Source organism: Schistocerca americana, chromosome 4, assembly GCF_021461395.2.
Source record: "Schistocerca americana isolate TAMUIC-IGC-003095 chromosome 4, iqSchAmer2.1, whole genome shotgun sequence".
In the NCBI taxonomy this organism is placed as follows: Eukaryota; Metazoa; Arthropoda; class Insecta; order Orthoptera; family Acrididae; genus Schistocerca; species Schistocerca americana.
The window spans coordinates 504050666-504194844 of record NC_060122.1 but is presented as its reverse complement, the minus strand read 5'-3'; the positions used below and the strand labels follow the sequence as shown (position 1 = coordinate 504194844).

General features: G+C 45.1%; 1 long non-coding RNA gene and 1 pseudogene across 2 annotated transcripts; both read left to right on the top strand.

Annotated features, from left to right (window-relative positions):
- The first annotated feature begins 40131 nt into the window (after nt 1-40131).
- Nucleotides 40132-136152, top strand: LOC124614015. Of its 2 annotated transcripts, none has more exons than XR_006979677.1 (3): nt 40132-40285; nt 42909-43019; nt 135706-136152. It is a non-coding gene; the product is annotated as an uncharacterized LOC124614015 (long non-coding RNA). The 2 variants fall into 2 exon arrangements; XR_006979678.1 differs by lacking the exon at nt 135706-136152 and adding an exon at nt 108599-108700.
- On the top strand, nt 57772-57889 carry LOC124614185 (annotated as a pseudogene).
- Nucleotides 136153-144179: the final 8027 nt, after the last annotated feature.

Genomic DNA, 144179 nt, shown 5'->3' with positions numbered 1-144179 from the left:
TCAGTAAACTGTCGTAGTATTCTTAGTAAAGTCCCCGAATTTACTGGCCCCTGGACAGTTCTCGCACTGAAATTATGCTTGGGACCGACAGGTGACAAACACAAAGTGGAATGCTCTGAGATATTTAGCGAGTCGTGGAACGTATATCGGAAAAACAGGTTAGAGACCATAGGAGGGGGAGTGCTCATTGCAGTTAGCAACAGCATTGTCTCTCGTGAGATCTAAGTTGAATGTGACAGTGAAGTCAACTGGTCGCGTATAACAGGTGTAGGTGAAACCAAATTAATTGTTGGGTGTTTTGATCGGCCACCCGATTCTGCTGTGACAGTTCTGGAGTCATTCAAAGAAATTTTACGCTGAATAGCGCGTAAATACCCAGATCATGTAAAACTTGTTGGAGGCGACTTTAACCTGCCGAGTATAGACTGGAATGTCTATGGATTCATTGCGGGAGGTTACAGACAGACAGTCAGGTGAAATACACACATCAAAAAATGTTTTGCATCACCTCGGTTCCGAGAGTTCCGCAACCTGTACAGAAAACTGAAATACAGAGCAACATAAACATCATTTCTGCCCTTTTTATTGCTCAAGAAAACCACACTTTGCATGTTGTACCACCATACAGTGAGACCTTCAAAGGTGGTCGTCCAGATTTCTGTACACACCGGCACCTCTAATACCCAGCAGCACGTCCTCTTGCATTGATGCACGCCTGTTTCGTCGTGGCATACTATCCACAAGTTCATCAAGGCACTGTTGGTCCAGATTGTCCCACTCCTCTAAGGCGACTCGGCGTAGATCCCTCAGAGTGGTTCGCGGGTCAAGTCGTCCATAAACAGCCCTTTTCAATCTATCTCAGGCATGATCGATAGGGTTCATGTCTGGAGAACATGCTGGCCACTCTAGTCGAGCGATGTCGTTATTCTGAAGGAAGTCATTCACAAGAAGTGCACGAGGGGAGCGCGAATTGTCGTCCATGAAGACGAATGCCTCGCCAATATGCTGCCGATATGGTTGCACTAGCCGGCTCAGTCCGGAGCCGCGCGACTGCTATGGTCGCAGGTTCGAATCCTGCCTCGGGCATGGATGTGTGTGATGCCCTTAGGTTAGTTAGGTTTAAGTAGTTCTAAGTTCTAGGGGACTGATGACCATAGATGTTAAGTCCCATAGTGCTCAGAGCCATTTGGTTGCACTATCGGTCGGAGGATGGCATTCACGAATCATACAGCCGTTACTACGCCTTCCATTACCACCAGCAACGTACGTCGGCCCCACATAAGGCTACCCCAAAACAGTAGGGAACCTCCACCCTGCTGACCTTGCTGCACTCGCTGGACAGTGTGTCTAAGGCTTTCTGCCTGACCGGGTTGCCTCCAAACACGTCTCCGACGATTGTCTGGTTGAAGGCATATGCGACACTCATCGGTGAAGAGAACGTGATGCCAATCCTGAGCGGTCCATTCGGCATGTTGTTGGGCCCATCTGTACCGCGCTGCATGGTGTCGTGGTTGCAAAAATGGACCTCGCCTCGGGAGTGAAGTTGAGAATTACGCAGCCTTTTGCGCAGTCGTAACAAGACGTCCTGTGGCTGCACTAAAAGCATTATTCAACATGGTGGTGTTTTTGTCAGGGTTCCTCCGAGCCATAATCCGTAGGTAGCGGTCATCCATTGCAGTAGTAGCCCTTGGGCGGTCTGAGTGAGGCATGTCATTGACAGTTCCTGTGTCTCTGTATCTCCTCCATGTCCGAACAACATCGCTTTGTTTCACTCCGGTACGCCTGGACACTTCCCTTGCTGAGAGCCCTTCCTGGCACAAAGTAACAATGCGGACGCGATCGAACCGCGATATTGACCGTCTAGGCATGGTTGAACTACAGACAACATGAGCCGTGTACCTCCTTCCTGGTGGAATGACTGGAATTGATCGGCTGTCGGACCCACTCCGTCTTAGGCGCTGCTTATGCATGGTTGTTTACATCTTTGGGCGGGTTTAGTGACATCTCTGAACAGTCAAGGGGACTTTGTCTGTGAACAATATCCACAGTCAACGTTATCTTCAGGAATTCTGGGAAACGGGATGATACAAAACTTTTTTTGATGTGTGTACTTTTGAACACGTTTTCTGAAAATTGTCTTGAGCAGCTAGCTCGGCAGCCCACACGCAATGGAAATATCTTAGAACTTGTAGCTACGAATAGGTCCGACCTTATCGACAATGTCAGTATAGAAACGGGTATTAGCGATCATGGTGTCATCATAGCAACTATGATTACGAAAGTTAATAAATCAGTTAAGAAGGCTAGGAGACTGTTTCTGCCACACAGTGCAGATAAGCAGTTATTAGTATTCATATTTCACTTAGACACTGAACTGGCATCACTAAGTTCCAGTAAGATGGATGTAGAGGAATTACGGACAAAGTTTAAACAGACTATAAATCGTGGCCTGGAGAGTTGTGTGCCTACTATGTGGATAAAGGATGGAAAAGACCAAGCATAGTTTAGTAACGAAATTCTGCTTACGTTGAGGAGGTAGAAGCTGTTGCACCCTTGGTTCAAAAGGGAATGCACAAACGATGACAAGTGAAGGTTAGTAGAGTTCGTGCGTCTGTGAAAAGATCTATGTGTGAAACATACAACGACTATAATCGTCACATCTTAGCAGAAGATCTGGCAGAGAACACGAGAAAATTTTGGTCTCGCATAAAATCGGTAAGCGGGCCTAAGTCACCATTCAGTCCCTTGTTGAATAGTCTGGTGTGGCAGTTAAAGATAGCAAAACGAAAGCCGAAGTTTTAAATTTCACGTTCCAGAAATCGTACACACAGCAGAATCGTAAAACACATCGTCATTTGACCAACGGACAGACTCCTGTATGGACGACATAGCAATAAGCATATCTGGCGTAGAGAAACAACTCAAAGATTTGAAAGCAAATAAATGTCCTGGTCCGGATGGAATCACAAATTGATTTTACAAAGAGTAGTCTATGGCATTGGCCCCTTACCTAGCTTGTATTTATCGTGAATCGCTCGCCCAGCACAAAATCACAAGCGACTGAAAAAAGTGCAGGCGACTCCAGTGTGTAAGAAGGGATAAAGAACGAACACGCAAAATTACAGACCAGTATCCTTAACTTCTGCTTGCTGCAGAATCCTTTAACATATTCTCAGTTCGAATATAATAAACTTTCTTGAGACTTGTCTACGAATCAGGATGGTTTTAGGAAGCATCGCTCATGAGAAACTCAGCTTGTACTTTTCTCGCCTGATATACTGGCATGAATGACATGAATGGCGACAGGCGGAATCCATATTTCTTGATTTACGGAAAGCCTTTTTCACGGTGCCCTACTGCAGGCTGTTAACGAAGTTAAAAGCATATGGAATAAGCACACAGATATGTGAGTGACTCGAAGACTTCTTAAACAATAGAACCCAGTATGTCGTTCTAGACGGCGAGTGTTCATCAGAGACAAGGGTATCAGGAGCGCCCCAGGGAAGTGTGATGGGATCACTGTTGTTCTTTATACACATAAATGATTTCGTGGACAGGATGGGCAGCAATCTGCGATTGTTTACTGGTGGCATGGTGTACGGAAAGGTATCGAAGTTGAGTGACGGTAGGAAGATACAAGACGACTTAGAAAAAATTTCTGGTTGGTGTGATGAATGGCAGCTAGCCCTGAATGTCGAAAAACGTAAGTTAATGCGGATGAGTAGGAAGATGAAACCTGTGATGTTCCGATACAGTATTATTAGTGTCCTGCTTGACACAGTCAAGTCGTTCAAATATCTAGGCGTACGTTGCAAAGCTATATGAGGTGGAACGAGCGTATAAGAACTGTGGTAGGGAAGGCGAATAGTCGACTTCGGTTTATTGGGAAAATTTTAGGAAAGAGTAGCTCGTTCACCTGTAAAGGAGACCACATATAGGACGATGGTGCGGCCTATTCTTGAGTTCTGCTCGAGTGTTTAGGATCCGTATCAGGTCGGATTGAAGGAAGACATCGAACCAGTTCAGAGGCGGGCTGATAGATTTGTCATCGGTAGGTTCGAACAACACCCAAGTGTTGCGGAGATGCTTCGGGAACTCAAATGGGAATCCTTGGACGGAATGCGACATTCTTTTCGAGAAACACTACTGAGAAAATTTAGAGACCGGCAATTGAAGCTGACTACCCAACGATTCTACTGCCGCCAACATACATTACGCTAAAGCCTACGAAGATAAGATACGAGAAATTAGGGCTCATACTGAGACGGAAGTATTTTCAGAAGTTAACGCAAGGGATAGAATTAATCACCGCAATCTCATTTTTACGAACACAAAGTAACATTGAAGTTGCTTGGCTGATATATATGGTTTTACTGATATCGCATTGTACAGGGTGATTCAAAAAGAATACCACAACTTTAGGAATTTAAAACTCTGCAACGACAAAAGGCAGAGCTAAGCACTATCTGTCGGCGAATTAAGGGAGCTATAAAGTTTCATTTAGTTGTACATTTGTTCGCCATTTCACCCAATAAAGTTTTTTGGTCCCTTTTTCTTCGAAGGTGCTACTGTAACTGGACTACAGTATCTGGAGATGTTAGGGAATTGGCTGTTCCCTCAGCTCGAACAAGAAGCACAACAATTCATATTTCAGCAGGATGGAGCGCCACCACATTGGCACTTATCTGTCCGTAACTATCTGAACGTGGCCGGCCGCGGTGGTCTCGCGGTTCTAGGCGCGCAGTCCGGAACCATGTGACTGCTACGGTCGCAGGTTCGAATCCTGCCTCGGGCATGGATGTGTGTGGTGTCCTTAGGTTAGTTAGGTTTAAGTAGTTCTAGGTTCTAGGGGACTGATGACCACAGCAGTTAAGTCCCATAGTGCTCAGAGCCATTTGAACCATTTGAACTACCTGAACGTCAACTACCCGAGGCGATGGATCGGCCGCCAGGCAGCCCGTGACAGAGCACTTCATCACTGGCCTCCAAGAAGCCCTGATCTTACCCCCTGCAATTTTTTCTTATGGGGGTATGTTAAGGATATGGTGTTTCGGCCACCTCCCCCAGCCACCATTGATGATTTGAAACGAGAAATAACAGCAGCTATCCAAACTGTTACGCCTGATATGCTACAGAGAGTGTGGAACGAGTTGGAGTATCGGGTTTATATTGCTCGTGTGTCTGGAGGGGGCCATATTGAACATCTCTGAACTTGTTTTTGAGTGAAAAAAAAACCTTTTTAAATACTCTTTGTAATGATGTATCACAGAAGGTTATATTATGTTTCTTTCATTAAATACACATTTTTAAAGTTGTGGTATTCTTTTTGAATCACCCTGTATATTAAAAACTAACGGAATTTGTTTCTTTCGATAGATTTCATTTATATTTGACTTCTTGGCTAGGAAAAAGGAAGTTATCGACAAAGTGATTGGGTTTTTATCGATAGATGTACGGAACGCTAAAAAGTGACGCTATGCGTAAGCCCTTCTGAAACTTTTGTGGAGATGCACGGGTGTGCAGCTAGTATGGAATAAATGTGGGGTATATAGTATGTGGTATACAAGAGTTGCTAGGTACTAACGCATTTGAACACGACATCCCAAAGCATGGAATGATAGTGAACACTTCAATATAAAAGACATAGACACTAAAAATTCATAGATACGCACATGGTAGAAGTCTAAAGAACCTGGACTAGTGAAACTGTAAACAGAATCATAATTAAACGTGACGGTGTCACGGAACCACGTGTGCATTAGACAGTGGTATTGGATTTTAAGGTAAATGTTGAGTAAATTAAAGACAGAAGCTAATCTAGATATAAGACTGGGCCTTCTGGGGATGGGACGCTCAAAGCATTGCGAGATCCGCGCCGTGGGACGGCGAACGATAGTACCAGATGGGGCAGCTTCTGTCCAGGAGCGAGAGGGTTAATGTTAGTCTGTAGTGCAACATCAATGGTGGCATTCTATAAATCAGAATCTTTTCTTGAATCTCTATTACATAAATTGAAAATTTTGAGCTCTTCCCCTTCCTAATTAGTTTCAATTTTACAAGTATACTAGCTGCGCCCTGCGGTGTTATCCGCGATTAAACAGTTATTTGTAAAGGAATGTTAAGGCCGAAACTAACTATCCACGCGTATGCATCATCAAAAAAAGTTGCCTCTTGGCGCTACTTAGGCGTGAGTGAGCCACTTGTGGTCCAATAGACCGCACGTCTTCGAAAAAAAAAAAAAATGATATGATGAGAATAGCAGACAGAATACAATATGTGCCGCTCACAACTCACTCAGTCCAGCAAAAATTTTTACGCGATCGAGTAGCGAAATACAAAATGTGCTAAGAAAGGAAGTAAATAATTTCACGACATGCCTATCAAGGACAAGATCATAATTGTCAAGGTGTGTATGGAGAGCCAGAAATCTACTGTAATAGTCTCTAAATAGCGCCTTGTGACTTCGTGTTCTCGGCATTTATGGAGAGATTTTTGGCTCCAGATAAACGAGAGCAGCCAATGTCCGTCCGAAAAACATGGTGTGCCCAGATGAATACCTGACACATTTAACGTTTGTCCTTGACTTTCACTTATAGTGATCGAGAAGGTTGTTTCAAAGGGAACTGTAAGTGTTTAAACTGGAAAGGCAAGTTTGTTGGGATGATGGGAATTCGTGTTATCAACACCGACTCTCTGTCGGCTCCACTGTTGATGATGCTGGCCTGCACGTATGCCTTCTCAGCTCCGCGATGCGTAACCTGGTGCCATTCCACAGTCATGGTGCATCCTGGTTACGCATCAATATTACAAGCACATCCACCTTTAGATCTAACTTGTGGGATGGCATATCCGACGTCCTAATGGGTTTAGAAGCTGTACAGGGTCCGTAGTGGCGGCCTATTTTGTCATCACTGAATCGATTGACGGTAGCCGTTCACCTCACAAGGTACTCGGTCATTAATTTTGTTACTGATGTTTCCTATGGATACATTCTTCGGGGGGCAGTATCTTTACGCTAAACTTGATGCATTCATTTGATAGTTAATTTTCACGGATGGCTATTTACACAGTTACCCATACCACAAGATCAATAGTCGCGCTGATCATCTCAAGGTAGCAGCGATTTTTTTCCGAATAAAAATTAGCCTATAGCCTGAATTAAAACGTAGACTGTATCCATCACGAAGTTCGTCCAAGTAGTTCCAGCGGCTGTAGCTTAATGGAGTAACAAACGTACTAACTCGATGAAGAAAGAAAATAGCAATTTCTTGTTCGGTGCAGCGCAAATTTAATAATACGAGGGTTGAATGAAAAGTAATGCCTCCACCTTCGTTAACTGGGTTTGGATGGGAATATTTTAGTAAATCAAACGCAGAAATAATCCTTAGAATGTGATCTTTATTTTACAAATATTCACTTTTCCACATAATCACCAGCCAATTGGATACATTTCTGCCAACGATGAACAAATTTTCTGAAGCCATCACGGAAGAAGTCGACACTCTGTTTCCGCAACCACAGTCTCACAGTTCTCTCACTGTCTTCATCCGAAGCATAATGATGCCCCATGATTGAATGGAGAAAGGCGTCACTTTCATTCTCGTAACGCGGGAGGAGTTCCTGGTAAATTTCAAGTCTGTGTGCTTTCATTTCAGGAGTCAGCATCCGGGGTACCCATCGTGCTCAGATCTTCCGATAGCCAAGCAAAGCAATAATGCGACGCATACGTTCTTGTGAAATGCCGATTGTGCTTGCAGTTACTCTCTGAGTGATACGAGGGTTGTCCTGAATCAATTTGTCAACATTTTGCTTGTGAAACTCGGTGGTTGTTGTCACAGGACGTCCAACTCTTTTGTTTGTCACGCAGGTCAGATGTTCCCGCCACAGCACCGTTAAACTTACTCGCCCAACGACGCACAGTACTAACATCAACACAATTACCATAAACTGCTTTCGTTCTCTGATGAATCTCCTTTGGGGTGACACCTTCTGCTGTCAATAATTCAATGACTGCAGGTTGCTTAAATGGCATTGACCGACCATCTGTGCAGTGTTCCATACTTGACACTGTAACAACACAAGCGTTCAATGCTAACGCTTCCCGCCAACTGGATCTGAAGTAGTGGTGGGCAGGAAATCGCGTATCTGTTGGAAATCACAGTGACTGAGAAGTCGCAGATATCACAATAACAACTTTACAGAATCTAACTGCGATTTCAGTCACAGTTAGCAGTCGCAAGTAGTATTTCACATTCAAAGACGTGAGCCATCTATTGGTCGAATTTAGCACTGATTTCTGCGATTTCAGTGACAAGTCGCAACTAAGAGTCGCAAGTAGCAACTAAAATGCGCGGGTAACAGTGGCATCTGTTGGCCAAAGTTTGTACTACGCTTGTCTCTGCGATTCGCAGTCGAGTCCAACTGCGATTTCCGTGACAAGTCGCGACTAAGAGTCGCAAGTAGCAACTAAAAAGCGCAGTTAACATTCTTTTCCTAGTGCCATCTGTTGACCGACTTACGTACTTCGTTATGAGAGCCTTGTGCCTCACGAGATCGGTGTGCTGTGTGTGCATATGAAGGACTTATTTCATTAGTGGTACAAGTCCATTTTTGTTCATTTTGAGATACAGAGTCGTAAAGTTAAATGAGCGCTGAAAAATCTGCAGTTGAGATACCAGAAATATTCAAGCATATGGCTTCTTGCTAGAGATGAACCTTTATTTATGTTTGTTTGGATCATTAATTTCAGAAGCATTATAGACAGAAAAGTGGAGGTAATGGACTTGTACCACTATTGAAATAAGCCCTTCACATTATATGACGACATGCACATTCAGCATCAGTTATGGTTGGTCAAACACAGCTGTGACTCTGAAAGTATTATATTAATAAGAAGCAACATTGCCTTTTTCTCCCGAAAATATCAAGTAACGTAACAAATGTGTTTGATTCTGCTTCCAATATGACAGTTTTGCTTAATACCCCACATGCCTACAGGACTTTGCAATGTTAACACAGAGGAACTCAGATATCTGTATAAGTGTAGTGAAATGAAAACAGTATTATTGGGTCATATGAATGCCTCACTTTTGTTCCGACACAGTTCAAGACTCGGGATAAAAGTTTTACACCTGGTGTTCTACATGGCAACTTCACACACAAGACCTTTTTGCCGATACTACTACCACCTGCATAAGTAAGCTTTTCCTGTGTTACTTTCAAGTACTGCACTTAAGCTATTCCTGATTTAAATGGAAGATCTGTACTTCCCACCTTCATATCAACAGCCTCAAAATGCATATTGTAGACTTTGGGATATGTTACAGGTCAGTGTCACACCAAGATTGTGGAGACAGGGAGGGAGGGGGGCGGCATGTCACTCTCCAACTAGTGTTTACCAGTAAATAAGTGGCGGAAAATTACGGGTATAGGACGGCTTAAACATGTGGAAAATTAGATTTTCATTATTCACTCACTGTATTTAACATTTATTATTCCTTTAAAATCGCACAACAACTTCAATAAAACACAGTTTAATCACTCATCTGCACACTTATTTCACAATTATGTCACTTTTAAACTGCAAAATCTTCTAAGAGCTGTCTTGAATCTTCACGAGTCTCTCTCAACAGCCTTGATGTGGATAGATACGTACAGCAACCAGTAATCAGAGTCAGAACTGTGTCTGCAAAATCACAAGGATTATTAAACAATTTTTGCTGTCACTAATTACAAGTAATATAATTGACAGAGTAGATTGCTAAAATTTGCCCTAATGAAAGCCACTCAATGGGGTATATTTCACATTTGCAAGAACGATCTCACTGAAGTAATTAAGTCCATCGAAACACTTAGAAACTAACCTCTCGAGTGACGAAAACGGTCTAAAGACGCAGTGGCAATTTCTCCAGATCTGTTGACAATGATATTTTGAGTTATCACTTTACTGAGTGACTAAAATGTAGTTCGCATACCTGTGAACATAACAATATGTTAGAATTCATTTTATAAACGCGAACTATTACGCTACTGTATGGCTACTTACATATTAATTACACTATTAATATTTTCACAGTTGTTTCTTCAATACAAAATTAAAGCCAACGGAAGAACAAACGTAAAACGTACTTACCAATGACAGGTTTGTTGAGATGCAATTTTCTGTGTGGACAGATGTAACTTTTTCATACGGTGGTAAGTCGCAGAAATCGCAGGAGTCACAGAAGTAGCAGAAGTCGCAGAAGTAGCAGAAATCACAGAAGTCGCAGAAGTAGCAGAAGTCGCAGAAATCGCGGAAGTAGCAGAAATCGCAGAAATAGCAGTGGCGGAGGGATACACGACCTAGGTTCCTTAACTGCGACTCTTAACTGCGACAAATCACAGTTAAGAATAACAGATACTGAAAAGTAGCATTCACAGAAATCACTGATATCGGAAAATCGCAGTTTAGCTCATCACTAATCTGAAGAGAAGAGGCTACGGAACAAGCAAGTACCTGCCGCATACCAATGCTGCCAACTGTTGAGGAGTTATTAAGGCGAAGATATTACTTTTCATCAACCCTCGTATTTGTGCGTGTAATAACGTTATCTGCCATCACGTGTGTGCCTGTAACAGCGGTTACGCTCGCATCTCATAATTAAATCCATCCTCACTGAAAGCCTCTCTGTTCTATATGCAAAGGCACGACGTGTCTCTGTCGTACTGCATTTAAATGACACTGTCTCTGTGAGTGTTCAAGCGACTCGCAAGCTGTAAGATACGTCTGAAGCTCAAAGGTTAAAATGCAACGGGCTTGTATGGAAGTATGGATTAAAAGCTTTGACGAATGTATAAGCACTGTCCTCATTACGTTGAATCGTATTATGTAAAACATATTAAACAATAAAAGCATTTTCACAAATGCGATACAATTCAAATGTCAAAGAGTAAATAGTTTTTTCTAAGAGTTGTTCTACATTTCGCGTTATATTCTCCAAATCAATAAATATATTGTGCTACACACTTTTACAAGTTGCGTATGTGTTAGTTCAGGATATAAGCTAATTCCATTCCGAATTTCTTCCAAATCGGTTCAGCCCTTTCAGCGTGAAGGAGTAACAAACATTCTCACACACAATCTTTCGCATTTATAATATACACCGAAGAGCCAAAGAAACTGGTACACCTGTACAATATCGTGAAGGGTCCCCGCGACCACGAACAAGTGCCGGAGCACGACGTGGCGTGGACTCCACTGATGTCTGAAGTAGTGCTGGAGGGAACTGACACATGAATCCTGCAGGGCTGCCTATAAATCCGTAAGTGTACGAGGGGGTGGAGATCTCTTCCGAACAGCACGTTGCAAGGCATTCCAGATGTGCTCCATAATGTTCATGTCTGGGGAGTTTGGTGGCCAGCGGAAGTGTTTAAACTCAGACGAGTGTTCCTGGAGCCTCTCTGTAGCAATTCTGGACGTGTGGGGTGTCGCATTGTCCTGCTGGAATTGCCCAAGTGCGTCGGAATGCACAATGGGCATGAATGGATGCAGGTGATCAGACAGGATGCTTACATACGTGTCACCTGACAGAGTCGTATCAAGACGTATCAAGGTTTCCATATCACTACAGCTGCACACGCCCCGCACCATTACAGAGCATCCGCCAGCTTGAACAGTCCCCTGCTGATATGCAGGATCCATGGATTCATGATGTTGCCTCCATAGCCGTACATATCCATCCGCTCGATACAATTTGAAACGAGACTCGTTCGACCAGGCAACATATTTCCAGTCATCAACAGTTCAATGTCGCTGTTGAGGGGCCCAGGCGAGGCGCGAAGCTCTGTGTCGGGCAGCCATCAAGGGTATGCGAGTGATCTTCAGCTCTAAAAGCCCAAATCGATGATGTTTCGTTGAATGGTTCGTACGCTGAAACTTGTTGATGGCCTAGCATTGAAATCTGCAGAAATTTGCGGAAGGGTTGCACTTTTGTCACATTGAACGATTCTCTTCGGTCGTCTTTGGTCCCGTTCTTGCAGGATCTTTTTCCGGTCGCAGCGATGTCGGAGATTTGATGTTTTACCGAATTTCTGATATTCACAGTACACTCGTGAAATGGCCGTACGGGAAAATCCCTACTTAATCGCTACCTCGGAGATGCTGTGTTCTATCTCTCGTGCGCCGACTATAACACCACGTTCAAACTCACTTAAATCTTGATAACCTGCCACTGTAGCAGCAGTCTTTTATAGGCGTTGCTGACCGCAGGGCCGTATTCTGCATATGTGCATATCTCTGAATATGAATACGCATGCCTTCGGCGCTTCAGGGTGTATGGAACCTGGGACACAGTCTAAGATATAGACTGTAGCATGGGATACAGATGCGCCCCTATTGGAACTCTGTTAAGACATCAATAAACAAAATAAGCTTCATTTTATGTACGCTGAGACATCTGAAATTTAGTTACTCAAATCATAACGCCCTGAGACTATTGAGCAGCAAGAACGACGCATTTTCAGAAGTGAATACATATTCTAGCTTTCCAGCAGACAAAGTTCTGCTGCGGTATGGTAATAGGTGCATCCATCAGCATGTGAGTGAAACGGTACGGCAACTGGAAACGTCCTTCAGCGTTGAAGTACGCGGGACAGTACGATTGTTGTGGGCGAAACGTCTAAACTGCACACAGATTCACCGTTAAATTCTGACCCAAGTCAATGTCGCGTTCAGCCGCAGTGAGACGGCGGTAACAATTTGACCAAGGCTGCATAGGCGTGAGTGGTGCTGATCGGAAAGTCCAGATCTTGCACCACGAGATTTCCATCTTAATAGGATCGGCAAGCTGAAAGAACATTTGGCGAGTGGGAGGGGGGGGGGGGGGGGGGGCGGTAGAGCACTTTCACACAGAGCAATTATCGAATGGCGCATGGCTCCGTGACCTAGGAGGCGATTTCTATCGTCAGTGAGTTGAGCGCTTGGTAGAATATTCCAGCCGTTGTTTGGAGGCACTATATGTTGATAAATATTGTCATGTATCTGCGTCACTTTGAAGTGCAGTGCAAGATTCGGTAAAAGTTACTTGGCCTGCCGTAATATAGTGTAACTTCCTTTCTGAAGTCCCCCCCCCCCCCTCCCCCTACAATTTAACAACACGAGAAAATGACCTGTCTTAGCCACTAGGTGCTAGATCAAATGTAAATGGCAGCAGATAAAATACGTAAACAACTGACTTTCCACATCAGTAGTAATATTATCGATCACACGTAACACAAATTGATGAAAATAACAATACTGACACTATATTTTAGCTTTTAAACAAGAAGAAATTAATATGCTCTTTGTGGGGCATCCACAGCTGCGGCTAAAATTTTTCGTGATGAATAAATCCTCTCCAGTTGTGCTTGAAACTCTTTATTTGTATAAAATAAGTTCAACTGGAGTGGATTTATTCACTATGAAAAAAACAAGAAGAAATTATTATTACGGATATCTACAGACACACCTACAGATATCCGTATCAGCGTAAGCTTTTATCCGCGGATATTTCTACATCGTCGCAGACCTCTACCTACGACGGCACAACAGAGCAAGATTTACGGCAACTTTCGGATATAACTGAAATTTACGGCACCAACTTTTCCGTAATATTTAACTGGTTTTCGATTAAAAATTATGAGATTCATGTCTCTCAGATAATTACACTATACATTGGCGCATTTTATAAGTCAGTCTTTCCAAATTTATCAATAAAATAGTAATAATTTTTCATATTTCTGTGAGTTAATGTTGTGCTAAGAAAACACTCGTCCTATAGATTTCACTTTACGCGAGTTATCAAAAATTCCACCTGTTTAAGATATTGTCCTAAATATTATTTACATCTGCTATCACGAAATTAATTTGTTTACTGAATGTAGAATTATTTTTGTGCTTCAGAAACATAGTTAACTTTTAATAAAATACATTCACGTGGTAGAAAAAGCTAAATTGTTACTGTCTTATTCAAGTGGCGTTTTTAAATATTTCAAAAGTTAAATTTCATAACTATTTAAAACAATCTATGTTACTTATTTTATCCTTACATTTTTGAAAAGACAATATTGTTTAAACTATTCACTACTTGAAAATAGGAAATTAATACAAATACTGATCTGAACCATTACCGTTTCTAGAACATCCCAGAAGGCCGAATTCTAATATACAGAAACAAAAACCGCAAAAATTCTGTCGTTGGGTTTACAGTAGTTGGCGACTCATTGTCTGGCATCCGGCTTGTGCGCCAAACACGTGTTCTTTGTCTCAATTTATAGCTGGCATCATCTGTGTACGAATATTGTCTTTACACGTATGTTCTGTAAAATGGGGTTGTCATAAAAAGTAGCATTTACAAAGAAGCACTCTTTAGTATAAAAAGTGCCAGTTGTGAAGAAGCTTCTGTACTATGAAAAGTAAAACCCGGAACTTCTATTTCATCGCTGGTTAAAGAAGACATCGAGACTCAAATTTTGAAGTACCACTAAGATGACTATAAAATTTTACTCATAACATTCTTCTATGAGCTTTAGTTAATGTCGATATTTTACAACAATTTTAAGCACGTACTGAAGTGGCAGTGGCTAATGCTAGAAGAGTACGACATTATAAAATGGAAAGGATACGCTGAGATAATAAAAGTAATGGGATAGCGATTTGTATATATATATACAGAGTGCGACAGTATCGCGTACACAAAGTATAAAAGAGCAGTGCATTAGCGGAGCTGTCTCTTATAATCATGGGATTCAGGTGAAAAGGTTTCCAACGTGATTATGGCCGCATGACTGAAATTAATAGACTTTGAACGCGGAATAGTTGTTGGATCTAGAGGCATGGGACATTCCATTTCGGAAATCGTTAGGGAATTCAATATTCCGACATCCACAGTGTCAAGAGTGTGCCGAGAATACAAATCTGAGGCATTACCTGTCACCACGGACAACGCAGTGGCCGACGGGCTTCACTTAACGACCGAGAGCAGCTGCCTTTGCTTTGAGTTGCCAGTGCTAACAGGCAGTATGTGAAATATCCCAGAAGTCAATGTGGTGCGAATGAGGAACGTATCCACTAGGACAGTGCGGCGAAATTTGGCATTAATGGGTTATGGCAGCAGACGACCGACGCGAGTGTCTTTGCTAACAGCACGAAATTGCCTGCAGAACCTCTCCTGGGCTCGTGACTATATCGGTTGGGCCGGCCGTGGTGGCCGAGTGGTTCTAGGCGCTTCAGTCAGGAACCGCGCTACTGATACGGTCGCAGGTTCGAATTCTGCCTCAGGGATGGATGTGTGTGATGTCCTTAGGTTAGTTAGGTTTAAGTAGTTCTAAGTTCTAGGGGACTGAAGAGTTCACATGTTAAGGGGAGTAGGACGTCAAACGGGCCGACTTGGAGCAGGAGAGGCACCACAGGACATTTTAATTTCCACTGTCTATACTTTTACAAATAAATTCATAAACCTTTGTCAGCATGACCAGGAAGGATTCAGAATTCACACTCTTAGCAGTGGAACTTCGAAAATAATGACGAAATAATTTTTTTTACATGTGAAATTTCATCATTTTTTTTCTCTTATTAATGGCAGCATTTGTTGCTATAGGTACACTTTTCTTCATAAGTAAGAGAGAGCCTTCGATGAATTTTGCACAGCATACAAACCATACTTAAAGGTGTATGAAACTCTAGAATTTTCCAAATCTATTAACAACTGTGTTAAAAATTGAGGTAAATAACTGTAAAATTTGTGTTTTTTCTAATCATGAAGTTTAAAATATAACAGCTCATTCGTTTTTTCATAAATTAAATAAATTCTAGAGTTTCATACCCCTGTAAGTGTGGTATGTATGCTGTGCAAAATTCATCGAAGAATCTCTCAAACTTATGAAGAAAGGTGTACCTATAGCAACAAATGCAGCCATTAGTAAGTGAAAAAATGATGAATTTTCACACGCAAAAAAAAATTATTTTGTTATGTTTTCGAACTTCCACTGCAATGAGTGTGAATCCTGAATCCTTCCTGGTGATGCTGACAAAGTTTTATGAATTTATTTGTAAAAGTATAGACACTGGAAATTAAAATGTCCTGTGATGCCTTTCCTGCTCCAAGTCGGCCCGTTTGACGTCCTACCCCCCTTAAGTCCCATAGCACTCAGAGCCATTTGAACTATATCGGTTGGGCCCTGGTTAACTGACTCTCGATTTCAATTGGTAAGAGTTGATGGTAGGGTCAGTGTGTGGCGCAAACCAAACGAAGTCATGGACCAAAGTTGTCAACAAGATACTGTGCAAGCTGGTGGTGGCTCCACAAGGGTGTGGGCCGTGTTTACTTGGAATGGACTGGGTCCTCTGGCCCTACTGAACCGATCATTACCTAAATATGGTCATGTGCGGCTGGCTGGAGAGCATTTGCAGCCATTGCATGTCTTTGACGACAGCGGATAATGTGGTATCAACGCTCGATACCACACTTGTTAGGCGTTGCAGTTATCGACCATGTCACCTGGCCACAGTTGTTAGAGATTGGTTTCTAGAACATTCTGGACAGTTGGAGCGAGTGATTTGGCCGCCCATATCGCCCGACGTGAGCCACATCTAACATTCATGGGTAATAATCAAGAGGTCAGTTACTGCACAAAATCCTGCACCGGAAACACATTCACGATTATGGACGGCTACATTTGTAGCATGGCTTAATATTTCTGGAGGGGACTTTCAAAGACTTGTTGAGTCCATTCCACGTCGAGCTGCTGCACTACGCCGGGCATATGGAGGTCAGACACGATATGAGGGCCGCGCGGGATTAGCCGAGTGGTTTAGGGCGCTGCAGTCATGGACTGTGCGGCTGGTCCCGGCCGAGGTTCGAGTCCTCCCTCGGGCATGGGTGTGTGTGTTTGTCCTTAGGATAATTTAGGTCAAGTAGTGTGTAAGCTTAGGGACTGATGACCTTAGCAGTTAAGTCCCATAAGGTTTCACGCACACACGATATGAGGAGGTACTCCGTGACCTTTGTCATCTAAGTGTATGTTACGCACTGTCGAAAGCTACCATCTTCTTCTACGTCTGATACGTCGCCGGCTGGCAACTGTGAACTAGCTGAGGTCTGAGACGGCGGATCTCGACGCTGCGAGAGCCTGCAGACGCTGTGGACAAGAAGCGCTACTCCATGTTGCACTGCGACAGGGAGATAAACATGGCGCGCTGTCAATTAGAGTGCTACCCGCCGGGCAGCGCAGCGCAGGTGGTGCCAGTTTCTTGCGACACGTGCTGGGCAGGCCGCAGCCGCTGCCGGCAGGCGGCGGACGTATTAGTATAGGCGCTCGGTTTTGCCGGCCGGGCGCTGTCCACTGTGGAGTGATGCCTTCGCGGCTGCATGCCTCACTCGACGGCCGGGACGCCCTGCAGACGGGGCTGCCGGCGTACGTACAAGGAAGTGGCTGCGCTTTATAAATAATTCAGGCCGCGCCGGTCGTGGGAAGGTCGGCCTCTGCGTGCAGTTCCCTGCCCTTTCCTGTGCCGCTGCAGCCGCCTTGCGACTGATCGGGCTCCGAGATAAGATCACGGGTCCAAACCGGAGGGCGGCCGCCTGCGGCCCTTGCAGAAACCTAATGACGCGATTAAGCATAACAGTATTCTCAGAGACTTGACGACAGCGGATAATTCTTCCAGACAAAAATTGTGCTTACAGTCACATTCGAGTGCAATGTTTATTTTGGTACTGTCAAATGGGATACCGCCAGTTCCACTGGGCGCGTTCAAGCGGTGTGGTGTGGCGTGGACTTACCTACACTTTCACAAACTTTGGGTTGGTTCAAATGGCTCTGAGCACTATGGGACTCAACTGCTGAGGTCATTAGTCCCCTAGAACTTAGAACTAGTTAAACCTAACTAACCTAAGGACATCACAAACATCCATGCCCGAGGCAGGATTCGAACCTGCGACCGTAGCGGTCTTGCGGTTCCAGACTGCAGTGCCTTTAACCGCACGGCCACTTCGGCCGGCACAAACTTTGGGGACAGGTTCCTTACAACAAAGCAAGAAAAAAAAAAAAAAAAAAGTTCATGTAAACCTATGTCCGAAAATCCCTCATTTTCGATATGTGAATGATGTGGTATCAACGCTCGATACCACACTTGTTAAGCGTTGCAGTTATCGACCGCGGTCCGTATTAGTATCGATGGACCCTCGAGTCGCGACCAGCGCCGCTGGCGCCGCTCGTCCACTCTTGCTCGGGACGTCAAGCAGTAAAATAGCATAGCTATCAGTTGACAGGAAGCAACGTCTAACAAGGCGCTTAGTAACGTGTGTCCTAAGTGAGGCCTCAATAGCTATCTGTTTATAATTATATGTATGCAGTCAAGAAGAATCCTATACAACCAGTTAAGTACAATATACATATTATTTTTTACCAACGACTTCTAATTATTTTAGTCGTTGCAGATCCAGACCATGCAGCCAGCACCTTATCAACGTTACTGACAAACCTGCTGTGATTTATATGTTTCTATTTAGCATTGGCCACCAGTCAACATTGGCGACGACTCGTTCGTCGCCATCATAACAAATGACAGTTGACTTTCAAAAGTTTCCCAGAAGCAAGTGAGCAACTTCACGTATCTATGGGCCCATTTGACTCATTGTATCCCAGAAAGAGCTGTGTTGTCAGGCAGCCTTGTTTACATTCTTCATTCCTCTGTCTTCAACGTGTCCATTGTGAACAAATGGTTCAAATGGCTCTGAGCACTATGGGACTCAACTGCTGTGGTCATAAGTCCCCTAGAACATAGAACTACTTAAACCTAACTAACCTAAGGACATCACACACATCCATGCCCGAGGCAGGATTCGAACCTGCGACCGGAGCGGTCGTGCGGTTCCAGACTGTAGCGCCTTTAACCGCTCGGCCACTTCGGCCGGCCATTGTGAACATCTACTGCAGGTGGTAGGTTAACTGAAAGTGCTCCGCTCACTTATGAGAAGACATTTATTTTGTGAGCGGGAATGGTAATGGACAAGAGGCTGCACGGGCATATCATATGACATTACCGGACGGAAGGTAGCACAGTCATCCAACCTTTGGTGTTGTGTATCGTCGTGTTGCCGAGGCAGGATCCTTAGCACCACAGACTATGGTTTAGGAAAGACCACGTGTTGCTCGTACGCCTGACAAGGAAGAGCATGTCCTACGGACTGTTGAAGAAGAACCAGGTATCAGCACAAGACAAGTGGACGTGGTATGTGGCACATTTCGAAATTCAGCATGGAGGATACTTGACGAGCAACTCTGTATTCGTATCATCTTCAGTGTGGGCACACCCTTACGTCTGCCTATCGCTCACCATGGGATAACTTTCGCCGATAGTTTGTTGCACAAACTGCCCATCAGTTGGTTGTCTCTTAATTTTCTTTTTCGTGAGGCAACCTTTGGAAGAAATGGAATAACAGTTTCCGCGACCGACACATATGGGCCAATAGCAGTCCTCAAGTTACAGTATAGTCTAGTCATCACCTTCAGTTTAAGATTAATGCGCAGGCTGGAATTGCAGTGAGTGTCTGGTAGGGCCATACGTTCTCCCAGCTCGTCATACAGGTGCTGTGTACACGAACTTCATGCGGAGCACCCTCCAAGTGATACTAGAAGATGTGTCCCTGTAAACAAGAACCAACATGTGGTTTATGCATGATGCAGCTCTAGTTTCTGGTTGTATGTGCCACTAGATGTCTACGCACTGGTCACGCTATTTCCGTAAATTACGATTCAGTCGTTTATGGGTGCGAAGTCAGCTCTTTATAGCATCTTAGCTGTGTTCCATTGTGTTCAGATCAGGAGAATTTGGTGGCCAAGACATCATAGTGAGTATACCATCGTGCGTTTCAAGCCACTGAGCGCGTTCCTGCTGGAAGATGCTATCAGCGTCGGGGAAGATATTAAGTATGAGGCGATGCAGGTCCGCAGCAATTTTCACGTAGTCCAGAGTTGTTGTCTTGCCTTCGAATACTATCACAGCTGCCATGGAAGCCCAGATGAATGTGTGAATGTTCCTCATAGCATAATACTGCCCCCCCCATCGACTTAGATCAGTGGCCCGGTGCATGTTTCGAGCAGCCGTTCCCTTGTACGATGGTTTATCCGGACACGACTGTCAACCTGGTGCACCAAGAAATGTAATTCATTCGGCCGGGCGACATGTTTTCACTGATAAAAGCCCTGCCTCGATGGTCCCGCACTCACTGCAGTTATAACTGATGCCTTTCGACCAACATCTGAACATGTAGGGGTCATCTGCTAGAGAGCTCCATGTTCAGCAATGTACGGTGTATGATGTGCTGCGAGACACTTGTGCCTGCACCAGCATTGTACTCAGTCGCCAGATGTGCCATATCGCCGCCTGTCCTACCTTACAGAGTGAGCAATCCTCAGACCTCGGCACTCTGTGATAGGGCGTGGATGGCCAACACCTGGTTGCCTACTCATGGTTTCATCGTTCTTCAACCGTTTTTCGTGGTTTCTCACCACAGAAGCACACTAACAGCCAACCAACTTCGCCATTTCCGAGATGCACGTTCCCAGGCGCCGAGCCACAACAATCTGTCTGTTGTCAAAGTCACTTATTTAACTGGATTTCCCCATTTGCGACCCTGGGCCAGATTGATTCGCTATTCATCTCTGCGCCTATTAATATACCTTTCTTACCGTGTTCGGAGCCCAAAACACCACCAGACGTCATTTAATCTCGCGGCGGGTGGGAGGGAGAGGCGGCAGTGGTCAGCTTGTCATCATGATGTTTTGCCTCGTCATTGCACAATAAAAAGCTGCAGACAGCAGTCGTTTCAAAAAAAGAGTTTATTGCACACGGAATGGTCCTTAGTAGGCCGTGTCCTTAACGGTCTCGAGCAAGAAAACCTTTGTAAACCGACAACATCAGTTTAAATCAAGTATCATCGGTCGGACGTAAAAACCTCTGCCGCGTTGGCTAAATACGTTTCGGCGAATGACAGGCGAGCTACATGAAGCGAAGCAGTTGTTTCTTCTAGCTGCAGAACGTTTCGTATAATTAATCAATAAATTAAATGCAAAAGCTACTGACATTCCCGTTTATACTCGCCAAATAACCACTACAAGAAAACCACGGAATTACAAATCATTCGGAGGCTGGGCTACAGTGAACAGATCCAAGTAGATGTAAGTCGCAGTACTTGCACAGAGATGAAGAGGCTTGCTTGCACAGTATAGACTAGTTGGGGAGAGCTGCATCTAACCAGAGTTCGGATTGACGATGACGACGACGACGACGACAATGACGACGGCTTCCCAACAATGGTGCTCACCGCGTACTATTCACGAATGGAACAGGAAACGGGGGAAATGATAGTGGAATTGGAAGTTCGCTTGAGCATACGCCTCAAGATGGTTTGCGGAGTAATGTAGACGTAGTCCTAGCTTTACACCTTTAAGTCTGAAAGTACAGAGACCGTAAAGTTGGCGCAACTAAACAGGGCTATAAAAACGCACATATTGCTCTACATAAGATTACAGTCCCAAGAGACTGTGTGTAATCCCCCTCTAAGCTGCGTAAGACGCCTTTGGTGTTTCGCAGGCCCTGGGCAATTCTTACAGTGAACCGCTTTACGGTTCCAAAAGGCGTAGTCTTTGGATAGCATAAAATGGTTAACGACATGTCTGGTGTAAATATATCGAATGCTTGGTGCTCCGGAGCTTTAAGATATTTATTCAAAATGGTTCAAATGGCTCTGAGCACTATGGGACTTAACATCTGTGGTCATCAGTCCCCTAGAACTTAGAACTACTTAAACCTAAATAACCTAAGGACATCACACACATCCATGCCCGAGGCAGGATTCGAACCTGCGACCGGAGCGGTCACGCGGTTCCAGACTGAAGCGCCTTTAACCGCACGGCCACACCGGCCGGCTAAGATATTTATTGATGTAGACTCTCGACTATCAGTTCCATGTTTATAGTATAAAACATTTATGTCAGGCGTGATCAAGAATTATCACTGCCCATGATCTGATAGCAATAATATGCACGAGAAGGCATGTACCGTACGATGGGATGGATTTCATTTCCTATCGTATTAACTGACACCATGCCGTTACTACAGAGGTACATAATGTAAGTGAACTTATATTTCTACTGTTATATATACTGTTGCCATTTCGTATAAATTGATGTACATGTAGTTGCTTGGTTCTGCGGATCAGATGCCACTGACGATGGGTTATACATCCGAAAACCTTTTAGGCAAATGAAACACAGCTCATGTAGCCGGCCGCGGTGGTCGTGCGGTTCTAGGCGCTCCAGTCCGGAGCCGCGCTGCTGCTACGGTCGCAGGTTCGAATCCTGCCTCGGGCATGGATATGTTTGATGTCCTTAGGTTAGTTAGGTTTAATTAGTTCTAAGTTCTAGGGGACTGATGACCACAGCAGTTGAGTCCCATAGTGCTCAGAGCCATTTGAACCATTTGAACCACAGCTCATGTTGTTTAGAAAATGTCCTTTAATAAATACATGTTTGACGTGCAGAGTGGCTCAATATCCAATCTTAAGTGTTTTCGCTTTATATTCTTTATTTGGCGTTTATCTGACAGACGTGACCGATTGTCACCAAACTGGTACGAATTAGAAGATTCGAAAAATTTCGGAAGCAAAAAGCCATTACCCACTTCTAAGCACGAAACAAATACAGTAATGTATTACCAGTTCCCCCAACACTCCACCCCTGGTAGCCGAGTGGTCAGCGCGACGGAATGACCTACCTAACGGCCCGGGTTCGATTCCCGGCTAGGTCGGAGATTTTTCTCCGCTCAGGGACTGGGTGCTGTGTTATCCTTATCATCATCCTTCCATCCCCATGGACAGTCAAGTCGCCGCAGTGGCGTCAACTCTAACTACTTACACCAGGCGAACGGTCTACCCGACGGGAGGCCCAAGCCACACGGCATTTCCAATTACACCATTAAGTACATCTAATGTGACACACAGGCCGGGAGCTGTTGTTCTCATTGACATTATCGTATAGACAATCATAGTCCATTCAGATGTAAGAAAGATGAAGTTTTGTATAAAGACTTCTGGCACATCCGTTTTAAGAACACATCATCTTTGAAGAAATTTGCATTGACAATAGTCTCTGAGGAAAGACTCGTTAAAGAGTTCCAGGAGGTAACATTGAGTGAGGTGCCCCTACGCCGAAGACTCTGAACTTATATTCAAGAAGAAGGAGGTTCAAATCGTTGTTCCACCAATCTTTTTTTTTTTCTCCGTTCTCCATGTAAAGTCCCCAGTTACTTGTTTCAAACCGGGCCACCGCTGCTGCCTTCTCCTACCCTTGACCAATGTAGTTTCTACCTCGTTACTAGTGACGTTTAAAACTTGCTGGTTAATCGCCGCTCTCAATGTTCAATTTTGCTTTCTCTATATTTTCATTACTTTGCGAAGTAGCTATCGCAACAGACGGTCACTATCTTTGGAGTTGTATGTCTGTGAGATTCCGCGGAAACTTGTTCACGTATTCCCGGGAGTGATATTCAAGGAGCGTGTAGCCGGCACTTGGGTATGCTGTAACGTAGCATTCCAAATAAACTTGTTCCTGGTTTTCAGCGGCGTGCGGATGGCCGCTTTGTGTTGGAGCCGGCTGTCGCCGGATTGGTGGTGCCTGTTGGAATGTTTCCATTTACTAGGTTTACTCGAGGGCGTTGCTTACCTGCAGAATTATTTCGTTACTCTTTAGTTAGCTGCTTGCATTCAGTGGTTAAATTTGTACTAATTCGCTACTCTTAAGATGGTCTGAATAGCCGGAGTGAACTTGTGCTCCACGTGCTGTTGCAATCCGTTTGCGTCTTTGTGAAGTCAGTGCGTACGATTCTACATAAAGAACCCGACTTTCGCCAATTAATCCGGTAAGTTACATAGTTGCACACGCTGTGTCGTGTAAGGAGTCTTGTGCACATAATAAGTATTCGTTTGCACTTTATCTAACATGCGTTCTTGTGAGACAAGAAGGCATGTGTTATTCTCTCGAATTGGTTTTATAAGCAAATTATACAAAGTATCACTCAATCAATTGTTCTTATATCGATTTCCTGGGTATTTAACTGGCAGTAAACTGATGTCCAGGCCCCATTATCTATTAGTACAGTGCAATATACAACATTAGGTTGTACTAATTGATTCATTCTATGATTTTTACGTAATACTTTCACATTCAAGATAGCATCCACTATCCTCAATATTATGTATACAGTTATGTGACTGCGATTTTACACTAAAGAAGGTAAGAAGAACTGTTTCAACTTGCAGAGCTGCCATATTTGCTTCTACAAAAGAGCATACGTTCGATGTTGTCGATTTGACTGTTACACATCCCTATCGCACTGTGACCGACTGTAAGTCGAGACGCTACAACACATTCACTATTGCTGGAATCTTATAAACGATTTTTCATGTTAATTTAAGTTCAATTTCATGTTGCTATGCCCACCAATTTTCCAATGCACCATGTAAGTAAGTGTGTGCTGCTCAAGTAACTTTCATTTTGTGCTGCAGTCAGATTGCATTCATTAATTAACTTTTGATGGGTCATACCTACGCCGGCCGAAGTGGCCGTGCGGTTAAAGGCGCTGCAGTCTGGAACCGCGAGACCGCTACGGTCGCAGGTTCGAATCCTGCCTCGGGCATGGATGTTTGTGATGTCCTTAGGTCAGTTAGGTTTAACTAGTTCTAAGTTCTAGGGGACTAACGACCTCAGGAGTTGAGTCCCACAGTGCTCAGAGCCATTTGTCATACCTTCATCTACGATAGGGCATAGCTTGATCAAAATCAGGTCACTGTAGGATTCACTTATGCTAGATATCCAAACTTTAAACTGAACACAGGTCTTACAACAACAGTGTCAGACAGTAAACTCAAGCCCTACCTCCATTTTTTGCCAGGAGGTAAAGTCACAATTGTTGTTCGATAATATTCCTGCAGGTTTTTTGCAGCCCATATTACTTGTAAGTAACAAACTCCTTTAGGACCTAAATGCAATCTGTGTTGTCGTTCACCTCAGACACACTCTAGGCATGTCACTTCCTAACTCAGAGGTTGGAACCACGTACATTCTGACACGGGTACCGTATGAACTTCCCCTCACCGATTTGATCCATATTGGCAGGATGTCTAGGGTACAACTACGACTTCAAGATATGTAAGCAGGAAGACGCAACTCTCAATCGTTTTCGAGAAAATTGAGTTTGATAATTTAACGCATATTTATATAGTTTGTATGGTCTTTATAAATCGATTAGTCCGCAGCCGAGCGTGTTAAACAGACAGTTTCAGGAGCGCTAGACTAGGCTCATAGATCCCTGCCTGCACTTCTGTTTTTCGTCTCACGTAATTATTATGGCTCTGCAAACTGTCATTATTGAATAATTCATCTATTATTTTCATAACCTTTATCCTGAAATAAGGAGACAAAAATTTTGTGATGACACTGGAGAAAATGGTTTTACTAGAACTGTCAATCAAATCATTACAGCCATTTTATTTATGTTATTTTATCTACATGTATGGCTAGTATAGCGTGTAGCCTGTGGAAGACTCTAAGAATCAGTATGGTACCTGATCATACAAAATCGTATTCTGTATTGGGATAACTCTTCCCATTCCCAATGGGTATTTTTGGCTCAGAAACGGGCGGTTCGGGTAATAAGTGGTGTAAGGTCGTGAACCCCTTGTCAACCCGCGTTCGTTAGTCAAACATTGGCCTCTCAGTATACATATTCTTTAATGTCGCTTCTTGTTAACTATATCAGCTTATTCCCAAGAATTAGCAGCTTTCACTCAGATAACACTTGGCAGAAATCCAATCTGCAATTGGATTATACCTCCTTGACTCTGTGCAAAAAGGAGTGCAGTATTCTGCTGCATCCATTTTCAATAAGCCACCACAAGAATCCAAAAATTTTGGCAGTAATCCACGCGCTTTCAAATCTAAACTGAAGAGTTCCCTCTTGGATCACTCCTTCTACTCAAATTAAGCTAATTACTGTGATACATTGTTGATTGCGTTCATATAAACTTGTAGCTTGTCTTTTTAGGATTGATAGCCATTTTATTTTATCTATTGTTACTTTTCCGTTGTAATTTCATGTACTGACACTTTCCATGACCATGGAAATTTGCTCCTCAACGTGGATCTACGGAACAAGGTGTGAAAAGTAAAACAGAAATAATTATTGCAACATACATCACTTATAATGAAGCCGAATCTTTGCATGTGCATGGTTTATTCTTGTCTGAAGACAAGCTCTGTCCACAACAAACTATCCAAAAAACTGAATTACAGTATTACTACATTTTGAGCCCTACGCTCCGCTATGGCAAAAATCTCTCAACGGGCTTACCGTCTTTTACATACCGAGCGATGAAAGTCAGCTGGTCAAATTGGGATAGGTCTGATAAGGAATAAATGCTTATTGAGTAGTATTTGGCTGCTTTTGGTTCGTTGACAATCGTCGTTAACACTTTCTATGTCATTACATTAATAAATCCATTGAAAATATTCGCAGACGACTTTGATATATTTACTTTGCCACGATAGCAGTAGTTTTGCAAACGATCAACAAGAAAAGGGTCAAAGTTGCTTATTTATTCCAAGCAGGCCAAATAATTCCCATTATTTTGAGGCACCAAAATGTTATCTCCACGAAACCCAAGTCCCCTTGAAGCAAAACAATTCACAACTGCAACAATCCTTTTTAGTAATCTTTTCCAATAACTGACCTAAGGTTTAAATCGGAAAAGCAATCCACTATCCACTGGTCCAGCAATTTTGCTGCTTGCGGCATAAATCATCATTCATTCCCTTCCCTGTAAACTGTTCTCATGCTCCCTTAATAAGTTATTTATATGCCTCCACGTTCTGCATTCACTGGAAGAACTCGAATTATTACCCAGAATATAATTAAATAGACGGCAACAGCAACAATACACGGATTTCCTCGAAGGTGAATATAGGAGCCATTTCCTTTCCACACATTCACCATTCGTTAGTTTTCATGTGAAAACACTCCCCGTTTAGTTTATGGTTTTTGTTTTATCGCTTACAGCAGAAAAACGTGTGTAAGTCTCGAAGAAGACACTATTTTATTTTGGAAAAACTCTGACCATATGCGAATCCAAATGTCGCGTATTTCTTCCTTTAAAATTGCGTCACAGTTCTTACAAGGGCCGGGCACTGTGTCTGAGCGGTTCTAGGCACTTCAGTAAGGAACCGCGCTGCTGCTACGGTCGCAGTTTCGAATCCTGCCTCCGGCATGGCTGTGTGTGATGTCCTTAGGTTAGTTAGGTTTTACGTAGTTCTAAGTCTAGGGGACTGATGACCTCAGATGTTAAGTCCCATAGTTCTTAGAGCCATTTGAACCATTTTGAACTTACAAGGATAATGAGATATGTTTTCTAAAACATTGGTTAGTCGAAGTGGACTAATGGCAATGCACCCCACGCCGCGATTTTTGTCTCCGGTACCATTGCGCCGGCCTCCACTGCGATGTTGCAAACTCTCTGCAATGATGTTGCACCTTTTTTCTTTCTTCAAAAATCAAATGGCTCTGAGCACTATGCGACTTAACTTCTGAGGTCATCAGTCGCCTAGAACTTAGAACTAATTAAACCTAACTAACCTAAGAACATCACACACATCCATGCCCGGTGCAGGATTCGAACCTGCGACCGTAGCGGTCGCTCGGCTCCAGACTGTAGCGCCTAGAACCGCACGGCCACTACAGCCGACTTTCTTTCTTCGACTCAATTCCTACCGATTCCAATTTGTCGTCGTTAGCTAATACGAATTCAATAAAGGTGCCTATAAGGCAGTTGCTATACGTACTGCAAATTTAATTTACGATAATGCCACATCATTTTTCTTGGAGTATAAGCATGATTAATATCTGTGACAAGGTCTCTGTATAAAAAGGATGTGCTGTGTTACGAGGGCTGTTGGGAAAGAGAGGAACGATCGAACACGAAATGGAAACCACAGTGAAAATAAAAAATGTTTTATTTACAACAGTTAGCTACTCCTTCCATCTACTTCTCTACATAGTCACCGCTCAGACTGAGACATTTGTCGTAGCGTTGTACCAACTTTCCAATACCCTCGTCTTGGAAAGCAGGCGCCTGTGGTTCAAAATGATTCAAATGGCTCTGAGCACTATGGGACTTAACGTCTGAGGTCATCAGTCCCCTGAAACTTAGAACTACTTAAACCTAACTAACCTAAGGGCATCACACACACATCCATGCCCGAGGCAGGATACGAACCTGCGACTGTAGCGGTCGCGCGGTTCCAGTCTGTAGCGCCTAGGGCCGCTCGGTTACTCCGGCCGGCAGCCACCTGTGCTTTCTGTCAATTCTCTGCGCTGATATACAGTTTGTTGCCTGTGCCGAAATGTTGTCTTCATAGTCAGCGATTCGCGTGAGCAGACACAAAAGTCAGAGGGAGACAAGTCCGGGCAGTATGGCGAGTGACCACACCGCCCATCGAAAACGCTTCAGGAGCGTCCTCATGACTCCTGCACTGTGCGGCGGAGAATTCTCATGAAAAAGGAAATGCATGACAGTTACACTGTGCGGGCTGCATGAAATCAAGCAAAATCTCTCACGGGCACTCCCACTGTGCGGAAGACATTGTTGTTCTAGGCATCCTTACGTGCTCAGTGTGCGCTGAGAACTTAAAAGAGCGACGTGACGCAATCGGTGGGCATACTAGAGACACTACCCAACGCATCTGTGCAAAGCTTCATCAGGTTTTCTCTGTGGTTTCCATTTCGCGATCGATCGGACCTTATTTGCCGAAAAGCCCTAGTGAAAATAAAAATTACGTTACAGGTAGTTTAGCCTGTTAGAAATGTGTTGGAATATTATGTTCGCAGTGGAACGCATCATCCCATTTTACATGGATTCCTTTCAAAAGTCCGCCTGCTTAGCTGGGTGGTAACGTGCTCACCTCCTATGCAAGCGGGCCTTTGTTCGATTCCAGGCCGGGTTGGATATTTCCTCCGCTCGGTGACTGGGTGCTGTGTTGCCCTTTCATCATTTCATCCTAATCACCGGCGCACAAGACGCCCAGTGTGCCGTCGAATGAAATAAGATTTGCATTTGGCGGCCAAACTTTCCGAATAGGGGCCTCCCAGCCAACGATGCCATACGCTCATTTCATTTTTTCCTTTCGAAATTTTTTTTTCCACTTATCGACTGATTCGTGTTAACGAGTAATTATTATTATTATTATTATTATTATTATTATTATTATTATTATTGTTATTATTATTATGTCTGTTCAGCCAGGTGCTACGGTTAAACTTACAGAAAACAAGAGCCTTCTCATAGTACCCAAAAATAATCAAGAGAACTGAGGTCTAATCACCGAAAGTAGATGTAGATGTATTTTTTGATGGGCAAGCTGACTTACTTAAGAAAATACCCCACTTAATTTAAGGGTTACACAAGGGGTAAAATTCTAAAAGCTAGCTATTTCTCCAGTGAGAGACTGATATTTCAAGGGTGATATTTATGGCGGTGCAGAACACGAACCACTCTACTCTGGCTCATGCCTGATTCCTTTGAAATTTGACGCGAACACAATCTCGAACCACAGTAGCAAGAGTACCAATTTCCGTTTCCTCGTTATAACTTTCCTTTGCCGGATATGTTTCCGATGCGTTAAAGATCCAGTTGTTCTCAACTTAACATACAAATATGTAAATGAACGACGTGTAGGATGAACACGTTGAGGATATCTTTCAGCGTATCATTCTCCGTAAATGATAAGCACATCTTGTTCTTCGAAGGAATACTTAATTCACATTCTCTTTATTAGACGATACCAGTCTTACCGTTCCTATTCATAATGTGTTGCGAAACCGTCGAATGGTGTTTACATGTCAATGGCACGTTAGATGGATACTCCGTGTTCGGCGAATATTTACTATTTGCATGATATACAAGAGAGAATTGTCGGAACATGTGCTTCGATAAGTGCTGATGTGATAAAGAGTACCACTCAATCCATGATAAGAAGATTGCAGCACTGCATTGATACCAATGGTCATCACTTGGAACACCTTCTATAAATGGACGTTCATGCCACCATTTTGATCTTCGTTAACCTTCAAAGACCTTACTGTTACACAATATTGGATTCGTATCGATAGCCGCTATCAGAAAGTAAGTACCAAACTATAGCAGCCAATTAAAAAAAAAAAAAATTGATCTACATATTTCTTACGTGACCCCACCTATCAACAAAAATCCAACGTCATATTATGGCCCTCATTTTCTGTAGTTTAATGCCATGCATTCACTCGCATATGGGCATTATGGCTTCACTACTGTGTTGTAATGCCTATTTTCGCAGTTCAGGATAGGCAGTTTCTATTGTAGAGGACTTGAGTGATATCATACCCTCTCCGGATTTTATGCAAACATTCCTTTGTTACAGATTTTTTCAAAGTATTTCTTTAGATTATCTCCTCTACATATTTGAATTTTTTACCCTCTCTATTTGGCCAATAAACACTATGTGATCGAAAGTATCCGGACAACTGGCTGATAATGACTTGCAAGTTCGTTGCGCCCTCCATCGGTAATTGTGGAATTCAGTGTGGTGTTGGCCCACCCTTAGCCTTGATGACAGTTTCCACTCTCGCAGGCATACGTTCAGTCAGGTGCTGGAAGGTTTCTTGGGGAAAGGCAGCCCATTCTTCACGGAGTGCTGCACTGAGGAGAGGTATCGATGTTGGTCGGTGAGGCCTGGCACGAAGTCCGCGTTCCAAAACATCTCAAATGTGTTCTATAGGATTCAGGTCAGGACTCTGCGCAGGCCAGTCCATTACAGGGATGTTATTGTCATGTACCCACTCCACCACAGGCTGTGCATTATGAACAAATTCTCGATCTTTTTGAAAGATGCAGTCGCCATTCCCGAATTGCTCTTCAACAGTAAGAAGCAAGAAGGTGCTTAGAACAGCAGTGTAGGCCTCTGCTGTGATAGTGCCACGCAAAACATTAAGGGGTGTAAGACCCCTCCATGAAAAACACGGCCACGCCATAACACCACCGCCTCCGAACTTTACTGTTGGCAATACACATGCTGGCAGACGACGTTCACCGAGCATCCGCCATACCCACACCCTGCCATCGGATCGCCATACTGTGTACCGTGATTCGTCACTCCACACAACGTTTTTCCACTGTCCAATCGTCCAGTGTTTAAGCTCCTTACACCAACCGGAGGCGTCGTTCGGCATTTACCGGCGTGATGTGTGGCTTATGAGCAGCCGCTCGACCATGAAATCCAAGTTTTGTCACCTCCTGCCTGTCATAGTACTTGCAGTGGAATCTGATACAGTTTGTAATTCCTTTGTGATGGTCTGGATATATGTCTGCCTATTACATATTACGATACTCTTCAACTGTCGGTGGTCTCTATCAGTCAACAGACGAGGTCGGCCTGTATGCTTTTGTGCTTTACGTGTCCCTTAACGTTTCCACTTCATCATCTCATGGATAACAATGGACCTAGCGATGTTTAGGCGTGTGGAAATCTCGCGTACAGACGTATGACACAAGTGAACCCAATCACCTGACCACGTTCGAAGTCCGTGAGTTCATCGGAGCGTCTCATTCTGCTCTCTCACGATGTCTAATGACTACTGAGGTTGCTGATATGGAGTACTTGGCAGTAGGTGACATCACAATGCACTTAATATGAAAAACGTATGTTTTTCGGGTATTCGGATACTTTTGATCGCGTAGTGTATGTCTTCATGAATTCTGGAGCATTCTTAACCTTTGTTAAAAGTTTTTCTTCTGCAGAAATTCTTGAGCTAGTTTTCTGCTGGCTATTTCTTCCAGGAGATTTATTTGTGTTATAGCAGATGCCACATTTTCGGAAAGTATAGCAAAATCTTCTGCAAATGCAGGACAGTTGATTTTGATCCTTTTGCTTTCTCTTCCTTCCTTTTCTTTTCTTTTTTTTTTTTTATTGAGTGAGGTCGTTTAAATTTTGAAATAAACTTTTTGAAAGCATGAGAAATGCTTGTGAAATTTGGAATAAGTTTCAATTATTTGTTTTTCAGTTTCAAAAATTCGTTTAAAAAGTAGTTGCTCAGGAGATAGGAACAAAGTTTCTGCATTTTCGGGGTCCCCTTCAGGATGGGGGCCCTGAGTTTGTGTCCCACGTGCCCCTAGGGAAGTGACGGTATTGCCCATACTACACGAACGCGGACCTACAATGCTTTGTCACTTTGTAAAACAGTAGAGAGCGCAATCAGTAGGGCATACATTGGCAGACTGCAATGTTGCGGAAGGCGAAAGCGTTTCCGTATCACACCTTTCTCGCTTTTTGTTACATATGGGCTCGTCATCTATTCATCGCCATGGATGTCCTTGTTAACTGTTTACTCAACGAGATAATCATTGGCCATCGCATCACTGAAATTGGATCATGGAAAAATGAAACAATTTTCGGATTAAATCATGTTATTGAATAAATAAATGTCGTATGACTATGGCCTCCCGTCGAGTAGACCGTTCGCCGGGTGCAAGTCTTCCCATTTGACGCGACTTCTGCAACTTGCGCGTCGATGGTGATGAAATGATGATGATTAGGACAACACAAACCCAGTCCCTGAGCGGAGAAAATCTCCGACCCAGCCGGGAAGCGAACCCGGACCATTAGGATTAACATTCTGTCGCGCTGGCCACTCAGCTACCGGGTGAGGACATCATGTTATTTATTATGCCAAACATTTATTCATTGGTAGAACATAAATGCAGGCAAATACCGTTTAATATCCAGAAATATCCAAGTCCATTGTCAAGCAGGCGTGTAAAGCAAGACTCAAGAGGGTGACGATAGCTTTCAGTGGTCTCTTATACATTTCAATAGCGGCGCTGCCTGCTTCGGCCGAGGTGGGCGTGTCCGTGGAGCGTGGAACGACTGTCGGTTGGCTGCCGAGTATGCCGTGTGGCTGTCTCAAATTCGATACATACAAACATTGTCAACAAGCCCAACAGACATAAGCTACATTGCCCAGTCATATTAATGGGACCACCGCTTATATTCGACATCAACGACCAGTAACCACTCAGAGATGGCAGGTGGCACCACTAGCAGTGGAGGGCATATGAAGCGTACTGAGGGGATGCGGCGGTCGCGGTGGCCGAGCGGCTCTGGGCGCTTCAGTCCGGAACCACGCGACTGCTACGGTCGCAGGTTCGAATCCTGCCTCGGGCATGGATGTGTGTGATGTCCTTAGGTTAGTTAGGTTTAAGTAGTTCTAAGTTCTAGGGGACTGATGATCTCAGAAGTTAAGTCCCATAGTGCTCAGAGCCATTTTTGAGTACTACGACTGTAGGTTGTGGACAGTTGGGAATGTGGGTCTCACAGGAGGCGTGCAATGGATAAGTCCTGCAGTCGCACTATCCTCTGTGCCCTCTGTGACTCAGATGGATAGAGCGTCAGCCATGTAGGCGGGAGATCCCGGGTTCTATTCCCAGTCGGGGCATTTTCAGCTGTCCCCATTGATGTATATCAATAACACCTGTCGGCAGCTAAGGGTTTAGATTTAATTATCATTTCAAACGAGAAAGTTTGGGACCATCTCGATCGGACTGTTCGTGCCATGGATCCTCAAGCGAGAAACCTGTAGTCGAGGCGGCGTAAGAAATTCGTTGACAGCTCTCAGCTCTGAAGGGCTAACGGCTACAGGCGTAAATAACAGCCGTCTACAGTGCTGTGACAATACCGAAGAACTCTCATAGAGACGTTTGCAATATCACGTTACAATATTGGTTAAGACAGGCGCGCGAAGCTGCCGCGACCGGTCCACTGCAACTGTCAGGAATCAACTCAAGTAACGCCGGCTCAGCATGGATCTACAGTCCTGCAGGTATCTTCCAGAACCTCACTGACCCTTCCTGCACGTATCGCAGTGGTCAGCGCTGCAAAAGGCGGTTATTCAACGTTTTGACAGTTGGTCACATTAATATGACTGGAGAGAGTATGTACTTTCACTATATGTAAAATATGGACACACACAGAGAGGAAAGGAACTGACGGACAGAGTAATGGAGAGAAGGAGATTAGGACGTATATCCGATTGCCATACAGAGTTAGTAATTGCGAATTTTTGTCGGTTTCATTAGTAATAATCATAATAGTTAGAGCAAAATTATCTATTGATGTGAAAGTGTATATTAACAACGAAACTGGAAGCGTTTTCAGGTATATGAAGAGAGCGTTTTGTAAGAAACCCATTGTGTCTGGTGCCTTATTACAGGCTAGTAATGTGTCGAAATTTGAGAGGAAGTGCTGATCATCTGTAAAGAAAACAGCGTACAAGACGCTGTGCCACTAATCCTGGTGTACGGTATTGTTCCAGGGACTCGAGTCCTTTGAGCAGGCATGACAACAGAAATTGAAAAGAATCAGAAACATGGGGCCTGAACCTTAACAGTTTACCTGGGAACAAAAATACTCGTGGAATTTAAAGGAGAATCCTTGGGGAGACGACACTGCTCTCACTGATACACGTTGGATATATTTGAAGAACCTGTATCTGAGGATGACTGTGTGACTTACGGTGCCATCATCATATATATTTCGTAAGGGTGACGAGAAGGATGGGAGAAATTGGAGCACGTTCGGGGGCACACACCGTCCTTTTCTCACTGTCAGTACGCAAATAGAACAACACATGGAATCGCTAAAATTGGTACGAACTTATTCCGCCATGGACTGTACAGTGGCTTGGTACGAGTATACGTAGATGCTGGTGTTCGAAGAATGGGCTATTATGCACTAAAAACTTATTGACTAAGCTTTGTGCCTTTGCAGTTTGTAACCTTGTAACTGCACATCGACGTAATACTCCTGGAGAGCTGCAGCATGGTGAAAGTCCGTGATATTTTGCCGTGCAATTTTCAGACACTTTGATGGGCTTTACTTTGAGCAGATAACAAGCAGCAAGCGCAAAAAATAAATATTTTTTCTGTAATGATGTATTACCTCATGATAGCTTATACATACAGGTTGTTTGTTTTAACTTCCAACAATGAAATATCTCGAAAGATAGGCATCGTATGAAAACATGTTCCGACCACACCCCGAAACTTCCCATGCCCACCCCCACGGTGGGGTAATGGGAACAATTTTTTTATTTCAGATTCGGATTCTATGCCAAAAAATACCTATGGTTTATCTGAGCAATTTTTTTTCCGTTCGTGGTAGATGGTGCTGTAATAGGCACGAGAGTTGCGACGTTTGGGAGGAAACACATACCGATATCAGTCTAGCTGATGGACAGATTCGAATGGACTCACCGAAATCAACCTTTAAGGGAACAAGAAACAACGGTACTTTAAATGTAGGGTATTTGCAAGACTTTTAAATGTTTGAACGTTAAAGTTTTACTGTACAATAAAATTTACTAAACTGAAAAAAATTAGCTATAATATCAACTCTCTAGAACAGAAAGTAGAATCAAATGAGTAGGCTCTTAATCGTAAAAATCAGAAAAACTTAATTTTGTCGATTACATCATGGAAAAAATCTTTCTGGTTAGTGTTGTATATCTTTTGGCGTAGAATCCGAATTGCAATAAAAATTGGGGACTTACATTTGAAAATAAAAAGTTGACCCCCCCAAATAGGATTGGGCGGTAAGGGGATGGCCAGTGTAGCACAGACAAATGTCTCCATTGAAAATTTCAACCTTTAGTCTGTAACTTTTTTGTACGATGCATATGTTTCGAGATATTTAGTTGTTCCAAGTTAAAACAAACACCCCGTGTATAAAATACTCACATTACCGGTTTCGGCAAGAAGCTGCCATCTTCTGAAGCCATACAGCCACTAAAGAGCTACGTACAACGTATATGTAAAATACAGTTAGGCACTACGAACATCACGAAGTCAACAAAAATGTTTCAGTTAATGTACATAATATCGTCACAAGATAAAAAAGACTGTCACGATGTTACGTAAATTCACTGAAATATTTTCACTGACTTCATGATGTTCGAAGTGCCTAATTCTATTTTTTTGTGATATGTGCGAAGCTCTGTAGTGGGCGCGACGCATCATAAGACGGCAGCTGCTTGCCGAAAAGAGAATATGATTATTTTATGTATACTTGAGCGACCGTGACGTAATAAATTATAATGCAGACATTTAAAAAGCTCGCTTATTTCGAGTTGGCAATTGTCAATTTTTACAAAAAAATTTTTTTTCTCTTTCCAACATTGGACATGCCCTCTGCAGATATCAGGTGGTGGCAGTAAATGAGTACTGGATCAGGACCGGTACACGGAGTTGCCTTTCACATGTACAGCTACTGAGCTACGCAGGCACGACTCTCAGTTCGCCTCATAGCGTCACCTTTGCGAGTTTTCCTCTCCTACTTACAGCTGTTCCTCTGTAAAATTCTTTCAGCAAAGAATTGCTAGTCCAGAAAGATATGTAGGAGAGCTTCTGCCAAGTTCTGAGACCTATGGGAGAGGTACTCGCGGAAGTGAAGTTGTGAGGGTATGTCCGCATAGCTCAGCCATTAAGAGCATAAGCCTCCACAAAAGGCAAGGGTCTAGGTTGGAATACCACTCTGACACACAGCTGAAATCTGGTAGGACGTTTCAAACATAACACAGCTCGCTGCAAAGTGATTCATTCTGGGCGCTAATTAATAATAGTTGGTACCGCTCCCCCCGTCCATCCTCTAAAGAATCGAACTCCAATTCATACAATGTCATATCTCGCGATCTATGAGTCGTACAACGATATAATTTTGCAGTTACGTTCAGTGATGTATGTGGATATTGTATACAAAATGTGTTAAGAATAGCGCTGTTACGATGTTAGTAAAGAAGTAATAAATTAATCACCCTGCCTGACGCTGCAGTTTTACTGCATGAACAGCTGAAAAGCGATAAACTGCTTCCCATTCATTATTTTGTTGGGGGGGGGGGGGGGGGGGGAGGAGCGGAGTGAGTCAACGAGAAAACGTTTCGAAAAGTTTTTATATTGTGTGCAAAGTTTCTTGGAAGTCGCTAAGTGTGGTCATTCTCAAATAGTGTACGAAAATATTCTGGGTAATCTACACGTCGTAAATTACGCTGCCACGAGACATATAAACAGTTTCTAAGTTTAATACTTGACTTTTGTGTTAAAACTTTAACGTAGGATGTTTTTTAATGAGTAAATTAAGAGAGCATTTTAAATGTTAGATTCTGTCACTAACTGTATGACATATTGAAAATCAAATTCTTGTTGCCTCTGGAAGCAACTGAATTCGTGCAGCATGAATCGCTTTAGCCATTTAGAAATATACTAGGTTGGTTCTTAGTGTTTTTGTTTTACATGTTGGTATTCCGGTTGCTATGGGTTTATTTATCGATTGACCTTTTTATTGGCACTTCACTGTTGCTATCTGAATTTATGCATTGTCATTTTCTCATTTACAGACCGTGAATGGAGTTGTGGACGCCAGAAAATGGAGTTCCAATAGGAAAAATTGGAATATTTCCGACACATTCTTCTGTTTGAGGTCACCAGAGAGGTGTCAGCAGCGAAGGCACCCAGAAACATTCGCGCCGTGGATGGGGATATTGCTATGGGACCGTGCAAGGCGAGAAAATAAAATTTTCTCGTTTCAAGGAGGATCTTTTTGATATTAATGAGTCTCCACGTTCAGGAAGGCCTTCGGGGTTTGATCAAGATCGTTTAAACGCATTAATCCATAATGATCGATGTCATTGTACTCGAGAACTGGCAAATGTGATGGATTGTGATCATTCCACTATGGTGCGACATTTCTATGCAATGGGGAAGGTTCAAAAACCGGGTGTATGAGTACAGCATGCTCTAGTCTAAAATCACAAAAATCAATGGTTGTCCATATGTGCATCTCTGCTTGCTGTCATCCATTGGCTCATGAACAACACCGACCATTTCTATCCCGTATCGTTACTGGTGACGAGAAATGGTACCTTCATGCTAACATAAGCAAAAGATAGCGATGGTTACGCCCAAGCAAAGCAACAACTACCCGTACGAAGATTGCGCGCATCTACAAAAGATAATGTTATGTATCTGGTGGAACAATGACGATGCGGTGTACTGCAGATTGCTTACCCGAGGTGTAACCATCACTGCTGACATTTATTGTCAACAACTGAGACGTCTTGCAGGCGCAGTCCAAGAACAACAACCAGGAAGACTGCGTGAAATGATGCTACTCTATGATAACGTCCGCCCCCATTCTGCTAGACACAAAAAGCACTATACAGGGGTTGTGTTGGGAAATCATTCTATACCCACTTTATGCAGCTGATCTTGCGCACTCAGATTTTCACCTTTTCCGTTTTCTATTGAACAACCTTCAAGGAATTCCCTTTACGAATGAAAATGTGCTCCGAACGTGGCTCGACGAATTCTTCGCCTCAAACCCACGTGATTTCTGCAGACACGGAATGGAAAAGTTACGTCAGAATTGGCGGACTGTTGTAAATAATGAAGGAGAATATGTGATTGATGACTAAAGTCTCTGTTGTGTATACCTGTTGTGTTAATTAAACTTACGAAAAACTTTACGAACTTATGCATCAACCCAATAGATTAGTGCTGACACAACATGATAACGAAAGACAACTACTCATGAAATTAAGTGGGAGAGAGGTACTGGCAGAAGTGAATCTCTGATGATGAACCGCGCGCCGTAACTGCCTAGCTCAAGCTTCAGTACATCTACATCTACAAGGATACTCTGCAAATCACGTTTAAGTACCTGGCAGAGGGTTCATCGAACCACCTTCACAATTCTCTATTATTCCAATCTCGTATAGCGCGCGGAAAGAACGAACAACTATAATTTTCCGTACGAGCTCTGATTTCCCTTATTTTGTAGTAGTGATCGTTTCCTCCTATGTAGGTCGCTGTCAACGAAATATTTTCGCATTCCGAGGAGAAAGTTGGTGATTGGAATTTCGTGAGAAGATTCCGTCGCAACGAAAAACGCCTTTCTTTTAGTGACGTCCAGCCCAAATCCTGTATCATTTCTGTGACACTCTCTCCCATATTTCGCGATAATGCAAAACGTGCTGCCCTTCTTCGAACTTTTTCGATGTACTCCGTCAGTCCTATACAGTAAGGACCCCACACCGCTCAGCAGTATTCTAAAAGAGGATGAACAAGCGTAGTGTAGGCAGTCTCCTTAGTAGGTCTGTTACATTTTCTGAGTGTCCTGCCAATAAAACGCAGTCTTTGGTTACCCTTCCCCACAACATTTTCTATGTGTTCCTTCCAATTTAAGTTGTTCGTAATTGTAATACCTAGGTATTTAGTTCAATTTACGGATTTTAGATTAGACTGATTAATCGTGTAACTGAAGTTTAACGAGTTCCTTTTAGCACTCACGTGGATGACCTCACACTTTTCGTTATTTAGGATCAACTGCCAATTTTCGCAGCATTCAGATATCTTTTCTATCGTTTTGCAATTTATTTTGATCTTCTGATGACTTTATTAGGCTTAGGTTAAGTAGTGTGTAAGTTTAGGGACTGATGACCTTCGCAGTTAAGTCCCATAAGATTTCACACACATTTGAACATTTTTTTTAACACTACCTTCGGGACGCCAGAAATCACTTCTGTCTTACTTGATGACTTTCCGTCAATTACTGCGAACTGTGACCTCTCTGACAGGAAATCACAAATCCAGTCACATGACTGAGACGATATTCCATAAGCACGCAATTTCGCTACAAGCCGCTTGTGTGGTACAGTGTCAAAGGAAGAGTATTCCCTGCAAAAGATTTGATTGAAAATTCGAGTCTCGCTCTGGCACACTATTTTAATCTGCCAGGACGTTTCAAATCAACTGCTGAGTGAAAAATCCTTCCTAAAAGCAAATGCGTTTGCCAGAAGCGGACTGCTACACAGGTGTGACCCCAATGGGCAACGACACAGAGCAGGGAAGAGAAAAACGTCTCGCATCCTGTTGACAGGAGCCGGTGTCGAGATGAGGGAGGACCGGCCCAGTGGACGCCGGTGACTCGGCGCGGCAGCCACCGCCGGTGCAAGCAGTGACCGACCAATAGCGGCTGCCGCCGCGGCGTGCTCTGGTAGGCGCGGCTCTCCAGTGCCGACACAGCTGCGCCGGCGACGGGTCCGCTTCGGCTGGAGGCATCGCAGCAAGCCAGCTCACTCGTAAGTTTGCTACGTTGCCCCAAAAGGGATTATCAGGTATGCACCGTAATTTCAATAAAAATCTTCGGAATGTTTGGCGTGCCGTGTTGTCACACGTCCATCGTTTTGGTCACTGTTACAGGTGGTCTTGTTGGCTTGATGAAAGCCGCCTGAAATATTGGCTGAAACGTTGGACTTTTACTGAAACTGCCAACTATCGCGGTAGCCGACGAGCACATCTGTCATCGTGTCTTGCATAGTTGTCTACAGACATATTTGCCTATCTACTCTGCAAACCGCCGTGAAATGCATGGAAAAGACACTTCCCATTGCACCACGTTGCCGTTCCGTTCTCGTATGGTGGGCGGGATGAATAATTGCATTTTGCTTAAATTCTTCTGTGTGTATTGTGTTCGCCTAATACTATATTCGTTGTCGCTATGGGAACGATACGTATGGAGTTGTAGAATATTCCTAGATTCCTCACTCAAAGCGGACTAAGAAGACTTTCACGGTATAGTTTGTCTGTCTTCAAAGGTCTATCAGTTCGGGTGCTTTAACAATTCAGTAACGCTTTCCCAGGGGTAAAAGAAAAAAAATAAATAAATAAAAACCGATGACCATTCGTGTTGCTCTCCTTTGTATACGTTATTCTTATATGGTATGAGTCGCACACACTTTAAAGTGGGTTGCACGAGTGTTTTGTAGGTATTTCCTTTGTAGACTCTTTGTCACACCGTCGGTTACAGGAAGGTTCCTATCGGTGATATCATATATTTATTTATTGATTTGTTTATTTATTGCTTATTTTGCTGTTTTATATGCAATTACGGCTGTAATCTGTTGATTCAGTGTCCAGTGCCTGTCACGTCTGCACATCAGAACTAATTGTTTGGAATATCCTCTAAGAAAACCGGTGCTTGTCTTCATTTCAACCACGGTTGCGACAAGGATACTTTCTCAAAAAGAAGTAACTAATTAGAAGCTTGTGCGATCCAAGCTCGAGCTCGATTCGTTTTCCTGGGATGTATAGTGGGCGTAGGAGAATTACGTATTATAAGGTAAACGCCAGGCGGAATCCTATAAAAGAATTGTCGAGTAACAGGTGATGGGCTGTTCTTTTCAAACAAACATTTCACTTATTTTAAGGACACGATAATTCTCTGTATGCCGTTATTGTGTTGATGTTTTTGTAACAAAATTAGATGCAACGCGTTGATAGAATTGATCTGAAAACATTATTCCCACGGAGCATTTTCGAATTGAGTAGGAAGGATAATATGCAATATTTCACAAGCTGAGACATAGTCGCGAATTAGAACAGTAGTAGAGGAAGTTTAGAACTTGTATCATTTATTCTAGTCTATGCCCCCCCCCCCCCCCCAAAAAAAGTCCTTAGTCTATAGATTTCGGTCAGTGGTGATCAACTTCAGATCCGCAGAAAAAGGGAAACGGAGTACAAGGAATGGACAGTCTATACCTTGTAACCAATAATTATAACACAATTAAACGCATTACTTTCATACGCACAGAATTATCGGAAAAATACTGCTGTCTGAGCACAAAAAAGGCGAAATCGTTTCTCTTTATAACACTGACAGGAAAGGGGGGAACCAGCTGCCTCAATCCACGTTCCACCTTCCTGTAACTTTAAGCCTGCACGTAATAATTAACCCTAGAATTCTAAAGTGAGGAATATGTTACATTGCTACCAAACCATCGTTAAGCTTACTGTACCACATTTTATGCAAAAATGGCTCTGAGCACTATGGGACTCAACTGCTGAGGTCATTAGTCCCCTAGAACTTAGAACTAGTTAAACCTAACTAACCTAAGGACATCACAAACATCCATGCCCGAGGCAGGATTCGAACCTGCGACCGTAGCGGTCTTGCGGTTCCAGACTGCAGCGCCTTTAACCGCACGGCCACTTCGGCCGGCACATTTTATGCAGATGAAGTCATAATTTATAGGTTATGCTTTAGCTAATCACAATTATTAATTATCCAATGGTACGGTATGTTACATATCAAATTAAGTCTTATTTTATACACCTTACTGCAAACCTAAATTTTACAAGGGTTTGGTAATCTATGTTTAGTAGGATCCAAAGATTCACTCATGCACACTAAACTTACCACAATGAATAATCTATGTTTGTTGCTCACTACTGCGAATTTGCCACAGTTCATCGCGAGTAGCCTGACTTTTCGTTAAAAAAGTGCTTTGGTTTGCTTCAAAGATTCACTTCTTCTGTAGTTAATTGCTTCTGCAGTTAATTGCTATTAATTTAATATCTTTGTCTGTTGGAGTTCATAACAATTATTTTAGATTTTTCTGGAGTTATCTGGGATAACCATGATTAAAGCCGAGTCCTGGCCATTCTGATAAGGTGTTCGGAGACCAGTGAGGAGCTAGGCTGATTACTCCAAGAAGACCACGGCTAGTTACTTTACATGCTCTTGCTAGTGTTCCGTTGCCGATACTGGCTTGCTTAAACTCTTTTGCTTTCCCTCCCCCACATAACTTTTCTACTTCGCCCTCCATCATTCTTAAATAAATTTTTGGTTAATTAACACATTAGAAAAGGCGCAGCAAACTGTTTTTGAGTGCTAGCTAACGTCTTTTGTGTCTTGTGTTGCAGGTGCACCTCACTTACAGTTCGCCATGTGTCTACTGGTGTCAGTCTTGTTGCTGGCAGCATCCGTAGAACCCACCACTTGGGACGGCATCATGCCCTGGTTCTCAGATTCCAGTAAGTGCTACGGATAGTCTAGCAGATTACTTATATTTCAGCAGAGCTCGGATACAGAGAAAGAAGAGTAGCAAATCTACTATATCATTGTGTGCTACAATCAGGAAGTTGAATGTTTCACTGTAACGGATTTCTGCGAGGATGACTTAACTGAAACTCAAATCATTCAATTCAATATGAGTCATGTAACTTTGACATCCATGTTGTGGTTACCGGTCCGAAGACTGGTTTGATGGAGCTCTCCATGTTACTGTATCCTGTGCTAGCCTCTCCATCCCCGCATTAACTACTGTGACCTACGTCCTTTTCAATCTACTTATTGTATTCATCGCTTTGGTCTCCTTATACAACTTTAACTCCTCACACTTCCCTCCAATACTAAATTGGTGATCCTTTGATGTCTCAGAATGTGTCCTAACGACCGATCCCTTCTTTTGGTCAAGCTGTGCCACAAGTTTCTTGTCTTCCCATTTCTACTCAGTATTTCCTCATTAGTTACATGATCTACTCATCTGATCTTCATCATTCTTTTGTAACACCACATTTCGAAAGCTTCTCTTCTGTTTGTTCAAACTATTTTCGCCCGCGTTTCGCTCCCATACATGACTACACTCCGGACAAATACTTTCAGAAAAGACTTTCTAACATCTATTTTCGATGTTAAAAAATTTCTCTTCTGCAGAGATACTTTTCTTGCCATTGCCAGTCTACACTTCACATCCTCTCTGCTTCGGCCATCATCAGTAATTTTGCTGCCCAAACAGCAAAACTCATCTACTTTTTAAGGTCTCATTTCCTAATCTAAGTCCCTTAGGATCACCTAATTTAATTCGACTGCATTCCATTATCCTTCTTTTGCTTTCGTTGAGGTTCAACTTATACCCACCTTTCAAGACACTGTCCATACCGTTAAACTGCTCTTCCAAGCCCTTTGCTGTCTCTGATAGAATTACAATGCCATCGGCAAACCTCAAAGTTTTTATTTCTTTTCCCTGAACTTTAATTTCTACTCCGAATTTTTCTTTGGTTTCCTCTACTGCTTGTTAAGTATACAGGCCGAATAAAATCGGGGATAGGCTGCAACACTGTTTCACTCCCTTCTCAGTCACTGCTCGCTTTCATGCCTCTCGACTCTCGTTACTGCCATCTGGTTTCTGTAGATGTTGTAAATAGCCTTTCGCTCTCTCTCCAAGTCCACAAATGCTATAAATGTATGTTTGACTTTCCTTAACCTATGTTCTAAGATAAATCGTAGGGTCAGTATTGCCTCGCATGTTACTACATTTCTCCGGAATCCAAACTGATTTTCCCCGAGGTCGGGTTCTGTCAGTTTTTCCATTCTTCTGTAAAGAATTCTTGTTTATATTTTGCAACCATGACTTATTAAACTGATAGTTCGGTAATTTTCCTGCCTGTCAGCGACTACTTTCTTTGGAATTGGAATTATCACATTGCTCTTGAAGTCTGAGGGTACTTCGCCTGTCTCATGCATCTTGCACAGCAGATGGAAGAGTTTTGTCATGGGTGGGTCTCCCATGGCTACCAGTGGTTCTGACGGAATATCGTCTTCTCCCGGGCCTTGTTTCGATTTAAATCTTTCAGAGCTCTGCCATATTCTTCTCGTATCTCCCATCTCATCTACATTTGGATTTACTTCCCTTTCTATAACACTGACTTCAATTTCATCTCCCTTTAGAGACCCTCCATGAACTCCTTCCATCTTTCAGCTTTCCTCTCTCTGCTTAGAGCTGGTTTCCCTTCTGAGCTCTTGATATTCATACTGCTTCTCTTTTCCCCAAAGGCCTCTGATTTTCCTCTTGTGAAATACGCTTCTAAGTACTTACATTACATTTGTCCTCTAGCTAGTCTGCTCAGACATTTTGCACTTCCTGTCGATCTGATAGTTTAAATGTTTGTATTCTCTTCCGCCTGCTTCATTTGCTGCATTTTTATATTTTCTCCTTTCTTCAATTAAATTCAGTATCTCTTGTGTTGTCCAAGCATTTGTGCTAGGCCTTGTCTTTTTACCTATTCGATCCTCTGCTGCCTTTACTATTTCATCTTTTAAGGTTTTGTAAACTGATAAACGTTTCCAAAGACTATCTGTACACTAACGGGCAAGTGTTTAACTACATTGTTAATACTCTCATTTTTGTACTGTCCAGGATATTTATACAACAGGTTTTTAATGGAGTTATGTATTTCTTTTAACTACATTAGACAGCGCCAGGAATAAGGCGTTCAGGTGTATATTGATAATGCTTGCAGCGTTCAGGTGTATATTGATAAAGCTTGCAATGAAACTATTAGAAGAAAAGGTGGAAAACATGCTAAATGTAAAGGCCTAGTCCAGTGACACATAGGAGGTTTTGTTAAAGTGAAATTCATGTCAAATGAAGGAGAAATTACATTGAATCTGCAGCCTCAGCCCACAAATTCTCTACATATCCCGCGTTCCTGCGAATATTTAAAATGTAAATCTTAACATATGTTACACCACTATACTCTCCATTCCAAGAGCTACAGAACAAAGTTCAAAAGGTTCATTGTTCTATTTTCAAAACTTACTTCCGTAACTCTTTATATAAGCATGTACCTTATCGTGTACTGCATCCCGTGAAAAACTTGTTCCAGTGTTTTGATCTGTCAATGAGGTACTAGTGACATCCACGCGAACTACGAATAGATTAGGCCAAATGTAACTACAGGAGCAGTGCTGTGCTCAGAGAAATGGTCGACACAAAAGATACGCTGTTACAGAGATGAGTACTGTTGCCTTGTAAATACTCAGAGTTATGTGATGTTCCTTCGAGCTGTAAGTAACAAACGCCTTAACGAAGGCGCCTTGTGCAGCATCGACAGTATCACAACATACCAGTAATATAAACACTTTAGGCTCGCAATCTCTTCTTACACTCGTTAAGAGTTATTAACTACATGTTAAACAGCTGGTAGCAGAGGACAGCTCTGATACCGCACGGTGTGTTGTTTACTGCTTATTCCGCTCTCTGAAGGTCGTAACATGCGGTCAGCAAGAATGAGGAATTACTGGATGACGACTTCTTCTTATCACTTGACTCACGCAACTGTCGACGATATATCAATCTAATAACATGTTACTTCACGAATGTTATGTACTCCGTGAGTCACTACTTAGCTATGATGTGTAGTGAAAACGACTAACGACACTGGATTGCTCGATTTCGTATCGATACAAATTATTGTGAAAGATTATTTCCCAGATGTCCACTAAAAAGAAACTCCCTCTTGCTGTTGCGTTGGTATGTGATCAGTTAACTCTTACAATTAACGACAGACAAATTACGTTATTTTGATTGGAAATGCAGAATTTTTCTTCGGAAAGGGGTGGTGGAAGTGGAAAGCCTAAATAGTTGCGAACACTTCTCAATTCAGGGCTAGCAATGGAGATGGTCCCTCTGCAAAAAATTGGTAGGCATTTTAAAGTGAGTCCTGACCCAGTAAGTGGAAACTTTATGGGCACGGTATATTGTCGATTGTCTTGGAAAATTATTACTCACAACATAGGGCATAGAGAATTGTTTTCAAATTCAGTTTGTTTTTTCCAGTCATGGATAAGAATAAATTACAGCAGCATCGATCTCCTGTAGTGCGAGTACATTCACGTACGGCAAATGAAATACTTGGCGCTTATGGTGTGATTTTGTCTTAGAAAATGAATACAATTATAAAAGTGCAAACCAAAATTAATGCTTTTTGGGAGCTCTAACAAGGTAAAACCCAGAATGTGTTCCATTCACAATGTCTGTGCTAAATGCTTTAGTGAAACGCGAAAATTTGTGACAAAACATGAGTCTTCTAGGAGATCAATTAAGAAATTAGCACCATTTCTGTTTGGTCAACAGCTATGAAATTTTAATTTCGTCAAATATATTGACTTCTCAATTGTTTCGGTATTTGTCTAAGGGATATGTAGTTGATTAACATTATCGTTAGAAATCAGGAATCCTGCTTCTCTGTAGTAGAGCCACATGTGGCGCACCTCTATTGGACAAAGAACGTCTTTGACACCAAAACTATTATGGACGTGTCAGTTTCATGTTCCATGGATCATTTGAACGACTGATCGTAATGGTGTGGAAAGAGACATTATACTCACCGCCTTTTACATAGTACAGCAGCAGAAATTATTCTTTGGAATAGAAGGAGGTGTCAAGAAGAAAATTTGTCAGTTCGTTTTTAAATTTAACTTGCGTGTCTGTCAGACATTTGATATCGGAGGGTAGCTGATCCATACTTTAGGTACAGCTCTGTGCAGCCCTTTTTGTGCTATAGGTAACCTTGATCTAGAATACTAAATGCCATTTTTTTCTTATGATATTGTAATTTTGTCATCATTGTTCCTTTCGAATTACAGTGGATTATTTACAGCAAACTCCATGAGGGAATAAATTTAGGCTACTGTGAATCAGTAGTCAGAATGACCAACTCCTTGAGCAGATGTCTAACTATTATCATGAATGAACACACGTTATTCCTACAGCACGTTTCTGAGCGATCAAGATTTTCTTTCTAAAAGACGAATTACTCCAAAAAATTATTCCATATGGCATTTTTTGAATGAATCAATGAAAATACAGAATACGTCATCAGACGATTATTTAGTTGTCGAAGAAGAACTGCAGTTGCTACGGGAGGGTCACAGTTCTAATCAGTAATTCTGCAGTCTGGCTAACTGGCTCGCAATGGTAAAGGTCAAAGGACAGGCGAAGAATGACTTTATTGTTCATATTATGCGTTTCTGAATTAATCCATCATCAGATATTCAGGAGTGTTTGCTGCGCGTAGATATGGTGCTTCAAGTGGTATGTGAAACAAACAGACGAAAGATAGTCTGCGAATGTTTATATAGTTTGTCCTCTGACAGCCACGATTCGACAGGCGTCACGTGGGGATGGTAATTGGCCCTCTACAGGAAAAAAGTACCTGGCCATTGGTCCGACCAGCAGTTCGAATCTCGTCACTGAAATCGTCGTTACGCCGATTTTCAAATTCAAATGTTATCCTCAGTTTCTGACTGATTTCCAACCCTGTTTTAGTTTGTGTTGTTGTGTAAGACAGGTCCAGTTTTGTTCAATGGTACTGATCTGGGCTCACGCTACTTTTAGTCGTAACGGTTGCTCTGTACTGCACTTTCGGCAACCGATTAAACGGTGAGATAGACTTCCACACGCGCGAGCTGCTACTCAGTGTAAGATTACGACACAAAAAGTTATATTCTGGTCTTTGAATGATCCATCACTCAGAGACGAAACATCAATGTACTTGTGAGAAGAAAATGACTTTCTTTTGAGATGCAGGGGCCATTTGTTCCATAACTGACGAGTTACTCCTATGACAAATCTGGAGCTTTGTTACTTGTGAATTCGAAACCGGATCATTGGTGCACAGATCACGATACCAAACTTACATGGAACTCTCACTGATAGAGTTAGCTTTTCACCGTCTCTAGACCGTTTCAGATTGACAGACGCGCAGACTCGACCCCCGTGGCTGGGGTTTACCCAGAGGAACGCAGGTGTGTGAATCCCGGTGGTGGAAGAAAATTTCTTGGCTTTGGCGTAGCGGGCAAAAAGGAGGTGGTTAACAGCACAGAATGTCACTCAATGCAGCAGCGTCTCGACTCCGGCGCTCTGTGCAATGTCCCGTAGAATCAACTTACACTGGTGTAAGTGGATCTATCGGATGTGGATATGGGCATCTGCAGCCTCTCTGGCGGTGTTCAAATAAAGCAGTCTACGTGCCTGTACCTTCGTTTCACAGTTATAGCTATGCATAACAGTACACACACAATACTGCACTACAAGATCACTGCATATAATTTCATTATAGACACGTCCCTAACAAGGAGGAAGATAGCACTAACCGGTCTTCGCTTCGACATTTCCGTGACTGCACTCCGAGGCCCCACATATAACTACTCGTTCCGACGCTGAGTACATGAGGCATGTAGAGAATTAGAGCTGTCTGGAGTAATTTTATACTTTCAAATATTAAAAATCTTTGGAAACATGTGTTGAAACCTTCTCGAAGCCAGCGCTGAATAAAATTGGTAAATACTTTTAAAGCAATATTTGTTTCACCATCACTTTTGCAACAGCATTTTTTTATTATATTACTTTCGTAAATTCTTTTCAAACCTGAATTGGCTATGGCTAAATGTAAAGAAAAGAATGTTTATTTCGAATTCGATAGCGATTTTCTCGAACTGTATCAATAGTGAAAAACTACACGTATTAAAGATACAAGGAACTTACATCCAGATGAACTAAACGAATAGTGACACTAATGAACAGATACGAATTACCATGCTATACCCTACATATAGTGCATATCTGTCACCTTCGTGTTAGGTTCCTTCCAAGTAAAATGCATACAGAACTTAAGTGCGGTGCTATAATGTAAGCAGCAGCGTGATCTGCAGATCGTGGGCGTCTTAGAATACATAAAAGAAAAATCTGATATAGTAAGCACTGTACTTACCTAATTAGCGAGCACTGTTGGTGACGTCGCAAGCGATACACGTTTCCCAGTGTGACGATGATCACGGCGCTGAGATCACGCGGTGGAGAAGGTTCACCAGTCACTGGAAGAACGAGAGAACTACGTTAACTGTGGGAGAACTGGGCTTATTGAATGAGTCGCGATATCACAAGAGGGGGGGGGGGGGGGCGGCTGAGGAATGCCGACTGATGCAATGTTGCAACTGTCGAGGAAAATGCGGATGGAGATACTGGTGCTATTCGAGAAGCTTTGTCACAAATCTTTCGTAAGCCGTTTTTGGCGAACGCGTCACAGCGCCTCTTCGCGATAAACGGTTAAAACGGTTATGTCACTGGCGCGAAGTCACGCCTGCAGCTGAAACGTCATGTATTATCTCCTTGTGGTTACGAGATAAGCTCGATTCCGCGTCGTCATGGCGCGAATGTTCCCCGTATAACACGACAGTGCATAGGTTTTGCATCCTTCTAATCTACATTTGGAGCTGAAGGGGGATATGTCTCAGTTAATCTTGACCAACAAACACATTATCCGACTTTACATCTTTCTCTTTTTCATCGAATTCGGCCATTTGCGGCCTATGTATTCAATTTCGCTTTGGATCGCTATTCTCCGTTCTTTCTCCTCAGTACTTCCCCATTCCTTTATTTTGCATTTTCTCTGTACCTCAATAGAGGTGCTTCTGCGTTTGCATTTCTCCTTTTCTTGAAAGTCATGGAAGATTTTATTTTTTAATTCCGTATTTTCTTAATTTTGAACGTCTGAATCTGTTTTATTGTGGCGCATACGCCTTCGTAATGAGCCGGGCAATTATGGAGTCTGTCTAAATACACTGACAAAAAAAAAGTCGCGACGCTAAGAAGGAGTTGTGGGACATAAATGAAAGTTGGCAGCCGTGTTTCTACATCTGAAAGAATGATATCTATTCCAATTTCGCGATAGTCGCTTAAGAGTGCATCGCAAATGAGGTTTGCTTTAAATACGCGCTGTAACGATCGTGAGCGTTGGTTATCTTTGAGATTGGACGTGGTGAGTGGATGTCAGCCATGAATGCCTTTAAGGCGACAAATACGCTATTATCAACACCTCACTGAGTTTGAACTAGGTCGTGTAATAGGGCTACGAGAAGGCGGATGTTCCTTCTGTGATATTGCAGTAACACTTGGGACGAATGTAGCCACTGTACATGATTGCTGGCAGTGGTGGTCATGAGAATATACGAGGTCGCAAGAAGACCGGCCTCTGGACAGTCACGTGGCAGTATCGACAGGGTAGACTATCATGTTTGGGGTATGGATCTGGCGCATCGTACTGTATCTCCAGCAGCAATCTGAACAGCGGTTGGCACCACAACGACACAACGAACTGTTGCAGATGGGTTACTTCAAGGACGTTCCGAACCAGGCGCCCTGTAGCTTACAGTCCACTGATCCCAAAACACAGCCATTTGCGACTTCAATGATGTCAAGCAAGAGGTTATTGGAGAGCAGAGTGGAGGCCTGCTATGTTTCTATGAAAGCTGCTTCTGTCTACGCGCCAGTGATGGCCATGGGTTGGTTAGAAGGAAGGCCAACCTGTCTGTGTGCTAAACGCACTGGACCTACACTTGGAGTTAAATTCTGAAGTGCGATTTCATATGACAGGAGGAGCACTCTAGTGATTATCGTACGCAGTCTGACTGTAAAATTACACAATTTGGTGGCTGGACCTGGTGAGCTGCCATTCATGAACAGAATTCCAGGGGGTGTTTATCTAACAGGACAACGCTCGCCTACATACCGCCGTTGTAACCCAACATGCATTACAGTATGTCAACATGTTGAGTTGGCCTGCTCCATCACCAGATCTGTCTCAAATCCAGAACATGCGGGACATCGGACGACAACTCCAGCGTCATCCAAAAACGGCATTACCCGTCCCTGTTTTGACCAACCAAGTGCAACCGGAATGGAACTCCATCCCACAAACTGACATCGGAACCTGTACAACACAATGTATTTACCCCCCCAGGGGGTCCACAACTCTTTTGTGGACACGTGTGTAGCGAGCACGGGACCCTGAGCTAATGTGGCCCTCCTTCCTTTCCGGGCTGCATACCTTCCCTTCCCTTTCCGCATCCCTCCCCGTCCCCAATCTTCGCCCCCCCCCCCCTCACCACTGGCTCTTTCCTTCCCTTTCTCCCCCTCTGGGAGTATGGTTTCTGCCTACGTCCGGAGACGGACGCTCGAAACTTTTCCAACTTACTTGCTTTCTACACTTACAAGTCCTCGTCCTTCCTCTGTCCTTCTCTTTTCCTTCCCTTTTCCTTCCCTCTTCTCCTTGCCCTTTTCTCCGCTGCGGCGTTTGAGACCCCCTCTTCTTTCCTTTGCCTTTCTCTTTTTTCCTCCCTGTGCGTGTCTGAAGGCCGACCCACGCACTTCCATGCGTAGCCGGTGACGGGGTAACGCGTAATTCCCCGCCCCGGGTAGACAGGTAGGACACGTACGTACCCCCTGGTAACGGCCAGGCCCAGGGAGGGGTGATTACCCGAGCTGATACCTTCCGAAAGTGCCGATTGGTCCCTCCGTCCGTTTGTCGGGAGGTGTGACCTGAGGTGTGAACAATCGCCTAAGGCGGGTGTGCCCTCGGTGAGGGCCCCCACAAGGGAGGAGCGCGCCATCGGAGACGCCGGTAATCATGGGGGATTCTTCCGCAATGGTTTCCTCACCTTCCACTATGTCTGCTCACAAACGTAAGTTCACTGAGTTTCAGCCACAGACGGTTCTTCCATCGTTGCCACAGTTCCTTGTTGTTTCTCGGTCTGACGAAGGTCACGACTTTTCCACGGTCAACCCTTTCATTATTCAGAAAGGTGTCGACGCAATTGCGGGTCCTGTAAAGTCTTGTTCCAGATTACGGAATGGCACCCTGTTGTTGGAAACACACAGTGCCCTCCAGGCTCAAAAATTGCTGCGTACTTCTCTGCTCCACACCTTCCCTGTCCGGGTGGAACCGCACCGTACCTTAAATTCCTCGCGTGGAGTCGTTTATACACACTCCCTCGATGGATTGTCTGACGAAGAAATTCAGCACTACCTGTCTGACCGGGGCGTCACAGCTGTTCATCGGGTTATGAAAAGGGTTGACTCGAACATCATTCCAACCCGCACTGTCTTCTTGACATTTGACAAAGTTCAACTCCCATCAAAAATCAAAGCAGGCTATGAGATAATTTCCGTTCGCCCTTATGTCCCAAACCCTACGCGTTGCTATTGATGTCAGCGGTTCAATCACACCAGCCAGTCCTGTTCCAATCCGGCCAAATGTGTTACGTGTGGCAAGGATGCCCATGAGGGTGCTTGTCCACCTCCATCCCCTCGCTGCATCAACTGTATGGGTGACCACGCTGCTTCCTCTCGAGATTGCCCCGTTTTTAAGGACGAAAAACTCATCCAGGAAATAAGAGTGAAGGAAAAGGTGTCGACCTTTGCTGCTCGAAAGTTACTCGCCAGTCGACAGCCCACCGTGCCTCAGAAAGGAAAATACAGCACTGTCCTTGCTTCTCCTCGGCCAACAAAGGAGGCGGCCACGCAGACTTGCGACCTCACCTTTAATACCACGGTCGTCAGATCGGCCAGCGCAAAGATCGCCCGTTCAACCTCACCACTTTCGCCTGCCCACTCTATGGCTCACCCTTCGTCGGGTTCTGCTAAATCTCGAGCCCAAAAGTCAGACGCCAAGTCTTCGAAAAAAGAGCATTCTCGTGAAGAGTTTTTACGTACCGCAACTTCACAACCATCGGTTCCTCCTTCATCTAAACATCATACTTCCAAGAAGGCTACGAAGAAACACAGTTCCTCTCCTTCTCCGCCAAGGCATGTCCCATCTACAGCACCACCTGGCGGAAATCGCCCTCGGCCGTCTTCTGTGCCGCCGAGGCGCACTGCTGGTGGCCGGTCAACTGGCCGATCGTTGGTGGCTGGAGCTGCTCCTGACCAACCTATGGATCAGGATCTTCTGCCTTCGACTGAATGCCATTCCATACTGTCGGTCGCAAGCTCTGAGCAGTCGTTGAGTTGACAGCACCCTTGGTCACGTTCCTCCATTTTCTGTTCACCCTATGTCCATTATCCACTGGAATATCCGCGGCATTCGAGCTAATCGGGATGAATTGTCGATCCTCTTACGATCCTACTCGCCGGTCATCTTCTGTCTTCAGGAAACAAAGCTGCGTCCCCATGACCGCTTTGTTCTCCCTCATTTTCAGTCCGTCCGATATGACCTCCCCTCTGTTGAAGGCACTCCAGCCCATGGAGGACTCATGATTCTGCTCCACGATACTCTCCATTATCACCAAATCCCCTTAAACAGTTCCTTCCAAGCTGTCGCCGTCCGTCTTTCCCTTTCTGGATACACGTTCTCTCTTTGTACGGTATACATTCCATCGTCCACACCAATGGCACGAGCTGATCTCCTTCATCTCCTTGGTCAGCTTCCACCCCCCTATTTGCTGGTTGGGGACTTCAATGCCCACCACCCGCTTTGGGGATCTCCGCATCCTTGTCCACGTGGCTCACTATTGCTAGACGTCTTCCATCAAGCGGATCTAGTCTGCCTCAACACTGGGGTCCCCACATTTTTGTCTGCCTCCTCGACACATTTCTCTCATTTGGACCTTGCGGTCGGTACTGTTCCGCTAGCTCGGCGCTTCGAATGGTTCGCCCTTGATGATACACACTCGAGTGACCACTTCCCATGTGTTCTTAGACTGCAGCCTCAACTGCCATATATGCGCTCGCGACGCTGGAAATTTGCCCAAGCCGATTGGACAGTTTTTTCGTCTCTAGCGACATTCGATGACCGTCGCTTTCCCAGCGTCGACGATGAGGTCACACATATTACCGACGTTATTCTCACAGCTGCGGAACGTTCAATACCACGCACCTCCGAATTGCCCCGGCGCCCCCCAGTTCCTTGGTGGAACGAGGCATGCCGTGACGCAATACGTGAGCGGCGACGTGCCCTTCGCATTTTCCGTCACCATCCAACTTTGGCAAACTGTATCCGATATAAGCAGCTCCGTGCGCGATGCCGTCGCGTCATCCGCGATAGCAAGAAGGCAAGCTGGAAATTCTTTATTAGCTCATTTAACACCTTCACTCCCTCCTCGGAAGTTTGGAGTCGGCTTCGACGGTTCTCAGGCGCGCCTAGTTTCTCCCCGGTCTCTGGGCTCACTGTCGCGCATGATACCTTAGTGGACCCCGTCGCAATTTCTAACTCATTGGGTCAGCACTTTGCTGAGATTTCGAGCTCTTCAAATTACCCGCCAGCGTTTCTCCCGAAGAAACGTGCAGCGGAAGTGCGACATCTTGCTTTCTCCTCTCAAAATCGCGAAAGCTACAATACTGTTTTCTCCATGCGGGAACTCCAACATGCCCTCTCTTCTTCTCGCTCCTCCGCCCCAGGACCGGATGGTATCCATGTCCAAATGCTGCTGCATTTATCAACCCATAGCCTGCGTTACCTCCTTCGCCTTTACAATCGAATTTGGACCGACAGTACCTTTCCCAGGCGATGGCGGGAAGCTATTGTCGTTCCCGTTCCGAAACCTGGAAAGGACAAACATCTCCCCTCTAGCTATCGCCCCATTTATCTCACGAGTGGCGTCTGTAAGGTTTTGGAGCGTATGGTGAATTACCGTTTAGCTTGGTGGCTGGAATCCCGCAGTCTTTTAACACCAGCCCAATGCGGATTCCGAAAGCATCGTTCTGCCGTTGACCATCTTGTTGCTCTCTCCACTTATATCATGAACAATTTTCTCCGCAAACGCCAAACGGTAGCAATATTTTTTGATCTGGAGAGAGCATACGATACCTGTTGGAGGACAGGCATCCTCCGCACACTGTTCTCTTGGGGCTTTCGAGGCCGGCTGCCCCTTTTTCTTCGCGAATTTATGGCAGAGCGCACATTTAGGGTGCGGGTGAACACCACTCTCTCCCGTACTTTCTCCCAAGAAAACGGGGTACCCCAGGGCTCCGTGCTGAGTGTTGTACTATTTGCCATCGCCATTAATCGAATTATGGATTGTCTCCTTCCTGATGTCTCGGGCTCCCTCTTTGTGGACGATTTTGCGATCTACTACAGCTCTCAACGGACCAGCCTGCTTGAAAGACGTCTTCAAGGATGTCTCGATCGCCTCCACTCGTGGAGCATCGAAACCGGCTTCCGTTTCTCGCCCAGTAAGACCGTTTGTGTTAATTTTTGGCGACGTAAGGAGTTTCTTCCGCCCTCCTTACATCTAGGTCCTGTCAACCTTCCGTTTTCCGACGTCGCTAAATTCTTGGGTCTTATGTTTGACAGAAAACTGTGCTGGTCCTCCCACGTTTCCTATCTTTCGGCTCGCTGTCTGCGTTCCCTTAACACCCTCCGTGTCCTGAATGGTACCTCCTGGGGAGCGGACCGAGTGGTCCTTCTCCGCCTCTATCGCGCCTTAGTGCGCTCGAAATTGGATTATGGAAGCATAGTCTACTCCTCTGCTCGGCCGTCTATTCTTCGGCGTCTCGACTCTATCCACCACCGTGGATTACGTTTAGTGTCTGGAGCTTTTTACACCAGCCCTGTGGAAAGCCTTTATGCTGAGACTGCTGAACCTCCGCTGTCCAATCGGCGGGCAGTCCTTCTGAGTCGTTATGCTAGCCATCTGTCTTCCATGCCTGCTAATCCAGCCCATGACCTTTTTTTCGACACCTCCTTTGATGTAGGGTATGCAGGCCGCTCCTCCTCCCTGCTACCCCCGGGAGTCCGCTTCCGTCAACTGCTCCATTCTCTCTCCTTCCGCTTTCCTAAAACCTTCTTGACAACTTGGGGTACAGCACCGCCTTGGCTCCGTCCCCGGATCGACTTGCTCAGAGACCTATGTCAATTTCCCAAGGATGGTACCCCTACACTTGTCTACCGTCGGGGATTTGCTGCTCTATGTGCACAAATGACGGAAGCCACATTTATTTACACCGACGGCTCGAAAACATCGTTAGGTGTAGGGAGTGCCTATATTGTTGGCGACACCCCAAATCACTTTCGGCTTCCCGACCAGTGTTCGGTTTATACTGCGGAGCTTTACGCTGTTCTCCAGGCTGTCCACTACATCCGCCGCCATCAGCGGATACAGTACGTAATCTGCTCAGATTCTCTCAGCTCTCTCCTAAGTCTCCAAGCTCTTTACCCTGTGCACCCTCTGGTCCACCGGATTCAGGACTGTCTGCGCTTGCTCCACCTGGGGGGCGTCTCAGTGGCGTTCCTCTGGCTCCCGTGACACGATGGTATCTGTGGGAATGAGGCGGCCGATATAGCGGCCAAGGCTGCAGTCTCTCTTCCTCGGCCAGCTATTCAGTCTCTTCCGTTTACCGATCTACGGAGCGGTTTATGTCGCCAAGTTGCTCATTTATGGCATGCGCATTGGTCAACACTTCCCCATAATAAATTGCGGGAAGTGAAAGCCCTTCCTTGCGCTTGGACCTCTTCCTCCCGAACGCGTCGTCGGGAGGAGGTAATTTTAGCTAGACTCCGGATAGGGCACTGTCTTTTTAGCCATCTTTTAAGCGGTGATCCTCCCCCACTCTGTCCCCACTGCTCTCAGCTGTGGACGGTCAGACACCTTTTAATTGAATGCCCCTATTTTAATCCGTTACGCTCCCGTCTACAGCTATCGCCTGATATATCGTTGATTTTAGCAGATGACACGCGCTCAGCTGACCGCGTTCTACAGTTTATTAGTGACAGTGAAATGACGTCAGTCATTTGATTTTTTTTTTGGGGACTACCAACCCCTTTCTCTAGTGGATTTTTAAGCATTCCTTCTGCCTTTAGTTTCTCAAATTTTATGACCTTGTTCCCCTTGCTGCTGATTTTAAATTTCGTTTTTTTCCTGTTTCCTACGTCACGGGCTGGGCGCTAATGACCATAGAAGTTTTGCGCCCTAAAACCACAAAAAAAAAACAAAAAAAAACAATGTATTTACGTTTGAACGCTTGCATTCAACATTACGGCGGCTACACCAGTTATTAATGTGCCAGCATTTCACATTTGCAATGGCTTATCTCGGGCTTACATTAACATTTGACCTTGGAATGTTAATCACTTAAATATGTTACCCTGACAAATCTAATCCCGAAATTTAAGTGCTATACATTAATTATTTTTTGGTGTTGCTATTTTTTCCGTTAGTGTAACAATGGGCAACGGCCTTGCCGCAGTGGATACACCGGTTCCCGTCAGATCACCGAAGTTAAGCGCTGTCGGGCGTGGCCGGCACTTGGATGGGTGACCATCCGGGCCGCCATGCACTGTTGCCATTTTTCGGGGTGCACTCAGCCTCGTGATGCCAATTGAGGAGCTACTCGACCGATCAGTAGCGGCTCCAATCAAAGAAAACCATCATAACGACAGGGAGAGCAGTGTGTTGACCACACACACCTTCTATTTGCATTCCTATTGAGGATGACACGGCGGTCGGATGGTCCCTATGGGCCTTTTGTGGCCTGAAGACGGAGTGCCTTGCCTTTAGTGTAACAGTGCCCGCAAATCTTATAAGAATTTGAAAAGGTTTCAATTTTAGCAAGTAGTGAGATCCGGCACACAGTTTGTTAAGATCTCGTCTCTGCTGTCTGCACCGGAAAATACCCGGCAGATGTTTTTTACACTAAATAACAGCACGAACGTGATGCAATTGAAAGTGGCCTCTTCCAAACATAGTGTAGGATTTCGTAGAAAATAGCTGTAGAAGAATGTGGTCCGTAATGATTGTCTATATGAATCAAGATATGACAAGACAATTTTTAGACAAGGTTGGTAAGTGAGCAACTGGCGAAATACTGATCATTAATATAATGACTACTCTTACGCAGGGTGTGGACAAAAAGAGGGAAACACTAATATGGCGTGGGAAAACTGTAGACATTCAAAACAGTTTCCAGACCTCTCGGAATGGATAAATGTACTTAATCTGTGGTTTTCTAGAGAATCTTATACTATTCTTCCTGCAACATAGTGGAAAATTCAGGTAACGATGACGGAAGTGGATAGCGATCACAACCCTTCTCTCCAAAGTAGACCACAAAAGGTCGGAAATATAGAGTTTTGGTGAGTGTGGTGGCCGAGGAGACGCGGCATTTCACCCTCGTGATCACAAAACTAGTCCTGGACGATGCGAGAGGTGTCAATAGGTTCCCTGTCGCCCTGGAACACAGCAGCACCACTGGGGAACAAACACTGTACCATGAGATGGACCTGATCAGCCAAAACGGTCACATAATTCTTGGTAGTAACGCGATCTTGCAGAGTACTCATGGGGCCCATGGATTACCACGCTATGATTGCCCAAATCATTACCAAACCACCACCATGTTTTATTCTTGGGACGTAAACTCGGCCATAAGCTCGAAGCATTGTGCAACAGCACTCATCCGATCAAATGACTTTCTTCCATTGCTTCAATAGACCATTTTAATGACTTTGGCATCACGTTTTCCTGTTGCGGGCAACTGAATCACTAATCTACATCTACGTGATTACTCTGTTATTCACAATAAAGTGACTGGCAGAGGGTTCAATGAACCACCTTCATGCTGTCTCTCTACCGTTCCACTCTCGAACGGCACGCGGGAAAAATGAGCACTTAAATTTTTCCGTACGAGCCCTGATTTCTCTTATTTTATCGTGATGATCATTTCTCTCTACGTAGGTGGGTGTCATCAGAATGTTTTCGCAATCGGAGGAGAACACAGGTGATTGAAATTTCATGAGAAGATCTCGTGGCAGCGATAAACGCCCTTGTTTTAATGACTGCCACTCCAATTCACGTATCATGTCTGTGACACTATCTCCCCTATTTCGCGATAATACAAAACGAGCTGCCCTTTGTACTTTTTCGATGTCATCCGTCAGTCCCTCACTGATGAGTGGTTTTGGAATTCCAGCTCGCCCTGCAGTTTCCAGCTTTCGGAGCTTCCTTCGTATTGTCTTGGTGCTGACAGTGTTCGCGAGTGCGACATTAGGCCCTAGGTTCTGCAGTGGCTTCTGCAGCTTTCGTCCTCTTCAATGAATTCTGCCAGTCAACATACACTTTCGTCCGCGTTGTGATTTAGCAGATGTTTTTCCGCTTGCCCTGTATGTGGCATAAAACTGCGGTGCGGTATTTCTTGAAACGCTCGACGCTTTGTCTTCCCCAGTTACTGAAAACACCTTCATACAAGCACCTACAATTTGCCCAGATTCGAATTCATTTAGCTCCGACATAATGCAGTCGCAACTACACAGAACACTAGTCTGATCACGACTGACATTTGCAACGTATTGAGGACTTTGTACAGGTGTCGTTGGAGTCCAAATACAACAGTGCATTCTGCAGACTTGGCCAGCATCTGCATTTCTGTTCTAGTATGCATTTCTCGCGGTGTTTCCATATTTTTATCCAACCCCTGTACGTTCACTTCTAGTTGTCATCTGTGTAACAGAGATTATTGATGAATTCTGAACATTTTCTCTTTCCATACGAAAATGAATGTCCAGAGGGCGTTGATGGCTTACTTGCAGCAAGTTTTGCAAGCGAACTCCTGGCATGTTCTACAGAATTCAGGTTACCCTCTCACGCTAGCGACGGGATTCGAGTGATATTCTAACCTGGTATATCTCGTTTAGGGGCACAGAATGAGATTAATTTTTTTTGCGTTTGACGAGGAGCGATGTGGTGTCGATAGTAACTGTGGAAATATACACAAACAAGCATAAAATGCAAAGAGTCTCGTATCGCTTGAAGATATGACAGTTCGAAAGATAGAAGGAACTTTAGGATTTTACGCCTTGTCGAGGTCGCTAAAGACAGAGCTCTGATTGGGAAGGATAGGGGAGGAAATCAAAAGTGAAAGTACACTACTGGCCATTAAAATTGCTACACCACGAAGATGACGTGCTACAGACGCGCAATTTAACCGACAGGAAGAAGATGCTGTGATATGCAAATTATTAGCTTTTCAGAGCCTTCACACAAGGTTGGCGCCAGTGGCGACACTACAACGTGCTGACATGAGAAAAGTTTCCAGCCGATTTCTCATACACAAACAGCAGTTGACCGGCGTTGCCTAGTGAAACGTTATTGTGTTGCCTCGTGTAAGGAGGAGAAATGCGTACCACCGCGTTTCCGACTTTGATAAAGGTCGGATTGTAGCCTATCGCGATTGCGGTTTATAGTATCGCAACATTGCTGTTCGCGTTGGTCGAGATCCAATGTCTATTAGCAGAATATGGAATCGATGGATTCAGGAGGGTAATACCGGACGCCGTGCTGGATCCCAACGGCCTCGTATCACTAGCAGTCGAGATGACAGGCATTTTATCTGCACTGCTGTAACGGATCGTACAGCCACGTCTTGATCCCTGAGTCAACAGATGGGGACGTTTGCAAGACAACAACCATCTGCACGAACAGTTCGACGACGTTTGCAGCAGCATTGACTATCAGCTCAGAGAACATGGCTCCGGTTACCCTTGACGGTGCATCACAGAGAGGAGCGCCTGCCGACGAACCTGGGTACACGAATGGCAAAACGTCATTTTTTCGACGAATCCAGGTTCTGTTTACAGAATCATGATGGTTGCATCCGTGTTTGGCGACATCGCGGTGAATGCACATTGGAAGCGTGTATTCGTCTTCGCCATACTGGCGTATCACCCGGCGTGATGGTGTGGGGTGACATTGGTTACACGTCTCGGTCACCTCTTGTTCGCATTGACGGCACTTTGAACAGTGGGCGTTACATTTCAGATGTGTTACGACCTGTGGCTCTACCCTTCATTCGATCCCTGCGAAACCCTACGTTTCAGCAGGATAATAATGCACGACCGCATGTTGTAGGTCTTGTATGGGCCTTTCTGGATACAGTAAATGTTCGACTGCTGCCCTGGGCAGCACATTCTCCAGATCTCTCACCAATTGAAAACGTCTAGTCAATGGTGGCCGAGCAACTGGCTCGTCCCAATAAGCCAGTCACTACTCTTGATGAACGTAGTATCGTGTTGAAGCTGCATGGGTAGCTGTACCTGTACACGCCATCCATGCTCTGTTTGACACAATGCCCAGGCGTATCAAGGCCGTTATTACGGCCAGAGTTGGTTGTTCTGGGTACTGATTTCTCAGGATCTACGCCCCCAAATTGCATGAAAATGTAATCACATGTATAATATACAAGATCCTATTGTAAGTGGTTTGACGTTGTCTTCCTGCGACGTGTTATGAATTGTCAAGTGTGTATCTGCGTATTGTGATTGTTTGTGATGAGTGCTTATACAGTGCAGTGTTGTGTATATTGTTGTGGATGGAGGGAAGGGAGGAGGTGAAACCCGGTGCCGGCGCATAATTTACTCCTCTCGAAGAGCACAAAGAGGACTGCCGAGCCTAACGTCCACATCCGGCGGAATGATCACCATCAACTGTCACATGACCTCACTTCATGAGACACCTCGAAGAGGTTTGGAGTTTAATCCGAGTCACTGGCGCAAAGACTGGCGATCAGGAACTATACGCCACCACTGCATCTCTCGTGGCCGGCCAAGTGGTCGCAGCGAAAATTTTCCACCACCAAAATTCGAACCGGCTTACTTCCGAGTCGAGGGCACCGGACAGCGTGTGTTAGCGCCATAGGCTACGGAGGCGCGTGGGAAGAAATCGGTAGTGTTACTTTCAAAGGAACCCTCTCTGGGTCTGCCTCAAAGGTGGAAGGATCTCCTCCATTTAACTTTTCCAATAATGTGGATGTCCATTCTTCCTTAGAGCCTAACAGCTGCTCACTGGATAAATCAATAACCTCGATGTTTCGAGTGCAAGTACGAAGTTATCCCGCGATCCACACTATTACCTGGTGCAACAGCATTCGTTGTCATGGTCAACATGAAATCACGACTCATCAGTGGACAAGGTAGAGCAGTGGTTTTCATCAGATGGATAGCAAAACGCAGGACGATCCAGTAGTTATTGAAGTGGTACAGATCAAATTATTGACAGGTGGGATGCTTTCTTGTCACTTTCTAGGTCTGAATACAGCTGTCATCCCATCTTACAGTTGGTGTATGATCTATGCGCTCGTATTTTGTTGAGTAGGTGCAGTGCGGAACAGTCCTTCCGGAAGCCAAGGAACGCGGCATCTATCGTTCGCCTTTATCTACAACTTTCTTGGTCTCGTGGACGAACAAAGCTAGCTTTCAGACGGTCGTTGTTGCCGAAACCCAGGCTGGTTTCTACACGGGAGATTTTCGATCTCCAGAAATGTCGTAATATGCGAGAGTAAAACATGTTCTAAAATTCTGTAACGGACCGATGCCAGAGATGTAGGCCTATAGTTTTGCACCCCTGTTCGACGACTCTTCTTGAAAAAGGGGAATCAGCTGTGCTTCTTTCCAATCATAAGGAAAGCTTTGCTCCTCAATAGGTACCTAAGGTACACTGTTGATGGAAGAGGAAAAACTTGTTTCGCATACTCTGTGTAGAATCTAACTGGTATCTCATCAGATAGCGCGACGTTTCCTCTGTTGAGCGATTTCAGTACGGGATCAAGCACCTTACGAAGAATTATTGGCCGTTAAAGGTAACTGTTCACGAGAAACGACCTAGTGGCCGAGTGTTGTCGTACCGTAGGATGAAATCACTACTTAAGGTGTAAGGATGTACCCCAGGCCGCGCGGGATTAGCCGAGCGATCTAAGGCGCTGCAGTCATGGACTGTGCGGCTGGTCCCGGCGGAGGTTTGAGTCTTCCCTCGGGCATGGGTGTGTGTGTTTGTCCTTAGGATAATTTAGGTTAAGTAGTGTGTAAGCTTAGGGACTGATGACCTTAGCAGTTAAGTCCCATAAGATTTCACACACATTTGAACATTTTTTGATGTACCTCAACGTCGTATCCAGAAACTACGAGGTAGCTGTAGGATCTTCGGGCCTTGTGATCTAGAAGTAGATTCTAATCACCGAAAGGTTGCAATATCGATTACTGATTGGTCAACGGAATATTTCAGTCAAGCTTTAACCTAGCTTTTTCTCCTCGATGACGCAAAAGTTCAACAGGAACGACACCTGGTTCGGATTCCCCTATCCCCGATAGGGTTACTGGGGCAAGTCGCCAAAATGGCTCCATTTGAAAGATTTCCAGCAGGCCCGTGGGCCACTCTAATTATTATTACTAGCCATAGTAACGAGAGTTCATCCAGCAGATCGGAGCTGCGTGCAGCTTGTAAGACTAGGAGCGCAGTTTTATCTCCAATGGCGGAATCACAACCCCTGGCGGGAAGTAACTCGTTGCATGCAACTGCTCCGTCTGTGGCTTTTTCTGTACCATACCTCTACAGTTCGGAGCATCTTGTAAGCCGACTATAGGTCCTGCCAACACCACGTTACACACTTCATCTTTAGATTTCCGGGTTGATTTCGTCATACTTGTAGGCATCGAGACCTGGACATTGTCTTGTTATCCTCTCAGCTGTTAACACTAGCTACAGAGTAGCCCTACTTATTGTTGTCCCTACAGAGGGTCCAACACAGTACTTTGTACCTCAGTGTGAGCAAGCTGACGAATTTCAGGCAGTGCCAACCACAGTACTTAAATATAAAGGTTCTTATCGATATGAATCTATCCTGTCATATGTGCTTGACTAAATGTCGATCTAGAAACAGATAAGCACTACACAGACACCATCTCTGCTGAAAACAAACTTCTCACTTATGTCCGATGAAGGATCTCGAGCTGCGGCAGCTGTCCAGTTCGATGCACTTCGTTCGGTAACTGGGACACATCCTAGGCAACACTGTTGATCATCATTCTACTGTAAACGCTCTTCCCTATGACGACCAACCGAAAATAATCACGTGTCTGGTCGCCTCGTAGGCTCATCATTTTCACGAATCGTTCCGCACACTGAATTCAATGTTATCACTCTTCTGGTAGCTGCAGCAAAGGCATACTGTAATTGGGATGTAGTGGAGGCTAAGTCGTATGACCTCTGATTAGTACTCTACCAGGCATGTTCAGAAAATAAGAGTGCTGTGACGATAGAGGGCTGTGACTTTTTGTTTTTTGGGGGTTGGCAACACTGAATGGTAGAGAGGGGATCCCCTAACCAGAACGAGCGTGGCAGGAACACGGTAGGAGGTAAACTCACGTTGAATTGTCCAGCTGCATTAAAGATGTTGGTAGGAAATACCGCGAAGTGCGAGCTGCGTGCTGTGATACGCTTCCTACTTGTGGAAGGATTAACACCTACCGTCCTTTTTTTTTTTTTTTTTTTTTTAGCCAGTCAAGACTGTTTAAGGCGAGGGTGTTCTGAAGAGAATGAGCGTGTTTAGATAGGTAGGGAATTTAGTGGAGGTAGAACAAAAGTTCATGACGAACAGGAATGGAAGATCTTCCATTTTGACTGATGAGTTGGTGCAAAAAATCGAGGAAACTGTTCGCGAAGCCCGCCGATTGACAGTGGATGAAATTTCTCCAATGTTTCAACAACTCAGAGAACTCTCTTATACGAGTCACACACAGAAACGCTGGGCTACCGGAAGCTGCACGCTAGGTGGGTCCCAAAACGGCTGACAGAGTAGCACAAGAAAAATAGTCAGTAGGGCCCGTGAGCCTTGAACGACTTCTATTGTGAGGTGGGGTTTTCCTGAGCTCTATTGTGACTGGATATGAAACGTGGATGGCTTCAGTGTTTTTAGACCGGAAAGACGTAATTTTGGCCGAGTTTCTGCCTCAGGTGGAGACCATCAATACACAACGATATTGTGAAGCCCTAAAAAAATTGGAAAGGAACATTAAGAGCAAAACAAGGGGAATGCAGACGAGAGGAGAGTGCTTGATGCCCGTCCGCACGCAGCATTTGCCACCAAGAAGCTCTTGGACTCATTTGGTTGGGATGTTTTGAACCATCCTCCGTATTCCTCCGACTTTGTACCTTAAGATAATCTTTTCACCTCCCTGAAGACATATATGAGTGGAATAAATTTTTCAACCGAAGAGCAGATGCAGAAAGTGGTTCTAAAGTGGTGGAAGGAGCTGGTGGGAGAGTTCTTAGAGGTGGGCATAAAGAAGCTTGTGCCACGGCTCACCACATGCATTGAACGGGATGGCGATTACGTTGAAAAATGGTCAACAAGTGTATCAACATACTGTAATTTTTTTAAATACACTTTTTCTAAAAAAAATATAAACATTTAGAACACCTACTTTCTGAATATTCCTCGTTCACGATTTATGTGCCCGTAGCCTTCCAACGGTCTGCCAGCAAAGTGTGTCCGCTAAAGGATGTCTCCACGTCATACGATCAGTCATCGCACACGTAACTGTAAGTTTGATAAGCAAGTCTGATGATGCGTTTTATGGAAGCGTGCACAAACGCTCATCGCTTTTCCACATCCCATGCAGGCTTTGACAAGCACCTGTTCGTAAAAGAAAATGGAAGATTAGAATTTAACATCCCTCCAACTACGAGGCCATTGGTGTCGGAACAGAAGCTCGGATAGGGTAACGGCGAGGGAGGAATTCGGTCGTGCCCTCTACAAAGGTACGATCCAGGCGTTTGCCTGGTGCGATTTAGGGACATAACGGATAACCTAAAACTGGATGGCTGGAAGCGTGTTTGATCCATTGTCCGCCCTACGCGAGTCCATGCTGCTAACCACTGCGGCATCGCGCTTAGTGAATCAGTTCGTCTTTCGAATATGTCGATACCGGGCGAAGATGATATTTTTTCTTTTTGGGCAGTTACTGAAACTGATTAATGAAACCGAAAACGTGATGTCTGAGCTGAAGATATAACATTCACATGATTGGTATAACAATTTCAAGGTAAACAGAGATACCTGTATGAGCCCGCTCTTACTCGCAACATGTTTTATAAAAAAGCAGGGCACACTCGTGAGATAAGGTATAATAACACACGAAAGACTGACGGCAATATTGCGGTTTATCGCATGCTGGAGGTTGCGTGAAGGCTTCAGATATCCATGTATACACTTCTGTAACACACGAATATTGACTTGAAACTTCGTCTCTCTCTGAACCCCTTTAATGAATTCTTTCTTTTTCCCCATCTAGTTGATTGTGAGAAAATTTATCGTTTTAATCATGGCATGTTTTTCTATTAAAGATCCAGTTACTAAATATTTTCTTATTAAAAATATAACATATATAATATCCATCTTTGTTTTACCATGACAGACCATCGATTTAACGCCTTTGGCAAAAGATTAACACTTTCAAATAGTTGAATAGACTTTCCCATAAATTTGAGATTGCTTAGCTTCATGTCGGTCGACATAGTTGCGCTGCGAAGACTGCTTCACAACTGACATTTTGTTTTAGAAGCCTGAACATTGTCGGTACACGCGCTCAACCACATGTATTTTGATATGTTTAAACAAACTTGTATGAAACAAAATCAATCATGCGTCAGCCAGGTTGAACAGTCCTGATGTTTGCGCAAAATTACGCTACAGACGCACAAGCGTGCTTAAACGAAGTGCCTGGTCTTTGCATGCTTCGTAAACTTTGTTTCGTGTGTGGCCGCCTTTGCTCGCAGCACGGGCCCTGGACTGGATCTCAACGGGTCCTTTGACTTGACTACACCTCGCAGGCATCTTGACAATCCGCTTTCCTTTGTTCTGCTGTACAGAAGAAAGATCGATAGGACAATGATTCACAACGTAGGAAACCCGTGTTCCACAAACGAATGCCTGGTGTTACGCTTTCGAACAGACTTGCGTTAAACCTACAAATTGAACTCTTCCTTCCTGCGTTGCCAGACATGTAGTTATCTGCCGCCTACAGAAGATACGATTGGACTGCACTGGCGCTTGTTCACACGCGGAGGGTTTTTGAAGCAGTACTGCGGTACAAACATATTAAACTTTCACGGGAATTGGTGTACCTTTTTTAACCGCATTATTATTGTTTTGCAATTTATCTTAGTGTGGTGGACGTGTGTGATCAAGAAAGGAAAAAAGAAATTTAAATGACTGTACCAACGTGGTCTCTCGGTGTCGATAGCACGTAGATTAAGTTTCATTGGTAACGCACTCGTGACACAATGTGAGGCCCCTTTGATAACCCAGAGAGTAGCTGGAACTGCTTCACACCAGATGTCAGAGGAACGTGACCTTGGCTGGAGCAAGGTCTCCTCGTATCAGAGCTTCCTCGGTCTCGTGGCAGCCACATGGTCCGTGAATGGCGAAAACTTAATTCGTACGGGCAGGAGAGTAACCCAGCACAAAATTCGGCGAGAAGATCTCTAACAGCTGGCACCGCTGTAGATTGGCGTTTATTTATGAAATGTCATGCGCTACTAATGTTTGCCTCATAACACACACGCACGCACGCACCCACGCATAGCTTCAGTTTGCCAGAGGTCACAAAAAACCTGAGATCATTGTAATCATAATAATACCCTGTTGTCATGACAACACTGGTACCGCTATCTTTTACTGCTCTGTTCTCATCGACTGATAAAAGAATCTAATATACACTCCTGGAAATGGAAAAAAGAACACATTGACACCGGTGTGTCAGACCCACCATACTTGCTCCGGACACTGCGAGAGGGCTGTACAAGCAATGATCACACGCACAGCACAGCGGACACACCAGGAACCGCGGTGTTGGCCGTCGAATGGCGCTAGCTGCGCAGCATTTGTGCACCGCCGCCGTCAGTGTCAGCCAGTTTGCCGTGGCATACGGAGCTCCATCGCAGTCTTTAACACTGGTAGCATGCCGCGACAGCGTGGACGTGAACCGTATGTGCAGTTGACGGACTTTGAGCGAGGGCGTATAGTGGGCATGTGGGAGGCCGGGTGGACGTACCGCCGAATTGCTCAACACGTGGGGCGTGAGGTCTCCACAGTACATCGATGTTGTCGCCAGTGGTCGGCGGAAGGTGCACGTGCCCGTCGACCTGGGACCGGACCGCAGCGACGCACGGATGCACGCCAAGACCGTAGGATCCTACGCAGTGCCGTAGGGGACCGCACCGCCACTTCCCAGCAAATTAGGGACACTGTTGCTCCTGGGGTATCGGCGAGGACCATTCGCAACCGTCTCCATGAAGCTGGGCTACGGTCCCGCACACCGTTAGGCCGTCTTCCGCTCACGCCCCAACATCGTGCAGCCCGCCTCCAGTGGTGTCGCGACAGGCGTGAATGGAGGGACGAATGGAGACGTGTCGTCTTCAGCGATGAGAGTCGCTTGTGCCTTGGTGCCAATGATGGTCGTATGCGTGTTTGGCGCCGTGCAGGTGAGCGCCACAATCAGGACTGCATACGACCGAGGCACACAGGGCCAACACCCGGCATCATGGTGTGGGGAGCGATCTCCTACACTGGCCGTACACCACTGGTGATCGTCGAGGGGACACTGAATAGTGCACGGTACATCCAAACCGTCATCGAACCCATCGTTCTACCATTCCTAGACCGGCAAGGGAACTTGCTGTTCCAACAGGACAATGCACGTCCGCATGTATCCCGTGCCACCCAACGTGCTCTAGAAGGTGTAAGTCAACTACCCTGGCCAGCAAGATCTCCGGATCTGTCCCCCATTGAGCATGTTTGGGACTGGATGAAGCGTCGTCTCACGCGGTCTGCACGTCCAGCATGAACGCTGGTCCAACTGAGGCGCCAGGTGGAAATGGCATGGCAAGCCGTTCCACAGCACTACATCCAGCATCTCTACGATCGTCTCCGTAGGAGAATAGCAGCCTGCAATGCTGCGAAAGGTGGATATACACTGTACTAGTGCCGACATTGTGCATGCTCTGTTGCCTGTGTGTATGTGCCTGTGGTTCTGTCAGTGTGATCATGTGATGTATCTGACCCCAGGAATGTGTCAATAAAGTTTCCCCTTCCTTTGACAATGAATTCACGGTGTTCTTATTTCAATTTCCAGGAGTGTATTTTGTTTCATCTGTTGGGCCCTTTTCTTCACTCGACATTTTAATCTCCTGCTGTTTGCAATGTTCTTCCATTTCTGTGGTGTTGGCTCACCGGTCCTTCCGTGTATCGCAGGGTAAATGTTTTATTTCGACCCACGACGTCTGCTTTAATTTGAATCCTTGACACGTCCAACGAGGTGGAGATGGTAGGCTGGAACAAGTGCAACATTTTGGCCGTCCTTCTGTAATAGTAAATAAGTTACATTGCTTCTTGTCTCTTGCTCGTATCTTTTCACTATTCAAAAATTTGGATTTTCATGTATTGTGTTAAAATTCTGTATTTTTTCCTTCAACCATGCCAAAATCTCATCTTTTGTCTTAGACGCAGTTGATGCCATATTTAACGGTACGGAATGACAGAGGTGGTAGGATTCGAGTAACGAACCATTCTTGAAGTGTATCAGCATTCATTTCTCCAAGGTAAACAACAGCTTTCTTTGTTGAAACATCGTCACAACACCCAGTATGAGCAATAATAAACCTCCTGCCATTTTCTGTTCGCACACACATTGTTGCAGGCCGCGTACATGTTTCTACGCGGCGGATCGTGCATGACTGAACAACCTAGTCGCCTAGCACTACGGATATGTTTTAGCATTGCCACAGAAGCGTAAACATTTCATTACATGACTGGTCATGGTAGACACGGAAACAGGCAAGCCAGGCCAAGCGTACTAGCTGTCGCGGATCTGCTCAAACGAGCTTAAGAATTTCCATATAACAAATGAGGGTCGGTCAATAAGTAATGCCCCACATTTTTGAGAACATATTTATTGTTAAGAATCAGTATTTGGTGACAATGTACCTCAGCATGTCTTGTCCATGTCCTACTTTTCTACGTAGTTTCCATCACGTTCTACGACCGTACGCCAACGTTTTCGAAAAGCGTGTATTCCCTGCTGGTGAAAGCTCTTGTCCTCTAGGCGTAGCCATGTTTTCACTGCATGAATGACACTCTCGTCATCTTCGAATTGTGTTCCTCGCGGAGAATCTTTAAGCGGCCAAATAGATGGAAATCCGAGGGTGCGTGGTTTGGACCGTGGGGTGGATGAGGCAATGATGTCCAACCCAATTTGGCGACGTGTTCCTGGGTTCTCAGACTTGTGTGTGGACGTGCATTATCGTGTTGGAGCAAGATTTCTGCTGGATTCTTGTCCGATCGAAGACGTCGGAAACGGCTCTCGAGTTTATTCAGTCTTCACGTATTCCTCTGAATTGATGACTTAGCTATACTTGTACTCACGTTCATAACAGCTCAGTACACACCAAACAATTGGCTTCCACAACACTACCACAACCCCAAGTATATATTGCTGACATACGAAGTTCACCTTTTAGTATTTTGTTTACTAACAGCCGCTCACATGGTTTCAGATGACATGATGTTCGCTAAGTAAAAAACGGCAACAGAAGAAATAGAGTACAGAAAACACGTCACAAACAGCGCCAATAATTACTTAAAATATGCTTTAACATACAATAAATAAGGTAGTATGAAAATATCCATAGAAAACTATATTTCAAAAGACGAATAGTAACGATGTAATAATGCTTTACTGTGTTTGTATAACCATGCTATTTTCTACATGTTTTAGATTTAAAAACCCCACTGATGATGGTGATATTTGTCGCCGAAACTAGTTTGGGATAATAAAGAAATAAACGAATAACGAGGTATTTTGCATCAAGGCGGACTCAATTTCTGATATTACTGTTTTCCTATGCAAACACGGACCAAAATGGAAGAGTTCCAAGATAAAATAATTATTTTGGAGGGTATTTATTTTGGAGGGTATTTATCTCTCTTCCCAGTCAAGTGAAGAAGAATTTACAGTCAATGAATTAATTATCCTCGGCCAAATACAAATCAAAAAGTAACAATCATATACACAGTCCAACGACATTAATGTGACACCCGCCTATGTTCGACGTCAGTGTGGAGTAATCACATACACATGCCGGGTGACAGAACTAGCGGTGGAGAGTATACAGAGTATGGCCGGGGGACGCGGAATAGTCCGAGATGTTCACGTGCCGCCGTGGTTAAAGTATACCGTGCATGGAAAAAATGGTGCAGTCCAAAACTGGCGCCGAGGCAACGGAGATACACCGGTCTTAGATTAAACGGTTTAACGTAGGCGTTCTTCGTTGCAACGTAATCTTCTCACGAAATTCCACTGACCAACTTTCTCGTCCGAATGCGAAAATATTTTTTTGACACCGACCTACATAGGGAGGAACGATCACAAAGATAAAATACGGGAAATCAGAGCTTGTACGGAAAATTATAGGTGTTCGTTCTTTCCGCGGCTATACGAGATTGGAATAATAGAGAATTGTGAAGGTGGTTCTATGAATTCTCTGCTAGGCACTTAAATGTGATTTGCAGAGTATCCATGTAGATGTAGATGTATCTTAAAAATACGAATTTATTCGCCCTCAATCAGTATTTTTCAAGTTGAAGTTGGACTCATTTACAATTACTTTCATAGAAAATGTAAAAAGCAATATGCGTATGATGTAAGTACGGTACACGAGCGGGAAGCAAGTTCTCGGTAATACAGTTACAGAAATGGAAAACTGTAATGGTATTACCCTTTTGTCTATTTTGTACAGGGTTTCCCACACAAAACCGGTACGCCTCACGTACCGGTTAATCGTCTCTAGTTGAATTGCTTGTGAAGTGGCAACACTACGTTTTATCGGAAAGTCTCCAGCTTGACAATATCGGGATTTATAGACACTGTATCCGTGCAGAGGGCACACGAATGTTCTCTGGAAGACTAAGTTGGAATGCAAATCGCTTTCCAAAGTCTGGGCAACTCACAAAAGGGACATATACTGGATAACTACGACTTTTGATTACAGGATGACGGAGAACTAATGATAAAAAGCAATCACAAGTTGCGAAACAAACTCGAAAATTGTGAACTAGGCAGTGTAAAGACAACGCAAATTCTAAACGCGAAACTTTCTCCAAAACAGCTGATGGAGCGGCAAGCTGATGCAGGGCATCGAACAGCGACTCGCTAACGATGAGGGACGAACCGTCGAAATAAGCTCGCCCCAGAATCGACTACCAGCTGCCTACTCTCACACACTTATCAAAATTACCGTAGGAGGAGGGAAATCACAAGGTTTGCAACAGTGACAACTGAAAACCACCCTTTCTCTTCCTGCAAGCAGAGAAGCTTGTAGAATTTTCTTATCCAGCACTAGTTTTCTCTGTCAACAAACTAAAAGTTGGCAGCGTACTGGCCCTCGCCTTATGATTGGCGGAACGATGTCTGAGAGTGTAAACGCAGCTCGCTTCCCATGCTGTATACATCTACATGGATATTCTGCAAATCACATTTAAGTGCCTGGCAGAGGGTTCATCGAACCACCTTCACAATTCTCTATTATTCCAATCTCGTATCTTCGAGCTCTGATTTCCCTTATTTTATCGTGGTGATCGTTCCTCCCTATGTAGGTCGGTGTCAACAAATTATTTTTGCATTCGGAGGAGAAAGTTGGTGATTGGAATTTCGTGAGAAGATTCCGTCGCAACGAAAAACGCCTTTCTTTTAATGATTTCCAGCCAAAATCCTGTATAATTTCTGTTTCACTCTCTCCCATATTTCGCGATAATACAAAATGTGCTGCCCTTCTTTGGAGTTTTTTGGTGTACTCCGTACTCCTATCTGGTAAGGATCCCACACCGCGCAGCAGTATTTTAAAAGAGGACGGACAAGCGTAGTGTAGGCAGTCTCCTTGGTAGGTCTATTACATTTTCTTAGTGTCCTGCCAATAAAACGCAGTCTTTGGTTAGCCTTCCTCATAACATTTTCTATGTGTTCCTACCAATTTAAGTTGTTCGTAATTGCAATACCTTGGTATTTGGTTGAATTTACGGCTTTTAGATTAGACTGATTTATCGTGTAACCGAAGTTTAACGGATTCCTTTTATCACTCATGTGGATTACCTCACACTTTTCGTTATTCAGGGTCAACTGCCACTTTTCACACCATTCAGGTATTTTTCCTAAATCGCTTTGGAGTTTGTTTTGATCTTCTGATTATTTTATTAGTCGATAAACGGGAGCGTCATCTGCAAACAAACGAAGACGGCTGCTCAGATTGTCTCCCAAATCGTTTATGTAGATAAGGAACAGCAAAGGGCCTATAACACTACCTTGGGGAACGCCAGAAATCACTTCTGTTTTACTCGATGACTTTCCGTCAATTACTACGAACTGTGACCTCTCTGACAGGAAATCACAAATCCAGTCAAATAACTGAGACGTTATTCCATAAGCACGCAATTTCACTACGAGCTGCTTGTGTGGTACAGTGTCAAAAGTCTTCCGGAAATCCAGAAAAACCGGAATAGATATGAATTCCCCTGTCAATAGCACTCAACATAGCGGTGGATTCCACATTTGGGACAACATGTGGACTTTTGTTGAAGTCTCTCCGGAGATCACGTGGCTCCCACTCCTAGAAGGGCGCTTTTGAAATACTCTGGCTTAAGAGACACCCAAAGCGGCTTGCTTACACAACCATTGCCCGTGGTAGTTCCTGATCGTAAACCTGCCAGATCATCTTCCCACCGCCTAACAGTGGCAGGTGGCACTTTCCAGCAACGGAGAGAAACACGAACTACTAGAATTCACAGGCCCTGCTCTTCCATCCAGAAAGTTTACGAGAATAAAATGATTACATAAACTGTTGCTTAGTGACATGTGACAAACCAGTGTCGTCACAGCCTTTCTTCTACATCATGGAGATGACCTGTGGACACTCCCAGTATTCCAAACTGAGAACCACCTTATTCACAGTGGCTGCGCGCATACATTCGTGGTTTGACGAACAATCAAGCATCATATCGCACCTAGACTAGCGCGATCTTACTCCAATAGTAAACGTCAGGGACTGGTAGAAACAGCAACTGAAATGTAGCAAACATATATAGCTTGGTATCGAATCATCAATGAGTGGCCTCAGTAGGATATGACTCCCTTCTTTACCTAAATGAAGACCTTATCTAACTTAGACGCGGTGTTAAACTGTATTAGCGTGATGTCTCTAGAATGTGTCTAGAAAGCTTCGCGGTGTACTTTCCTTATGATACAGGGCGTCCCACATAAAACCAGTACACCTCACTCCCCAGATTCAAGTAACAATTAACTAAGAAAGAATAGACAATAATAGCGTTAAAACATGTAGTTACCTGTTTATAAGAGATGCTAGAAGTGTTGGTCACGGGCATCGCTGCCTTCATGTGATGACGTTACCAACACTCCGTAGTTCTGCAGGCGTGACGATGTTAGATTGGGTGGTTGGTTGGTTGAGTTGGGGGAGGGGACCAAACAGCGAGGTCATAGGTCGTCCTGCCGAATATGAGTCCACGTCGCTTGTATGTTAATTTCTCTAGTCACGTTCCGTTTAAATTCGTCTATTGTGCGAGGATCGTCAGCGTACACTTTGCTTTTTATTGTGTCCCGTAAATAAAAATCATACAACTTTAAGTCCGGTGATTTCGGGACCAGAGGCCTCTACTGACAAATCTGCCATCGGGAAAGAGGTTGGTGATGGGGGCCATACTTTGGTTGGATGTGTGAACAGTTGCTCTATCTTGTCGGAAAACTGCATATAACTTCTCTGTATCTGTTAATTGTGCATAGGAAGAGTCAACGATATTTAGGTACTTGACACTGGTTTAATTGAGGTTTGAGAAATATGGGGCCACTCTTGCACATGCCGGACAACGCACACCAAACACCTGTCTTCTCTGAGTAGAGAGGTTCTTCGTGCCGAATATATGAGTTGTCCTGCGACCAGTATCTGCAGTTCTGGAAGCTTGCATAGCCTAACAAATGAAACCAGGTCTCAGCTGACATGAAGAAGAGCTAGGGGTCCAAGTAACGATCAGCAATTGATGTTAATAGCCAGTTACAATAATGATCTCTCTCTTCTTGATCGTCAAATTTCAACTCTTAAACCACAATCACAGGGTAGGTTTTTAATTTCATATCTTTTAGCACACCATGACACGATTTACGAGATACATCAAAATGCTGCGTTAACCTCCTTGCGATTTCTGTCTGTGGTTTCAGGGGTCCACACTGTCTGTCGTCTATTCCTCTGCAAATTCTTGACCGATCCCACAGCCCTCCATTTCCTGTACAGATTTTGAATAGTGCTGGTCGTGGGGAGTTTCCTACCATGGTACTTCGCTTGAAAACTTTTTTTACATTCCTCGGTGGAGCCTGTCTTTATGTAACACTCTACAATATCACCCAATCTCATACAAACAGCCACATTCTTGTAACAACTTAACGATACGAGCTTCTCACAACTGACGCACGAACACACGACTGCACTCAACTTTCCGATAAAATGTAGTGCTGCCACTTCACAAGCAATTCGACTAGAGACGATTAACCGGTACGTGAGACGTACCGGTTTTACATCTACATGTACATTTATACTCCGCAAGCCACCCAACGGTGTGTGGCGGAGGGCACTTTGCGTGCCCCTGTCATTATCTCCCTTTCCTGTTCCAGTCACGTATGGTTCACGGGAAGAACGACTGCCGGAAAGCCTCCGTGCGCACTCTAATCTCTCTAATTTTACACTCGTGATCTCCTCGGGAGGTATAAGTAGGGGGAAGCAATATATTCGATACCTCATCCAGAAACGCACCCTCTCGAAACCTGGACAGCAAGCTACACCGCGTTGCGGAGCGCCTCTCTTGCAGAGTCTGCAACTTGAGTGTGCTAAACATCTCCGTACCGCTATCACGATTACCAAATAACCCTGTGACGAAACGCACCGTTCTCCTTTGGATCTTCTCTATCTCCTCTGTCAACCCGACCTGGTACGGATCCCACACTGATGAGCAACACTCAAGTATAGGTCGAACGAGTGTTTTGCAAGCCACCTCCTTTGTTGATGGACTAGATTTTCTAAGGACTCTCCCAATGAATCTTAACCTGGCACCCGCCTTTCCAACAATTAATTTTATATGATCATTCCACTTCAAATCGTTCCAGATATTTTACAGAAGTAACTGCTACCAGTGTTTGTTCCGCTATCATATAATTATACAATAAAGGATCCTTCTTACTATGTATTCGCAATACAATACATTTGTCTATGTTAAGTGTCAATTGCCACTCCCTGCGCCAAGTGCCTATCCGCTGCAGATCTTCCTGCATTTCGCTGCAATTTTCTAATGCTGCAACTTCTCTATATACTACAGCATCATCCGCGAAAAGCCGCATGGAACTTCCGACACTATCTACTAGGTCATTTATATATATTGCGAAAAGCAATGGTCCCATAACACTCCCCTGTGGCATGCCAGAGGTTACTTTAACGTCTGTAGACGTCTCTCCATTGAGATCAACATGCTGTGTTCTGTTTGCTAAAAACTCCTCAATCCATGTGTGGGACACCCTTACAAAATAGACAAAAGGATAATACCATTACAGTTTTCCATTTCTGTAACTGTATTACCGAGAACTTGCTTCCCGCTCGTGTACCGCACTTAGAGCCATAAGCAGCTTCTTTCGTCGCAGCGAAACCTCAGGTTGACGAGTGTCAAAGCCGGCTGCCGTTTGACAGGCGGTGACTGACTGGTCCGCCGCGGTCATCGTCCCCAGTAGAAAGCTGAGCCTGCCGGGTCGGCGTGCGAGTGCCCGCGAGACGAGACCGCAGCGGAGAAAAACCCCCCTGCGAACGTCCCCCAGGTGCAGTTAGCGTCGCTGCACTGCCGGCCGCCATTTGTCGGATTGCGATCTCCCGCAATGGGCGCCGATCGCTGCGGCCTCCGCATGCAGCGCGCTGCAAGAACTGCTGGGACAATAGCGGCTCGTTACTGCCCATATGGGGCCGCCGGCGGCCGATGCAGTCGTTGGCCTGTCCGCTGCCATCTCTCACACGTGTTGAATCTCATTCTGGATCAAGATATAGTAGCGGCTGCAGGGGAATGTGACACCGCGAATCTCATCACATCCTTTACAGTTTGCACCCTACGTTTAAACAGCAGACTATACCACATGTGTAAATGCACGCACTGGTACGTTTATGGGCTACGCAATGAAAATACGGTCCCTGGAAGACTCGCAGTGAGACAGTTGTGACCACACTTAGCTACAGTGATTCACTGGGCGACGAGACACACTTGGACACATGTCATTGCTAGCTTATGAGACACTGAAACGGAAATGAACATCCCACCGACGACAAAGCAGTTGGAGGTGGAGCACGTGATCGGTTTGGAGACGGATGGGGAAGGAAATCGGCCAAGTTATTTTCAAAGGCACCATTCTGCAGTTGCGAAACCACAAAAGAGCAAAATCTGGATGGCCGGACAGGCATCTGAACTGACGTCACATCGAATTCGAGTCCAGTATCATAGCACTGTGACAACTCGCTCTACGAAACTGAAAAAACTGTGACGACTGTGGTACTTCACGTTGCCTTCTCTACAGTCTTCTCTGCCAGTGTGTTCGTAGCTCGTGGTCTCGCGGTCGCGTTCTCGCCTCCCGAGCACAGGGTCCCTGGTTCGATTCCCGGCGGGGTCAGGGATTTTCCCCTGCCACGAGATGTCTGGGGTTGTCCTCATCACTTCATCATCATTCTTGAAAGTGGTAAGACTGGACTGAGCAAAGGTTGGGAATTTGTACGGGCGCTGATAACCGCGCAGTTGAGACCCCCACAAACCAATCATCATCATCTCTGTCAGTGTCTATCTTCGCCCAGGGCTGAGCCTCCTAAATGTGCCTCTACCAGTTAAGACAACGGCTGAAGACTGGTTACGATGTGTATTTATTAATCTAACGCATCAAACTGTTTGAGTGGTACTGATACTGAAGCTGCGATAGTCGTGAGGGTGGTATCGTTTGTTGTCATTTCCTTCTAATTACGAATTAAAAATTTTGTATGTATCGAGTATAGATGAAATACACTCCTGGAAATGGAAAAAAGAACACATTGACACCGGTGTGTCAGACCCACCATACTTGCTCCGGACACTGCGAGAGGGCTGTACAAGCAATGATCACACGCACAGCACAGCGGACACACCAGGAACCGCGGTGTTGGCCGTCGAATGGCGCTAGCTGCGCAGCATTTGTGCACCGCCGCCGTCAGTGTCAGCCAGTTTGCCGTGGCATACGGAGCTCCATCGCAGTCTTTAACACTGGTAGCATGCCGCGACAGCGTGGACGTGAACCGTATGTGCAGTTGACGGACTTTGAGCGAGGGCGTATAGTGGGCATGTGGGAGGCCGGGTGGACGTACCGCCGAATTGCTCAACACGTGGGGCGTGAGGTCTCCACAGTACATCGATGTTGTCGCCAGTGGTCGGCGGAAGGTGCACGTGCCCGTCGACCTGGGACCGGACCGCAGCGACGCACGGATGCACGCCAAGACCGTAGGATCCTACGCAGTGCCGTAGGGGACCGCACCGCCACTTCCCAGCAAATTAGGGACACTGTTGCTCCTGGGGTATCGGCGAGGACCATTCGCAACCGTCTCCATGAAGCTGGGCTACGGTCCCGCACACCGTTAGGCCGTCTTCCGCTCACGCCCCAACATCGTGCAGCCCGCCTCCAGTGGTGTCGCGACAGGCGTGAATGGAGGGACGAATGGAGACGTGTCGTCTTCAGCGATGAGAGTCGCTTCTGCCTTGGTGCCAATGATGGTCGTATGCGTGTTTGGCGCCGTGCAGGTGAGCGCCACAATCAGGACTGCATACGACCGAGGCACACAGGGCCAACACCCGGCATCATGGTGTGGGGAGCGATCTCCTACACTGGCCGTACACCACTGGTGATCGTCGAGGGGACACTGAATAGTGCACGGTACATCCAAACCGTCATCGAACCCATCGTTCTACCATTCCTAGACCGGCAAGGGAACTTGCTGTTCCAACAGGACAATGCACGTCCGCATGTATCCCGTGCCACCCAACGTGCTCTAGAAGGTGTAAGTCAACTACCCTGGCCAGCAAGATCTCCGGATCTGTCCCCCATTGGGCATGTTTGGGACTGGATGAAGCGTCGTCTCACGCGGTCTGCACGTCCAGCACGAACGCTGGTCCAACTGAGGCGCCAGGTGGAAATGGCATGGCAAGCCGTTCCACAGGACTACATCCAGCATCTCTACGATCGTCTCCATGGGAGAATAGCAGCCTGCATTGCTGCGAAAGGTGGATATACACTGTACTAGTGCCGACATTGTGCATGCTCTGTTGCCTGTGTGTATGTGCCTGTGGTTCTGTCAGTGTGATCATGTGATGTATCTGACCCCAGGAATGTGTCAATAAAGTTTCCCCTTCCTGGGACAATGAATTCACGGTGTTCTTATTTCAATTTCCAGGAGTGTATCATTAGAAAATATTGTTGCCTTATGTTATATTAATGGACGACTAACAGTGAGTCTTCAACCTTTTAATGCCCTTAGTAGGGCACTAATGGGTTAAAAACTCACTGGTAACCGTCAATAAAGATCATAATCAGTTATTCAACTGACAGTGATAATTAATGCGAATTTACAGATACCATAGCGTCTTGAGTTTGAGTGCTTGCGCCGGATATCGTTCTACATTGTAACATACATGCCTTTTATTTATGTCGCGTGCTGCGCTCTGTTCTGACGACTGTTATAAGCAAACCTAACCTAGTTCTTAGAGTCCCACGTTATTTTCTATATAATGTCTATACAGGGGTTCTAAAATAAGTGGCCCACATTGTTAAGGGAAGGCTATTGCTCAAAACTAGAAAAAAATGTCCTACAAAGATATATTTTGTAAAAAATACTTCTCGAGTCTGCTGCTTATGATACCGCAGTTCAAATTAATGTGACATTTGCAACCAAGTACTTAAGGTGCATTAGGCATTGAACTCTGTCAGATGTCAATAAAGAAATTTGCTATCGATATTTATTGGTTCAAATGTCTCTGAGCACTATGAGACTTAACATCTGAGGTCATCAGTCCCCTAGACTTAGTACTACTTAAACCTAACTAACCTAAGGACATCACACACATCAATGCCCGAGACAGAACCTGCGACAGTAGGAGCAGCGCGGTTCCGGACTGAAGCGCCTAGAACCGCTCGGCCACAACAGCCGGCCGATATTTATTAAAAGATATCTTCTATACACCACGAGCTGCACTAGAAATGTTTATTTACGAAATCCAGTCTTCGGGTTAATAATCACTCAGTGCCGTATTATATACTTCTATAGCAATGACATGCTTGTCATCTAATACGACAGGATCTGAAATATGTCCTATAACATAGTACACAGTTGTAATGTGCGTTAATCCTGTCAAATTTTAAGCAGTGACAATATTTGATAATGTTTGACATAACACAAACAATAACGTACAAGACAAACTGTGTACTGTGTTGTATGACAAATTTCAGATCCTGTAGTATTAACTGGCAAGCATTTCATTGCTATAGAAGTGTATAATATGCCACTGACGATGGGTTATAAACCCGAAAACTGGTTTTCGCAATTAAACATTTCTAGTGTAGCTCACGGTGTACAGAAGATATCTTTTAATAAATGTCTGAAAGCTGCCGAGCACCAAGCGTTCATAATTTTTACTTTGCGATCTAGACAGAAAATTTTTATATTACTTGTTGTGATAATTATAAATGAAAAGCACAATATTATGGATGTTATAGAGTACTAATTTATTAAATAATTTATTAAGTAATTTTGTGATTTTCACTTATAATTATGAAGTTCTTCTGCCAAGCAGCGACAGGTGAATTAATTAACTTGTCGAGATACAGGGCATATTGTCTTAAGATAGCCGCCTGTCTGTTGACACTATAGGAGATGCTCAATGTGGTTACCATTCCTTCTGGCAGTTTACTATCCTTCTCTCTATTAATCCCGCCTCAACACCTAATAAAATTCACGCTGAGAACTGCGGATCTTCAGCACTCCGTCTTGGAATCCATTACCAGAGCTTCAGTAAGGCATGATTGTTGCCTGAGGCCAACGTGTAGAGTTGTTTACGTAAGCGCGTGGTTTCTGTCTCCAGCAGTTCAGATTACCCGCACACTAGCTCGTAACACCGTATAAGGCGTGCAAACTGTGCAAAGCCTAGCGAGATTTTATTGCCCTGCCCGCTGTTTGCCGTTCAATAGAAAATCCCGCTGAACACTTTTTGAGATTTAATACGGTGTTGAGTACGTCGTTCGGTGTACGTGACATATGCTCGCTCGTCCATTAAGACCGCTGCCTAAACATTTTCTCCTGTCCAGTGCCCTGTATCCAGCCAAGGCTGGGTCGGGATTGGTATAGCAAATGGGAAGTCAAATGAAAACGAGACACGCTATGTAACGAGCAAGTAGGTGTGTGTATGAAGTGCTCTCTATTTGAGATCAGGAAGGAAAAGCGCGGACGTTCACCGCTGTGCCATTTGTCTGTTTTAGACGTGCTCGACGTGAGGTCACCGAGTCCTGTGTGCGTCCGACTTCATTTCCAAGGCCGGGAAAGAGCAATAGCGAGGTGTAGTGCGGTTTCTGACTGCGGAAGGAGTGTCAGGAAATGGAATTCAGACCCGAATGTCTGTTGTGTATAGTAAACACAGTATGTCAAGTGCGGCCGTGTTTACGTGTATTCCACGATTTCGAGAAGGTCGGTTGTCATTCAAAGACAGCACTAGGCCAGGACAGGCCCATCGCGTCATTCCCCGTGTGTCACTGCTGCCGTCAGAAATGACCGACGGCGGAAGACATTCGGCTCACGTTGGGCATCAATCAACGCGCAGCTCACGCCATCATGAGAGAGCATCTGACGTCCTGGAAAATCTGTACGCAGTGGGTTCCCCCACAGCTTGACGGAGGAGCGGAAGTTTAACAGAACGTCGACATCACTGCAGCACCTGGAGCTGTATCACGATGGGGAATATCGTTTTCTGTCCCATATTGTTAGGGGAGATGTAGTATCAGAACCGATAATAGAAGGCCATGAATTCACTCCATCGAAAAAATCCAAAGCCGTGCACGCCAGCTCCGGAAAGTCATCCAGTCTGCAAGGGTCCGCTGCTTATAGACTTTCTGGAACACGGCGCTACAATTAACGCCTAGTGGTACGTGGACGCTTTGCAAAAATTGAAGCGCGCCATGAAGTCCAGACGCCCAGGAATGTTGAAGGACGCCATCATTTTGTTGCAGGATAATGTCCGCGCAAATGTTGCAAGGTTGTTTCGACTATCCTCCATCAATCTCCTCCAAATTCTCAATTTCTACGCGGTCTTCTGTAACCTCTCCTCAGCGGTTCTTTGCGCGATAAACCAGAACCTTATCTGCCATGGACATGCCACCGCCATGAAGTCATTCCTATAGATCTAAGAGAAATATTCATATATACCAGTATGATCCCTCTCAGTAAAAACTCACAAAAAATGAGTCAGTATGGCTATGACATTCACGTGTATGCAGAAACTGTTTTCGTAATGTTACATACTTTCAGTCGCATTGTAACGAAGTGACTTATATTATCTAGTGGCCAATGTTTTCAAGATAATTTGTGAAACAATGTTATATGCAGTGTTCGTTCTTAATTGGAAGAAGCGTTTCACAGCAAATAATTAGTGAAACTGGATGAAACTCTGAACTGAATTCTCGACAGTCTTTCGTTTACATGTACGGTGGGGAACTATAGAATGCAGGAATTTTACGGCCAGCATTTGCGTTGTTGTTGACATGGTATCTGTAGGCATAAGGCCGTGGTCCAGGCATAATTCTCTGCCTAGCTTTTCGTCTTCCAATGCTAGAGACAGCATTAGAAGCTCTAATGACTCATAAAACTGTTACACACTCAAACTATCTCGGCAGGCGAAACCTTTTATATGTATCCACGCTACGGTCGGTTCGTGACATCATCAGACCGATGCCCAAGAGTGCTGAGTCGTGTCGTCGAATGCTGTGCAGCTTGCAGAGAGGGAAGACTTGGCGCTGTTTGTTTTATTTAGCGCTATGGCCCGCAACTTGTCTAACTTCAGTCCTCCTCCTTTTCTGTTGAAACTTTTTCTGATTTTTGAATTTCTGAGGTTTCTCTATACTATAAAACCTACGAAATAACAAAACACAAGTGTAGCTGTTCTGTGTGAGGAAGTGTGATTCAACGTACACATCTGGCACGGTTCTTCCTCAATAAGACCAGATATTTTAAACACCATTTATACTGAAGTAATATTTAAAAAAAACCAGAAATACTATAATTGCACATAGAAACCAGAAATACAGTCTAATACAAGAACACGAGCCAGATGCTTTGTTGACTGAACCTGTGACCAAGAGGCATTATTGTTTAAGACATTGAAATAATAAAAAAAAGGAATTTTTTACCTTCATATATATTGACGAAAAGCACACTCTGATCATTACAGCATCCCCAATCCAATAACATCTGGTGTCTAGCCCATCAAAACAATACTACAAGTTCTGAACAAACACTCTCCATGGGAACTTCTCAACAACGACTCACCACTGCTACATCTCAACAAGCACTGCCTACTGCTACTTCTCAATAAGCACTCTCCACTACCACATCTCAACACACAGCGCCTACTGCTACTTCTCAATAAGCACTCTCCACCACCACATCTCAACAACCACTCTCCACCACGGCTTCTCGATAAGCACTGCCAGTGGAGGCGGCGGAATAAAACTCTTTGGCGCAATCTCTGGCGCTGCGGCTCAGTGTAGCCACCTTTCACTGTTTCTAGCTCTGGAAGACGAAACGAGAATTATGCCTTGGCGATGCTGATTAAATGTTTAAGGAGACCAAACACCGAAGGTCACAAGTCTTCTCTTCAGCATGCAGGATGGAAATAGTGTACGCATTCTGTCTCTGTATGGAGTAAATTCTGTGTGCAAGTGCTCTAAATGTTTGCGTAGCTTGTATCTGAGGCGGAATGTGGGAACTAGTCCGGTATGTACCTAGTGGGATGTGGGAAACCGCCTAAAAACCACATCCACGCCGGCCAGCACATTAACAAATCGTCGTCACTCTACCGGGCGGATTCGATTAGGGGCCGACGTACCTTCCCATCCCGAAGCGAACGCGTCAATACGCGCGGCTACTCGGGCAGATTATGCCTTGGGCCACGGCCTTATACCTATAAATCAAATATCACCAACAGCTGTAAATATTGTTCCACCAAATTTCGGGTGAACTGCCGAATGTTTGTAACTTCCTGCCACAGTATTTCGGCGCAGTCCTCTGGCCATCTTCTGGTGATACTGGCGAAAACGCTTTTTTTTTTTTTTTTTTTTTTTTCTTGTATTTCAATTCCCCATCGGGGCGGGCTGGCAGCAGCATATGCGCTGCTCTTCAGCCGAAAGACATAGAACAAAACAATAGAAGACATTTAAAAACAGCAAAGGAGAGAAGAAGGCGAACATAGATATAAAAAAGGGAGAACATCATGGAAGGCAATATACAAAAAACGGGGTGACTGTAAAATGGAGATAAAAAAACTGTTTAAAAGTAGCACACACAAAAAGCCACACACTGCGACGATTAAAAGAGCACAAAGCACAGTATGACTGGAGCATAAAGGTGTTGACGGATGGCATAGAACACAACGTAACACTGACGGCGAACCTCAAGGCAGTACACATTTAAAATCACACCTCTTGACGCACACGAGAAACAGCACGAAACACAACACTGACGTGGCACACTGATGATGATCAATACAGGGGATCTGCCAGGTTTAAGGAGAAGAGGGAGACCTGAAGAAGGGAGGGAGGGGAAGAGATGGGAGAGGGGAAAGGGGGGCGCTCGGAAGAGGGCCAGGTAGGGAGGGATGTGGGAAGGAGAGAGGCAAGTATGGGGTGCAGGGTCTCAGGGGAGGGGGGGACGGAGGAAAATCCGCTCTGGGAGAAGGAGGAAAGAGGAGAAGGGGGCCCTGGGGAGGGGGGGTGGGGAACAAGGCCGGGTTACAGTTGGAAGGAAGGGTATATGTCACGGCGAAGTTCGTCATCCGGGAGGGGGAGGCGTCGGAAATTGCCCTGATGAAGGAGATGGAGGGTGTGGAGGTGGAGAGAGGGAGGGATACAGCGATAGAGGCGCGGCAACGGGCGGGGGGTGGAGAGGAAGGAGGAAACCAGAGGGTGGGGGGGATCAACTCTGCGAACAATGTAAAGGATGCGGAGATGTTGGAGGAACAAGAGGAGGTGGGGGAAGGGGATCAGTTCATACAGGAGCCGTGTGGGGGAAGGAAGGCGGATACGGAAGGCAAGGCGGAGCGCATGGCGTTCAAGGATTTGGAGAGCCTTGTAAAAGCGGGTGGGGGCGGAGATCCAGGCGACGCTGGCATAACAGAGGATAGGACGGATGAGGGATTTGTAGGTGTGGAGGATGGTAGAAGGATGCAATCCCCATGTCCGGCCGGACAGGAGTTTCAGCAGGCGGAGGCGGGAATGGGCTTTCTGCTGGATGGTCAGGAGATGAGGGGTCCAGGTGAGGTGTCGGTCAAGGGTGAGGCCAAGGTATTTCAGGGTGGGGGTGAGTTGGATAGGACGACCATAAAGGGTGAGGTAGAAATCTTGGAGGCGAAGGAGCGAGTGGTACGGCCTATGATGATTGCCTGGGTTTTGGAGGGGTTGAGACGGAGGAGCCACTGGTTACACCAAGTGGTGAACTGGTTAAGGTGGGTTTGGAGGGTACGTTGAGACCGTTGAAGGGTAGGATAGAGAGCCAGGAAGGCGGTGTCATCAGCATATTGGAGAAGGTGAACTGGTGGGGGTGGCTTGGGCATATCAGCTGTATACAAGAGATAAAGGAGAGGGGAGAGGACAGAACCCTGGGGGACACCAGCCGTGGGATAAAAGATACGGGAGTTGGTGTTGTGGAGGGTGACATAGGAAGGACGGTGCGAGAGGAAGGAAGCGACCAGATGGACAAAATTGATAGGCAGGGCGTAGGTTTGGAGTTTAAAGAGGAGACCGGGATGCCATACACGGTCATAGGCATTTTGGAGGTCAAGGGAAACAAAAATGGCGGAGCGACGGGAGTTGAGCTGGAGGGACAGAAGGTGAACAAGGTTGAGGAGTTGGTCGTCGGCAGAGGAGGGGGGTCGGAAGCCACACTGGGTAAGGGGGAGGAGGTGGTGTTGAGCAAGGTGCCGATGGATACGGTGGGAGAGGATGGATTCAAGGACCTTACTGAAGACGGAGGTGAGGCAGATGGGACGATAGGAAGAGGCGGCAGAAGGGGGTTTGTTGGGTTTGAGGAAGAGGAGGACGCGGGAGGTCTTCCATAGGTCAGGGTAGAAGCCAGTAGAGAGGATGACATTATAGAGATGGGTGAGGACAGTTAGGAAGGAATAGGGGCTTTCTCGAAGGTGACGGTAGGTGACACAGTCGTGACCAGGGGCCGTGTTGCGTTTGGACTGGAGGAGAAGTTTAATGTCTTGTGCTGTGATGGGAGTGTTGACGTCGGAGGGGGGCAACTGCCCCAAGTACTGGAGACTAGGAGCAAGTGGAGCGACTGAGGTATCAGCACGTTCCATGACGGTGGGGAAAAGAGAATAATCAAAGCGGGGATCATCGGGGATGGAGAAGACCTCGGAAAGGTGGGAAGTGAAGTGGGTGGCCTTACTGAGGTTGTCTGGAAGGGGGCGATCGTTATGGAGAAGGGGGTAGTGGGGAGCGGAAAGGGAACCAGTAAGACGATGGAAGGCAGACCAGTACTTGGAGGAGTTGATAGGGAGGGTGGCATTGAGTCGTGTGCAGGTCTGGCGCCAGTCCCGGCGTTTCGTTGCTGTAATAAGGTTCCGTACGTGTCGCTGTATTTGCCGGTGGCGTTGGAGTGTATTCCTGTCACGAGTGCGGAGGAAGGAGCGATAGAGGCGGCGGGATTCACGGAGGAGGAGGACAGCCCGCGGAGGGAGAGTGGGACGGTGTGGGTGGATGGTTTTAGTAGGAACATGGGCCTCCACGGCGTCAGTAATTACCGTCTGAAGGAAGGACGAGGCGCGGATGATGTCGTCAGGATGGCGATAGGTAAGAGGGTGGCTTTCGACTTGGGTGGAGATGGAGTCCCGGTAGGCATCCCAGTTGGCACGGCGATAGTCATGGACGACCTTGGGAGGGGGTGCAGGTTGCGGAGCCGGAGGGGGGCGGTTTGCAGACGTTATGGTGAGAAGGACAGGGAGGTGATCGCTACCTGTGGGGTCAAGGACGGCGACAGTGATACGCCCAAGGAGGTTGGCGGAGGCAATGACAACATCGGGGGTGGTGTTACTTTCGGGTCGGGTGTGCTGGGGAATGGGAACAAGGTCACCCTGGATTGTGGAGAGGAACTGATGCCACCGCCGAAGGGCAGCAGGAGTGCGTCTATGGATGTTGAGGTTGGCGGCAATCACATAGGTGGAGAAGGTGCGGTCAATGTGTGAGATGAAGTCATAAGGAAGAGGAGCAGTGGAGCGGACATAGATGGTGGCACAGGTAATGGTGAGGGAGGGGAAGAAGACGCTAAGGATAAGGTGTTCAGTGGGGTCATTGAGGAGAGGTTGTGGCCGGACGGGGATATGCTTAAGGTGGCCAATCGCGACTCCACCCTGCGCACGAGGACCAGGAGCATCAGTGCGGTGGAGGATATAGGGGGATGTGCGGATAGAATGGTGGGGCTGGAGAAAGGTTTCGTTCAAGAGGAAGGTGTCGACCTGGTGGTGGGAGAGGGTGTGCATGAGGAGGTATTTGTTGCAACGGAAGGAGCGAATGTTCTGGAAGAGGATGCGAGACTCGTGCCGCGCCATGACGGGAAGGAGGGGGGGAAGAGAGGGAAGGGAAGAGACTTAAACTAGGGTGTCGAGGCGGGTGAAGGTGAAGTGGGCTTGGTTGTGGGAGTAAGTGGCGAAGGTGTTCAGGTGGAAAACAGAGCGAGCAGCAAGGGATATTTGTTGGAAGGTGTGCGGGCGCTGAAAAGGGTGAATGTTTTGGAGTACAACGGTAATGAACCGGATGATGTCCTCGGCTGTGGGGGGTGGACGGAGGGAATTGTTAGGATGGACAGGAGGATCGACGGGACGAACCGGGACTGTAAGTGCAGGGGCGGCTGGAGGGGGTTTAGCTTTACACTTGTGGGAGCAGGTGGGATGGGGGCCATTGCAGGTATTACAGGAAGGGGGAGCAGCGAGGTTGGGGCAGTTCTTGAGAAAGTGGGAGGCCTTGCAATGGGGACAGGTGGGGGGGTTTTTGCAGTTGGGAGTCAAGTGGTCATTGTACATCAGACACCGTTGGCAACGGTAGGATTGGGGAGGGGAGTTGGAGGATTCAACAGGGTGGCGACGGTGGTATATCAGGGCACCCTGGGTGAGGAGATGGTCTATGGACGGGGCGGACTCTGAGAATACCCGCATGAGGTAGGTGGGACCAGAGGCATTGTGGATACGGCGGGCAGAGCGGATTTCCAAGTCCGGGTGGGAGTTCAGTTCTACCAACACCTCATCCTCTGTGATCACCGGGCTGAGCTTGGTGATCACAGCGGTGTAGGTGGGGGGGCGACGGGGAGGCTGGGGCTGACGAGGAGTGGAAGCGGAAAGGAAGGGTGTCAGAGAGGCGTGGGGGCCAAACATAACTCGTGGGAGTTTTTGCAGGAGGTCTGTGTGAAATGATGGGGACGGGGACTTGATAAGGACTGAGTCCCTGCGGGGAATGAGTTGGGAGATGGGAGCACCAGGTAAGTACTTTCGTATTTCCTTGGTGAGGGTACGAGCGTCAAGGAACTTAGGATCGGGAGTTGACAGGACAAAGGTGTGGAGGGTGGGGGCCAAGGTAGGGGTGGCAGGAGGAGGGGTGGTGTCCATGGTGATGGCAGGGGGAGGGGGAGGTGGCGCTGATTTTTTGTGGGAAGTGGCGGGAGCTGAGTCGGTAAGGACGCGCTTTTGGGGTTTTTTGGAGACTGGAGGCTGGGAGGAGGGGAGAGGGACGGGGAGGAGAGGGAGGTGGCGGATGGCAGATCCCTGTGGCGTAGTGGAGGCACCGGGAGAAGCAGCTGGTTCAGTGGTGGCGATGGTGGCTCGGCGCAACGTGATGCGTGCGGGAGATGCAGAAGACGACGCGACGGGGTCGGCGAGAGAGGGGAAGCCAACCACCTGAGGGGCGGCAGCAGAGGCGGCAACAGGGTGGGGGTAGTAGTGGGAGCTGTTGAGGGCGTGGAGGCTGGAGGAAGGGTGTAGAGGTGTGGGTATACAGCAGGGGAGGAGATAGGGGGGTGGGTAAGTGGAGGAAGGGAAGGGGAGGTGGAAGGAGGGAGGCCAGAGGCGGCACTCCAGGAAGTGACTGTGGGAGATGGGGAGGGGGAGGTGTAGATGACAGTGGAGGTCGGAGTACTCATTGCAGACGAACGGCGACGGACAGACGGACGTGCAGCAGGCGGCGTCGGCGTCGGCGATGGGCAGCGGCGAACAGCAGGTGGCGTCGGCGTCGGCGGCGAACAGACGGACGAACAGCAGGCGACGACGGCGGCGGCGGCGGCAGCGGTTGCGACGACGGCGATGGACAGCCAGCAGGCGGACGGACGGACGGACGGACGGACAAACAGCGACAGCAGCGGGCGGGCGGGCAGACAGACAGACAGACAGACACACACAATCTTCGAAGACGGAGATTCCACCCTGAGAGTAGCCCAGGCTTTGCAATCTGACGCTTTCGAAGGAGGGGATCCAACCCTCTAGATGGCGAAAACGCACTGAGCTCTTGTATTTAAGGCCCCGCGGCACGTGCGTGGTGGATTCACTTGGCGTTGCGCGTGCGGTACTTCAGCGAGTTCGATTCTGCTGCACCGCGCGCCCTCCGTGGTGAAAACTTGCCACATCGATATCAATTCGATTGTCTTCCCGCGGTTCCATCACAGAACCATGCCGGCTACAGAGGACACGAAGTTTTTCAACGATTGGATTCAACGCCGAATTCAATTGAAAACCGCCGTCTCGATTAATATGACACTCACTGTTAAAAATGGTTCAAATGGCTCTGAGCACTATGGGACTTAACTTCTGAGGTCATCAGTCCCCTAGAACTTAGAACTACTTAAACCTAACTAACCTAAGGACATCACACACATCCATGCCCGATGCAGGATTCGAACCTGTGACCGTAGCGGTCGCGCGGTTCCAAACTGAAGCACCTAGAACCGCTCGGCCACTCCGGCCGGCACACTCACTATCAGACAGTCGTACTTCCACGGATTCATTATCAACAGAACTCCAAAAGTTAGACGTATGGGCCAGAAGACTCTGCGCCGAAATATTGTGGCAGGAAGTTACAAACATCGGGCAGTTCGCCCGAAATTTTGTGGAACAGTATGTACACCGGGAAACTTTTGAATCTCACAGCTGTAAATCCACTGCAGCACTCATTTTATAATTTGTAATGTGGGAAATGTTACTCTGATTTTAACTTGTTTGTATGAGAAGACGTCAGAAGAGTACAGTGAGGTGACAGTCATGGGATAGCGATAAACACATATACAGATTAGATTAGATTCCGTTTTTATTGCATAGACCCAAAAATGAGAGGATTCTCGTGGGTGTGGATGGCGGTAGTATCGCTTACACAAGGCATGAAAGGGCATTCCATTGGCTGAGCTCTCATTTGAGCTCAGGTGATTAATGTGAAAAGTTTGCCGACTTGATTATGGCCGCACGAGAGGCATTAACAGACTGAAGGCGGTAGTTGGAGCTAGACGTGTGGGACATTCTGTTCCGGAATTCGTTAGGGAATTCAATGTGCCGGGAACCACAGTGTAGAGAGTGTGCCGAGAATACCAAATTTCAGGCGTTACCTCTCACCACGGACAACGCAGTAGCCGACGGCCTTCACTTAAGGACCGAGAGTAGCGACCCTTACATGGAGTTGACAGTGCTAGCAGACAAGCAACAATGTGTGAAATAACCGCAGAAATCAGCGTGGGAAGTACGACGAACGTATCCGTTAGAACAATGCGGTGAAATTTGGCGTTAATAGGCTATGGCAGCAGACGACCGACGCGAGTGCCTTTGCTAACAACTACGCGACATCGCCTGCAGCGCCTCTCTTGGACTCGTGATCATTTCGGTTGGATCCTAGACGATTGGGAAAACGTGGCCTGGTCAGATGAGTCACGATTTCAGGTGATAAGAGCTGACGGTGGTGTTCGAGTGTGGCGCAGACCCCAAGAAGACATACATCCATCTTGTCAACAAGGCACTGTGCAAGCTGGTGGTAGCTCCATAATAGTGTGGACTGGGCCTCTGGTCCAAATGAACCGATCCTTGACTGAAAATGGTTATGTTCGGCTACTTGGAGGCCATTTGCAGCCATTCATGAACGGGATGTTCCCAAACAACGGTGGAATTTCTATGGATGACTATGCGCCATCCTGATTTAGGTTTTCCGTGATTTCCCTAAATCGCTCCAGGCAAATGCGGGGATGGTTCCTTCGAAAGGGCACGGCCGACTTCCTTCCCTAATCCGATGAGACCGATGATCTCGCAGTTTGGTCTCATTCCCCAAATAACCTCAATCTCAAGTATGCGCCATATCACCGGGCCACATTTGTTCGCTAAGGATTTGGAGAACATTCTGGACAATACGAATGATTTGGCCAACCCGGTCGCGCGACATGAATCCCATCGAACATTTGTGGGACATAATGTAGAGGTCAGTACGTGCACTAAAACCTGCTCTGCCGACACTACCGCAATTATGAACGGCTATAGAGGCAGCATGGCTCAATATTTCTGCAGGATACTTGCAGCAACTTGTTGAGTCGATGCCAGGTCGTGCTGCTGCACTACGCCGGGCAATGGGAGGCCCGAAAAGATGTTATGGGGTACCCCATGACTTCTGTCACCTCTCTGTAAATCCTAAGACGACAAATGCTTGCTAAACACAGAATCAGCTCTGAAGAAAAGTGCCTCAAAGGCCGTCACTTAAATATTCATACCACTACTTGTTCGCTGTTATCAGAAGCCTGCCCGTCTATAAATATAAAAATTGTTTCATACTTATCAGAGAAACGGGTGCGAATATATCAATACCATTATAATCGATTGGTTGTAGTAAATAAAGTAATAAACGGACATTTATTTATTAGTGTCACGTAAAGTGTTAGTTTCCTTGCTTATACTTCTGTATTATTTCTTAATTCTAATGTTTTGCTGTTGTCTTAGAGCCCGTTTCCTTAGCAGAGCTAATGGCTCTCCAGTTCGTAATAATCTTCCCTCAGAATGAAGTAATGGGTTTTATATTCAATGAACGGCTCAAAAACGACTCGCTACGTCGACATTACAGACGTAAATGAAGTTCCAGTCATGTTCAGATTATGGCTGACAGCGTCCAGGAAACAGTTGCCCGCACAGCGCTGCTCACTGTTGAGCTCGTGGAAAAAGCGGACACCAGACAGCAGTGTGTCAACAAGCTGCACGCCGGCATTGCGTAACAACACGGCGCAGTGAAGGAGAATCGCTCCATGCGCTCACGTCAAGTGGGCAAGCTATTCAGCAAACGCCTTGGAATTTGACGTTGGCTGTTGCTATTTCCAACCAGTGAGTTGAGTTCCAGCTGGACACTGGAGCTCTTGTGTCATTAGTCAATGGTGGTATTGTCGATTCAGTTGCCTCCGCTTCAAATTACTCAGTGATAGTCATGTCCTGCTATGAAAAGACAATTTTGCAGAGCTCGCTCTTTACCGTTTACTGTCATGTACGCTATCCAGGCCAGCGTCACATGACTTCAGGGACTGGGCACTATTTCACTGTGCCGCAGCATACCGACTCGCCAAGGAAATTCGGGACATGGTGTCCAAAGTACGATCCAGTAGGCACGGGGCTGACGACGCAGCCGACCTATATAGAGAGAGACGAACGTTACGATAACGTGTGGCAAGGTGGTTGTAACGACGTATTGACGCAGCATTGCGTCAACTATTGTGCACTCCTTCCCAGCAGACAGCCAAACAAGTAGTTATTTGTACGCACCAGTCGAGCCACTGTGCACAGGTTCAAGTCGGTAACCATGAGAGATGGCATGCCTTTACGATGCACACAGTGACTTGCCCCCTCTCATATTTATATCTTACTCTGAGCAAATCTATTTGGGGAAGTGTAGGCGAGTATGGTCATTACAAGGCTAGTATTGAGAAGTCAGAAGATATAAATATTTTCCTCTCTAATTGCATGTGGTGAAAAGTTGCTATTCCTTCACACGCGGACTTCCCACACAGCGTCTCTCGTCACCCGGGTGGTCCGGTGACAGGCGAGTTCTGCTGAGCTTGAAAGGGTTAAGCCGACGGATGTGAGGGAGTCGAGTGGATGCTTTCCAGACGCCGACATTGTCATAAGAGCGGGGCCGACACGCCCACAGGGGCCTGAAGGAGTGGCTGGGGTTAGAGATTCCGTTACTTAGCAGAAGCTTAGTGAAAACACTTTCCGACGGCCTACCAGGGAGGCGTGGGAATGACTTGTGTTCCCAGGCAGTCTTTGCGGGCAAGTACCCGCGTTTTCTGCAAAATCATAACTGCAATTGGCTTGCCCAGGGGATAGCTCCGTGACGTAGCAAAATCGGCGCAGAAACTGGCGCCAAGTATCTCCATTGGTGGAATAGTAGTGCTTCGGCAATAGAGTGAAATTTTCCACCGGTTTTCGAGTTGCTGATTGGCACGTTTAACCATGGCCACTGTGGTGGGGGCGGTAATGTTCTGTGTTAGGCTTGTACGGGTGCTCTTGGTAGAGTGGAGTCTCGCTTTTCGGTCAGAGTAGGTTACAAGACTGAGCTCTCGCTGCTCTGGACCTTCCGTTGGCTGTCTAATATACTTTCATTTAATTGTAACTGCTTGACGAAGTTGCTGAAGTTTCGACTTCAACGTAACTTTCCGAGTACAGTTGGCAATTGAGCGTTCTGCGTACAAGCGACCTATGTTGTCCGTCTTGAGCAGTTTTGGCTAAAGTTAACTGTATCGGAGTTACTGTGTGACTTCGCTTGTTAAAATCAATCACTGTACCGTCAGTGGTTGTGTGGCGAGCCTTCTTCGTCTCCCTAAGAGGCGCAATTGTTTTGCTAGGAAGTCTTTAGTCTGGAACAACCAGACCAGGATTATTTGTTTCGGGCTATACTCGCGACATTATCATCACCACGACGGGACGTCGAAGCAACCAGCCATCGCCTCCGGTACGCCAGATTGTGTCCTTGCAGTTAAGAATGTATGTCCACAGCACCGGCAGATTAGGGAATTTTGCTATATGATAATCAGAGCTCAGCAGAGCGCGCCTGTTCGTCTTTTATAACGTGGCTCTGTATTGGGTGTTCATTGAGTTCTCACTACTGTAGCAGCAATTAATGTTTGGTTGGCTGTGTGTTTCTCTTAAGATTTGAGTTGCAAGGAATTGCCTCCACATACCACTTGGTCATAAATATCACAAGCTAGTTTATGGACAACTTCACTTCACAGCATTTATTTGAGTATCCAATTTGACGTATTGTAAATGTTTCATGCGTTTTGTTTATTATTTTGAGTTTAGTCATAATAAATCAAATTGTTATTTTGGACAGAACTTTCATTCTGTAGATCGGTAGAGCAGCCCTTTCATTTCTCACTACATTAATGAAACTTTCCTTTATCAAATTAATTTCTATTAAATTAAATTATTGCAGGTGCCAAACTCTTTTCTATTCCACTTGCAGGGTCGATTACAGTCAGTTCGCGATTCTTCTTAATCCATGTGCAACAGCAAAAGTCGGAGCTAGAAAAGGGGGGGGGGGCTTAGAGCATCATTTCCATATGAAGATTCTAGAAGAATTTAATGTTAAATACACTGCTAGCCCCGGCACCTCGCAACCATAACCAGCAGGCACTATGATGCCAGGCCTCTCCAGCATCTCTTGATAGGAGTCGTCGTCACCACTTGTACACTGACATTCTGAGTTTGGGCACCAAGCAGTCCCACCTCTACACCACTCAGTACAGTGGGCCACTCTGGTCAGCGCCTGCCACCGCTGTGGGATCGTTGGCTGCAAGCTGTCATCTCAGCATTCTGTGCATTAACACTGCCAACCCACTTCACTACCATCCAGACAATGCACTGAAGCACAGAGTCACATCACGTGAACCAGAGAGGGACACCTGATCTCACCACGACATATGGACGCCGGGATCGACACCAGATTGTAACTGCTGTAGCTTTTTGGATCAATGAAGAGTATTCATGCACGCCGTCTCTCTTCCTGCAGCCCCCTTTTTTTTCTTAATTTAATATCATCGATTGCAAAAGTAGTGTTTTTAATAAGTTTTGAGAATAATTTTTTTCATTTATGAGTGACATCCACTCATCGTATTTCTGGTACTTCCACGAAGATCTCGAAGTAAAAACGTTAGCGTAGCGTCGCCGCCGCTGTCTGTGGTGCGGTGGGAACGCTCCGAAGATCAGCTTCCGCGCTATTGTTCCGAGAGACGCCGACGGTCAAACGTGTTTTTGCGCCGGCGCGTTCCATTAACGGACGCACCATTTACGGGCGACGGATCAACGTGCCTTCTACGTCCGCCGTCTCCTGTCATCAGATACGCGGGTAGGGTGACCCTTCTTCGTGGGAACGGAACTTTTTCATGAAGATTCTGTGCTGGGATATCTGATTCTCACCGTGCGTTCTAAGAGTAGAGGGTATATGTCGTCTCTTACAAGATGAAGCACAAATACTTCATGTATGATGGGAAGTGTTCCGGTGCAGTTGTCGTTGTCGTCTCTGCACAGCTACTGCAGCCAGCAGCAGTGTTACCGTTTGGTCTAAGATTTCTTGGAATTCTGTCAAGCCCCCTTTACGTAACGAGTAGGCTTGACTACTTCGGTGATCTGGCGGAAGCAATGTTACTACAGCGGCAAGACAATTCATCACAAGAAGTTATTTACAAACTAAGGAAACCTTTGATAGTTATATGTATTGTAGTAGACAGTTCTCGAATTTACTCCCGTCCAGGTAACTTCTCGCCCTCAAATTATTCTCGGGACCGAGAGCTGGCTGAAGCTCGGAGAGTCTACCAGCTGTATCCATGCAATCGAGAACGCCTAGCGGTTGGCCATGTGAATCCCAGTCACATTATCTAACGGGACATAGCCCATATCCTGTGCCTGTACGGGTTTGACAGTAATGAACACCACGTTTGTCAGTGTGGTAATATGGGAACACCCGACCACCTTATCTTTGACTGTAACGCCTATAATGCAATCAGGGAACCAGTAGAGACTAACCAACCACACTATATGTGCTTGAAACAAACATCGAGTGGTGGAAAATAACAATCTTGCTAACATCATTTCCGGCGTGAAGAAGTCAAATTTGCCAGAGTACGTCATATTAATAACGAAGTTCTAGCGAGTGCATCTAGTGTTAACGACACGTGAGGCCAAAACCGCAGTACCTCATCACCTCCATGATTGTGCGGCTTCCAGGTCCACCTGTGTGACCATGACGAGGAGATGCCCATCGAAGGGAAGTGCATAACACATGAAGTGTAACAGTCCCGAGTTTCCTCCGAGGCGAGAGAGAGAGAGAGAGAGAGAGAGAGAGAGAGAGAGAGAGAGAAAGAGAAAGAAAGAAAGAATGATAATAAAACTACAGAAACTTAGAAGTTAATACGACGGCAGAGACCGAATGGTAACGTACTCTGATGCGATTTCAGAGCTTATTCACGTTTGTATACAGGGTTTTACAAAAAGGTACGGCCAAACTTTCAGGAAACATTCCTCACACACAAATAAAGAAAATATGTCATGTGGACATGTGTCCGGAAACGCTTAATTTCCATGTTAGAGGTCATTTTCCATGTTCTTCCACCTACTCTCAATGGAGCACGTTATCATGATTTCATACGGGATACTCCACCTGTGTTGCTAGAACATGTGCCTTTACAAGTATGACACAACATGTGGTTCATGCACGATGGAGCTCCTGCACATTTCAGGCGAAGTGTTCGTACGCTTCTCAACAACAGATTCTGTGAACGATGGATTGGTAGAGGCGGACCAATTCCATGGCCTCCACGTTCTCCTGACCTCAACCCTCTTGACTTTCATTTATGGGGGCATTTGAAAGCTCTTGTCTACGCAACCCCTGTACCAAATGTAGAGACTCTTCGTGCTCGTATTGTGGGCGGCTGTGATACAATACGCCATTCTCCAGGGCTGCATCAGCGCATCAGGGATTCCATGCGACGGAGGGTGGATGCATGTATCCTCGCTAACGGAGGATATTTTGAACATTTCCTGTAACAAAGTGTTTGAAGTCACGCTTGTACGTTCTGTTGCTGTGTGTTTCCATTCCATGATTAATGTGATTTGAAGAGAAGTAATAAAATGAGCTCTAACATGGAAAGTAAGTGTTTCCGGACACATGTCCACATAACATATTTTCTTTCTTTGTGTGTGAGGAATGTTTCCTGAAAGTTTGGCCGTACCTTTTTGTAACACCCTGTATAAATACGCCAATTTTGGTACTCATACATAATACGTTCATGGATATAGCACGATAATTCCATAAGGCATGGTAACTATGGTATCTCCCACGATAATGCGACTATATGGAAAGTGCACCATGTGCAATGGACTGGTAGGGCAGCGTGTATCTGAATGCCAGCATAAAATAAGCTTCCAGTACAGGAGGTCACAGCACTGGGTAAAATGAAACACATACGTTGGGACTTAGTGTAAATTTATTGTGCACGAGTAACATTAAAAAAAAAAACGAATCAAAATCAACTGCTGTCGATCAAAATAGCCACCCCTCCCTCCCCAGTGGATCCAGACAACGTTGCCAAGATTGTGGAAGGCGTTGCATGCCACTGGCATTGCCATCAGTGTGTGACACCTGTCGCCGAAATGCCGTGAGGATATCCGCTCTGTTTGCAAAGCGCTTCCCACGCTACGGTTTCTTCCGGTGCGGAGTTAGATCGAAGTCGCATGATGAGTAGAATGGGTGGGTGAGGGTTCCCACCCCCACCGTTGTACACAATTCTTGATGACGTATGCAGCTTGGGCTCTGGCGTTATCACGGAGTATGACTGCAATATCCAGCAGTGCCGGAGTTTTCGCCGTGTTTCACAGCTGCTCGCAGTTCCGCATGACAGTGAGTAGCATTTCTGCCAGCAAGAAAGGTAATTTTCGCGCATAGTCGGTTCTGCCACTCAGCGTACTTACATACGTCTTGTAATACGGCCAAACTCACACTGAATGTTCAGGCGCCGCAAAAACACGGTCGCAATCTGTCGGTTGATTTCATTACTACACAGACTAAAAAAAGTTTTGCATCACCTCGGTTCTGAGAGTTCAGGAACCTGTACAGAAAACTGGACTAGATATCAACATAAACATCATTTTCGCCCCTTTTTATTGCTCATGAAAACCACACATTGCAAGTTGTACCACCATACAGCGAGACCTTCAGAGGTGGTAGTCCAGACTGCTGTACACACCGGTACTGTAGTATCCAGTAGAACGTCCCAGTGCATTGATGCATGCCTGTATTCGTCGTGGCATACTACCCGTAAGTTCATCAAGGCACTGTTGGTACAGATTGTCCCACTCTTCAACGGCGATTCGGCGTAGATCCCTCAGAGTGGTTGGTGGGTCACGTCCATAAACAACCCTTTTCAATCTATCCCAGGCATGTACGATAGGGTTTATGTCTGGAGTACATGCTGGCCACTCTAGTCGAGCGAATTCGTTATTCTGAAGGAAGTCATTCACAAGGTGTGCCCGGTGGGGGCGGGAATTGTCGTCCATGAAGACGAATGCCTCGCCAATATGCTGCCGATATGGTTGCACTAGCGGTCGGAGGATAGCATACATGTATCGTACAGCCGATGCGGCGTCTTCCGTGACCACCAGCGGCGTACTTCGGCCCCACATAATGCCACACCAAAACTTCAGGGAATCTCCACGTTGTTGCACTCGCTGGACAGTGTTGTCTGAGGCGTTCAGCCTGACCGGATTGCCTCCAAACACGTCTCCGACGATTGTCCGGTTGAAAGCATGTGCGACACTCATCGGTGAAGATAACGTGATGCCAATCCCGAGCGGTCCATTCGGTATGTTGCTACGCCCATCTGTACCGCGCTGCGTGGCGTCGTGGTTGGAAAGATGGACCTGGCCATGAACATCGGGAGTGAAGTTGCACATCAAGCAGCCCACTGCGCACAGTTTGAGTCGTAACACAACGTCCTGTGGATGCACAAAAAGCATTATTCAAAATGGTGCCGTTACTGTCACGGTTCCTCCGAGCCATAATCGGTAGGTAGCGATAATCCACTGCAGTAGTAGCCCTTGGGCGGACTGAGCGAGGCATGTCATCGACAGTTCCTGTCTCTCTATATCTCCTCCATGTCACTCCTAGACGCCTGGACACTTACCTTGTTGAGAGCCCTTCCTGGCACAAAGCAACAATGCGGACGCGATATTACAGCGGTACTGACCGTCTAGGCATGGTTGAACTACAGACAACACGAGCCGGGTACCTTCTTCCTGGTGGAATGACTGGAACTGATCGGCTATCGGATCCCCTCCATCTAACAAGCGCTGCTCATGCATAGTTGTTTACATCTGTGGACGGGTTTAGCAACATCCCTGAACAATCAAAGGGACTGTGTCTGTGATATAACATCCACAGTCAACGTCTATCTTCAGCAGTTCTTGGAACCGGGGTGAAGCAAAACAACTTTTGATGTGTGTATATGCCGCGAGCTTTCGAATGTATTTACTGCGATTACAGTGACGCTACATGTTATCATGGTATACCATAGTTGCCATGACTTATGGGATGACCCTCGTATATTTGCTTTTGTTTCTACTTCTTAACTTTTGCTGACTGATTACTATTATCAATACTATCATTTTTTGTTATGATATTATTGTTCGTATTTTAGCCCGAAACGTAAGTTTGTAATCTGAGCATGTAACACCTTCAAAAAAATATTAAAACACGAGCTATATGATACAGAGAAAGAGAGAGAGAGAGAGAGAGAGAGAGAGAGAGAGAGTCTGTTTCCGTCTGAAGGAAACAATAAAGCCGCGCGGTTAGAGGCGCCATGTCACTGATTGCGCGGCCCCTCCCGCCGGAGGTTCGAGACCTCCCTCGGGCGCATGGGTGTGTGTGTTTTTCTTAGCATAAGTTAGTTTAAGCAGTGTGTAAGTCTAGGGACCGAGTACCTCAGGAGTTTGGTCCCATAGGAATTTACGTACATTTGAACATTTTTGAAACCATAAATAAATACGAGTACATAAGTCTAAGCCATGGTCTCCCTTCACAGTTTTTACCTACCTTCGAATTCCTATCTCCCCCCTCCCTCCCCCAACACACACACTCTTCCCGTTATTACCAAATTATTAATTCCCGTCCTATCAACCGATCCTTTATTTTAGTCAAGTTGTATCTAAAATTTCTTTTCCCCCAAATTCGGTTCATTACCTCTTCATTAGCAGTCCGATCCACCCATCTAGTCTTCAGCGTTCTTCTGTAGTACTACGTTTCAAAAGCTTCTATCCTCGTCGTATATGAACTGTTTACCGTTCACGTTTCACTTCCGTACAAGGCTTCGCTCCAGACAAATACCTTCGGAGTAAAAACTTCCTGACAACTAAATTTGAAGTCAATATATTTCTCTTCTTCAGAGAAGCTTTTCTCGTTATTGCCAGTCTACGTTTAATATCCTCGCTGTAAATCGGCCATCTGCCCAAATAATAAAACTCATCCACTGTTTTTGTGTCTCGTTTCCTAATCTCGTTCCCTTTCCTATTTAATTCGCTACACTCCATTATCCTTGTTTTACTCTTGTTGATGTCTGTCTCGTAACTTGTTTTCAGTGCAGTGTCTATTTACTTTAACATAATTCAGTTATATCAAAATAAAGTCCACTGTGTTCAGAGTTCCACATTATTCTCTGTTACTCACTCCGTTCAACATTCTACGCATCCAAGACCCATTCATCTTTTCAACCAAGTCTTCACTTGTTGAAACAAGGCAATGTTACAACCTGAAGAGAGGGCACTAAATTTTTTTAACGTCATCGTAGGCAACTGAAACAAATCAAAACTCGATTCAGAAGAAGTCTCCAAGAATCAGATGTGGGCTCTGTTTTGCACGGAAGATCAAGAAATAGCCAGTAATAAATTTTCAAATACTCTTTAATAAATTATTGGTCATTAAGAAATATCTTGATTAGATTTTCTGGTAACGCAATACTGACTACTATTCAAGAACAGCAAGCTAAGGAACGAAAAATATCAATTTAATATCCTATCGAGACTGAATACCGAAAATCTAAAGCGGGATGGCAGGGTAGGGACTGGAAGCCAGTAGTGTCTTCACCACCTTGCTCGGTATTATGCAAAATCAGAATACGTTTCAGCCCTTATGGTCGACCGAGCGAGGTGGCGCAGTGGTTAGCACACTGGATTCGCAGTCGGGAGGACGACGATTCAAACCCGCGTCCGGCCATCGTGATTTAGGTTTTCCGTGATTTCCCTAATTCGCTTCAGGCAAACGTCAGGATGGTTCCTTTGAAAGTGCACAGCCGAATTCCTTCTCCATCCTTCCCTAATGCAAAGGGGCTACTGACCTCGCCGTTTGGTCACCTTCCCCAAAAATTGAAAATCTGTGGTAAGGTATTATGGGACCAAACTGCTGAGGTCATCGGTCCCTATGCGTACACACTACTTAACCTAATTTATACTAACTTACGCTAAGGACAACGCACACATCCATGCACAAGGGAGGACTCGAACCTCCGGTGGGGAGCCGCCCGGACCGTGACAAGATGCCACCGACCGCGCGGCTACCCCGCGCGGCCCTCCCCCAAACCAACCAACCTTATGGTCCCATCTTCAAGTTTCCCTTTACATAAATCTTTTGGGTCCTGAGTGTGTCGAGTTCGTGGAATTGTGCACTGTTGCTACGAGATACGTACGCAATCAATCATGGAAATCGGAACTTCAGATTTCCAACTCTGAGATAATGATAATAGTATTTATCAACTATTCAGTTCATTTTCAAAATATCGGTACAGTGCCCCTATTGATGTAAAGCAAGAAGAAAGATTAGGGTGATTACAACCTGTCGACAGCGTAACCTTTCGACACGGAGCCTTAGCGCAGTTGGAAGGAAATGGGGAACGAAATCGGTCGTGGTCTTTTCAAATGAATCATTGTAACGTTGGTCTGACATGATTTGGATAAATCACAGATAAATTAAGTCGGGAGTGGGCGAGAGGAAAAGAATGTGATCTGAGGGCGAACTTCAGACCCGCTCCTCCGAAATGCCTCTCCAGTGTTAGGCAGTTCAATGACTGTGCCGCCTCGCCGTGCGGGATTAGCCGAGCGGTCTGAGGCGCTGCAGTCATGGACTGTACGGCTGGTCCCGGCGGAGGTTCGAGTCCTCCCTCGGGCATGGGTGTGTGTGTTTGACCTTAGGATAATTTAGGTTAAGTAGTGTGTAAGCTTAGGGACTGATGACCTTAGCAGTTAAGTCCCATAAGATTTCACACACATTTGAACATTTTGAACTGTGCCGCGTCATTAATTGTACTTGTGAAATTCCATCCTTCCCGACTCGGGTCAGCGGTTGACAATATAAGTAATGGAAATGGAACATCAGAACCGTATTTTCAGTTTAGTATTCGGAGGACTATTTTCAACGCTACATTTGTTTTATCTTCAGGCCCTACTATTAAAGGGATAAGTACCTCCAGTCAATGGCTCATATATCATAGGATCCATACCACTATAGTGACTACACGTTCGGAGTATACACTCCTGATGAATAGCTTTCCACGGTGCCTATTTGTTGCATGGATCCTATGATGCATGAGCCAATGACTGGAAGTACTTATTTGCTTAGCAGTAGGACCTGAAGATGACGCCAGTGCAGCGTTGTAACAAGTCGTCTGAATAACGAATAGTTAGAAAATACGGCTGCGGTGTTCCATTACTCATGAAGTAAACTCAGTTACAAATGGGGAGTACAAGTTAAAAGCGGATGAACAAACTGGCAGTAACCGTCAGCAAAATCACTTCACCTAATGCAGCAACCAACCATCTCTCTGTATGAGCTCACACCAAATGAGAAGCTGGTATATGGCTACAGTATCGGATGCTCGCGTCCATTTTTAAAAACCTTACTGGTTGTACGTGTCTTTTATTTCAGTCAGTCTATGAGGCCTCTTTCCTCTGAGAACTGTAGAAGACGAAGGATGAATGGAAGTTAATTGTAAAGAGTGACTCATGAATGAATGCAGGACAGCTACTTGTATTACAAATTTGATTAATGTTTATATAACAATTCGTATCAATTTATACGCTAATTCTGCAGCAGTTGAAAGCATTAAAATTCGACTAGCCATATCAGTACGCTCCGTAGGAACTAGAGGTCAATCTTACAGATTTCTGTACAGTTATAATCTCATTTTCGGGAATTGAAGAGATTAACTAAGATGGCGTAATGTTTATTTCAAAAGTCTCTTTTCCTTGGGCGCACCAGATCACGCCCAAAAAGACGGTTGCGCAGAGGAAAGTCCTGGAGATTTCCATGAAAAAGAAGTATCATGATGTCCCCTAACAATACTCCATCGTCGCTGACCGCTCTGTTTTTGTATCTACCAACTTTAGAAAGCAGACTCACTACCACCACCCTTGTATAAATACACAAGGGTGCTATTTCCTGCGATCTGATAGCCTACTTCCTTCGAGACACCGTGGAGAGGAAGACTGCTTACGTCACTCCTCCAGGGCACATGATAAAAGGACGAATCTGATGCGATTATCTCTCGTTTTGTCTCATACAGGCCATTGTAGTCATGGATCACGTACGTTCTGCGGACGTGATTCATCTCAGCACACTACTGTACACAAGCCTATGCTGTTTCAAAAACCGGTAGGAGTGTCTAGAAGCGTTCAAATGTATTAAATCGGAAAGATTTCCTGTTCATCACGTACGTGCTTCACTGGAAGCTGCTCCAAGAAGTACACGCCAGGGCCTACCAACAGAACCTGCATGACATTTTACGATCGCCGGTCATTAGCCTCCCTTGCTCTCGGAATTTTGTCTGCGAAATCATTAGACAGCAAGAATTCCCTTCACATTGTGACTAGTCAATGCTTTTCCGCCGGCCGGAGTGGCCGAGGGGTTCTATGCGCTACAGTCTGGAACCGCGTGACCGCTACTGTCGCAGGTTCGAATCCTGCCTCGGGCATGGATGTGTGTGACGTCCTTAGGTTAGTTAGGTTTAAGTAGTTCTACGTTCTAGGGGACTGATGACCTCAGAAGTTAAGTCCCATAGTTCTCAGAACCAATGCTTTATCCGACACATGTATCAATTGCCCAGTTTACGTGCCTATTCTAACAAACTTAGCCACTGTTCATTACTGATGTTTACTGTAATGCGTGTAACTTCCAAATATGTTTCTTGGCTTCTAAATAACGTATGTTGAAGACTTTAAAAGCTAGTAACTGGCCTGTGTTCTTCTAACCTTCTGTAAGTTAGGCAAGAATAAAACAATTGCATTCAGAGCAACGAACCATTAGGCGTCATTATTTGATTGCGGGGGTGTGGTTTTCCTGCTTTATCGATTATGTGAACATATATTGTCGATATGGTTGAAATTAAAATATTGGGCGCCAACAGCACGGTTATCTTGCCATTCAGACACGAAGTCGGTGTTTTCCATTGTACAAACTTCCGCATTGACTGATAGGTTTCATCTGATAACACCTTTTCTCCTGGCGTTAGAGACTCAAGGAGGAGTAAGCAAGTTCTTGCCTCCCGAAACGAAGGAACCAACCAAGCAGAAACTACCCCACCCCCGGAAGTTTAGTCTCGTTTTTGAAGCTATGCATGCATATAAATATACTTTAAGACAAAATAAATAAAAATAAAAAAAACACACCACGAAGAAATTATCCGAATGGTACGGAAATCGGTAGACGTGATATAGATGTACGGAAAAACGAATGATTATAATACCATGATTTAGTCAAGAGACAGAGCTTCATAAATTGAGCAAGTGAGTAACGCATTGGTCCTCTCCTGGCTCTTATGCAGTTATTCGGCTTGCCATTGATTGGTAAAGTTGTTGGATGTCCTCGTGAGGGCTACCGTGACCTTGCTGGCTGCAGACCACTCTATACTGACCTTCAAAGCTGCTTTTGGTGGAGGAATATGCAACAATCAGTCGGTAGGGTGCGGTCCCATGGGCCTAATCATAATACGAGGACATGCTGAAAGTAATGCCTCAGAATTGTTAATGAGAAAACTCTTAACGTTTTTAAATAAAACAAGCTTTATTAACAACTTAGATCTTTATTTTTCACGTCTGATATTAATTTCTCAACACAGCTACCCTGGCGACGAACACGTTTCTCCCAAGTACTGTCATTGTCGAATGTTTGACTTTGTTGACAGAGCGACAACCTCACCTCTGCTTCCACCGCTTCATCGTTACCAAACTCAAGTTGTGGAAGGTGTACAAGTTTTCGAAACAGATAAAAATCAACTCTTCGAAATTTCGATTTCAGTTTTGTGCGGGTCTCTCAGAACTTTACAGTGTTTATGGTGGTGACTTTAGGGGTGAGTGAACTTTAGTGGCGAAATTTCTCCGATACTTTTTTGTTTCCTTCCTAATAGCATGAACAACCCAGCGTCGCACATTACTGATTTCAATACAGTCATCGCCGTACACAGCTTTCATTCTTCTACGAATTTCAATTGGAGGTATGTTTTCTGCGTCAGAAACTCCGCTGCAGCACCAGTTTCTCATGCGCTGTCATAGTTACGTTACACACCACCATATTACGCGCTATACTTTGGAGCCCTGTAGCTGCAGAGGGTTGCTACTCGTATCGGCGAAGCGGGAAGGTCGACCGAGTAATATGCACGACATTTAATACCTCAACCTATATTGACAACAGAGTGGAAAATCCAGAGGCATTACTTTTCAGCACGGCTTCGGATGATGTTACGCAGCTATAGCACGTCTTACAAGACTATAGCGTGTGATCAGCATAACGAGAATGAATTTTTTCTTGCCATTTGGCTTCGTGTCCAAATTAAATAGGACCATTTTTTTTCTTTTTGTTATTAGATCTAATGTGTAATATTTGGTTCACTGTTATGTTTCTTTCGAAGTGCGAACTCGCCTCAAATTAACTACATAAAAATAAATTCTTTTTTCCTAGATACCTTTGTTGTTACGGAACTATTCATGAAGAATGAATAGAGTAACGGGTAGACTACTTAGTTTGAGACAAACGTTAACAGCAGTCGGTCTGATAAACTAGCCACCCTGACTGTCGTTTCTAGGCAGTTTACCGTATCTGTTGAATTTATTTCTGGATCACCATCTGTTTTCATGATCAATACACAGTACACAAACGATTAAAGTTCTAAATAAGACGCCATACACAAATATCTGATGTGCTTGGCGGAAAATCCCCTTTCCCCTCCCTTTTATGTTAAAGTGTGACGGAAAGGACCTCTGGCCACACGAATAAAATTGCTGGGTGCAAGGTAATACAACGCGTACAACTTACTAACCCCAGGAAAACAACAAAACCGAAGTGACTGTAGTAATATTAGCAGTAGCAGTAATAGTTGTAATATCAACAATAGAAGATGACGATTTTGCGGAAGTGTGGTTCATCTGTAAAGGAGACCGCATAAAGGACGCTAGTGCGACCTACTCTTGAGTACTGATCGATATTTGGGATCCGCACTAGATCGGATTAAAGGAAGGTAACGAAGTAGTTCAGCGGCGAGCTGTTATATTTGTTACCGGTAGGTTCGAAAATCATGCATGTATTACCGAGATGCACCGTGAACGCAAACATCAGAGATGTTAGAGAGAGAGTATATGACGCGCGGGATTAGCCGAGCGGTCTCAGGCGCTGCAGTCATGTACTGTGCGGCTGGTCCCGGCGGAGGTTCGAGTCCTCCCTCGGGCATGGGTGTGTGTGTTTGTCCTTAGGATAATTTAGATTAAGTAGTGTGTAAGCTTAGGGACTGATGACCTTAGCAGTTAAGTCCCATAAGATTTCACACACATTAACATTTAGAGACTATATACTGAGAATTCAGGAGAATAGAAGAGGAATATTTCCGCAGCTTTGGTCAAGGAACCATGTCGGAATGAATAATAAACGCCACCACAGAAAATTGTGCAGTAAAACAGCAATGAATGGGAATACGCAAAACATATTAATGTGTTTATGTCTTTGTTTGAGGTATATATAGTTCTGTACAGTAAATAGAATAACGGCAGTGGGACCTATTCTCATGACTTCTGACAATGGTTTGCGGCTGGGTTATCTTTCTGCTGTTTGATCAAGTTTCACGCACGCTATGTCGTTGTGGTTCTCGTCGAAGGGTTTTTGGAATGCTACAGAGAAAGGTGCCGCAATTCGACAGCTTTATCCGTTAAAAATGACATCGGTAATTCAGGAAGTTCACCATATTTTTCGCTATAGCTTATGGAAGATAGTGGTGTCCGTCCCCGGTAGATGAATGGTCAGCGTGACGGATTGTCAATCCTCTGGGCCCGGGTTCGATTTCCGACTGGGCTGGGAATTTTCTCCGCCCATGGACTGAGTGTTGTGCTATCATCATCATCATCATCATCATCATCCTTATCGACTACAGGTCGCCGAAGTGGCGTCAAATTGAGAGACCGGCACCCGGCGAAAGGTCCGCCAGACGGGGGGAGGCCCTAGTCACACGATTAAATGAAATAAATCGAAGATAGTACCTCAGTATATTTTCTCGTTCCAAATCTGTTTGGTATGATTTCTCTTAGATGCCTTACCCCGGGTAAGGAACAGCGGTGGACCCAAAATAGAAACGTGTAGAGTACACTTCGTAATCGTTCTCCGCTTTCTAGCTTTGGTCAAAGTATCGAGGACAATGTTTTGCGTTTTTTGTGTTGCATAAAAACCAGTTGTTTGTAAAGTCATGACCTCCACAAAAAGTACAAGATTATCTGTCTTTCTTACGTCCTTCGTTACAGTTATTCATCTACCAGAATTCCACATGCAACTCATCGTCCATACGTCGGAGGAAGTCAATAGCGAACCAGACGATTAGGATGCTACCTATCAAACAAGTCAGGTGTGCCACATTGTCACCACGCACAGTAACGAGTGCAAATATTTAGTCATAACTACTCACGTGGAGCGACGCCGTGTTACGTTCCAGCGGCCCGCGAGCTGGTTCCGCAAGGGGCCCCTGAGATCGCAGCTGGTCGGTGAGTATTTACTGGGACGCTTGGCGGCCAGGTGTCTGCAGCCGTGCGGGAGACGAGCCGATACGCGTGCGCAGCGTGCTTAATGGCGCTTTAAGCGCCGTCTCCGCGAGAAGTACCCGCCGCGGCGGGGAAGCCTTTGTGCTGCGTGGCGAGATACCGTTGCTTCGGAGCTGGCCTCACAGCTGCGCAGCTCGACTGCAGCTGCGTTCGTACGTGCTTCAGATGCAGGCATCGTAATTATCTCTAAAAAGACCTGAACGTCATTCTCTTTGACTTAATTTGTGCGAATGTAATATAGGACACACTTTTTCTCGATCGAGACTCATTTAATGACTGTTCAGTTTTTTTATTCTCTCTTTCAGTAGATTTAAGAAGGGAACATTGCGCTGCAGCAGGTTATGTTGCTTTCTTTCAGTAATTACGAAATAGAGTTGAACGATCTGACATCGTAGGGAATGTGAGAGCTAAAAGACTCGGGTGGTACGGACTTGTGAGCAGAGGGGAGAACACGGTAATAAAGGCAGTAGAGAAGCCGAAGGGAAGAGACCACTAGGACGACCGAGAATGAGATGGGAGGATTATACCATGGGAGACATTCAGATACTGGGTGTGGGAGATGAAGATGCAGATGACAGGGAGGTGCGGAAGGCTGGACTGAGTGAGCCCAAGGACCGGCTGCGGTTTCTATGGCCAGTATAAAAATGGTTCAAATGGCTCTGAGCACTATGGGACTCAACTGCTGTGGTCATAAGTCCCCTAGAACTCAGAACTACTTAAACCTAACTAACCTATGGACATCACACACATCCATGCCCGAGGCAGGATTCGAACCTGCGACCGTAGCGGTCGTGCGGTTCCAGACTGTAGCGCCTTTAACCGCTCGACCACTCCGGCCGGCTGTGGCCAGTATAATTAAATATAAGTACACTACTGGCCATTAAAATTGCTACACCAAGAAGAAAAGTAGATGATAGACGGGTATTCATTGGACAAATATATTATACTAGAACTGACATGTGATTACATTTTCACGCAGTTTGGGTGCATAGATCCTGAGAAATCACTACCCAGAACAACCACCTCTGGCCGTAATAACGGCCTTGGTACGCCTGGGCATTGAGTCAAACAGAGCTTGGATGGCGTGTACAGGTGCAGCTGTCCATGCAGCTTCAACACGATTCCACAGTTCATCAAGAGTAGTGACTGGAGTATTGTGACGAGCCAGTTGCTCGGACACAATTGACCAGACGTTTCCAATTGGTGAGAGATCTTCAGAATATGCTGGCCAGGGCAGCAGTCGAACATTTCTGTATCCAGAATTGTGTGAATGCTCTGAAAAGCTAATCATTTGCATATCACAGCATCTTCATCTTGTCGGTTAAATTTCACGTCTGTAGCGCGCCATCTTCGTGGAGTAGCAATTTTAATGGCCAGTAGTGTAAGTTAAACGAACTATGAAAGTGGCTGTAGGAGCACACAGCTGGTCCATTGTCATTAGGTGTTGCATCCCCTTGGGCATTGATCCGGTTGGTAGCGGTAGCTGATTGCCGTTGCATCATCTCAGAAAGCACATGGTGTTTATAAATTAGTTATACAAAATCAAACGTCAATTGTGGAAAAAGAGAAATAACTTGCAGAAATGTTTGACACAGCACTGAATGCAGTATATCCTCAAGTTTTATTTACACATCTTCATTGTGGCTACCTCCTGTAAGACGACAAATATCCGATCTTTAATCAGTTTCCTGCTAAAGTCTATGACGCAAGTCTTGATGTATGGTGGCAACTGCTCGTGTTATCCGTTGTCGCAACTCGTCGAAGTTTCTCGGAAGCGGTGGAACAAACACACTGCCCTCACTGTAACCCCATGCGCTGAAGTACACTGGGGTTAAACCAGGTTGATCTTGGTGGCCAGGATGTTGTCCCGCCACGTTCAGTCCAGGTCGACACATTCCTACGGAGATACACGACAAGTTCACGATGAAATGTGGTGGCGCGCCACGTTGCTGGAGGATAAGTTCTTTGCCCATATCCTGTTGTATTTGAGGCATTGGATAATATTTAAGGGTGTCCAGTTCCGACAGGCCAGTTACAACTGACTCGGCAAGGAAGAAACGATTGTCAGTCTTGTTACAGCTTGCAGCGCAAGAAATATTTGCCTTAGGCGAGTCTCGTACATGTTCGATATCGTGACGTGGCTTGTTCTGACCCCATATCCGAACAGTACGTTGATTCACTTAGCCGGCCGCGGTGGCCGAGCGGTTGTAGGCGCTTCAGTCCGGAACCGCGTGACTGCTACGGTCGCAGGTTCGAATCCTGCCTCTGGCATGGATCTGTGTGAGGTTATTTAGGTTTAAGTAGATCTAAGTTCTAGGGGACTGATGACCTATGTTAAGTCCCATAGTGCTCAGAGCCATTTGAACCATTTGATTCACTTTATCGCATGTATGGAAGGTGACTTCGTCAATGAACAATTTTTTTTTTAAGAAAATCATTTTCAGTCTGCAGTTTGCTGAACATTTATACACAAAACTCAGCTCGCTTTTCTTTGCAACTTTCTCTTAAAGCTTGCAACAGTTGCAATTTGTAGGGTTTGAATGGGAGGTGTTTCCGCAGTATCTTCCACACAAGACATATTAAATTCTAAGGTGTGACGTCTCGTTGATTTACCTGGACTATGAATGTAAGACTGCCATTCTTGTTCAACTGTATTGTCAGAGACAGTTAGCCGATCCTGACCCGACGTCCTATGCGATCATTTCGGTGAAACGATTGTACCAATTTTTCTTTGAGTTGGTGATTTATGATATTTAGTCCTGAATTGTCTCTGAACTGTAGTGGCGTAGTCATAAAACGATGATCAACACTGCATGCAATCTGCACCGTTAGTCGTCTGAATCACGACTGTTGGAATTAATCACGCATGCCACCTAGTGGGAACGTTGGGAACTAACACTGTTAAGCAGGAATAAAACTTGAGGATGTACCACATACTGTATCCAGCATTTCTGTGAATTATTTATACTTTTCATAATTAAAGTTCAAATGGTTCAAATGGCTCTGAGCACTATGGGACTCAACATCTGAGGTCATCAGTCCCCTAGAACTTAGAACTACTTAAACCTAACTAACCTAACGACACAACACACATCCATGCCCGAGGCAGGATTCGAACCTGCGACCGTAGCGGTCGCGCGGTTCCAGACTAAAGCGCCTAGAACCGCTCGACCACACCGGCCGGCTTTCATAATTAAAGCTTACTTTTATATAAATACTTTATAAACACCCTGTAAACAGGTCTACTATAGACTTAACTGCCCCTCGACATCCTGGATATTGACACCGCTTAAGTGCGATGTATACATATACATATGTATTGTCGGGGACAGATCGAAGCATCTGCTGGCCTAAGGAATGTTCCGCCTTCATACTGACAGTTCAGAGAGACACGAGCCGTGATGGAATTTTAATCGTCAGCAGCGTATGAAGGCCAAGGTTATTACACCCCGCAATATCGTATTCTCCTTCATAAAGGTCTATAGACTGACTTGTTTATCAGCCATTTTTCTCGACAGCAATTAAGCGTTAGTGGCACTACAGCGTGGGCGGATCGTTAGAGGAGCACCTGAATCCTGCGGCTCTTGCGGGAGTCAAGGCTAGAGGCAGAGCGCCACTAGTTGCGAGTCGAGGCGGGCCCTACGTAGAAAGTAGCGCCCCTCCCCCTCCCCCGCCCCCTGCGGGTCGATCGCAGGCCTGGGGCAGTGCGGCCCAGCTGGCGCCGCCGCGAGCTGTGGGCGGTGGGCGTGGCCGCCCCAGCCAGGGTTTCACAAAGCCGCACCGGCAACACACGTTCCGCACGTTGGGTCGCACAACACGGAGGATGCTAAGTTCACCCAACCTGGATATGATGTGACGTCATTATGACGTATATACGCTTTAGTCGATTAACACATCTATCGACTTTTACGAACGTTCGAGATTCTAAACTGTCGTCAGCTAGTGGTTTGTTTTGACACGTGCGATTCTGATAACAGCTCAGTGTGGCAGCGTTATGTATTTCGCCAAAATAAAAGTAAAAGAGCTGGATATTAATAGAAATATTCCTGACCGTGGCCTTGAAAACACCACGGAAAACACGTTTCGTAAAAAAGTGAAGTCGTCTTATGTCCCGACCAGATTAGATTGTGTGATTGTTGTATTGAACGCTTATGCCGAAAATAATATTTATTTATTATCAATATTTTAGTATGGTTTCATACAATTGGTCTTGTCAGTACATATTAGATTGTAGCAGCATACTCTTGCTGACTTTTTTTTCTTAATTTATATAGCTGAAAGAGAACTCGTGCAAGTTTGTTAGCTAAGTAATTTATATGTCCATCCCAAGATAGTCTTTTATCAACCATAATTCCAAGTAATTTTACACTCGGACCGCAGAGACAGGTATCTTAGTGTCCAGTAATGACTGGTGTATAGAATGATTGAATTTCGAACTTAAAAAGAAAAATATGAGGCATTGTTGAAGAATAATCGTCGACCGGAGATGAAATACGAGGGGAAGTGGATTTCTCAATGTAATCTTAACCAAAGGTTAGTGTCTTGACGCATCTAAAGATTTTGGCTGCTGAATGCTTCTTCTCACCGAGTACGAATAACCGACGCACTTCAGCTGGGTCAGAAGTACATCAATTTCTGCTTGAGATTCACAATAACCACGCAATTGCCCGTCGTCATCGATGTTGAACTCTTTCAGCTTTTCTCTCATTAGTCTCTCGAATGCTGAACACATAATTAGAGACGAGCAAACGAAAAACAACGCACAGGACACAAACACAGTACAATACACGATTAAACGCAAGGAACGCAAAACACATTTAAACGAATGGCGCAGAGCACAGCGCTACCCTGTCACAACCTCTCGAAAGTTCACAAAAGTCGAATCTACATCTACATCTACATCTATACTCCGCGAGCCACCTTACGGTGTGTGGCGGAGGGTACTTATTGTACCACTAACTGATCCCCCCTTCCCTGTTCCATTCACGAATTGTGCGTGGGAAGAACGACTGCTTGTAAGTCTCCGTATTTGCTCTAATTTCTCGGATCTTTTCGTTGTGATCATTACGCGAGATATATGTGGGCGGTAGTAAATGTTGCCCATCTCTTCCCGGAATGTGCTCTCTCGTAATTTCGATAATAAACCTCTCCGTATTGCGTAACGCCTTTCTTGAAGTGTCCGCCACTGGAGCTTGTTCAGCATCTCCGTAACGCTCTCGCGCTGACTAAATGTCCCCATGACGAATCGCGCTGCTTTTCGCTGGATCATGTCTATCTCTTCTATTAATCCAACCTGGTAAGGGTCCCATACTGATGAGCAATACTCAAGAATCGGGCGAACAAGCGTTTTGTAAGCTACTTCTTTCGTCGATGAGTCACATTTTCTTAGAATTCTTCCTATGAATCTCAACCTGGCGCCTGCTTTTCCCACTATTTGTTTTATGTGATCATTCCACTTCAGATCGCTCCGGATAGTAACTCCTAAGTATTTTACGGTCGTTACCGCTTCCAATGATTTACCACCTATGGCATAATCGTACTGGAATGGATTTCTGCCCCTATGTATGCGCATTATATTACATTTATCTACGTTTAGGGAAAGCTGCCAGCTGTCGCACCATGCATTAATCCTCTGCAGGTCCTCCTGGAGTACGTACGAGTCTTCTGATGTTGCTACTTTCTTGTAGACAACCGTGTCATCTGCAAATAGCCTCACGGAGCTACCGATGTTGTCAACTAAGTCATTTATGTATATTGTAAACAATAAAGGTCCTATCACGCTTCCCTGCGGTACTCCCGAAATTACCTCTACATCTGCAGATTTTGAACCGTTAAGAATGACATGTTGTGTTCTTTCTTCTAGGAAATCCTGAATCCAATCACAAACCTGGTCCGATATTCCGTAAGCTCGTATTTTTTTCACTAAACGTAAATGCGGAACCGTATCAAATGCCTTCCTGAAGTCCAGGAATACGGCATCAATCTGCTCGCCAGTGTCTACGGCACTGTGAATTTCTTGGGCAAATAGGGCGAGCTGAGTTTCACATGATCTCTGTTTGCGGAATCCATGTTGGTTATGATGAAGGAGATTTGTATTATCTAAGAACGTCATAATACGAGAACACAAAACATGTTCCATTATTCTACAACAGATTGACGTAAGCGAAATAGGCCTATAATTATTCGCATCTGATTTATGACCCTTCTTGAAAATGGGAACGACCTGCGCTTTCTTCCAGTCGCTAGGTACTTTACGTTCTTCCAGCGATCTACGATAAATTGCTGATAGAAAGGGGGCAAGTTCTTTAGCATAATCACTGTAGAATCTTAAGGGTATCTCGTCTGGTCCGGATGCTTTTCCGCTACTAAGTGATAGCAGTTGTTTTTCAATTCCGATATCGTTTATTTCAATATTTTCCATTTTGGCGTCCGTGCGACGGCTGAAGTCAGGGACCGTGTTACGATTTTCCGCAGTGAAACAGTTTCGGAACACTGAATTCAGTATTTCTGCCTTTCTTCGGTCGTCCTCTGTTTCGGTTCCATCGTGGTCAACGAGTGACTGAATAGGGGATTTAGATCCGCTTACCGATTTTACATATGACCAAAACTTTTTAGGGTTCTTGTTTAGATTGTTTGCCAATGTTTTATGTTCGAATTCGTTGAATGCTTCTCTCATTGCTCTCTTTACGCTCTTTTTCGCTTCGTTCAGCTTTTCCTTATCAGCTATGATTCGACTACTCTTAAACCTATGATGAAGCTTTCTTTGTTTCCGTAGTACCTTTCGTACATGATTGTTATACCACGGTGGATCTTTCCCCTCGCTTTGGACCTTAGTCGGTACGAACTTATCTAAGGCGTACTGGACGATGTTTCTGAATTTTTTCCATTTTTGTTCCACATCCTCTTCCTCAGAAATGAACATTTGATGGTGGTCACTCAGATATTCTGCGATTTGTGCCCTATCACTCTTGTTAAGCAAATATATTTTCCTTCCTTTCTTGGCATTTCTTATTACACTTGTAGTCATTGATGCAACCACTGACTTATGATCACTGATACCCTCTTCTACATTCACGGAGTCGAAAAGTTCCGGCCTATTTGTTGCTATGAGGTCTAAAACGTTAGCTTCACGAGTTGGTTCTCTAACTATCTGCTCGAAGTAATTCTCGGACAAGGCAGTCAGGATAATGTCACAAGAGTCTCTGTCCCTGGCTCCAGTTCTGATTGTGTGACTATCCCATTCTATACCTGGTAGATTGAAGTCTCCCCCTATTACAATAGTATGATCACGAAACTTCTTCACGACGTTCTGCAGGTTCTCTCTGAGGCGCTCAACTACTACGGTTGCTGATGCAGGTGGTCTATAGAAGCTATAGACGGTTTCTATCGTTTTCGATGTAGCGTGTATACGTCATAATGACGTCACATCGTATCCAAGTCCGGTGAACTTTGCATCCTCCGCACAACACAGCCGGGCCCGAAGCTAAGGGATTGCGGGGAAGGGGAGTGGTGGCGCAAGGGTGGGGGGGGGGGGGGGGGCAAACCGGGCTATCTGTTGTCTGCCTCGGGCGGCAATTTCAGGGGGACTCCAAACCGATATTCTTGAAGAAGGAAAAAAACCTTGTTCTACAAAGCGTTTGGCATTCAACCCGCGTTGGTCTACCGATTATTCATATGATTTCGAAACGCAGCCGGTCTCTGTGACCGAGCAGTTCTAGGCACTTTAGTCCGGAACCGCGCTGCTGCTAGGGCGCAGGTTCGAATCCTGCCTAGGGCATGGATGTGTATGATGTCCTTAGGTTAGTTAGGTTTAAGTAGTTCTAAGTTCTAGGGGACTGATGACCTCACATGTTAAGTCCCATAGTCATTAGAGCCATTTTTTTAACGCATCCAAAGTTTGTTTCTTAACATTTTTGAACACATTCTAAGTTGATTTTACAACGAATCATTAGTTGAATTTTGATTGCGTGCATAGCTTGCGCGCTATTTCTGCCAGAGGAATTCCCGCCGCATGTTAAAAAAAAAAAAATTCCCTGCAGACAAAAGGGGACGGAGCTATAAGAGCTGAGCCGAATAAACCCTATGATATTATAGCTCAAAAGAAGAAATTAATGTTTTTAAACTGGTAATATTAAACTCTTGTGTGTAGTGTCTGTTTGTATGTCTGTGAAGGACAATATCAATTTCCAGAGCGGTGTCTACTATTCCCATAGTGTACGCAATTTCGTACACGTATACAAGTTACTCTCGCGATGTAGAAGCAGCTGCCGATTCCGACGGTCGTCTGTAAAATTTTTCAAATGTAGGAGAAAGAAAACTTGTATAGGATCTTCTCGAACTGGGATACTGCGATTAGCATTTGGTCATTCGATGATTGTCTGTAAGTGAAATGAGTTCGTTTTAGCAGAGAAAACTTTCTCTATACTTTCGACCGTGTTATTGAAGCAGGTTCTACAGCAAACATCGACCGCCAAATGTTCGAAGTCCTATACAAGAATGTCGTACACTACAGTTCATAACAGAATCTTTTGATCAAAAATAAGTACGCGAAATTACCTTTGAAATGCACCAGACTGTCTTATGGCTGTTACTTAATTCCACATACCGCTTGTGAATCTCGAAAAACACAAATTATACAATATGGGTGCTAACAATGACTCTTTCATTGCACACACTTCGTACACGTCCTCTCGTTATCCTGTCTCGCAACAAAGTCCCATCACATACCGATTTTCTTACATTTCTTCGCTCGCTAAGTCAAAGAATAAGTATTTCGCTCGCGCAGGTGAAAGGCACTTCCTCGCGATATATATTACCTATGAACCATGAATGCAAGGTCGTTAAACTGTACACGCTTGGAAGGATATTATGTCTACAGGAGCTGAATGTCCATCTCTGTACACGCTTGAAAGGATATTATGTCTACAGGAGCTCAATGTCCATCCCGGGCATTCATGTGGCTGATTCAGTGTGCGAATGATTAGCGGCCATATATTCTTGGGATAGCGCGGAAACGCGTTGTACGAGCACGTAATAATGCGTAACTGAAGAATAAATGCGGGATAACTAAAAGGTATCAGATAGATTATATAATGGTAAGACAGAGATTTAGGAACCAGGTTTTAAATTGTAAGACATTTCCAGGGGCAGATGTGGATTCTGACCACAATCTATTGGTTATGACCTGTAGATTAAAACTGAAGAAACTGCAAAAAGGTGGGAATTTAAGGAGATGGGACCTGGATAAACTAAAAGAACCAGAGGTTGTACAGAGATTCAGGGAGAGCATAAGGGAGCAATTGACAGGAATGGGGGAAATAAATACAGTAGAAGAAGAATGGGCAGCTTTGAGGGATGGAGTAGTGAAGGCAGCAGAGGATCAAGTAGGTAAAAAGACGAGGGCTAGTAGAAATCCTTGGGTAACAGAAGAAATACTGAATTTAATTGATGAAAGGAGAAAATATAAAAATGCAGTAAGTGAAACAGGCAAAAAGGAATACAAACGTCTCAAAAATGAGATCGACAGGAAGTGCAAAATGGCTAAGCAGGGATGGCTAGAGGACAAATGTAAGGATGTAGAGGCCTATCTCACTAGGGGTAAGATAGATACCGCCTACAGGAAAATTAAAGAGACCTTTGGAGATAAGAGAACGACTTGTATGAATATCAAGAGCTCAGATGGAAACCCAGTTCTAAGCAAAGAAGGGAAAGCAGAAAGGTGGAAGGAGTATATAGAGAGTCTATACAAGGGCGATGTACTTGAGGACAATATTATGGAAATGGAAGAGAATGTAGATGAAGATTAAATAGGAGATACGATACTGCGTGAAGAGTTTGACAGAGCACTGAAAGACCTGAGTCGAAACAAGGCCCCCGGAGTAGACAATATTCCATTGGAACTACTGACGGCCGTGGGAGAGCCAGTCCTGACAAAACTCTACCATCTGGTGAGCAAGATGTATGAAACAGGCGAAATACCCTCAGACTTCAAGAAGAATATAATAATTCCAATCCCAAAGAAAGCAGGTGTTGACAGATGGGAAAATTACCGAACTATCAGCTTAATAAGTCACAGCTGCAAAATACTAACACGAATTCTTTACAGACGAATGGAAAAACTAGTAGAAGCCAACCTCGGGGAAGATCAGTTTGGATTCCGTAGAAACACTGGAACACGTGAGGCAATACTGACCTTACGACTTATCTTAGAAGAAAGATTAAGGAAAGGCAAACCTACATTTCTAGCATTTGTAGACTTAGAGAAAGCTTTTGACAATGTTGACTGGAATACTCTCTTTCAAATTCTAAAGGTGGCAGGGGTAAAATACAGGGAGCGAAAGGCTATTTACAATTTGTACAGAAACCAGATGGCAGTTATAAGAGTCGAGGGACATGAAAGGGAAGCAGTGGTTGGGAAGGGAGTAAGACAGGGTTGTAGCCTCTCCCCGATGTTGTTCAATCTGTATATTGAGCAAGCAGTGAAGGAAACAAAAGAAAAAATCGGAGTAGGTATTAAAATTCATGGAGAAGAAATAAAAACTTTGAGGTTCGCCGATGACATTGTAATTCTGTCGGGGACAGCAAAGGACTTGGAAGAGCAGTTGAATGGAATGGACAGTGTCTTGAAAGGAGGATATAAGATGAACATCAACAAAAGCAAAACAAGGATAATGGAATGTAGTCTAATTAAGTCGGGTGATGCTGAGGGAATTAGATTAGGAAATGAGGCACTTAAAGTAGTAAAGGAGTTTTGCTATTTGGGGAGCAAAATAACTGATGATGGTCGAAGTAGAGAGGATATAAAATGTAGGCTGGCAATGGCAAGGAAAGCGTTTCTGAAGAAGAGAAATTTGTTAACATCCAGTATTGATTTAAGTGTCAGGAAGTCATTTCTGAAAGTATTTGTATGGAGTGTAGCCATGTATGGAAGTGAAACATGGACGATAAATAGTTTGGACAAGAAGAGAATAGAAGCTTTCGAAATGTGGTGCTACAGAAGAATGCTGAAGATTAGATGGGTAGATCACATAACTAATGAGGAAGTATTGAATAGGATTGGGGAGAAGAGAAGTTTGTGGCACAACTTGACCAGAAGAAGGGATCGGTTGGTAGGACATGTTCTGAGGCATCGAGGGATCACCAATTTAGTATTGGAGGGCAGCGTGGAGGGTAAAAATCGTAGAGGGAGACCAAGAGATGAATACACTAAGCAGATTCAGAAGGATGTAGGTTGCAGTAGGTACTGGGAGATGAAAAAGCTTGCACAGGATAGAGTAGCATGGAGAGCTGCATCAAACCAGTCTCAGGACTGAAGACCACAACAACAACAACAACTAAACCCGTGATTCAGGCATGATAGTGAGATTGTTTGTTGGATTAGCGGCCATATATTCTTGGGATAGCGCGGAAACGCGTTGTACGAGCACGTAATAATGCGTAACTGAAGAATAAATGCGGGATAACTAAACCCGTGATTCAGGCATGATAGTGAGATTGTTTGTTGGAGCGAGGAAGAAGAAGAAAGGGGGACATCACATAAATTATATAGCAGAATATGACAATTCCAAATTCATGTAAAAATTTCTTACTATTACTTTCTCATGCTTGAGAAATTGGAGCATATGAATGAAATGTGAAACTATTTCGTAACATAAAACGGCGCGGTTCCGGACTGAAGCGCCTAGAATCGCTCGGCCACCACGGCCGGCTAACAGCTTTTTCGGTACTTGTTATGACATTTTGATTTTTCATGTAGCAAAACGTTTGACGAACTTTGATGAGGTAAATAGATTCTTTCACAGATAGGAAAGCTGTAACAAGATTAGAGAGAAAATACTACTGGGACCTTAGACTGAAGAATTGTGTAAGGTCTTGCTTGTGATTTGTCTTTAATGGCTTTATGTTCCCTGTTGTTAATTTTATGTGATACTAAGGAGAAAGCTATTAGCTGATAGGCAGTAAAGAGCGCATGTTTTCTGGCGAGTTCTTATTCTCCTGGTCACAAATAATACCACCCAGCATTAATTGCGAGTTTTTAAGGGGCGAGGGGGATAGGATATCAAACCAGCCGACTGGGAGCAGAACATTTTAATTTTCACTGTCCTAACTGATGGCTTCCATGACAAAACACACACTTTTGAATTCCACAGGACGAAGTGCAGTGATGTGCGATAGAATAATGCTGTGTGAAGAGGCGTGGCACTGCACTTCGCTACACTTAACACCAAATAACATGTTTTACATTTACTCGAACATATATGTATTATACATCAAACTCTTCAGAAAGATGTGTGCTACGAAATGAACATATTTTTAAGAAATTGATTTTTTAAAAATTTTGAGTCCTATCTCAAACGATCGGGGAAGAAGGGGGGGGGGGGGTGGCGGGGGAGGAGGCACTATTAATTTTTTGCCCCGGTTCGGAAGTATCGTACATCCGGGGCTAAACGCAGCTCGACCGGTTAGCATGTCGATTAGTTAGGCAACAAGTAGCTGGACGGATAGGTGGAACAAAAACTGTCGGGCGCCTGGTCATCAGAGCCCTTTCTCAAGATCCTGCTACTTTTGTATGAGTAGTCAGTCTTGTTAAAATGAAAAGCGAAGGTCATGAAACTATAGATAGTGATAAAAAATTTCACATACACTGTCGAAAAAGTTCTACACCCTCGATTATTGTGTTTAGTGGCTTCAGGATATAATACTTGTATGTACCAGGCCATTATAAATAAAATGCAGTTACTCACAGAGGTCTAATGTGGTCTGTAATTATCGTGTGGCAGAGAAGCTTGGTAGAAATGCTAATGTGTTAATGCGCAACCGACTTACGGTGGAAAAACGTAGTTCCAATTTTGGCCACCAGGTGAAAATTTGGCGCTGTACTCCGTTCATATGACAGTATGACATCCACACTGTGATCTAACAAGCCATAGCGTGAGTGAACAGTATGGCTATAGAGAAGAGAGCTGTGAGTGAAACTGTTTCACGTAAACAGCAGCAATTAGTGCTCCGTAGAGAGAGTACTGCCGTGTGAAAGGCCTGAGGAGATACCCATTTGTCATTAAATGTTTTAAAGGAGATGATAATGAAATTCGAAGACACAAGTGAATTTGGTGTGTCACCTGGAAGTGGCGTGCGTTCTGTCATACTGAAACTTATTGTCGTGGTTGCTGTTACTGTGCAAGATGCCGTCCGTGGTATTAGCAGTGGATTGATCGCTGTCTGACTCTGGCTCTGTTTTTCGCAACAATGAGATATTCTTGGCATAAAACATTAATTTAATTGACCATTTCCTATACATCTACTCCTTATCTAATGTATGCAGGATGAGTATAGGGACTGATCCTAGTTAAATAAGCAAAGGAGGATTCAGTTAATAAATGTTTGATCATAAAATAAAAAGGAAAGTGAAAAAAGGACAACTTGGAATCCCACCAAATATATAAGTCCTACGATTTATCGTATCCAAGACTGACACAACTCCCAGCTGTCTGAACGAGTCCCCTGCTATGTTCGTTAAGAAAAAAGGTTGATACTGTTAATCCCTCTGCTGGTTCTGAACACCACCTACGCTGGCGCAGGCAACTCAGAGAGACGAACAAGTGGAACTGTAAGTATTTAACTTTATTGTTCCCTGTATTAGCTCGATGCGCAAATATGACCCAAGTGATCACCAGAGTGTGGATCTTCCGCGTCGCAGAAGACTGACGGCGCCGTGGAGATGCAGCGTGGCGTCCAGAGAACAAAAACGAACGCCTTATTATGTCCGAAGACTTCTATGGCTGAAGATAGTTATCGCAATCGTTTACGAGACTCTGCAGTCTACTTGCCTACTCTGACCATGAGCAGCATTGTGTGTGGTGCGTGAGCGTAAATGAGCACTTGTCAATACTAACAGCGCCTCAATAAAGTACCAACCTATTCCTTTCTATCTACAGGGAACAAACTGCTCGTTCTTCAAGTAGTGCAATCAGCACTGTATTGCGTAAGACAGGGACTAGTCTCTGGATACGTTGCCAGGAACGTCTCAAAGCAGCTCTCCTCCTCTTGCTTCCGAGCTTCCTCCATCACTCTAGTATCCGTTTTGAGCAAAGCTGTCCATTCGAAGCAATTTCCTCCCACTCTTGCAGGATGTGAAACCGCTCACCATCCTATACAGCGCTTCCAGAACCTTCTAGATGTTTCTCGAAAGATTCAAGCGAATGCATGCTCAAACCTCCGACCAATGGCATCGTTTCACAACCTCACTTTGGAGCGAAACGGCCAACGACTACACGGTCACTGAGCTACACTGAAGAACCAAAGACACTGGTACACCTGCCTAATATCGTGTAGGACCCTCGCGAGCACGTAGAAGTGCCGCAACACGATGTGGCATGGACTCAACTATTGTCTGATGTAATGCAGGCGGGAACTGACACCGTAAATCCTGCTGGACTGTCCATAAATCCGTAACAGTACGAGGGGTTGGAGATCCCTTATGAACAGCACGTTGCAAGGCATCCTAGATATGCTCAATAACGTTCATGTCTGGGGGTTTTGGTGGCCAGCGGAAGTATTTAAACTCAGAACAGTGTCCCTGGAGCCAATCTGTAACAATTCTGGACACGTGAGGTGTCGCATTATCCTGCTGGAATTGCCCAAGTCCGTCGGAAAGCACAATGGACATGAATGGATGCAGGTGATCCGACAAGATGCTTACGTACGTGTCACGTGTCAGAGTCGTATCTAGACCTATCAGGGGTTCCATATCAATCCAACTGCACTTGCCCCACACCATTAGAGAGCCTCCACCAGGTTGAACAGTCCCATGCTGACATGCAAGGTCCATGGATTCATGCGGTTTTCTCCATACCCGTACACGTCCATCCGCTGGATAGAATCAGAAACGAGACTCGTCCGACCAGGCAACATGTTTCCAGTCATCAACAGTCCAATGTCTGCATTGACGGGCCCAGGCGAGGCGTAAGCCTTTATGTCGTGCAGTCATCAAGCGTACACGAGTAGACCTTCGGCTCTGAAAGCCCCTATCGATGATGTTTAGTTGAACGTTTCGGACGCTGACACTTGTTGATGGCCAAGCATTGAAATCCGCAGTAATTTGCGGAAGGGTTGCACTTCTGTCACTTTGAACGATTCTCTTCAGTCGTAGTTGGTCCGGTTCTTGCAAGATCTTTATCCGGCCGCAGCGATGTCGTAGATTTGATGTTTTACCGGATTCCTGACATTCACGATACACTCGTGAAATGATCGTATGAGAAAATCCTCACTTCATCGCTACCTCGGAGATGCTGTGTCCCATCGCTCGTGTGCCGACTTTAACACTACGTTCAAATTCACTTAAATCTTGATAACCTGTAATTGTAGCAGCAGTAACCGATCTAACAACTGCGCCAGAGACTTGTTGTCTTATGTTGACGTTGCCGACCGCAGCGCCGTCTTCCGCCTGTTAACATATCGCTGTATTTGAATACGCATTTCTATACTAGTTCGTTTGGCGCTTCAGTGTGTAACTGTAACCTCGCCCTGGTACGGCTTCACTGGGACGGCTCTCACTGGCAGCCCTTTGTTGTCCACAGCCCTTAGGAACCCTCCTTGTCTCTGCGTTGCTACGGTCAGCGAAAAATTTAATTGTCCCAGAGTATGCAATTTTATTGTGTTAGGGAGCAAGTAGCCAGTATCAACCTTTTGCGTTAATAAAGTGACAGCTCTCCTAACCATCCATCTCTCTTGATATAACATATCTGTATTAATTAACATAAATGATGGATTTTAATTAATAATTTGACCAAAATACCGGTGTGTTACAGCTGTAACTGATCATGCAGTACATGCCCCGGGTAGTACTAGCGACAATTATCCCTCCCGTCGTCGACAGTACAAAAAGTTTTATTGTTTATATTACATTGGTACCACTACAAGATAAAGAGTGCAGCTACGTTCTCAATTTGCTCTTCGGTTTCTGGCACGGACCGAAGCTGATGACCTGTGGCTGGGCAATATTCTGTTGAGTGACGAGTCGCATTTTACACTACAGGATACAGTGAATACACAGAGCTACCGAATGTGAGGTAGAGTTAAGCCTCGTGTTGTGCACGAAGAGCCATTGCGCTCGCCTTGTGTGACTGTTTGGTGTGGATTCACAAGCATCTTTATTCTCTGTCAGTTCTTCTTTGCGGAGAATGCACGCAAAGGACCTGTTTACCGTGATCTCTGCACGTTATTGAGACCTCCTTGCACAGCACGTGATTTCTGCTTTGGAAGAGAGCAAATTAGTGGATCCGCTGTTTTCATGTAAGATGGTTAATAATAAAATCAACATTATACCTTTCTCATTTATTTGACCTTTTCTGCCCACGTCCGACTCCTAACCCATTATACACTCCTGGAAATTGAAATAAGAACACCGTGAATTCATTGTCCCAGGAAGGGGAAACTTTATTGACACATTCCTGGGGTCAGATACATCACATGATCGCACTGACATAGACATAGACACAGGCAACAGAGCATGCACAATGTCGGCACTAGTACAGTGTATATCCACCTTTCGCAGCAATGCAGGCTGCTATTCTCCCATGGAGACGATCGTAGAGATGCTGGATGTAGTCCTGTGGAACGGCTTGCCATGCCATTTCCACCTGGCGCCTCAGTTGGACCAGCGTTCGTGCTGGACGTGCAGACCGCGTGAGACGACGCTTCATCCAGTCCCAAACATGCTCAATGGGGGACAGATCCGGAGATCTTGCTGGCCAGGGTAGTTGACTTACACCTTCTAGAGCACGTTGGGTGGCACGGGATACATGCGGACGTGCATTGTCCTGTTGGAACAGCAAGTTCCCTTGCTGGTCTAGGAATGGTAGAATGATGGGTTCGATGACGGCTTGGATGTACCGTGCACTATTCAGTGTCCCCTCGACGATCACCAGTGGTGTACGGCCAGTGTAGGAGATCGCTCCCCACACCATGATGCCGGGTGTTGGCTCTGTGTGCCTCGGTCGTATGCAGTCCTGATTGTGGCGCTCACCTGCACGGCGCCAAACACGCATACGACCATCATTGGCACCAAGGCAGAAGCGACTCTCATCGCTGAAGACGACACGTCTCCATTCGTCCCTCCATTCACGCCTGTCGCGACACCACTGGAGGCGGGCTGCACGATGTTGGGGCGTGAGCGGAAGACGGCCTAACGGTGTGCGGGACCGTAGCCCAGCTTCATGGAGACGGTTGCGAATGGTCCTCGCCGATACCCCAGGAGCAACAGTGTCCCTAATTTGCTGGGAAGTGGCGGTGCGGTCCCCCTACGGCACTGCGTAGGATCCTACGGTCTTGGCGTGCATCCGTGCGTCGCTGCGGTCCGGTCCCAGGTCGACGGGCACGTGCACCTTCCGCCGACCACTGGCGACAACATCGATGTACTGTGGAGACCTCACGCCCCACGTGTTGAGCAATTCGGCGGTACGTCCACCCGGCCTCCCGCATGCCCACTATACGCCCTCGCTCAAAGTCCGTCAACTGCACATACGGTTCACGTCCACGCTGTCGCGGAATGCTACCAGTGTTAAAGACTGCGATGGAGCTCCGTATGCCACGGCAAACTGGCTGACACTGACGGCGGCGGTGCACAAATGCTGCGCAGCTAGCGCCATTCGACGGCCAACACTGCGGTTCCTGGTGTGTCCGCTGTGCCGTGCGTGTGATCATTGCTTGTACAGCCCTCTCGCAGTGTCCGGAGCAAGTATGGTGGGTCTGACACACCGGTGTCAATGTGTTCTTTTTTCCTTTTCCAGGAGTGTATATGCAAACATTTCTAAACATCTTTCTTGTATTCACTTCGCCAGATTTGCTCCTGGTGGGCAAAATTGGAATCAATTTTTTTCTGCGTAAATCGGTTCCGCATTAGCGGATTAGCATATCTATCAAGTTTCGCTGCCATACGTTAGTTACAGCCTGCACTGGATCCCCGCAGGGAGCTGCTCTTTAATTATAAAGATCCGGTACATATTGAGGGTTCGTAGTGATTCATTTGTCACAGTTATCAACTATCGAAGGAACTGTGGAGTCCTCTCTGTGAGCTCTCTTTTCTGACTCTACAGGCAGTAGCTGTGCTGAGCTTAGATGATGATGATGATTATGATGATGATTGGTTTGTGGCGCGCTCAACTGCGCGGTTATCAGCTCCCGTACAAATTCCCAACCTCCGTTCAGTCCAATCTCGCCACTTTCATGAATGATGATGAAATGATGACAACACGAACATCCAGTCATCTGACGGAGCATAGAAGTGACCGAGCATAGAGGTGAACATGTGATTAACATTCATTCTAGGGTGCAACCATGTCCCACCGACAAGTACGTACTCCTGTTGAACAGCTTCAGTCATTTGAACAGGATCGCGTAGTCACCCTATGGGAAACTGGATGAACCTATTGACGGATTGCTGCACATGTTGAACACAGTGTATCACTGGTGTGTCGCTGCTTTCGACAGTGGTCTGTGGAACTTTTCCACAACTGTAGACCAGGATCTGGACGTCGGCTTAGTACAGATGCACGTCAAAATACACGCATGGTGCGAAGAGTGTTGACTGACTCAACATAATATAGGGAAGAAATCCTGTGTTATCGGATACCAATGGAAACTGCCTGATTGCAGCAGGACTAAGATCACGTGTGCCTCTGGCCAGGCTACCATTGACACCAGGACCACCACGACACCGCCAAGCATGGCTACTCTGGTGGCGTGAAACAGTTGACTGGAGAGTGGAATGGCGCACTGTTGTCCCCAGTGATGAGAGTACGTCACGTTTGTATGCGAGTGATGGACATACGGGTACATGGCGTAGGCCTGGAGAGCACCTGTTCCGGAGTGCCCCCTACACACAGCGTGGAGAGAGGGGGTGGTTTCGGCCGAGGGGCTGGAGGGCATCAGATACAACTCGCCGTCACACATGGTGTTTCTGAAGGGTAAACTAACCAGCGCTTGCCGCTTGCTGCCTTGCACAGGCTGTTATCCCCGTGCCACTGCCATCTCTTCGACAACACGATGTGCTTTTTTAGCAGGACAATGCACATCCAAACACAGCTGTTCCGACGCAACATGTTCTTCGAGGTGTACAACTGCCCTGGCGAGCGGGATCACCGTAACTCACCAACTGAACACGTATGGGAGAAGACGAAGTGGGAGTTTATTCGTTCTTCAGGGCCAGCAAGAATCGTTGCCGAATTGTAACAAGAGTTGCAAGATACCTGGGAAATCTATTTTTATGATCGTTTGTATTCGAGAATTCACGCCTGCGTTGCCTCCAAAGGGCCCTGTATATTGATACGACTGTATTGGCACCGTTTACTGTAATATGTTTGTTTCACTTGGTCTATATTTGCTGTCGTAGCTGCTAGAATGATGAATTACCTGTCACCTCACTTCTCAACAAAATGACCTGTTTTGAGCGCATTGCATTTTTATCCGGTAGAGTAGATTCTCCAGTATCTCTCTTCACGTCATAGTCATATGTTAACAGTATTAATCAAACAGAGCTGATTGATCGTGGAAGTAATCGGACGAACCAGCCACCCAAAATACACATATAAACTTTGTCCAGTTAAATGAGGCAGGGGTCCTGAAGTCACACTAAATGTCAACAGTTGTCTTGTTATTGTCTCCTCATCGCCTAAAATTGAGGGTAAGTCCTTCGGTAGATCAAAGGCTGTCCTCGTATCAGCATACAAAACACACGACTTCAAAACACGGTGCACTGTAAGTGAGATGCCAAAAACACAGCATTCCAACGGGTCTTCATGGTACAAGACGTAGGCATGCGTCACCGGGCACAGTCAGATGCTAAGTACAAAGAAAGTATGCCGTCGTCGAATAGTTGGTTTGACAGACCTCAGATTGTTATTGGGCACTGGCTTTCCATCTCAGCCATAACTTTCTGTTTTAACCACGACACTGTGCATGCGTTACTGGGCACAGTCAGATGCGAAGTGCAAAGAAAGTATGCCGTCGTCGAATAGTTGGTTTGACAGACCTCAGATTGTTATTGGGCACTGGCTTTCCATCTCAGCCATCACTTTCTGTTTTACCCACGACACTGTGCAGGGACCTTACGGGGAACTACGGTATTTTCATGTCAGGCTGCTTTCGCTGATCTGTCTCTTTCCTCCCTCTCCTCGTTGCCCATGTGTCCATGTACCCAGCAGAAGGTCACCTCTTACCGCCTTAGTCATGTGCCACGTTTTTAAGGCTTTAGTGTACGATCTGCAAATGGGAGGAAGATGAGGTTTAGCGTTCTCGTAGAGAACTGGGTTGTTAGAGACGGAGCACGAAGAAGGAAACTGGCTGTTTCCTTTTGAAGGCACTGTCTCGGCAACTGACTCAAGCTATTTATGGGAACTACGAAAACCTAAATGCCGGTAGCCTGATGGGGATGAATCGCGGTCGTCTGAATACAAGTCCATCGTGTTATGACCCCACTCGATCTGCAGATGCTAGCGGACTTATCTCGTTTCGTACAGGCTACATGATCAAAAGTATCTGGACGCCTATTAGTAAACACTAGTATGAGGTGTAGCCTCCCTTCGCCTCTGTGAAGGCTTGGCTGTTGGGGAATGTCCGTGGAAGAATGACAGTCATTCTTCCTCGAGAGCTAATAATAATGTTGTGTGACTAGGGCCTCCCGTCGGTTAGATCGTTCGCCGGGTGCAAGTCTTTCGATTTGACGCCACTTCGGCGACTTGCGCGTCGATGGGGATGAAATGATGATGATGATTAGGACAACACAACACCCAGTCCCTGAGCGGAGAAAATCTCCGACCCAGCCGGGAATCGAACCCGGGCCCTTAGGATTGACTTTCTGTCACACTGACCACGCAGCTATCGGGGGCGGACTCCTCAAGAGCTGAAACCAGAAAATGTGACATTGGACACTGACATCTCGAGCCAAGTCGACGATCTAACTAATTGCAAAGGTGCTCCATTGGATTCATGTCGTGACTCTGGGTGGGCCAGTCCATTTCAGGTATGTCACTGACGGCAAACCAGTGCTTCACAAATGCTGCTTTATACCAGCGTACATTGCCATGCCGATACAAACATTTATTATTTCCCTGTTTTTCCTTTACTGTACACAGTACTTAACGGTTCTTAAGCGGAGTAATGGGACCGAACGGTAACCATGAAGGACTCCCTTGTACCATAACGCCACCACCTCCGTATTTCTCTGTTGATGCTACACATGACGGTAGGTAATGTCCTCTAGGCATTCACCGTAGCCAAACGCTTACATTAGATGTCCACAGCTTATAGCGTGACTCGTCACTCCAAATCACTCGTTTCTAGTCATCCTCTGCCTAGTGACATCGCTCTTTACACCACCTTAAGCATCGCTTAGCACTGACCGCAATACTGTACGGTTTACCGTTCTACCTCATTCTTTATCTCCTTACGCACAGTCATCGCGCTAACTAGATTGCTGCTAGCACTTCGGAAATTATGAATGATTCCTTCCGCTTCGGCTTATTTCATCAATTTTTTTAGAACCACTCTCTGCGATGCTCGACGAACCCTGGCCGTCAGTAGACGAGGTGTGCCTACTCTGAATTCAGCTGTTGTTCTTTTTCCGCGATTCCGCTTCGCAATCACATCGCCAACAGTCGACTTTCGCAGTTAGAAGAGATCTGCTACTCAGGTGATATCCAATGACCAGTCTATGTTCGAAGCCACTGAGCTCTCCTGATCGTCCTATTCTACTGTTAATTTTTTTCAGCTGACAACGTAATACTTCCCGCCTTCTTTCACATTACCACGTCCACCTATCGTAACACTTAGTGGTAAATTCCACGTTACACAGGAGTATCCAGATAATTTTGTGCAGGTAGAACATGTTTGTGTCATGGTAAAAACCAGGCCGGATTGAAGGAAAACATTGAAGCAATCCAGAGGTGGGCTGCTAGAATTGTTACCGGTAGGCTCGAACAACACGTAAGCGTTACGGAGATGCTTCGGGAACTCAAATCAGAATCCTTGGAGGAAAGGCGACGTTCCTTTCGAGAAACACTATTGAGAAAATTTAAAGAACCGACATCTGAAGCTGACTGAAAAACGAATCTACTGCTGCCAACATACATTTCGCCTAAGGACCACGAAGATAAGATACGAGAAATCAGGGCTCATATGGAGGCATACAGACAGTCGTTTTCCCCTCGGCCTATTTGTGAGTAGAACAGGAAAGGAAAGGACTAATAGTGGTATAGGGTACCCTCCACCACGCACCATACGGTGGATTGCAGAGTATGTGGATATAGATATAACAAGATATCTGTGAACTATCTCACCTCTCCGCCAACTGTCAATCTAATTTTTCTTCAAATGTTTTTCCACTATCGTACGTGCTTGGTACTTATTTCTCTATCCATCTAGGCTTTAAAAATCGTAGTATTTACGTAATAGATGCAAGAACAACGTAAGAACTTTTCCAAGGCACCTGCATATTCGTGTTTCATATTAATATTCAGTTCTGTTAACACTCTGAACGTTCGACGTAGCCGGCCGTGGTGGCCGACCGGTTCTAGGCGCTTCAGTCTGGAACCGCGCTACCGCTACGGTCGCAGGTTCGAATCCTGCCTCGGGCATGGATGTGTGTATGTCCTTAGGTTGGTTTGGTTTAAGTAGGTCTAAGTCTAGGGGACTGATGACCTCAGAAGTTAAGTCCCATAGTGCTCAGAGCCATTTGAACCGTTCGACGTAAGCACCAGGAAATTCTTTGTATTTGACATGTTTTTTAATTTGGACCAATCTATTTCAGAATTTATGATACATTACTATGACTGTAATATGCTTTAACGTTACATACGTCCATCCTGCAGCTGCTATCCCTTCAGGGAAGTTCGGCAACTATGTTTCTCTGGTAAAAAATATTCTAAATGGATTTCAGACACACAAATAGAAATTGTATTTTATATAAATGCGTGGTGTCTGCTCTTGTGGACATGTCCGAAAGCACAGACAGCATGCATTCATAAAACTGATTCGTCTCGATAGGCAATGAATCCACAGCCTTCAGTGCAGGTGCACATTTACGTTCGACCTCCAGTGGAAATCTAAAACTAGCGAGCATGGAGCACATGGAGGAGGACTGAGGATAGGTGGCGCTAGGTGGGAATATAAGTCGGCCGGAGAGCCTCCCGAAATAGTGCGAGCATTTGCGATAAACACTGTATTCACGTGCGCAGCGGTTAATGCAACTTCCTAGCAAGCAGGAGATCCCAGGTTCGAGTCCCGGTCCCGCACACATTTTCACTCGTCGCCGCTGATTCCGCACAAACCCCCGATGCAGCTCATAAGTTCCTTCACTTTCGTTTCCTTTTTCCCCCCGCCCTTTTCCCTTCAGTTTACGTAATAAGAAACTGTACGTGATTGTATAAACGTGATTCTGAAAGTGAAGAAAAAATGAAAACAAAAACATACAAATTGAGTGAAACGTCTGAAAAATGTCAGTGAAGAAGAGACGAGGAAATATTCGTTAAGTTAGCCATGAACGCTAGAAATGTGATCTGCACCATTGCATGCACAGTGTACCCCTCCAACAGTTTCAATTAACGTCTATTTCGTTACGTGATGGCCACATCACGTGACACAGTCTGAGCATCAATTAACATTAACGTGTGTAACAGTTTCACGTGATGACGCCCATGGACGTGCTTGTCTGCAAACATGCTTGGAAATGGCTTCTTGGCTCACGCTGTTTTCGTCATATGCAGTTCCAGCGGTTGTTAGCCCTGAGACTTACCTTAACTGGAAAAAGAGAACTAAGAATTCGACTCCTCATCAGTGACAATGTGGTCTATGGGAATAACAGATAAATTAAAAGCATCAACAACCACCAAAGCTTTTGCTATATATAGTCTGGGCTGTTTAAACTGTCGCTGAACAGTTGTAAACGATCTCAGGGAACTAAGACTGGAGTTTCATGATTTGAAGGTGGGCGATAGTTTGGTCACATAAAATCGTGTTAGCTCTAGAGAAGGGGCAGATATCCTGCTCGGTTTCAGAGCTTTTGAAAAATCCGAATTAATAGATAACAGCACCGAAGGAGGTGTGCTCAACACCTAAAATCAATAAATAGTGTGCCTTTCCCTTGCGAGCAGTGTCCAAGCTGTTGAGGCCCAATTCCATGTAATGTACTGGAAGCTGCGATCGATGGAACCTGCTAAGCAGCTTTGGCGTATCCCCTTCCAGTGAAAGAATCGATAGGAAGTGCCCCAATACTTCCCCACCCACCTCTCCTTCCTCGCCCTAGACACTGACCTTTGACACCGTTTTCCCCTCCAGCGAAAGAATTCTCCAGTGTGTGGAGGATCCAGTTTGCATATGAAAAGACAGCTCGCGATTTTGCAAGGAATTTTCCCAGTCCCTTAATCAATGACAATGGAAGAGTAGCACGTGCACTAAATTCTTATCGCCGTCATATTTTAAGTGTGTTCGAACGTATGCCGGCGGCGCTACACACAACTCGATATTTGTAACCTGTCGCCATCCGCAATGCAATTTCTAAAGATGCTCGCGTTGGTTGATGAAAGAGGTCAAAACAAAGAAAAAGTGATATGCGACTTGTGGCTGCTCACCAATTTTAATCAGTTAGGTCTTCCAATTTACCGAACCATAATAACATGTTTTTAATATCTTTAAAATCTGTTGTAGATTTTGTACCACACAGCCAGGCATATCAGTTAAATTAAGGCACCAGAACGTACAACGTATATTGGCTAATAGGAAATCCAATCACAGACACTTGCTGTGATATTTCAAAAATACGCTCTAAGATAAGAAGAAAAGAAAAGAAGAGAAAAAAAGGCGCAACACGAAGGGGTTAAGCAAATTGGTCACAGATTGATGTGCATACAGGTATCGAGGGAGTACATAAAACTGTAAACTTTGACGGCCGAGGGATGAATGAATGGCGCTGCAGCACAATTTCATCGCATAGCTGGCAAGGATAGTCAACAGGGGACATATCGATATCAAGGCATAAAGTCTTTGCGAATTTCATTCCGTTCCGCGTACTCGGTTGGACAATAACTATGTCTCGCAGACTTGGTCATGAACAATATACGCAGATATGAGCACTTGGAGTACATGTAGTTGGGATCAATGAAGCTGGTTGGAGTAATTGGCGAATCGCTCGACATTTGAGTAGGAGCGACGCCACAATTCAATGATGTTGGTGGCAGTGGGTTAACCATGGCAGGAAGCGGTCGACCAAGAGAGACGACAGAATGGGAGGCTCGAGCAATTGTCCGACAGGCACTCAGAACCACAGATTCATCATTTTCATTGTCCGACGTGTAATTGCTCCTTCAGTAAACAAAATGGTCATTTATAGGCGGCTCACAGAAAGGTGGCTGAGTTCACGGCGCCCCCTGCGCCTACTGCCATTGAGCCTTGTACACCAACAACCCCGTTTGCAGTGGTATTTGACCTCTAATCACACTGACTGGAGTAGAAGTGTCTCCAGTGATGAGTCCCGCTTCGAAATGAGCACTATGATCAGCGAAGACGTGTCTAGAGACCTCCGACAGCAGAGGTATACCAACCGGAATGTCGCCTGCCATATGGCCGACAACCTGACACAACCCCTTTGGTTGTCATTCGAGGCAATCTTACAGCAGAGTAGTACGTCGACTGTATTCTCTGCCGCGTTTTGTTGCCCTTCGTGGCTAGCCATCCTGGGTTTACAGTTCAGCGAGATAGTATTCGCCCGCACGCGGTGAGAATTTCTACTGCTTGTCTTTGTGCTTGCCAAACTCTACTTTGGCCTGCAAGGTCGCCTGATCTCTCCCCAACTGAGAACGTTTGGAGCAATATGGGCTGGACCATCCAACACTCAATGGATTTTGGCTATCTAATGAAACAGAATAACCGCTTGCACAAGAGCCGGAGGTGGGCAAATGTATTACTGACTTGCTGCATTTGTGAAGCTCTTTCTCTCGAATACACAGCTCTATTTTTCTGAAATTGTAATCACTTATTTGCCTGTACATGTACAACACACTGACCGATTTTGTTCCCCTTCGGATAATTCCTTCGTGGTCTGTCTTTTTTTCTTATAGTGTATTACACCGTTTGCCGCTGTTGTTATTTCAACTGGTAATGTCAGATATCTCTTGGTTTTAAACATTTCCTGTAACTTTGTATTTTCAGACAGTGATGTTTTTTTTTCGTGTGACTAGTCAATGTCAAAAATTGCTAAAATAATCAGATTAAGAGCAGCCGACCAGTTGCAAAGGATAAAGTAATCTTTACCTAGGTTTCAATAGATATAAATCTATCTTCTTCAGAAGACGGCAGTATTACATTAATATGAAGCGATATGTCCTTATCGTTTTTACAAACATCTGCCTAGTTTCATTAGTCAAATAAAACATAGCCCTAAGAACAGGGTTTGTCAGATAAATAAAATAGGTACATGGAAGTTGGAGAGCGCTCTCCAACTTCCATGTACCTATTTTATTTATCTGACAAACCCTGTTCTTAGGGCTATGTTTTATTTGACTAATGAAACTAGGCAGATGTTTGTAAAAACGATAAGGACATATCGCTTCATATTAATGTAATACTGCCGTCTTCTGAAGAAGATAGATTTATATCTATTGAAACCTAGGTAAAGATTACTTTATCCTTTGCAACTGGTCGGCTGCTCTTAATCTGATTACGTGGAACCGTTGCTGTAGCGCAGCTATGTTTAAAGTACTCGAATTGCTAAAATGTTGATATAGGAAGTATTCACATGTAACAGAACGTTATCCGCTTGCCTGCAGGAAACTTACCACCATCACTCTGACTCTGAGAAAGATCGAACCATTGGGATGAGGCACATTGGAACGTCATACCGTCAGAGCGCACACAAAGTTGACTGTAGCGCAATGGCTGCAGAAGGAGTGGTGGCGAGATGGTCTAAAAACAACAACGTGGCAAGAAGAATAGGCACACGCCCTTCCAGAAGAGCTACGCCACGAGAAGACCATAAGATTGCTCGACTGGCTCTGGCGATCAGACAGATGACAACAGCTGAAATCTGGGGAGAGGTTACAGGTGCAGTGTCACCACAATCCCTGGCGAACATATTACTAGAAACTCAGATGAGGTCACGAGTTGCTACGCGCCCTTTACCGCTCCAGCCATCCCACTGGAAAAGGACTTGCATGGTGTGCAGCCAGTCAACTAGGACATATAGTGCCACTCTGTCGTGTCCAGCGACGAATCTCGCACCCATACACCTCGTCACAAAAGCAGCGATTCTGGAACCAAGACCTTTCCAGCTTCTCGAATCATGGTGTGGAGAGCTATTCGATATAACAACATGACTGATATGGTAATCATTGAAGTGGGAGTGAATGGTCACCAGTATGTGGCAAGACTGGTAAATCCTGTTGTCACACTATTCATGACCAACATAAAAAGTGGCATATTTCGGCACGGTAATGGAAGACCCTACACTGCAGTTTACACCATAAACGCCTTGAATGTACGGATTCTTAACTGGACTGCCACATCCCCTGATTTGTCAATCATAGAGCATGACTAGAATGCGATAGCAAGACGCGTACTTTCATTCCAGCCTCCAGCCAGGAATTTTCATGAACTGACAACATATGTTTAGGAGATGCGAAGAAATGCCTTAAGGTGACATTTATACATGTAGTCCCAGGAGGAGTGGTCAACATTTAGGGATACGACGAAACGATCATTAGAAGCAAAAAAGGATAGTAAACATGGGCTCTAAAAAGCATGCCTGAAGAGCTTTGGGCACTTCATCTTTGCCATTGTGAAATATCTCTTCTATTGAACAAGTGCTCGTAACTTTTAAGCTACGCATTTTAGAGCCCTTGTTTGCTCGACAATTTTTTCTTGGTTTGGTCCACATTGCCTCATGTCAAAAAGTGGAAAGCAAAAGCTTGCAGTAGAAGAGATTTGTTTCGTGGTATCGAAGGTGAAGTGCTCCTAGTTCTTAAAATATACATTTTTCAGCCCATATTTGCTAGACTTTTTTCCTTCGAATGACCATTCCCGTAAGATCCCTCAATCTTGATCATTCCTCCTGGGACACTCTCTATATGTGTCATAGGAATGATGATGATGATGATGATGATGATGATGATGATCATCATCATCATCATGATCATCTCTGAATGGAATAAAATTTTAATAATTTATTATCCGTTAAATAACGAACGTCTCCATACTTTTGATAAAAACCGGGTTGGGGATCCGTGATGTACCACTTTATATTACCGTCGACAAATCTCATACAAACCATTCTTTATCAGCTAATAACAGTGTAGATAGTGCGTACGTATTATAAAGTTTTGATATTTGTATGTTTGGTGATTAATAAACGTAATTTTTCAGTATTTTTAATTTTTATGCTTGAAGGAAATTATTCTTTATTTCATCCTCCTCCCCCCCCCCCCCCCCCCGTCTCTTCTCCAAAATTAAAAGTTTCCCCTAGTTCAGATCCTAGCTACGCTCTTAAAAATATTCTACTCAATAGACTCTCCCTTCCCTGTCCGTGATATGAAAATGTAATCAACACTGCTGAATTCTTCATTCTCTTCTGTTCTACTGTTGTACCTCTCTGCTTTTGACTTCCACAACACTTCGAAACATTGTCAACAGTCTACCTTGGGTTTACTTTATTTCGGTTGAAGACGTTCGAGATCTTAGCGATATTTGCGGGCGGATGGTCAGTTTTAAAACCGTAGGACGGGAAGGACACTTCCCTTTAATATCGGGGCGAGGTGCTGCTGACTTCAGCGAGTTCGTACGCCTCTCGTCAGTTGCGCAGGACGGTGATGGATAGCAGCAAGAGAGCTCGGTTCAATAATTGCAGGCTCGCTTCACGTAAGGGGAGATGAGCGCTCGTTCCATCATCAGCCTGCCAGCTGGCTCTGCTGTTAATACGTCATTAGCGCCTCGCGCCGCTACCTGCCAGGTGCGAAGGAAGCCTGTCTCCCATTGTTCCGTAGCCTCGTCAATGTTCCACTTCGGTACTTTCAAGACACACCTGAATGATGCATAACTAACTTGCTCTGTGCCTCATTTCCCCTGAAGAGAATACTCACGAAACTGTGCACTGAGCATTATATCTTTAATTTTCATGACTTATGAGCAGGCCCGTATTTACGATATATAGGGTGTTTCCGTAAAAGCATGCAAAAATTTAATCGGACGTAGAGAATGCTCGACTAAACAATTTGAGGTAGGGAGCCTGGGGTCGGAGAAGCTAGTTAAGGAGATAATAGGAATAAAATCACATTAATGTGTACTTCTTTATTTACATTAGTTGGTTACAATTAACAGCAAATACCATCACTGACACAATGAACGTACTGTTTGTACTATATTTTACAAAACGTGCTGAAACTGACGGCCATCAGCCTCAATAAAAGAGTGACATCGGCGGACAGGATCCCGACGCACACTAGTGACTTTAGCTATTCCCATAGGAAATAATCCAAGAAGATTCAGGTCAGATGACCTCTCAAGCCATGGAATAGGATCTTCCCTTCCAATACAGCGACCAGGAAACACAGCATTGAGATGGTTGTGGACATCCACACTGAAGTGAGGCGGTGCACGTCATTTTGTATCCACATCCTCTCACGAACGGCCAAGGGTGTGTTCTCCAACAATTCAGGTAGAACTCTTTGAACGAACCCCAAGTACATGTGGCCATTCAGACAGCCAGGTAGAAGATATCGCCCAGTGAAAGAGTCGTCCTTGTTTCCTTGCAGAAAATAAGGGATGTACATGCGAATGAAGAGCATAGTATGCGTAAACTTGTACGCATGTTAGTTGTACATAAGCTGGAAAACAGTAACGCTAGACAAAGCGATAGACAAGATTACTTTCATATCCCCTTAAGCTGGCTTCTCCTCAGGCCGGCCGGGGTGGTCGAGCGGTTCTGGGCGCTACAGTCTGGAACCGCGCGATGGCTACGGTCGCAGGCTTGAATCCTGCCTCGGGCATGGATGTGTGTGATGTCCTTAGGTTAGTTAGGTTTAAGAAGTTCTAAGTTCTAGGCGACTGATGTCCTCACATGTTAAGTCCCATAGTGCTCAGAGCAATTTGAACCATTTTTGAGCCTACCCCAGGTTCCCGACCTCAAATCGTTCAGTGGAGCATACTCTGTGTTCTATTAAATTTTTCCACGCTCTTATGGAGACACCCTGTGCAGACCGCTAGGCTCAACCTGTGCTGCGTACACGACCAGCACTTTTGTGATCACTGACCCGAAAAAATAGCGTTTCAGAACGGTTCTCGAATTCAGCACCTATAATATAGCATTTAAGAGGTATTGGTGAATAGTATAAAATTTTACTATGCAATTGGAAGACCCCACGGAAAAAAACGGGGCAAGTGCACTTATTTAGAAAATGAGTTTATGGCAAATTCCGATGGTCAGCTGCCGTTAATACAAAGCAGTTAAAATGACTTTCAAGTAACGTAGCAATGCCCCAAGACACAAAGGGTTTTACTTTTAGTAGTAACGGAAAGAACGTCCTAAGTCGGTTTTCTCGTTGCGGCTGTAAAAATGATTGGCTGAATTTCTTACTCTGTGTTGTTTCTTAGAGTTATAGTGTTTAGTTTGAAGTGAGGTAGTAGCGTGGTTCTCCTACGATCTTGATAATGTGTGGATCATCTGTTAATCAGTCAGCTAAAAAGAGAAAAAAATATGGCAGGATAAATAATGGTTTAAATGGCTCTGAGCACTATGGGACTTATCATCTGAGATCATCAGTCCCTTAGAACTTAGAACTACTTAAACCTAACTAACCTAAGGAGATGATACACATCCATGCCCGAGGCAGGATTCGAACCTGCGACCGTAGCAGTCGCGCGGTTCCGGATTTCGCGCCTAGAGCCGCTCGGCCACCGCGGCCGGCAATAAATAATGTTCGTAGGGATCTTAGAGCAATTTCTCATGAGTTAGGCAGTGATAACAAATGCTCATTGTTTGCTCGTTTCAAACAAACGAACCGCACGTAAGAGGACAGCTTATCAGTTAGTCAGTTGACTGGAATGACAAATCTTCCTATTTTCCAGCTCAATTTCGGAAATATTAATTGCCCGCAGAAGGCCTAGGCATGAGGATTCCAGTGCCAGAGATTGATCTTTACAATACCTTGTAAGAAACAAACGAAATGGTACCATGACTCAAATTCCTGTTTATCAAAAGGTCTTCATTACTTTGCATGGAATTATCGTTCTGCTTTTTCATCATTCATCAAATGTCCAAAAGTGATGCAATATTTCACACTTACACTGAAGATTGAGGAAATAAAGGAGCGAATGAAATTACAATTTTTTGCGCTATTATGTGAGTGAAATCTTTGATCCAAAAGTAAGGCTTCTTGTAATAGTCTGTGATTCGTACTCAGGACAGAATAAGAACTATATTGTGTTCATATACCATCAGTATCTCGCCCACACCATTAAGAGATTAGATAGGGTCAAAACAGTATTTCTAATAAGAGGACACTCTAACATGGAATGTGATAAAAACTTCGGTTTCATAAAAAATGAGAGTTACAGCTGAGTAACCAAAATGCTTTCGAAACAGCGAGAGTGAATCTAGGGTCTTACAAAGTCATTCCTGTTCAACAAGAAAGTAAACCGGACTGAACGGCCTTTTACCGTCGCACGAGAAGTGAAACATGAGGGCGCAGAATGTCCGTGACGATTCTTTGTGACGTCAGTTCCCTCAATCACTACCAACTGTGAGCTGAGCTCATGGGACCTCTCCCCAGGCCGCCACCATACTCGTCGAGGATAGTCATCCGGGACAGTGCAGAACTACAATTCGTTGCGAACGCAATACGACGCCATTCATCAGCAGTCTTTGCTCGCCGGTCACGTCACCACTCCAAGCGCAGTCGTTTGTTTTGTGATGTTAACGGCAGCCTACACGTGGGACGGTAATCCCCTAGTCCAGCTGCTGCTAGTCTCCGACCAATGGTGCCAAGGTGTCAGAATGTTGCAGGGAGTCCATTACTTGTTGTCAAGTGGGAGGCGCAGATTCGAAGGGGTTAGGATGTACTTGATGCCCAATACGCCGATCCTCCCTTTTGGTGGTCGAACGTGTCGACCGGAACCTTGAGGATGAGTTGCCAGTCCAACATCGGACCACTGTCACATCTGGTTGCCTAACAAATGTGGATATTGCACGATTCGACCACCCGGACGTACGCTGACCCATACTGATAATGCTCTCTCACATTGTACGCGGCATCTCCATGACGTCCACAGTGATCACTCAACATCTGACGCTGTTCACCACCCTTGCACGCCCTCTGGTGACGGTTATAATTGTCACAAAGAATTGCAACTCTAACTCGTCCATGTGTACGTGTGCGAATTACGTCGCCTTCTGGATGCTTACTTTTATGCCAGGTAGCGACTTTTTCTTTAAAAAGTTGCGATTGATGTCCTTGCATAAAAGACTATTTCAGAGTTAAAAATAACGTTTTGTAGCTTCAAGGAAACGGGTTCGTTAGGTTAATGCAACATACCAAAAGGAATTTGTCAACCAAGCAGCTTTTACCTGTATTTAATTCAAAATCGAAAAATAATTATTCTTAAACTGAAAGCTTTGAATAATTTTATAGGTTAATTGGTTTGTACCTGCACTTCATACAAATGAAGATACTTATAAAATCTTCGTAACTTACATGCGACTGATTAAAACGTCATCGTCTGGATAAAACAGATTACCTATATCGAGATTTTTCGACCTCTTTCCTCGGCTGTGTTACTTTAGTTGGCTTCATTATGTTTCCGATGTGATAATGAAGCGGTGTAAGGAGCGTAAACATTAGACTATTGAACTCTGGAAAAAAGTTGTGTGGAGTGACGAATCACGGTACACAATGTGGGGATCCGATGGCAGGGTGTGGGTGTGGCGAATGCCCGGTGAACGTCATCTGCTAGCATGTGTAGTGCCAACAACAAAATTCGGAGGCGTTGGTGTTATGGTGAGGTCGTGTTTTTCATGGAGCGGGCTTGCACCCCCTTGTTGTTTTGCGTGCCACTATCACACAACAGGCCTACAATGATATTTTAAGCACCTTCTTGCTTCCCACTGTTGAAGAGCAATTCGGGGTTGGCGATAGCATATTTCAGCACAATCGAGCACCAGTTCATAATGCACGGCCTGTGGCGGAGTGGTTACACGACAATAACATCCTGTAATGGACTGACCTGCACAGAGTCCTGACCAGAATCCTATAGAACACCTTTGGGATGTTTTGGAAAGCCGACTTTGTTCCAGGCCTCACCGACCGACGCCGATACCTCTCCTCAGTGCAGCACTCCATGAAGAATGGGCTGTCATTCCCCAAGAAACCCCCCAGCACGTGACTGAACGTATGTCTGCGAGAGTGGAAGCTGTCATCAAGTCTAAGGGTGGACCAACATGATATTGAATTCCATCATTACCGATGGATGGCGCCACGAACTTGTAAGTCATTTTCAGCCAAGTGTTCTGATACTTTTCATCACATTGTGTATACTCCGCAAGGCATCTTACGGTTTGTGGTGGAAGGTACTGGTGTACCACGGTCAATTCACCCTTTTCCTGTTCCAGTCCCGTATGGTCTGCGGGAAAAACGATAGCTGGTGAGCCTTCGTATTGGTTCGAATATCTCTGATTTTATCTTTGTAGTCTTCTTGCGAGATACACGTAGGAGGAAGCAATATATTGATTGGCTCTTCTAGGAATGTACGCTCTCGAAACTTTAGCAGTAGACCATACTTTGATGCAAAACGCCTTACTTGCAGCGTCTACAATTAGAGTTAGCTGAGCATCCTCGTCACGCTTCTGCCTTACTAAATGAACTTGTAACGAAACGCGCTGCTTTTCTTTGGATTGTCTACGCTTCCTCTATCAATACCATCTGGTACGCATACTAGATTGACGAGTAGTATACAATATTGGTCAAACGAGTGTTTTGTAAGCCACTCCCTTTGTCGATAGACTACATACTGAGTATTCTTCCAATGAATCTGTCCTGCATCCACTTTACACGCCACTATTGCTATATGGTCGTTCCGCTTCAGATCACTCCAGACGCATACTTCTATATATTTTATGGAAGTAACTACTTCCAGTGATTGTTGTGCAATCGTGTGATCCATACATATTATAAAAATGGATGTATGCATGTGTATATGTATGTTCCACATCTCCTAGTAACCCACTGAACCGATCTCAACCAAACTTGGTACACACATCAGACAACAGTCTCTGTTGGGTAAGTAGCACCTACGTGTCGTAGTTCAGGAGATATGAAATAATAAACAACGAGATCCAAACAATTACAGAGGCATTTCGCTAGTACCAGTTACATACAAAATTTTCTCTAAGGTGCTATTAAACAGACTAGAACCACAAGCAGATCTGCAAATTGGGGAATACCAGGCAGGCTTCAGAAAAGGGAGATCATGCATCGAACAGATCTGGAACTTGAGAACACTTTTGAAAGTCAGACAGGCAAGAAACACTGTAGTTACCTTTGTGGACTTTAAAAAAGCATATGATTCCATAGACAGACAGACACTCTTTGACGTACTGGAAGAATATGGTATCGACAGAAAAACCAGGGCACTTATACAACAGACGCTTACAGACACTACCTCCAAGATTAAGTTCATGGAAGAAATTTCGGAACCCTTCCACATACACACAGGTGTCCGACAAGGAGACGGGCTCTCACCAATCCTGTTCAACATGGTGTTAGACAAAATTATCAAGCAGTGGGAGGAACAAGTTAAAGGAATACAGCTGGGAAGAACACGTGAAACCAAAACAATCATAAAATGTCTGGCATTTGCAGATGATATAGCCATACTCAGCAATAATACACAGGAGGCAAAGGAAGCACTGGAATGCTTGCATGAAGTAGCTGCCAAAACAGGTCTGCAGGTATCTTACGAGAAGACACAATATATGGAACGACAGACCAACAATGTACACACCATGCATACGGTATATGGATCCGTAGAAAGAGTCGAAAAATTTAAGTATTTAGGGGAGTACATACAAATGGGAGGATCAAACAAGGCGGCTAACATGGAACGAACGAAGAAACTCCAGAAGGCATACAAACTCACATGGTCACATTATAATAAGAAAAGCATATCGAGGCAGGCCAAACTTAGGCACTACAAAACAGTTGTATTACCAGAAGCATTGTACGCGTCAGAAACAACCACAATTGGAGCATCAGGCATC